The sequence below is a fragment of the Ipomoea nil genome, unplaced genomic scaffold (assembly GCF_001879475.1).
Source record: "Ipomoea nil cultivar Tokyo-kokei standard unplaced genomic scaffold, Asagao_1.1 scaffold0706, whole genome shotgun sequence".
In the NCBI taxonomy this organism is placed as follows: domain Eukaryota; kingdom Viridiplantae; phylum Streptophyta; class Magnoliopsida; order Solanales; family Convolvulaceae; genus Ipomoea; species Ipomoea nil.
In genome coordinates, this window is record NW_017617134.1 from 365,461 (window position 1) to 509,639 (window position 144,179).

General features: G+C 34.8%; 5 protein-coding genes, 2 long non-coding RNA genes and 1 pseudogene across 9 annotated transcripts; 2 read left to right on the forward strand and 6 right to left on the reverse strand.

Annotated features, from left to right (window-relative positions):
• Window positions 1-20,206: 20,206 nt before the first annotated feature.
• LOC109176376 lies at window positions 20,207-103,370 on the reverse strand. Its single transcript, XM_019325817.1, has 9 exons — window positions 103,361-103,370; window positions 92,861-92,868; window positions 81,413-81,600; window positions 81,200-81,298; window positions 80,418-81,093; window positions 74,187-74,470; window positions 73,707-73,798; window positions 53,627-53,675; window positions 20,207-20,599 (listed from the first exon to the last, which is right to left on the reverse strand). Exons 4-9 carry the CDS (start codon window positions 81,251-81,253, stop codon window positions 20,207-20,209), a joined length of 1,548 nt encoding a protein of 515 aa, XP_019181362.1. The 5' UTR covers window positions 81,254-81,298; window positions 81,413-81,600; window positions 92,861-92,868; window positions 103,361-103,370.
• Window positions 37,217-37,655, reverse strand: LOC109176528. Its single transcript, XR_002053395.1, has 2 exons — window positions 37,560-37,655; window positions 37,217-37,473 (listed from the first exon to the last, which is right to left on the reverse strand). It is a non-coding gene; the product is annotated as an uncharacterized LOC109176528 (long non-coding RNA).
• Window positions 53,038-53,471, forward strand: LOC109176529. Its single transcript, XR_002053396.1, has 2 exons — window positions 53,038-53,128; window positions 53,215-53,471. It is a non-coding gene; the product is annotated as an uncharacterized LOC109176529 (long non-coding RNA).
• LOC109176525 (polyubiquitin-B-like) lies at window positions 73,349-96,776 on the reverse strand. Its single transcript, XM_019325985.1, has 5 exons — window positions 96,634-96,776; window positions 96,321-96,502; window positions 89,045-89,633; window positions 82,617-82,623; window positions 73,349-73,436 (listed from the first exon to the last, which is right to left on the reverse strand). The coding sequence occupies exons 1-3, from the start codon at window positions 96,700-96,702 to the stop codon at window positions 89,090-89,092; spliced, it is 795 nt and encodes a 264-aa protein (XP_019181530.1). The 5' UTR covers window positions 96,703-96,776; the 3' UTR covers window positions 73,349-73,436; window positions 82,617-82,623; window positions 89,045-89,089.
• Window positions 103,371-106,768: 3,398 nt separating the features above from the next.
• Window positions 106,769-108,246, reverse strand: LOC109176377 (annotated as a pseudogene).
• Window positions 108,247-111,208: 2,962 nt separating this feature from the next.
• Window positions 111,209-113,135, reverse strand: LOC109176524. Of its 2 annotated transcripts, none has more exons than XM_019325984.1 (2): window positions 112,952-113,135; window positions 111,209-112,282 (listed from the first exon to the last, which is right to left on the reverse strand). In XM_019325984.1, the coding sequence occupies exons 1-2, from the start codon at window positions 113,006-113,008 to the stop codon at window positions 111,599-111,601; spliced, it is 741 nt and encodes a 246-aa protein (XP_019181529.1). In that variant the 5' UTR covers window positions 113,009-113,135; the 3' UTR covers window positions 111,209-111,598. The 2 variants fall into 2 exon arrangements, with proteins under 2 accessions (XP_019181529.1, XP_019181528.1); XM_019325983.1 differs by having other exon boundaries at window positions 112,877-113,135.
• Window positions 113,136-118,485: 5,350 nt separating this feature from the next.
• On the reverse strand, window positions 118,486-119,998 carry LOC109176526 (COP9 signalosome complex subunit 3-like). Of its 2 annotated transcripts, none has more exons than XR_002053392.1 (4): window positions 119,416-119,449; window positions 119,049-119,176; window positions 118,737-118,826; window positions 118,486-118,603 (listed from the first exon to the last, which is right to left on the reverse strand). XR_002053392.1 is itself a non-coding variant. In XM_019325986.1 (4 exons), exons 2-4 carry the CDS (start codon window positions 119,208-119,210, stop codon window positions 118,589-118,591), a joined length of 267 nt encoding a protein of 88 aa, XP_019181531.1. In that variant the 5' UTR covers window positions 119,211-119,483; window positions 119,866-119,998; the 3' UTR covers window positions 118,486-118,588. The 2 variants fall into 2 exon arrangements, 1 of the variants encoding a protein (XP_019181531.1); XM_019325986.1 differs by adding an exon at window positions 119,866-119,998 and having other exon boundaries at window positions 119,049-119,483.
• Window positions 119,999-141,166: 21,168 nt separating this feature from the next.
• LOC109176522 lies at window positions 141,167-143,053 on the forward strand. The gene is made up of 2 exons (XM_019325980.1): window positions 141,167-141,344; window positions 141,957-143,053. The coding sequence occupies exons 1-2, from the start codon at window positions 141,288-141,290 to the stop codon at window positions 142,863-142,865; spliced, it is 966 nt and encodes a 321-aa protein (XP_019181525.1). The 5' UTR covers window positions 141,167-141,287; the 3' UTR covers window positions 142,866-143,053.
• The last annotated feature ends 1,126 nt before the right edge of the window (window positions 143,054-144,179 follow it).

Genomic DNA, 144,179 nt, shown 5'->3' on the forward strand with positions numbered 1-144,179 from the left:
CATAACCCACACCCCAAACCCGAATGAAGAGATGGTTTTACCAAGTAAAGTTGGAAGTGTAGATGACATTCCAACTTATGGGGCAAGTAGTGAGTTGTTGAAGGAGTATGAACGTGTGAAAGTTTGGAGGAATTGGAGACTAAGTGATAACAAATCGGTTGCTACAACAATAGGGGCGGATATTCTAGAGTTGGAGGAGTTTGCTCTACAATGGATTGGAACAAGAAATCTTGCTACTGCGACTAGACTTTCGGTGATTAATGAGTGCTTTATTAAGAAAGTTGCTATTAGTCGGGGCAAGAAAGTGGCTCAAGAAGTTCCCGAAGATGCCGTTGAGACTATAGATGGATTTGCTCGTGATGAGATTGCCCGAGCATTGGTCATTTCTAGAGAAGAAGTGCACGGCACACATGGGGAAGCATCACATTTGAAGGAGATCGAAGGTGGAAGCTTGCAAGAATTGGACCCATTTCCTTCGAATATTGGGGATGACAACCTTAGTTTTGATGCTATTTCACCCCACACGGCTACGGATGTGACGAATTCGGTGAATGAAAATTTGGAAGCAAATGTTGGTGATGAAAGCCGAATGGAGGAACAAGAAAATGTGCTACAAATTGAAGTGTCACTAAGCTGTGCCGAACCAATTGCCACTGCCGAACCACTCATTCATACACTTGATGAGCCCTTGTGTCTTGAAGATACACCACATGTGGAAGCACCGGAGCCGAATAACACCACACTGCCGAGACATCCACATGAGACACACAAGGAGGTACATTCTACTCCCATTGATATTAATGCTTTGAAAGAAAATATTATTGGGGATGTACAAAAAGAAATTCAAAAATTGAGAGGAAATGTCTTTCAAGAGTTTGAGAAAGTCCAAAATCAATTTGGTAATGTTGATACCAAATTAGATGACTTTCACAAGGAAGCTTATGAAAGGGCCGAATCCTTGTTACTTGGACAAGGATCAATCCAAGGTGATATGGCCACAATGTCTACTAAGCAAAAAGAGCATAATAGGGAAGTCTTGAAGATGTTCCTTGACTTAGGGAAGAAAGGAACGGAGTGTGAATCGAGGCTACAATTGAAAGCTCTACTACATCAAGTTGGCGTGAACAATGATCTTTTAATTGGAGTCCAAAAGAGCCAAGACAAAGCTTCGGCGAGTTTCCAACATTATGTGGATGCTGCCGAAAAGGGGGAAAAAGCTAGAGGAGCTCCAAGTCATTTGGTGAACCATTTGATTGGACCGTCGTCACAATGGCCACTAGTTGAACTTATTCGACCTCCAGGAGCACCAAGAGGAGTAACACCCACACCGAGAGCTCAAGGCCGAGGAAAAAGGAGAATAATGGATTATTTGATGACCCCTCAAAGCATGGATTTTCCTAGCCAACAAGGATGCCAAAGATCAACACCTTCAAGATCAATTTATGAAGAAAACAAGTTGAATCTTATACGAGAGTTGGAGACATTCTTTGGGCACACAAGCAACGAAATGGTGGATGGAAGATCTTTTGAAGAATGCGTTGCTTGGTACCAAGCCGGAATGTTACGGGGTGACAATATTCAAGAAGCTTATGGAAATTATGTTATCGAGCAAGTCACCGCACCATACCAACTCGAAGGAAAGAAACAAGACTTCAAGGAATTAAGGGCACACGTGAATGCCTTAATTGGCAAGAGGTAAAATTTTGAAGCCTCATTTTTTTTGGTGTACATAATAGCTAGCTTGTTCGAATTATGCCTTTTGGTACATAATATAAATTGCTAGCATATGGTTTAATTCTTTATTATGTCTAGTATGTTTATTGCTTTAAAGTCTCAAGATTTTAAATTGGACTTAGTAATTGCATGTGAGGCGTATAATTGAGAAAATAAAATTGAAAGGGGGAAGAAAAATTAAAAGATAAAAATCAATACGCAACCCTGCGTTATAGTCTCAATATACGTTTAGGACCGTCCAAAATTAAAATCTCTAGGTCTTAAATGTGTTAAACCCGTCAAATGGCTAGTCGCAATAAAATTGGACAAAAAGATTATTTTTCAAAAATTTGACATAGCCAAATGACTTGGGTATAAGTTTCGGCATCATCAAAAATGGGGAAATTGTTAGGAATATATTGTATAAGTTTTGATGAGCCAAATGTATTTTGTAGACCCCAATTTTATTTTATTTGAGTCAGTTTTGGTTCACAAAGTATAGTGCACTACTGCCATGAAGCCTACATGAAGTCTACGTGAAAGCAGTTTTGAAGGAAGAATAAATGAAAGCGGGATCATAGCTTAACACATTTATGAAGCATCAAGTCACCAAAGGTTGAGATGGATGAGATGGTAGAAGACTTGTTAAAGTATGCCTAATGCGAGATGATCCATAGTTCGATTTTCATTAAGAGTAATTTTGGTGTAAAGATGAAATGCTATCGTGAAGAAGCAATATATGATGTCACAAGAAGGTAATACTATCATGAAAGAACAATTTTTATCGTGATAGTTGAGAATTATCGGATGATGACGTCACGACTATCGGGTAATGACATCACAATGTGATAAAGCTAGTGGAGAACACGTGGAGGAGACAAGACAAAAGAATTTAAGTCTTGGATTTTATCAATTGGATACCTAGCTGAGATGGAAGAAGCCTTGTCAAGCAAAGCAAATGGTTCACAGTTCGATTCCCACTTGAAGCAATTTTATGAAAACACGATATTGGTCCATGATATACAATGGAACGTGATATCTGGTCCATGATACAAGGTGGAACATGATAGCTAGCTTATGAAATGGAACATGATATATATATGGTCCATGATACAGAAACATTATTTTGAAGCTCTGTTTCTGCAGAAGAAGTCGAAAGAGAATAAGAAGCTGATATACGAAGGAAATCTTTTTAATACTCAAGCAAGAATCAGCATATAAATTATTTGATCAACTTGGCACATCAGATCAATAATTCAGCAAAGTCATGCCAGAGAAAATTCAAAATTGGAGGCTACCCATTCCAAAGAAAAGCTTTGTCAGATTAAAGGAGAGCAACGACGAGATTTCTCAAAATCTTCTGACAGACGGCGAAATGATTTTTGCAGACCAAGTTGGCAAAATTATTTGATCAACTACAATTCAAAATGGACGATCGAGATCGAAAGTTGATCAACGGGCAAATAGCTTTCATCTGCTATAAATTGCCCAAGCAGACTTGAAGACAAGCACGAATCTAACAGAGATTCAGAAAACACTTGAACAACAAAGAAAATTATCCAATCAATCATCAAGTGGTATATTGAGCTATATAAGATAGAATTCAAGTCTGAGAGAAGAAATCTTTGTATTTCATTGTAAATCTTCTACTGAGTGTAGAAAAGGGGTAGAGTAACTAGGGAGAGTTAAAAACCCAGTTGGAGTGTAGCTTTGTGAATAGCACTCGGTTGTAACGGGCAGAGTAACAAGGGGAGCTTGTGAAAACCCGGTGAGAGCGTAGCTTTGTGCGTAGTTCTCGTGGTGTAGGAGTACAGCTTGGTGCGAAGTACTCGGGAAGGCGGAGTAACAAGAGGAGCTTGCGAAAAAACCTTGGTGGAGTGTAGCTTTGTGCGAAGCACTCGGAGAAGTGTCGTTGGGCACTTATTCACTATTGTATGATTTGTATCTGGGTGATTGAAGAATAGTGAATTTCCTCCTTGAAGTGAAAGGAGAAGAGTGGACTAGGAGGATTACACCACCTCTGAACCACTATAAATCTCTCTCTCTATTTACTTACTGCTCATATATATTCCGTGCATGCCTATATTATTTGTGAACTAACCCGTTACGGTTTATTGCGTATCTTTATCTGTCTGGGTTTGATAGTTCCCTCGTTTGCATGCAAGTGAAATTTTATATACATCATCCTACATCTATATTAAGTGTTTCTAATGTGATGCATGAATGAAAACTCTCTTGAGCACGACACAATTTAAAGCATAACACTTTGCCGTTACATTTCCGCTGTGCACACTCTAAATTGTTATACTTGTTTATGCTTGTTACTTAGAGTTGAAGTTACAAAGTGTTGTTTGCAGAAGAAGTTTGAAAAAGTTAGAGAAGTCTATTCACCCCCCCTCTAGACTTCTCGCCACCCTTTCGGGACCAACACAAAGTTTATCAAATGGATGTCAAGAGTGCTTTCTTAAATGAATTTCTTGAAGAAGAAGTGTATGTTGAACAACCACCTGGTTTTGCAATTGATAATGAGCTTGAAAAAGTCTATCATCTCAAAAAGGCCCTTTATGGCTTAAAGCAAGCCCCACGAGCCTGGTATGACACTCTTTCATACTTTCTTATAAACTGTGGCTTCACGAAAGGAGTGGTTGATAAAACACTCTTTTGTATAAAAGATAATGATCATATTCTACTAGTCCAAATGACATTATTTTCTGGAGCACGAATCCAAATTTGTGTGAAAAGTTCTCCAATCTTATGAAGGGTAAATTTGAGATGAGTATGATGGGAGAACTAAACTATTTTCTGGGATTACAAGTCAAACAATGCCCAGATGGGATATTCATTAATCAAGCCAAATATACCAAGGATCTAATCCGAAATTTTGGCATTGATGGAAAAAGTTCGGTCAAAATTCCTATGAGCACATCCCTTAGAATGGATGTTGATAATGAAGGAAAAGATGTTGATCAGAAAAACTTTCGAGGCATTATTGGTTCTCTTTTATACCTAACAGCAAGCAGACCTGACATTTCGTTTTCTGTTGGTGTATGTGCTCGATTTCAAGCCAAGCCGAAAGAAAGTCACCTAAGTGCAACTAAGAAGATATTAAGATATCTTAAGGGAACACAAAGTGTCGGACTCTGGTATCCGAAAGAAGGATCATTTGATCTTATTGGAAACTCAGATGCAGACTTCGCAGGATGTCGTATTGATCGAAAGAGAACCTCAGGAACCTGCCAGTTCCTAGGAGGAAGAATTGTGTCTTGGTTTAGCAAGAAACAACACTCTATTGCTACAAGTACGGCTGAAGCCGAATACATAGCAGCCGGAAGCTGTTGTGCTCAAATTTTATGGATGAGACATCAATTGAGGGATTATGGCATAAATGCACGAGAAGTGAGCATTAAATGCGACAACACGAGTGCAATCGCCATTACACATAATCCTGTTCTACACTCTCGGACTAAGCATATTGACATCAAATATCACTTCATTCGTGATCATGTCGAGAAGAAAGACATATCTCTTGAGTATGTTAATACTGATGATCAACTTGCAGATATACTCACAAAACCCTTGAGTGAAGAAAGATTCTCCTCTCTAAGGCATGAACTCGGAATGATTGAAATGACATAAAGCCAAGAGAATCAAATCTGCAAAGATTCTTGCTCTCGATATTCAAAAGATTTGATTCATCCTCACACGTAAGGATCTTTATAAATGAGGTACACAACGTGATTAAGATTTCATATCTAACAAAATTTCTAGTGTTTGTTTTTGCTTGTGCAGATATGAGTGCAGGAAGCGAAAGAACAATCACTGAGGCACAAGGAGGGAAAAGCGAAATTCTCAATGAACCACTTGTAACCGAGCAAGAGTTCAATCAATTTCTTGAATATTCACAACACATATAGAGTCTCCTTCGTGACACAACCGAAAATGAGTCAAGAGAGTCATTTCACTCTATTGGCAACCCTATAGGGTATGTCAAGGAAGACAGTGTGTTGGAACAAAGTGGTAGTATTAACTCCTCACCCTCAAGCACTCCAACTAAGACAGCATCTCCTCTCAAGTCCACCGCAAGCAGCAAGAAAAAGAAGGCCTAAAAACTTTGTTAGGCCACGATGATAAAATGTTATCTTCTCGTACTTAGAATGAATGCAATTCTTGACTATGTTTAACTTTGTCTGTTTCTTGTCTAAAGTCACAGGAAATCTCATCACTCAAATTTAATCTGGTCAAAAAGGGGCCATAATTTATTATGAGCTATCTGACTATTAAGTTCATTGAAGTTGGAGCAATGCTTAATAAAGAGTCGCTTTAACAGTTAAAGTCTTGCCTGGAATTGATAACTCCTTGAATATATTTATGAGCATTAATTGCTACGTTGAAAAATATGTGTAACAGACACATGAACTTTATGGATCTCTTGCTATAAAAGGAGGTGAATTCTTCACATCATCTCCATCTCTCTTCCTCACCATGGCTCCAAAGAAACCTTTCAGTAGAGGTGACTCTCACAAACTCAGAGAGATTGCTAGACATATCCGGGAGGAACAAGGTGATCTCTATCCTGGTAATAGTCCACAAGCACCAGTGGAAATTCTCTCTGATTCCGACTCATCCCTTCAATATGATGAGATGGCTGGCTTTATCGTTGAAAGTGAAGAAAGGATTTCAAAGGACCCAACTCAAGTCATCCCTGAGGATCCTAGCAAGTTCCGTGATCGAAACTATATGGAGTTTCTAAAACAAGAGCCTGAGAAAGAGACATATGACAAGGAGGAAGAACCTGAGTCCTCATCTGGATCCAACTACCCACGTACCGGAAAATGGTATAAGCAGATGTGGGGAAATCTGAAAAAGGTGAAAGATGAGTCATTTGGAGTTAAGAAGAACGAGAGAAAGAAGAATTGATCCCTTGGTTTCTGTATCTTATCTATGTATTATCTTCTCTCGGCTTTATGAGTAATAAAACTTTGTTGGCTCTGCTTTTCTTTAAAAGTTATTAAACGAGACTTTACTTGTCTCAGTTGTCCTATGCTTAAAATCTCGGATCTAGGACAGCCTTCTTGGAAATGAATATATTCCCTAAGGCGTGCCTTGGTCAAGTCATTCGGACACATCTTTTGAGAGACCCTATTCTCTATTTAATGAACCTTCTCACGTAACAATGGAATCACTCCACACATTCTTCAAGCTCATGGATAAAGGGAAGGAAATGGCCCTCACATCCGAGAGCTTATATGTGCCTGAAAAAATGTCTCACCCTGATCTTGGAAACTCAGTTGAGAAAGGTTCACCCTCTGGGAAGGAACCAGACATCTCAGAGTTCTACTCTCTTGTTCAACTCACACCACTTCTGAAGCACGAAGAAAGGTATCGTGCACTGTATGCTTTTGCTAAAGCCAAAGTCTTGGCTGAACTGGATGACATGGAGAGACGAGGTCTCTCTAGAGAAACACTCGAAGCAGATCACGAGACACTCATCGCTGAAGTGTTTGCTCATGAGATCCGAAAGAAGGAGTACTTTGAGTATGCACGAAAGAAGAAGGGTAGCATTGAGTAAAAGGCAATCTTGCCCTCTAATGCACGAGAGATCGTAATCGTTTATGTCACGTTCTGTTTTGTGTAATAAGTCTCTCGGGAAGAGCATCTTTGTTGTTGTAAAAAGGATTTGTTTGACTTTATTTGTCTCACAAATCTTATGTTATGATAATTTTATCTATCTTCGGGTTTGGAATCGTGCCTAAGATGCTTCATTTTTCAGCTTTTAATCCCAACCGCTTAGATGGATCTTAATGGGATCATGTGGCCGAGAAAAATGGTCCACTATCCCACTCTGTCTGACACTGGACGTGACGTGCATTTAATGCACCCATAAGCACTCAAGTGCTTTTCTCTCTCCTCATTAAATGGAGGAATGATCGTTTTTTATCTGTACACGATCTTATCACTCCCCCACGATGATCAGTTACCTTATTGGAGAAGAGGAACCGGTAGTACCTTTGAAATTCAAATAATCCATCTCTAAATGGGTTACCCATAACTGGTTACCTGGAGTCCTATAAAACCCTACTTAAACCTTTCTCTCATTTTACCTTACCTTTTTCACAAAGTCTCTACTCTCATCCTCCATACTTCTTTATCTCTCAAATCCTTAACAATGGCGGAACATTCATAAGCTTCACCCACTGATAAAGAACCAGAAACACCATCCATCCTGGAGATCCCAAGCTTTCCAACTGAAAACTTGAGGTTCATCGAATCCAGAGTACTGTTTATCGTCGGAGGTAGCATGTGGGATGCGCATGGCTTTCTTGAATACATATTGGACAGAAGATTTGGCGAAAACATCATTCGACTCCTCACAGAAATAGGGTTGTATAATTTCATCACACATCTTTATACTATATGGCACCCCATTGACGTAACTCAATTCTATATGAATGCTTCCATATCTTCTGATTATCTGACCATCACTTCTAGAGTCAATAATCATCATGTGGTCCTTACCTCGAAAGACGTTCGATCTACATACGGGTTTCCACAGAGAGATGAAACCTACAAGTCTGATTTTATCTATTATCATCTCGATCCAGATGACTTTTATGATTCTATCAAGAACAATCAAGCCCCCTCCAAGACAGAAATCACATGGCCGTTAAAGAAGAAGTGGTTCCGGCTAGATTATGAGTTCACCGTTGATATCTTCAACAAAATTGTTGATCACAAGACCTCGGGCACTGATGATGTGACGAAGGAGAAATTAAAAATGCTGCATGCATTTCTGAATGAGCTCAAAGTTGACTGGTCCAAGATCATCTTCAACAATCTCGCCCACACCATCACCTATCACAGGAAGAGCCCAGGAGACATTGCCAAGAAGTTAGGGTATGGTTTTGTGATAAGTCATCTTCTTGTCACCAAAGGAGTCTTAATGCGCCCTGGAATTCGGCCAGGACCGAAAGCCTGTCATATGAAGCAGAAACCATCAGGGTATGACAAGCAGAAGTCATTGGAGTTAGGGATTCCTATTGAGCAGGTTAAAACCAAGAGGAAGTCGAGAACTCCTAGGGTTTCAGAGGATGATCAACCCAAGCCGAAACGACAAAAGCAAGAAAAACACTCCTCTCGGAGTAAGGCAAAGAAGGCAGAAGCAACTCCACCTGTTCCAATTCCTCCAAAATCTCCTCAAGAGAAGAAAGATCCCACTCCACCGCCAGAAACAATCGTTGTAAAGGATTCATCCGAAGAAGACAATCTGGTACTCTCTAGAATCATCAAAAAGGGTCACTTTCGGTCTCCTGTCAAGCCTAAACCTTCCCCGAAGGAACTTTCTACACCGAAAGTAGCAGACACGAGAGAAGCACCTCCATGATGCGTAGTATATTTGCAAACAAATAATTCTCGGAGTACGAGTTATCGATCCACAGGGAAGTGGTTGTATCAAGCACTAGTTACTAACTTATTCATTAGAGCTAATCCTAACAATTACTTAGATGATTGATTGGCATAAAATAAATAAAATAAAACAGAGGTTCAGGATTTTGAAAACAATTAGAGAGAAGTTGAGATTCATGGGATTCAAGTATTTAATCACCTAGTGCCAATTATCGTTTGCAATATTTAGTTTTGAATTAAGATTTGTGTGGGAATGCAAAGTGGAATCGAATTACTCCCGTAATCTCTATTCCTAGTGAATTTCCACTCACATGGCTTAAACACCCAATAAGATCAAAGATCAGCATTCAATTATTCCTAATTACTACCATCTCCTGATGAGCAATAATCTAGAATAAACTTCCCCTAATAAGTTCCCCTTTCCCAAGGACCAACCATTAGGTGCAATCGTGTGTGTCCTAATTTATGCCCCAACTCCCATTGGTGACACAAACATGACTGCGAAGCTAGTAATTTAGGCCTTTAACTACCAACAACAACAGATTAAAACAAGATTGCAACACAAATCATAAAACCAAACATAAATATATTAAGAAATTAACGAACTAGGCACATAGGTTCATAAACAAATTCACCCAAAAATCCCTAAGGAATTTAGCCGAGCATGGCTAAATTATACATAGCAAATAAGAATAAAGGATTACAAATCATCAGAAGAGTACAAGAATTAACCAAGCGATTCTCCCAAATCTCCCTGGCTTCCTCCTTGCTTCCAAAGACGACTTGAGCCTCTTGATTTCTCTCTTTCTTGTCTACCAAGAACTCTAAAAATCTCTCGGTGTGTTTTTTTAGGGTTGAGGAAGGAGGGATTTTATAGTAGGTATAAAGTTGAGACGAAATAGGAATCTGGTACAAAATTGGACTCAAATTGGACTCAAATATCTCGCGACTTCGTGCTGCGCCCGACGCGTCGAGCCAATTCTCCACGCATCGAGACCTGCTGCGCCCGATCATAAACCTTTCTGGAAATTCTCGACGCGTCGCGCGTCGAGTCCTCTGGGTCCCGAACTTGTCCAAAATTGCTCCAAACTCATCCTTGAACTTCCCTTGCTCATAGAATTGACCTACAATGGTTCAAAAACACTAACAAACACCGTAAAACATTCAAAACAAGTGCGAACCATAATTAAATGATAATAGCAAGGAAAACATGTATTAAATAAGCAAAATGAAAGAGCTTAATTACTGTGATGATTCAAAATAACCATAAAAACAAGAACAGATGTGCTAACATCACTCCACAGGGGGAAGAAGTTCTAAACGAAGCTCTTTCTAAGGGGGAAGCCCAACCGAAAGTTGTCCTTCCTGAAACTCTTTATGCTGATCAAAATCCAGAAACCGATCTCGTTTCGTCTCAAGTCCTACATCCACAAGAACCTACTTTGGCAGAGCAACTTCTCCGAGAGTTGACACAAGAACCTGCTGATGTAGAAATGGAGGCCAGATGCTTAAATCTTCCACAAGAACCTGGTTCGCCAGAAAAGACGAAAGAAACGTCTGCTATATTCGTTGATGAGATATCTCTGCCACAAGAACCTACCAATGCAGAGCAGGTTAATCTGACACAAGAACCTGTGTTGGTAGAAGAGACAGCTGCTGTACCAATCGCAACTCCCGTTATCCCGAATCTTTCTGTTCCAGCTCCCAAAGCACCAACACCAGATCAAATTCTCCGAGCATCGATTGAAAGCGATTATCAATGAGTTCTGCAGTGGAAAAAGTGGCGCACTGCTCCTCTAAGGACTTTTGTTGAAACCTTTGAGGCTATGCAAGACGAAGAAGACTTTGCTCTGAAATGGGTTGGCACAAATGACGTTTACAAAGCTCTGCGTCTTGAAGAAATCAATCGAGTATTCTCATACAAGATGACAAATCGCACTCTCGGGAGAGACAAAACTCCAATCTGCATTGAACTTAACAAGCCACCATTGGATCCAGCCGTGGAAGAAGAAATGAAGCAACTTCGATATGCCATGCTGCTATCAAAGATCAAGACCACGATAGAAAAGGAACATCAAAATGATCCAAACTGCAATGTTAGTGGCACGAAAGATGAGCTTGGACTAGAAATTGAAGAAGAAGAAAGTGATGAGAATGAAGAAGAAGATGAAGATGATAATGATGATGATGTTGACGATGTCGATGACGAGCATGATGACAACGATGATGATGATGATGACGATGATGATCAACTGGGCAATGCAAATGTTGAGGAAACCGATCCCGAAGACAGTGATCCAATTTTGATCGGTCCTGATTATGATACCTTCCCACAAAGATCTCCCTTAAGGAAACTACCTTCTGACAGTGATTACCCGGAAGAAGCTTCAAATGAACATCCCGAAGATTTGTCTCGTGCTATAGTTCCACATGTCCAACCCATGGACGAGACTCCGATCAAGCAAGAGAACGAAATTGTGCGTGAGGGCAAACTGGAAGCCTCACCAATTCTTCTCAGCTCGGCAAGTGGTGGAAAAAGGGAAGCACCACATCAAGATGAACAAATGGACACAACACCAACAAACATTGAAGAAGAGTCTACTGCAGAGTCTCCACGAACTAGCATGAACCTCATGAGAGAAACTGTCCATTCATCCAAAACCATCCATGTGCAATATCTCGCTTTACGGCAAAAGGACACGAAAGTCTTAGATGATCTATGTAAGAAGGTAGATCTTTTGATGGCTGCCCAATCTCAACCTCAACCTCCACCTCAAGAACAGCCTCAACCGTCTCAACAAGCTCAATCTGATCACAAGTTTCTTGAGCGAATAGCTAAGAGACTTCATGAACTGGACACCACTATGAACAAAGTTGCACGACAACAACACGAGCTCAAACACTCTCATTTTGGCCTTAAAGAGCGTGTCGACCTAGCATGTACCAAGATTGATACTTATCAAGACAATGCATACCAACTGGGAGAATATGCTCTTCAACTTCTCGGGTATGCCCAGGATATCTTGGTTGCAGTCAATAAGATCTCCTCTGTCCCTCCTACCACCTGTGCTTATGATGCCAAAAAGGGGGAAAAGAGAAATGACGACAAGGATAAGGATGATGATCATCCGAGAGATCCGAGAAATAACACGAAAGATCAGTCTCCAGAAGCAAGACACTCGCCTTCTCGGACACCAAGAAACTCTGGCCGAAGAAACACAAATCCATCCCATCCTCCTTCAAGGTCTCGTGGTTACCATTCCTCGAAGTCAAGATACCATGGTCGATACCAATCCAAATCAATTAAGCCTCGCCAATCTTTCGGTTCTGAAGCCAAATACATCTTCGTGGGTTTATCCAAGAGAGAACAGACGAATCTAAGACAGAGACTCATGAAGAACAACAAAGTAACTATGGATGGCATAGGAAACTTTGTGGACTTTGTTCCATACGAAGAAGGAAGTGGCAAACGTTTTGAGGGTTGCAATGTTCCTCTCTGGCTTAAAACAAGGGACAACCATACAAGGCAAGATCACATTAGCACCCAAAATGAAAGGATCAAAAGAGAAAACAGAGAGCTGTGGAAGAAACACGATGAACAAATTAAAAGAAGAGAGGATGAAGCAATGGAAAGGGAAAGGATCAGGAATCTCATTGAAGATGTTTCTAGTGTAACCAAAGACTCTCCACAGAATGTTATTCACAATGCAGCTTTCAAAGTGCACAAAGAGTCAAGAAAGAGTTATCAAGAAGGCATGAATTCATTTGAGCTAATTTCGTGGTGGAAGGTTGGAATAGTCGAAGGAAGAAACATTCGTGAAGCCTATAACAATTACACAAGCCTGAACATCAAAGGAGAACATGAAGAGCTTGTCAGGACAAATCCAATCAAGGTTTTCAGGAAAAAGATCAATGAGGGAATAGATCTTAAAAGGATTCTCAAGAAACAAAAAGAAAAGGACGACAAAGAACTCAAGGAAGCTGCTCAACAGAAGTCAAAGCTCTTAGAAATGTAAGATATCTTTCGTTCTGTTGTTTTCATCATAATTTTTTTGTAATCTTCACTATCTTATATATGAAACTCTCATTGTTACACATCTCGTGTCACTTGTCTGAGTTATTTGTCTTTGTCTTATTTGTTAAATGCTTTTATCCTAGAAAGGACTTGTACACTCTCAAGTAAGGCTGCTTTTATAATAGAAATATTCTTTATGGAATCCTTTTCAGTCTTACAAGAAGGGTATAGGTTTTGGCATCATCAAAAAGGAGGAAATTGTTTGGAACCTTGTATTAGGATTTTGATGATACCAATGTAATGTAGAAAAATAGACCCCTAGCTTTTAGCTTTTCTATTCGCTGCTTTCGTCCTAGACGAGAGTTGCCATAACTCCTCTGTAATTCGTGTTAAGCTAGACAAACACACGAAAATGAGTTATGATTAGATGTTAGGGTCTCCAAGACGAAAGAAGGCACAAGGCATGATGAACAACAACGAAAGTTAAAGCAGGAGTTGTCAACTATCACGAAAGGACAGTTTTGTTAAAGACGAATCTCACCAAGCATTGTTTCTCCTCAGCAACGAGAAGAATGTTCTACCTGTCTGATTTGACAACATCCTAGGACAATAAGGACTTTATATTATGGGACACACTTATCAAGGAGCACTAAATGAAGATGTACCATCTCCTGGAGCTAAAGGACAAAACCCTAATGCTTTCCATACCTTCAACGGCTACATGGTACAACCTCATTAATGGAGCATTTAATGCATGAAGCTCCCAGGTCCTTGTCCATTGGTTAAAAGGTTCGAAAATTTCATCTCCCTCTAACGGATGAATTTTCATCACCTATATAAACCCACCTTCATCAACTAAGAAGGTGCTGATTCATTCTCACTCGACTTACTTACTTGCAAAAGCTCTTGAACGCTCTTAACTTTCCAAAAGCTTTTGTGAACCAGTATTGAGGTGTTAAGTTACTTGAAGAAGGTCTTTGATCATTTTCTTACACCTCAAAAGAAGTCTTGCAATTTGTTCGAAGCAATCATCTCTCAGTCAAGACTTCATCGTTGGAGAAATCAAGAAATCTTTTTCTACCAACCTCAACTCTGAAGAAGAAGTTGATAGAGGCGGAGTAAACTTGAGAAGTTGAAAAACCTACGAAGGTTGTCCGGCTCAGTGATCAAGGAAGTCTTTGTGTAATTGTACTAAGAAGTGATAGTGCAATCCTTCCATAAGTTGTGGAAGAAGAGTGGAGTAGGCAACGTTGGCCGAACCACTATAAAATCTCGTATTCCTTCTATCCCTTTACTTACGCTTTTTTCTTCTGCAGTCATATCATCTTTTATCACCCTTACCGGAAGCTTTCCTAATTTCACAAACTCGTGCAAAGTATTTAAAACGAATCTATCTTTTCCGCTGCGCCAAAACACCGAAAGGTGACGTTTAGGGCATTTCACAAAAAGAGTCTATTAACCCCACCCCCCCCCCCCCCCCTCTAGACTCTCGTTACACTTTATCGGGACCAACATGAACATATAGTGATCAAATTATGAACATAGAGCTCTAAAATTGTGAACATGGAGCTTCGAAAATTATGATTTTACAATTATTGAATTATGAATGTACAGTTACGAAATTATGAATGTACAGTTATGCAATTATGAATATACAGTTATGCAATTATGAATATACAGTTATGGAATTATGAACACAGAGCTCTGACATTATGAACTTACAATATGAACATATAGTGATAAAATTATGAACATAGAGCTCTAAAATTGTGAACATAGAGCTTCGAAACTTATGAAGTTACAGTTATTGAATTATGAATGTACAGTTACAGAATTATGAATGTACAGTTATTGAAGTATGAATGTACAGTTATTGAATTATGAACATAGAGCTCTGACATTATGAAGTTACAATTATGAACATATGGTAATAAAATTATGAACATATACTCCTATAACGAATATGAAATTAAACAAAATAAATAAATAAATAAATAAATAACAGTGCCTAACGGCACTGTTACCCGTGTCCAGCATGCATGCTGGACACGGGTCCAGAGCATAACGATTGTTATTTAGACTATCATTTTTAGACCAAGTATTTATACTATCGATTTTACAAAGTTGCAAACATTTATTTTAGTGACAATTATAATGAATTTCCTATATTATCTTGCACTCATATACTTTGAGTTACATATTTAAATAAACAAATTCGACATTCAATTACCTATGTATGAATTTCTCCTATATAATCTTGCACTGATATACTTTTAAAAATTTATTTAAATATAAAGATTGGGCATTAACTCATTCGAGCAATGCGCATGTAAAACTAGTAAGTAAATAAATATTGAATTTGTTTATTTAAATCTGTAATTTAAAGTATATAAATGCGAGATAATATATGAGAGATTGATTATATTGTCACTAGAATAAATGTTTGCAACTTTTTAATAACGCTAGTCTAAACATGATAGTCTAAATAAATACTACTTTTGGTTTAAATTTCTCTAATTATTCTTAATTCTCTTTTGGGTAACATTGTCATTGTCTTTATCTTCAGTACATGTCTTTTTTTATTTTATTTTTTTATTGGTAGCATGTGCAATTGGGTTACTAGTGGTAGCATAGATGGATTCATCGTGCAATGAGATTATGGTGTAGGAAGCTTTAGATTTTCCTTGTTGTGTATATGGTGAGATCTTAATTGTACTATTATATTAACTCTTTATCTTACAAGCACCTATTGATATTTGGTAGTGGTAGTTTTTCCCCTACATGTTTCGTGCGTTGTGAAATATGTGTCGTATGTTATCATGTGAAAGTATTGAATAAAATATTAATATTTATTATATTTGTAAAAAATACTTGGTAAATAAATATATAAAACATATTTTGTATTATAACTTTAATATTTAATTACAAGATAATGTAAAAAGAAGACAATGGACAATGTAGTGAATATAATAAATTAATAAATTTGAAAGTAATGAATCTTTGAATTGTATAAAATAAAGATAATATAACTAATGAAATTATATCTCTTTTAAAATTTTTATAATGAATATTTTTTTTAAATAAAGTCATTATAGACATCTAATTCTAAATTAATTAAATGCATATGTATTATTTTTTGTTATAGCTACTAATTTATTTAATTTAATAAGAGTAATAAAGTGGCGTACATACTTTTCATCAACAATAATGAAATCGTTGATTTGTTTTTTTAATTTACATTCGTTATTGATACAAATTATTTTGAGAGTTTGTCAATGGCAATTGTTACAATTCCCGTCAATAGAAGATGATAATAAATAATTCAAAATATATAGTTACAATAGATATTGTTATAATGATATAGTAAAAATTAACTTACAAATTTCTTTAGAAGTTTTCATGCATTGATAAAATTATGATGTGTAAACTTGTTTAATTGGAGCCAGTGGGATCTCAACATTATCAATTCTTTGGAAAATGACCCTACCGTTTTAGAGTCCAGGTGTAATAATTGTATTTATGATCAACAACTTTGTAGTTAGGTCGCGCAGGTCTGACAATGATGTTAGAACAATTTTGTCCAATAAAAAAATAATAGTATAATATTTGTAAACTAATGTACAATTGTATCATTATAAAAATATATACAAAAAATATTGATACCATAACGACCTAAATCATACAAATAATGCAAAATTATAATTGAAATATTAAATTTTGTTATCATCTAAATAATCAAAAGAAGATTAATTAAACGAAAAAAAAATTAACCTAAATTTGTTTTTTTTTTTTTTAAATGCGTAAAAATCAAATGATTTTTAAAGTTCTGGATTTATAATCTTTGATGCTTAACTTTGAATGTTATGTATTTAGTCGGACTAATTATTTGACCAAAGTTTAAGTTAAATTTTATATTATATATATTTTAATACATTTTAACATATTCGTAGTATATGTTTAACAATTATACCAACTCTAATTGGGATGAGATTCGAATCTAAAACCTTTTTTATAGAAAATAATGAGTAAGTTAAAAATAATAAATAGTTAACGGAATATTACGTTACTAAAGTTTATACTAACGGAGTTTATGGTTATTTAGGAGAAAAAATAATATAATAGAGGGTAAATAAGGAGAATCATTAAAAAAATACTAAAATCAAAATAATATGAACCATTTATTTTAAGAAACAATACTGCGACATTTTTTTTATTTAGATAGAATAGAAGTATAGAAATATAGATTATTCTAAAATGTATGCAATTAATTACATACAGAAACACAAAGAACCAATAACGCCTTCACAGAGGCTTGAACTCGTAACCTTCCAAATAGAAGTCCAACTCGGGTACCTTAATTAGCATAACGTTTTTAATTTAATTACAATTAATTCCTTAATTAGTATTAGTATATTAGTATAATCACAAAAGGAAGAAAATATTATATTAATTAATCAATGATTAATTATAATTATTATTACCATCTTGGCAAGGAGAGAGAGAGTGTGTGTATATATATATATTCTACATTCCTTAAGATGTCCAACACACATAAACCCTATCAATATTTAGCAGAAGAAAAATCTCTACACTATGAAAAGCTTTCAGATTGGCGTTGTTATGCTATGCATGGCTCTTACTCTGAACCTAGGTAATCTCACCATTTGATTTTCATAGTTGTTATTATTGATTTTTCGAAGTTCATTTTTACTGCAATTTGTGGATGAATATATATATATATATATATATATATATATATATACATTTTGAAAAGGTTCAATGGCGAACGCTGGAGAAGATGGTGGTGTGCTTTCAAGGCCAGATCCGGTATGCATAGAGACTAACCCATCTCAAGATTGCAACATTCATTGCATTGAAAAAGGGTTTCCCAAGGGTGGGCTTTGGTACCGAATTCCTCCTGCTAGTTGGTCCTGCTGTTGCAATGCATGATTCTTAATTGGAATAAAGGTCAAATTAACCATCGAACGTAGCGTGAAAATGCAATTGGGCCACTTAACTAAAAAAAGGTGCAATTAGACCATTGAACATTGTAAAATCATTCAATTTGTGCCAAGTGACCTGAAACAGCAGGTTAACAACATGTAATTATTTAAAAATTAAAAAAGAAAATTTAAAAAAAGTTTCCAATCGTCATCTTCATGGATCAGGAGACGAAAGACAGCCAGCGCCACCACCCTACACCACCGCCATGGCCGATCATCCTACTGCCGTCGCCATTCCCCTCGCGGTCACCGCCACCGTCTACCGTCGCAACGCCAGCCAATAGACGATTTGCAAAACAACCAAAGCTTCGTTGTCGTGTTTCTCTGAGTTTCGTCGCCGCTTCCCCTGGTCGTAACGCCGGGTCTGTCGCCAGGAGGGGAGCCGAAAAGTCCAGCCTAGCCGCCGTTGTCCGCTCTTTCGTTTTCTCCGAGTTTCGCTTCCTGTTTCTTTTTCTTTACTGTTCCGCGGAACCTGTCAGTGAGAACCCCATGCCCACCTTCTCCGTTTCCACGATAACCATTGTCTTGATCATCAAACTTGTTTTAATTTAGCCCTTGGATTCTGACTTTTTTCTCCTGATTACATGTTGCCAGATGTTCCTCAGCTCTTCAATTCGCACAGGCTTCACCAAATAGTCACACGAGGCTTTCGATTTCTCCGAGTTTCGCTTCCTGTTTCTTTTTTTTTTTCTTTTTTTTTCTTCTTTTGTTTTAAAATAATTTTTAATTTCTTTTTTAAATTTTTAATTATTACTTGTTAGTAACCTGCCATTGCAGGTCACTTGGGACAAATTGCATGATTTTACAATGTTGAATGGTCTAATTGCACATTTTTTTAGTTGAGTGGTCTAATTGCATTTTCACGTTACGTTGGATGGCTAATTTGACCCTTATTCCTTCTTAATTAGATCAGATGACTCAATTCTGGATTGAATTGAATAGATTGATTATCGTATTTGATTTCTGCTCTTATCCTCCGTATGTGTTAATTAGACAAAATTTTTAAATTTTGAGGAGACAAAGGTACAAGATTCCTGGCAATCTAGCTATTAGTTTCCCTTCACTTGCCTTCACCAAAATATACAAATTAAACCAACAACATCAACATTGAGGGTTACTACGACCTAAGGGTGTTTCACCATCGAAAGTTCGTTATTGTTACAACGTTGAGTAGTAGTTGGTGGAAGCACCTCTAAGATGGATTTGTTCTTAATTTCGTAATACAAAACCGTCTTTGAATCCTCGAGCTTCATTCCACCATAACTAAGCGCCCCCACTGAATACCCAACTATGCTCTCTGATGGATATATTGGATCCGAAGCGAACCAACCCGGAGAGACGGACCCGAGAAGCCTCGGCCTAGTCCCTTGGGCCGTGGCCGAGTCGGCCCAAAGCATCTCAGCCTTGGGCCGAGCCCGGCCACGGGCGAGCTCGGTATACCTGAGCCCGTCACCATGGACTCGGCCACTGCCGAGCCGGTCCATGGTGGACTCGGCTAGGCCGAGCTCGGCACGTGCCCAGCTCGGCCATGTCGAGTCAGCCCGCCTTGGACTCGGTCCCAGGGGGGACGCGATCAAGGCGGGCCGATCCAACTACCCCCGGTCTTAAGGGTGCGATTGGGGGGTTTGAGCTGATATAAAAAGCCTCCTTCTTGTCCTAAACAAGGACACGACACAACACAACACAACACAACATATTCTTGAACTACTATCTTCTAGCATTATTGTCATAATCAAGTCTTGTAATAGCTTATTAGCGATAATTAATACAATATACGGTCCCTGCGACCTACGATCCCAGCGACCTTACGACATCTCTGCGTTATATTATTTATTTCGTACACATTCTTATCCGGATTCATTAATTCGGGTCTACCCCGGGTCAATTAATTCCATCACTCTCAACCAAACTTCTCACATCCAGTATTGTGTAAAACTCCCTCACCTGTATTTTCACAGTTTTTCCACACACCATCTTCACTGAAACCTTAAAAACTAGAGGACTCAATAACACAACGTAAAGCAACGATGCACTAGTTATACCCATAATCGATAGAGTCTTTTCCTCATTCTCATTCAACATCCTCTGACGATAAAACAAACAGATTGTACTCATTTGACCCAATGTTTTCGTTGTCCGCAATCACAACCCTCAAATTCTGGACCGTATCCTCAGCTTTCACTTGAATGGTAAAGGTTATATTCCTATATGGCATCTTGATAGTCAACCACAGCAGCTCCGAATTTCCAACATAGGCACTACTCACAGTGGTGTTACTGCGGATTCCATAATCAAAAAGGGTCGTCTTGTCATTGTTGAGATGATTGCCGTTGAAAAACAGCTCCTGATGAACCTTTGGAGGTATTTCCCATTCGTACACTAAACAATCTTTGAGTTCGCCAACAGTTTTAAATTTACTCATCTGGAAACTCACAGTTTTAATTATCTTCAGGCATATGTTTATCTGCAAAAAACATAGAACGAACCATCATAATCTAGCTACAACAGATAATAATTTTTCTAAATTAAAGAAAACAACAATACAATACAATACATATGGTACTAGTTTCAAACCACCTCGTCTTCCCCTTCCTGTTTTTGTTGAGCCATGGGATTAGAGCTCCGCTGACACGATGCTTCCATGTAGAAGGTTGAAGTTGAACAAACACAGACACTACCTGTTATTATATACAAACTGAGCGGCCGTTTAATTAAATATACGAAGCATAAAACTTCCTGGGAAAATGGAATGGCACGCCGCCATGCCGATTGAATTCTACGATGTCGCCCTTTTCGTTTAATTAAATTAAATTGAAGTATTACAAATCAAATAAATTTAGAGCATCTAATCAGAGGAGAAATGGGGGAGAATTCACTACTTTTGAGGTCAAAATGCCATGGTGGCAGAGGGAGAGAGAACCAAGAGAGAGAAGGGGTGGGGAGCATTTGCAAAGGTTGAGATATTACTCTGCCCAATAGAGAAATGACATACTTATTTTTTTATATATTTTTTTAAAAAATCAGTTTTGATTTTTTTTCCTCCCCTCCCACATTATTCTCTTTCCTACTCACTCTTGCATTCTCCCCCTAATATCCCCACTCTTAGCGTGGGAGCAACCTCTCAAAGTGAGTGATACTTCTTGTGCTTGAAGTAAGCAAATGTTTAACCACTGTGTTCCGAGTTATTATGATTTACATCCTCCCAGTAGATACTCTGTCGGGCGAGTTGTGGATTCAACCTTTTCGGAACAACGTAACATAAAAACAACTTTAATTTGTATAAAACAAATACTACATACCATGTAATAAAGTCATAGTACTCAAAAAATAAACGAAAAAACCTACAATGGTTGATGAAGTACATAATGCAATGGTGCAGCGCAGCAACAAAATGGAGACAAGAAGACACGTTTGGTAGACGCGTTTGGTAGACGTCTTTAGTAGACGCTTTTGGCAGTTATAACTGCTTCTTTCTTATCTCTGTATATAAGCTCATGTTGAGCTTCCGTTTTCAATGTTAATCAATTCCCTTTCTTCTCTGCTTAGACTCTAGTATACTTTGCTCAACAATATGGTTGATTCTCATACATGACCTGAGATAATTTATCATGGTATCAGAGCACCGCAGCTACGCAGCGGTGGTGATGTCAGAAAATCAGAACAACAACGACAGAGGCTCGATAGAACAAGCCGGGGCCGGAGCTTCTTTGAGTCAGATTCCGATGAACGTCGATCATGCACAGGAGTTCGGCGATCTTTGGTATCTCCATATCACGGAGAATCCTAATTTGATTCTCGTCTCTCCGCCTCTGTCCGAAGTACACTATGCGTCATGGAGTCGATCAATGAAAATTGCTCTCGAGGTGAAGAACAAATATGGATTTGTTGATGGATCCATCACTAGGCCTGAGGAAACTGATCGGAGATTCTCTGTTTGGAGGAGGTGCAACAACATTGTTTGCTCGTGGATCCTCAAGTCTCTTAGCTCCACGATTGCAGAAGGAGTCTTGTACCTTGAAACTGCATCAAATGTGTGGAACACTCTGAAGAAGAGATATTCTCATATAGATTCACACAGGATTGCTGAACTGCAAAATGAGATCTATCGATGCTCACAAGGTAATCTCTCAATCAACGAGTATTTTACTAAAAGCAATGGTTTATAGATGCAAATGAATGCTATGAGGCCAATTCCTGCTTGTGAATGTGTTCCTAAGTGTACCTGCTCCCTAGTAAGCAAAATCCAAAAGGAAAAAGAAGAGGATCAAATCATTAGGTTTTTGGAAGGCCTAAGTGAAGAGTATGGCTTTAAAAATGGAAAGGAAAATTAAAAACTCTTTCAATCAAAGGAACAATGGTACAGTTCAAGCAAATGTTCTGCAAAACAGTCAAGATTAGTATGAAGAAGAACAGTCTCTAGTGGCAGTCTCAGCCCTAAACAGTAAGAAAAAAATACAATAATGGTAGTGGATCAGGAAAGAGTGTGCCTAAGTGTACTTTCTGTGGGAGACTTGGTCACACCATTGACAAATGCTACAAGAAACATGGTTTTCCCCCTGGCTGGATCCCAGGATATAAGTCTAAAACTAGACAAACTCAGGACTCACAACAAGCTCCTAATTCCCTTGTGAATCAGGTTGGTGATGTAGGTCTGACATCTGAACAATTTCAGAAATTGCTGTCTCTATTACAGAATCAGAACCAGGGGAATCAAGCATCAACTAGTGCAGCTGTGACTGTCAGTAAAAATGGTCTTAAGCCAGATTTCAAAAACTCTACTGAAGGCAGGTTCATCTCTAATCTCCATATTAACAATGCCTTATTTTCATCAAGTGTATGGATTCTTGATTCTGGTGCCACAGATCACATTACATGTTCTTTGGATTTTTTTGAGACATGCCATGTCATTCATGAAGTTTCTGTTAAGTTGCCTAATGGGGAAATGATGAGTGTCTCACACATAGGACAAGTCAGGCTAGACATGAACATATTGTTGCAAAATGTTTTGTACATACCATCCTTCAATTTCAACATTATATCTGCAACAAAACTGATAAGGCAGTTAGGTTATGAAATCATTATGAAAGCTGACTCTTGTAAACTTCAGGGACCTCTTGGGATAGTGTATGGTTTTGCTAAAGAAAGAAATGGGTTATATCTAATAAACAACCCCCACCCCCCTGTCAAGAAGAAGAGTGGTAGTTCAGATGAAGTTTCTAGATCATGTAACAGTTTCTCTTTACAGCTGTGGCATGACAGATTAGGCCATTTTCCTGTAAATAAGATACAATTGTTGAAAGGAATAAAACTTGCCTCTTCTCTGAAATGTCATAATTTTGTTTGTGATGTTTGTCACTTTGCAAGACACAAGAAATTCACATTTCCTGTCAGTGTTAATAGAGCTAAGGCATGTTTTGATTTATTGCATATGGATGTTTGGGGCCCCTTTACTGTTGCATCCCTCAAAGGGGAACATTACTTCTTGACTATGGTAGATGATCATAGCAGGTTTACCTGGTTACATCTAATGAGGCACAAATCAGAAGTGAAGCCTATTTTCCAGAATTTTTATAATATGGTTTGCACTCAGTTCCTAGCCAAGATCAAGGTTGTTAGAACAGATAATGGTGGTGAATTTATGATGAATGATTTTTTTGGTGAGAAGGGAATTCTACATCAGAAATCTTGTGCATACACACCCCAACAGAATGGGGTGGCAGAGAGGAAACATCAACATATTTCGAACATGGCAAGGGCTCTAAAATTTCAATCTGGACTGCCTGACAAATTCTGGGGTCATTGTGTTCTACACTCTTCTTACCTGATCAACAGGCTACCTACTGATGTTCTAGATGGATCCACTCCCTACCAAGTTTTATTTGGCACAAACATAGACTATGGTAAGCTCAGACCTTTTGGTTGTTTATGCTTTGCTGCCACAATTGCACAAGGCAGAAACAAAATGGAATCAAGAGCTAAGAAATGTGTTTTTTCTGGGATTTGCTGCCAATGTAAAGGGTTATTTACTGTATGATATTGCTAACAAAGTTACCTTTATCTCTATGGATGTTAGGTTCTATGAGCAAACCTATCCCTTTAAACAAGGCAATCTACAGAATACTACATCAGAATTATTCAATCCCACTCTACCTCTTATTCCCATCTCAGTTGAAGTTGATGCTACTGCCTTGGATTCAACACGAGTCATTCCTACAGACACTTCCCCAAGTAGAGGAATTCATGATGTTAATACTAGTCCTGGTGACACATCCTATGATGCACCTCCACAAATTTCTCATGACTTGTCACCAGATATTCATATAGAACTCCCACAGCTTGGTTCTGATTCACCAGAACAGAATACTGAATAGATGGAGCCTCCACCTACTGATGACATTGATCCTCCACAGCCAAGAAGGTCAGCTAGGATAAAAACCATCCCTTCCAGATTCCAGGATTACCATTGTCAGTCTGCTATTAGAACTTCACCTCATCCATTGAGCAAGTTTATTTCATATGACAATTTGCCTTCCAGTCTGAGGATATGTGCCTCTTCTATAACTGAAGTACATGAGCCCCAAACTTATAATGAGGTAGTGAAACATGAGCAATGGAGAAATGCAATGCAGAATGAGATACAGGCACTGATCCAGAATGACACTTGGATTTTAACAGATTTGCCACCTGGAAAAACCCCAATTGGATGTAGATGGGTGCATAAGGTCAAATACAAGTCAGATGGTTCTATTGAAAGATACAAAGCTAGGTTGGTTGTCAAAGGATATACTCAGCAGCTTGGAGTTGATTACAATGAGTCTTTTTCTCCTATGGCTAGGATGACAACAATTAAAACCTTTCTTGCTGTTGTTGTTGCTAAAGGTTGGGACATTCAACACTTGACATTAATAATGCTTTCTTACATGGTGGTTTACAAGAAGAAGTATATATGGTTTTACCTCCAGGTTTTCAAAGTGATAATCCTAATCAAGTGTGCAGATTGGTGAGATCCTTGTATGGTTTGAAGCAAGCTAGTAGGCAGTGGAATGCCAAGCTAACTGGAGCTTTGCTAAGCAATGGTTTCCAACAGTCATCTGCAGATCCATCACTGTTTACAAAGTGTCTTAATGATTCCTTTATTGCATTATTGGTATATGTTGATGACATTTTAGTTGCAGGCAACAATCCAGTCCAGATTAATCAATTGAAGCAGTTTCTGGACAGATCTTTCAAGATCAAAGATCTTGGCCGATTGAATTTCTTTCTTGGCATTGAGGCTTTCAGAAATTCCAAGGGGCTTAACATTTGTCAGAGAAAATATACTCTTGAGATCTTAGAAGAGAATGGATTCCTGGAATCCAAGCCTGCAAATACTCCTTTCACTACAGGTCTAAGGCTCACTAATCTAGAAGGAGATCTACTTGATAACCCTGAAATCTATAGAAGATTGGTTGGTAAATTGCTATATTTAACCAACACCAGACCTGATATTTCCTATGTTGTGCAACAGTTAAGCCAATTTGTTGATAAGCCAAGACATACTCACTTAACAACAGCTCATAGAGTGTTGAGATACTTGAAAGGATCTCCTGGAAAAGGGCTTATTTTATTCATCAAATTCTGATATCAAAGTGCAAGGCTTTTCTGATTCTGATTGGGCAACATGTGCAGAAAGTAGAAAGTCCATAACTGGCTATTGCATTTACATTGGAAAGTCTCTAGTCTCATGGAGAACCAAGAAACAAGCCACCATTTACAGGTCATCCTCTGAGGCTGAATATAGAGCTTTAGCATCAACTAATGGTTGATATATTTCAATGGTTGATATATTTGTGAGATCCAATGGTTGATATATTTGTTGGCAGATTTGAAGATACACATTGACAGCCCTGTGGCCTTGTTTTGTGATAATAGATCTGCCATTGCTATAGGGGAAAACTTTGTGTTCCATGAGAGAACCAAACATATAGAAATCGATTGTCATGTAGTAAGACAAAAGATTCATGAAGGGGTTATCAAGCTATTGGCAATATCTTCACACAATCAGAATGCTGATGGTTTCACTAAGGCTTTGCCTAAGCCATCTTTTGATTTTTTCCACTCTAAGCTAGGCCTTCAAGATCTTCATGCTCCAGCTTAAGGGGGGGGGGGGGGGGGGGGGGGGTTGATGAAGTACATAGTGCAATGGTGCAGCGCAGCAACAGAATGGAGACAAGAAGACGCGTTTGGTAGACGTCTTTGGTAGACGCCTTTGGTAGACGTCTTTGGTAGACGCGTTTGGTAGACACGTTTGGTAGACGTCTTTAGTAGACGCTTTTGGCAGTTATAACTGCTTCTTTCTTATCTCTGTATATAAGCTCATGTTGAGCTTCCTTTTTCAATGTTAATCAAATCCCTTTCTTCTCTGCTTAGACTCTAGTATACTTTGCTCAACAATATGGTTGATTCTCATACATGACCTGAGATAATTCATCAATGGTGTTTACTAATTCAAAAATACTACTTGGATTCCAAAAACTACTATGTTTAAATTTTATTGGAAGAAAAAAATATTGAATAAATTAAAATCATGATCGTCCCTTATATTAAACAATCAAAGTATGACACATCATATGAAGTAGAAATATGAGTATAGAATGAAAATACATGTAAAACTAGTCTTAATAATTTGTTGAGATTTGTTTTGTTAGATGGCCTATTAGTTGATTATATCATTGTAACTTTATATTAATATTTTAAAAGCTCACATTACTATTCAAAAATGATAATTTTAAATAAATTAAAAAAAAATTAAAAATACGATGGAATCACGATGGAAAACAATTCCGTCATTTTATTATGTGACGGAATATTCGTTTCAAATATTGCTACCGAATCAGCGTAGAAATCATTCCCGTTGCCCAAAATGCAACAGAATTGCGACGCAAATATTTTCGTCGCAAAATTTGCGACGCCTGGTTCTCTCACCAATTTCGTCGCCTTATTTTGTGACCGAATTGTTCCGTCTTGTACAAAAATATGACAAGCCAATAGACAATGGAACAGATTTCGTCGCAAAACGGGAAAGGCGACGGAATTTTAATTTGTTCTTTCGCGACATAATTTTTTCGTAGCAATTTGTGATTTTTCTTGTAGTGAAATATATGTGGGTCCACTTCCGAGTTGAGTCGGGTCAAAGTGGTTTCGAGTTCTCCGATGTGAGACAACAAAATTTTCAATATGTTGGAGATGTTTGACAATTGTTGTTGGCTAATAGCTGATTGTGTTAGCTGATTTTACTAGTTGATAGTGTATTAGCTGGTTATAGAAATGTGATTGGTAAATTAGTTGTTTACTCTTAGTTAATTATGGGGTGTAAACACATGAGGGTAAGGAGAATATATATATATATATATATATATATATATATATATATATATATATATATATATATATATATATATATATAATTTTTTAATTTATTTATATTTATATATTTATATTTATATATTCTACATTAGTTAAGATGTCCAACACACATAAACGTTGTTGGAAAAAATAGCCGAGCTCGTTGTGCGCTGGCACCTGCGCGCACGAATGTCGTCCGGAAATTGGCTGGCCTTGCGGGCTAAGTTATGCCAAACTTCGGTATCATTTTCCAACATGCCACTTTCGGCTCAGGGAGCCGAAACTGAATAGCAACACCAAGTTTCGGCCATATGGCCGAAACATGTCCAGTACTTTCGGCCTTGTGGCCGAAATGTCCTGAACAGGCCGAAACTGGGAGAGGTCGAAAGTTGAGACCGAACCCTGTACGCCAACGGTCTGGAACCCGAAAGTTCTAACTGTTATGGAGATTGAATTCATCTGTTACGGAATTAATATCCAATTAACTCCAATTTTGAATTCTGAATTCAATTCCCAGGTAGTGGCCTGCTGTTATAGCTGTTGGAAGTCAGCTTTAATGTCAGTTTTAATTGCCATAATAAAGGCTATTAGCTCCTTCAACCCTATATAAGAGAGGGTAGAGGCAGTAGAGTTTTACACACAGAAAAATTGAACACGAAAGTTCATCCTTTTAGCCTCAAAACCTCTCTGCTTCTACTCTTTCTTTGCCTACTGTGTTCATAGCCTTGTCTTGCTCGCCGGATTCCTTGTTTGAGTGCTCAAACATTGAATCACTAGCAAGTTTTATCCTGGGAAGCCTAGGCCACAACGCTCCTAGCATCTTTGGGAGGTGGCAAATAAGGTTTTAAGGAAAGAGTGATCACTTGACTCTTGCAAAAACTCAACACCAAACACTAGTCAAATTTCCTCATCTTTTCTTCTCTTCTTTCCAGAAAATAATAATTATATTTTATTTGATTATTATTTGTTTTTCTACCAACGGTTCCTACAAACGTACCCTATCCCTCAGTATCTATCTAGCAGAAGAAAAATCTTTACACTATGAAAAGCTGTCATATTGCCCTTGGTATGTTATGCATTGCTCGCTCTTATTATTCTGAACATAGGTAACCTGACAATTTGATTTTAATTTTTTTTCATAATTTTTAATTATTTTTCTAATTCCATTTTTACTGAAATTTGTGGATGACAATTTTGAAAAAGGTTCAATGGCGGACGTTGGGGAAGATAGAGCCCTGTTTGGTAAAATAGTTAGCCTATATGTCAATTTTGACTTATTTGACCACTATTAGCTGTTTGATTTGGTTAAAAAAAAATCAATATAAGTCTTCTCAAAACAAAATCAATATAAGTGTTTGGTTAATTAGCTTTTTATAACTCTAAAATGCCAAAATTCGAAAAGCTGCTCAAAGCAACTTTTTCAATTAGCTTTTTGATAAAAGAAATTATACCAAACAACTATCAACTAAACAACTAATTTACCAAAAACATTTCTACAATCAGTTAATATTATCAATTAGCTATACCTCGTAATTAACCTATTCAGCTAACAATCATGCATGTACCAAACAGGGTCCTTGTGCTTTTAGGGCCAGGACCGGCATGCATAGAGACTTGTAGCTCATCTCAAGCTTGCAACACTAATTGCATTGGTTGATTATGCATGCATGTAGAAATCCAATTTGATTTCTGTTTCTTTTCAATGTTAATTTCGCCAGACTAGAAGATGTAATGAAGTAATATATATGTTTTAATTGGACACTAATAAAAGTATATGTAAAAGTATCTAAAATATTTGGATCAATTTTGAGGAGTCAAATTAGAGGTACAAAGAATCATGGCAATCTATTATTATCCCTTCTGTAAAGAAATGTATGAACTGTCTATTATTCTCTGTTGTTCATTAATCATTACAGAAGATGTACACCCCTATATATACAAACTATAAGGTACAGAGAAAGGAAATAGAATCAATAAGAATAATAATAATGAAACCAAGATTACAAGAGAAAATATTTGCTAGAAGAAATATGTGATTTATGTGATTTCTTATGTTTTCTGTGATTTCTTTCCTTAACACCCCCCCCCCCCCCCCCCCCCCCCCTCAAGTTGGAGCATGTAACAGAGAGATGCCCAACTTGGAAATAAGAGACTCCATGCGTGTCTTGCCCAACGCCTTTGTATGACAGCCAACTGGTGTGTCGTAGACACATGCTCCGTTTGTATCACACCTTGTAATAGCTCATCACGAACAAAGTGACAATCAACCTTGATGTGCTCTGTTCGTTCATGGAAGACTGGATTCGCTGCAATGTGAAGAGCAGTGGTACTGTCACAACGAATCTGCATAGGAGTCGTATGGTGTATCCCAAGAGAACGAAGGAGACATTTTAAACACTTCAATTCACATGTCACTGCGGCCAAAGCTCGGTATTCAGCTTCGACTGAGGAGCGTGCAACTGTGGTTTGTTTCTTTGTTTTCCAAGAGATGGGAGAGTCGCCTAGCTGAACGAACCATCCGGTCAACGATCGTCGAGTCAAAGGGCAAGCTGCCCAATCGGAATCGCACCAGCCAGTTAATTGCAGAGTATTTTTAGCAGATAGAAAAATACCTTGACCGGGACTTCCTTTTAGATAGCGCACTACTCCAAGCGCTGCTTTCCAATGATCATCACGGGGATCCTTCATGAATTGAGCCAGAGTATGGACAACATAGGCTAACTCTGGCCGGGTGATTGACAAATAAACTAGACGCCCCACTAGGCGACGGTATGGTTCGTGATCATCGAGAAGTGGGGCTTCAGATAAAGCAAGACGATGATTGGGTTCCATAGGAGTACCCAGTGGTCGAGCACCTAGTAGACCTGTCTCAGAAATGATATCAAGGGCGTATTTTCTATGACACAAGAAAATACCAGAAGAATTTCGAGCTACCTCTATACCAAGAAAATATTTTAAAGTACCAAGATCCTTCATATGAAAACAAGAGGCCAAGTAGGATTTAAACTTGGCAATCAAAACTATGTTATCTCCCGAAATAACAAGATCATCAACATACACCAGAACATGTACCACACCATGATCACTGCGCAACGAGAACAACGAATAATCAGATGTGGACTGTGTGAAACCATACCTTTTCAGAGCACCTGACAATTTTGCAAACCAGCACCGTGGGGCTTGTCTTAGCCCACAAAGAGACTTCTTGAGTTTGCACACCACGTTGGACTGTGACGGTGCGAACCCCGGTGGAAGCCTCATGTAAACTTCTTCATCTAAGTCGCCATGAAGGAACGCATTATGTACGTCCATTTGATGTAGCTCCCATGAACGTGTGCCGCTGCCGCCATGACAGACACGGAGGTCGTCGATGTTGACAAGAGGGACGCTAGCAACAACGACGACGATGTCACGCTGGTACGTCGTCGTCGTATCTCTCCATACGATCTTTCTCCCAGCGATAACACGGGTATGCTTCTAACCCAAGTGGTTTTGAAAGGAGATAATTACGATGAGTGGTCTAAATCTATGAGACCTGCTCTTCGTGCCTGAAAGAAGTTCGGATTCGTTGACGGATCTATGATGATGACGATGACGATGACGATGACGATGGCGATGGCGATGGCGATGGCGATGGCGATGGCAATAGCAATAGCAATAGCAATAGCAATAGCAATAATAATAATAATGATGATGATGATGATGATGATGATGATGATGATGATGATGATGATGATGATGATGATGATGATGGTGATGGTGATGGTGATGGTGATGGTGATGGTGATGGTGATGGTGATGGTGATGGTGATGGTGTTGGTGGTGGTGATGGTGGTGGTGGTGGTGGTGGTGGTGGTGGTGATGATGATGATGATGATGATGATGATGATGATGGTGATGATGTTATGAAGTCTCTTTTTTTTTTTCAACCATTGTAATATCAAATTCTAAGTCAATCCTACCACTTTACAACTATGTCAAAAATAAGATGAGTTGATACTTGCTCCAACTATATCTTATCTTGTTCCCTTAAGAATCAGAGGCAATATTTGTCTGCAATCACCACTAAAAATCACAATTTTTTCTCCAAATGTCATTTCTGTATTCAAAGAATTCACAAATCATAATAAATCCCTCCAAACAAATTAAAACATAATTTAATTAAATTATGATAAATTGAAAGATTTTATAAATAATGTTATAAATATAGTTAAGTGTGGACATTATGAGTTGATTATGTAACTGATGTAACGGTCGCATTTATATCTACCATCATTACCTTCCGTTACAAATGTATATTATATATATGTATTGTTGTAATATGTAATGTGAGGATGAATAAAAAGATCTGCCTTCCCTCTCCATTCTCTATTTATTCTTCTCCTTACTTGCGTTTATATTATTTTATTCCACAAATAATTGTTTATGTATAATTTTTTTTTATAATGTTAAACACAAATTATTACAAAACAATTATTTTTATAAGTGAAAAAATTTAAATATAAAATAAAAATCTTTAACCTATTTTAAAAGAATTGCAAAATGATAAATGTTACGATCCAACTTATAAAATTTGAAAAAACCAAATTATCAGGCCTTATATTTCAAGTCTATTCTGGCCCAAACCAACCCGACCCAACTAACCCAAACCAACAGCCATTATTTGTGCGTGTATATATATACTAGTTTTTTTAATGTCCAATAATTATTTTTAAATACGTATTTCAAAATATATCAATGCAATATTATATAGGAGATGTTCATGCATAGGTAAATAAATGTTGAATTTGTTTATTTAAATTTGTAATTTAAAGTATAAAAATGCAATATAATATATTAGAGATTGATTATAATTGTCACTAAAATAAATGTTTGCAACTTTGTAATAACGCTAGTCTAAATACTTAGTTTTAAAGCGATAGTCTAAATAAATGTTACTTTTGGTTTAAATTTCTCTAACTCTTCTTAATTCTCTTTTGGGTAGCATTGTCATTGTTTTCATCTTCAGTACATGTCCTCTTTTTTTTTTTCTTAATATTTTTATTAGTAGTGTATCATGTGCAATTAGGTTACTAGTGGCAGCATAGAGAGATTCATCATACAATGAGATTATGGTGTAAGAAGCTTTAGATTTGCCTTGTTGTGTATATGACTAAAATTTTAGTTGTAATATGAATTTTTTATCTTACAAACACTTATAGGACGAAATTGAGAAAAACCACTATAGTCGAAGACGATTTTGGGTATTAACTCAATTAAATTATATTCTTTAAATCATCAAAATATTCGATATCATATATTATGGTAATATTTCGATTAATCGGTAATCATTAAACCGTTCATATTACATTCGATTACATTGGAGACCGTTATATTTATTTTGGTATGTATATCCCAATATAGAAGTTCACTATTTTATAAGAAACATTTAGTTTGGTCAACAAAATAAACCCAAATCAACTACACCAGGATAAATCACATCTTTTCTTTCACATAAAAATAATGTAAAATTTTATCTTGTTTAGCTATATGTAACTCCATGGTATACGTAAGAAAATAATGAAAATATTAATATGAACAAAATCATATATCAAATATTATGGGGTAGTGGGTATTGTTGCAAAGGACTGGAATTCGAATTAATTATAATCTTATTACAGATTTTCTTTTTAAAAGTTAAATTTAATTTAATGTGTTAAATGATCAAAATAATACATATTTATAACGATATGATGTATTATATAGTAATATTTTATGTAATTTGTAATCATTACAACGTCGAAATTATATTCTCGATCGGTTCCATGTCCTGACAGGGTCCACCTTAAAAAAGATTGTTTTTTTATAAAAATCTAGCATATTTATAACCATGCATGAACAATCTTTGTAAAATGTATAATATGCTCTAAGAAAATATTACTACCATTGAAAGTCTCTAAAATACATGAGTAAATGACAGGGGGAGATAGGGGTAGAATTGAAGGGTATATATATTTCTATATGAGTGATTATATATAAGTAAGAAAAGTGAATATAAAAGGGTATGTGAAATTAGAAATAAATTAACTTATCATTGTAGGTATAATTTTATTAAATCAATTTAATATGCTAATTTGTTAAATTCCACATCCAAGTCTCAAGTCTCACTTGAATTTTTAATATGTGACTTCATCCTAAAGTATCCTTAGTATGTCAAATCCAATGGACTTGGATATAATCTCAAGAATTATATATTTTTTTTAAATAAGAATTATACATTTTGTTGCAAATGATTTGGTGTGCGATTGATTTGATATATATAATTCTTCCAGATGTAATTTGCTTTTATAAGAGTAATGGTTTATTGAGAACGTTATGAGTTTGAAGTGTTTAGAATGGTGACAATAAATTTGAAGTAATTGTGAATTTAAAATAATATTTAAAGTGGTGAGACTTGAGAGTGTTAAAAACTGTATATAAGTACAAGTGACGACAATGCGGATGTATATAATGACATTACATTAATATAATCAAAAGCTAGCCATAATTAACTTAATTACTATTTGTCATATGTATATACTCGTTATTTAGGTTGTCAGATTTGTAGAATTATTTCTAATCTAGGCAATTTGTTTGACCAGTCATTGAATGTATTAATTGATAGGGAGTAATCTAATTACTCTTGAAAAAATGTACAATGACATGTGACAATAGTGCGGATATAATGATAATACAGTAATCAAAAGCTAGCCATAATTATGTTACTATATGTCATATGTATATACTCGCTAATTAGGTTGTCAGATTTATAGAATTATTTCTAATAATCTACCAATTTGTTTGACCAGTAGTCCATTGAACCTATTAATTGATTGGGAGTAATTTAATTACTCTTGAAAAAATGTACAATGACGTGTGACGATAGTGCGGATCTAATGACATTACAGTAATCAAATGTTATCCATAATTATGTTACTATTTGTCATATGTATATACTCATTATTTACGTTATCAGATTTGTTGAATTATTTCTAATCTAAGCAATTTGTTTGACCAATTCATTGAACAAATTAATAAAATCTTGTTACAAATTTACCTTTTTAAAATTAAATTATATTCTTTAAATCGTCAAAAAGTTCGATATGATATATTATGGTAATATTTTAATTAATCGGTAATCATTAAACCGTTCATATTACATTCGATAAAACTAATAAAATTATTTCTCTTAATTAATTTATTGATACTGAATACTTTTTTTTTTAATAAAGACGTTGTAGAGACAATATAGCGAATATAAACAAATTGATAAATTTGAATGTAAAGAATTTTTATATTGGAGAAACATATATACAATATAACTAATGAAATTATTTCTGTTATTTAATTTAGTGATAATGAATAATTTTTTTTGAATAAAGGCAGACACATAATTCTAAATTAAAGAAATGCATATGTATTATGTTTTGTTGTAGTTACTAAATTATTATTTAATTTAATAAGAGTAAAATAGGCTAATAGAGTACTAATTATGCCAACTTTGATTGAGATCGGGTTCGAACCTAAGACCTTTCTTATTGAAATCAATGAGTAAGTTAACGGTGAATTAACAAAAATTAACGGAAAAGATAATGTTATAAATATAGTTAAGTGTGGACATTATGAGTTAATTATGGAGTTTTTTGATCTTTTGGTCCCACGACTATAGTGGCACAATCAGAATTGATCCACGACTTTCAAACCTTGCAATTTTAGTCCACGACTATTGTTTTTTTGGCAAAAATGGTCCTTCTTGCTACTTTTCCGTCAAAATTCCACCGGAGAAAAATTTCTTCATTTTTAGGAGGGCTAAAATGGCTAAATTTGCCTAGTACGAAAAGTGCAGAATATGCTTTTATATATACTGTATTGCAAACCTGGAGTATTGATGTTGTTATTGCAAGCGAAATGTCAAATTTAGCCATCTTCAAAAACGAAAAAATTTTCCTCCGGTGGCATTTTGACGGGAAAGTGGCTAGAAGGACCATTTTTGCCAAAAAAACAATAGTCGTGGACTAAAATTGCAAGGTTTAAAAGTCGTGGATCAATTCTGATAATGCCACTATAGTTGTGGGACCAAAAGTGCAAAAAACTCGTTAATTATGTAACTGATGTAACGGTCGCATTTATATCTACCATCATTACCTTCCGTTGCAAATGTATATTATATATGTATTGTTGTAATATTATTATATTATTACCATCTTGGTATAATTATAAATCTTGGTATAATTATAAAACGAAAAAAATATTATTATTACCATCTTTTAGAATTTATCATATTTTCTCGTGATCATCTGGACCAATAAAATTATTTATAGTTTATATTTTGTTGCTCCCCCTAAATATAATAATTTTCTTTACCTACACATATCAATATTATGGATATTTTGTAGGTATACATTTGCTAACTTGTCACTGAAACAAATCTTCTAGACAAATATTTAATCACTCTCCTAGAGTTCATGTGGATCATGGTATTTTATCATGAAAACTACATATGTTTTTATTTGTCCCTAGTATAATGACTTTATGTCAAAAGACATCAATATGAATATTTGTACCTTGATTTGCTATTCCTTATCTCATCTCATAACTTAACAGTCGCTATGACAAGCGAGAGCATAAAACCAGTAATAATTAGTATGATAATTAAGTTAATAATTATACACTTTCAAAAAAAAAAAAAAGTTAATAATTATACATATATTACAATATACAAATATAGTTTTTCAGCCCAAACTCAGGGTTATTTTAGTAAAGAATAAAGGTCAAATATGCCATCAAACTGCACCCGATAATGCAATTAGGCCGCCAACTTTTAAAAGCTACAGTACAATTGGGTCCCTGAACTAACCAATTCTATTCAATTAGTCCAATTTGAGGTTTATCAGGTGGTTAGCAGGTTACCCCAAATTTAAAATATTTTTAAAAAATTATTATTATTTAAAATAATTATTTAAGAAGATAACTTCTTCGTCTCCGGCCATGTAGACGAAGATAACTTTTCTTCGTCTCCGGCCATGTAGACGAAGATAACTTTTCTTCGTCTCCAGCCAGAGACGAAGAAGATTTCTTCGTCTCTGGCCATGGAGACGTCTCTATGGCCGGAGACGAAGAAACCTTCTACGCCTTAGGCGGAATCGATCGGTTTTTTTTTTTTTTGAAAAATTGTAAAAAATACCCTTTTATAATATGCCAATTATCAATGTCACTTCTGAATTATGAGTGGTGTGAATGTTGCCCTTCAATTATTAAAATGGTGCACATACAGCCCATCCCGTAACGGACCTGTGATTCCCCACCACATGACATTGCCCGGCATTGATCGTTGCACAAAATAGTGATTTGAAAGGCGAAGAATTCAAACGGCCTCTCAGTTCAGTTTATATATATATATATAATAAGAGGTAGTGTCTGTCGGTGTTGGTTCTACTTCAATTCGAACTTTCTCCATGGAAGCATCGTGTCAGCGGAGCTCTAATCCCATGGCTCAACAAGAACAGGAAGAGGAAGATGAATGGGTTTGAAACTAGTACCATTTGATTGTATTGTTGTTTTCTTTAGAAAAAGTCATATCTGTTGTAGCTAGATTATGATGATTCCATGTTTTTTTGGCAGATAAACAACATATACGTGAAGATAATTAAAACTGTGAGTGAGTTTACAGATGTATAAATTTGAAAGTGTCGAAGAACTCAAAAATTGTTTATTATAATCAATCAATTCAATTCAATCCAAAATTGAATCATTTATGATTGCAACAACAGGACCAACTACCTCGACCATTTACGTAACAAGCCCCACCAGGAAAGCCTGCTGAAATGCACTTAACGTCGCAATCATTAGGTGGGGTACTAGTGCTACACATCCCTATGCATACCGGTCCTGGCCCTAAAAGCACACGACCATCTTCCATAGCGTTCGCCATTGAACCTGTTCAAAATTTTCATCCACAAATTACAGTCAAAATGAAATTACAAAAATCAATAATAACTATGAAAATCAAATTGTCAGATTACCTGGGTTCAGAGTGAGAGCGAAGGATAACATAACAAGAACAATCTGAAAGCTTTTCATACTGTAAAGATTTTTCTTCTGCTAAATAAATACTGATAAGCCGGGTTTATGTGTGTTGGATATCTTAACAAATGTACAATATATATATACACGCAAATACACCCTCTCTCCTTGCCAAGATGGTAATAATAATATTTTCTTCCTTTTATAATTATACCAAGATTTATAATTATACCAAGATGGTAATTATATAATAATATTACAACAATACATATATATAATATACATTTGTAACGGAAGGTAATGATGGTAGATATAAATGCGACTGTTACATCAGTTACATAATCAACTCATAATGTTCACACTTAACTATATTTATAACATTATTTATAAAATCTTTCAATTTATCATAATTTAATTAAATTATGTTTTAATTTGTTTGGAAGGATTTATTACGATTTGTGAATCCTTTGAATACATAAATGACATTTGGAGAAAAAATTGTGATTTTTGGTGGTGATAATAATATTTTCTTCCTTTTATAATTATACCAAGAGTTATAATTATACCAAGATGGTAATAATAATATTTTCTTCCTTTTATAATTATACCAAGATTTATAATTATACCATGCATATCCTTTCTCTACACCCCTTTGAAATAATGATTTTACTTTAAGTAATGTAGAATTTGAAGATTGTTATCTTCATGGGGAGACATGAAATACATTCACTCGAGTCAATCACGTAGATTGGTCAATCCTGTATATTGGGTCTTAAAATGACTAATAATTATACTTTTTGCAGCATATATATATATATATATATATATATATATATACTATGTACTCTTTTTTTCACTAGGTTTTTCCCAATGGATTTTTCTATGTGGTTTTTAACGAGGTATGAGTATGATATATTAATGGGGAGAGTTGTATATAAATACTTAAATACACAACCCCAAAATCTTGAAGATTATGCCTTGAAGGCAAATACTTAAATAGACAAACTCCAAAATCCCGGGGCCTAGAAGGCTTATGACTGTACTCTTTTTCCCTTAAATAAGTTTTTCCCATGAGGTTTTCTTAAGTTAGGTTTTTAATGAGGCAATCAATACAATATATGAGTTTACAAATATCATGTACTCTTTTCTTCAACTAGGTTTTTCCCCGTGGTTTTCCTAGTGAAGTTTTTAACGAGGCATGGATGTATTTAAATATACTATCAGTATACCTTGTATTATTTTCTTGTTTAGCTTTATTCCCACAGGGTATTTCTAGCAAATTTTTAGCGAGGTAAGATCATGGTCAAATAATGTCCAATGGGAGTGTTATAAATGATATTAAGTGTGGACATTATTGTAATGGTTATAACATTTGTAACAACCAACATTATTATTATTATTATTATTATTATTATTATTATTATTATTATTATTATTATTATTATTATTATTATTATTATTATTGTTATTGTTATTGTTATTAATATTAGTATACTAGTTTTTTATGCGCATTGCGCGATTGGGATAATGCCCAATGCTTTTTTGTTAAATAAGTACTTTAAAGTATATTAAGGCAGGATTATATTGAAATTGTTCATGCATAGATAATTGAAGGTTGAATTTGCGTATTTAAATAGGTAATTCTTCTCCCAAAGGTTGAGTCCCCAACCCCAAGGGCCCCCCACACTCCTACCCGACAGAGCATTGTGGGAAGTTGTAAATCACGGTGACTCAATGATTCAGCAGACAGGGCCAAATGCTGATACGCACAAGGAATCTGCCCACTTTGGACATAATTCCTGCACTGCCGCCGCCGAGGTTCAAACCTTGGTCTCTTCTCCCAAATACTACCCACTAAACCATTGAGCTAAGCCCGTGCGAGTTAAATAGGTAATTCTAAATTTACAAATGCAAGATAATATAGTCAAGATTGATTATAATTGTCAATAAAATAATTGTATAGGTATAGTTGAAACCAAATACGGGACATAAGGGAGAACAAATAAAAATTAGGGCATAAAATATTAAATATATACTAATATTGTTTGAGGAGATTCCGACATTAGGATTTGTGGTTAAGTTCTATTAAGACATTAATATTAGAATTAGATTAATGGTGTAGTTATAATTCTATATTAGATTTTAATATTAAAATTAGACTAACGGTGAATTAACGGAAAAGTTAAATGGATAATCATATAATTAAGGATAAATTAGAAAATCTTAAAAGAAAAAAATTAAAACCTGAACAATATGAACCATTCATTTGATTTAATAATTTGGCGGTCATTTTTTCTACCCAATGTTAATAATTAAATAAATTCGCTGGTCAAATCCGCTAACGCTAACCGCTAACTGCTGATTATCAAACAAGGACATTGCGAGGTAGTTCTCACTTCAATTTGTTGTGTGATTTGAATACTCTCTTTGTCACAAAATCTCTCAAGTAGTTAATATGGTTGGCTTTATTAATTATATTTTTTTAATTTTTTTCATGGTATTAATAAAATACTTGGTAAATAAATATATAGCATTATTTTGTATTATAACTTTTATATTTAATTAGAAAAATAGTGCAAAAAAAAAAAGATAATAGATAATGTAGTGAATATAATCAATTGATGAATTTGAATGTAAAAATTTTTACATTTGAGAAAAATTAAGACAATATAACTAATGAAAATATTTCTTTTAATTAATTTATTGATAATTAATAATTTTTTTTCACTGAATAAAGACATTGTAAGGACAATGTAGCGAATATAATCAATTAATAAATTTGAATATAAAGAATTTTTATATTGAAGAAAAATAAAAACAATATAACTAATAAAATTATTTCTCTTATTTAATTTATTGATAATGAATAACTTTTTTTTTTTGAATAAAGGCATTGTGGACACATAATTCTAAATTAAAGAAATGCATATGTATTATTTTTTGTTGTAACTACTAAATTATTATTTATATAATTTAATAAGAGTAAAATAGAGTACTAATTATGCCAACTTTGATTGGGATGAGGTTCGAACCTAAGACTTTTTTTTTTATTGAAATCAATGAGTAAGTTAACGGTGAATTAACGGCAATTCTTAAAATTTTAACGGAATTAGTAACGGTGTGTGGGTATTTTAGGAAATTTTAGTGTGAAATTTAAATCTGATCAATCTTTTAATCAATCTGAGCCATTCATTTGATTAAAATCTGTGACCGCCATTTTTTCTACCCATTATAGGCCTAACTCTCTTGGGCTCTTATTAGTATAGTAGATTATATCATTGGGCTCTTCGATGCACAACCATTGCTTCGACACTGACAAGTTTGGAAGCCGATCGGAGCGTATTGCTGCATGGGTTGGTGCTGCTAAATAGGGAGGAAGGAGAAAACTTGTAAAAATTACAATTTTATCCCACTTTTGACAGTCAACAAACAGTCAATTTAACAAATGACTAAATTGGATAAAAATTACATAGTTAAGGACTTAATTGGGTAATAATGATAATCGATGACCAAATTCGTAATTATGACATAGTCGAATGACCATTTTGGTTATTAACTCTTGGTATAATTATAATAGGAAGAAAAATATTATTATTACCATTTGGCAAGGAGAGAGGGTGCAACATAGAGAGATTCATCATGCAATGAGATTATGGTGTAAGAAGCTTTAGATTTGCCTTACTGTGTATATGACTAAAATTTTAGTTGTAATATGAACTTTTTATCTTACAAACACTTATTGATATTTAGTAGTGGTAGTTTTTCCCTATATGTTTCATGTGTTGTGAGATGTGTGTCGTAGGTTATCATGTGAAAGTATTAAACAAAATATAAATATTTATTATATTTCGATAAAAACTTGGTAAATAAATATATATAACATGCTTTGTATTATAACTTTGATATTTAATTACGGAGTACAAGATAATGTAAAAAGAAGACAATGAACAATGTAGTGAATATAATAAATTAATAAATTTGAAGGTAAGAAATCTTTAAATTGTAGAAAATAACGATAATATAACTAATGAAATTATATTTTAATTTTTTTTAATGAATGAATTTTTTAAATAAGGCATTATAGAGATCTAATTCTAAATTAATTAAATGCATATGTATTATTTTTTGTTGTAACTACTAATTTATTTAATTTAATAAAAATAATAAAGTGTCGTACATACTTTTCCTCAACAATAATGAAATCAATGATTTTTTTAAAAAATTTCAATTCCTTGTTGAGACAAATTGTTTTGTGTGTTTATCCATGACAATTGCTACAATTGCTGTCAATAGAGGATGATAATAAATAATTCAAAATATATGGTTACAATAGATATTAATATAATGATATAGTAAAAATTAACTTACAAATTTCTTTAGAAGTTTTCATGCATTGATAAAATTTTGATGTGTAAACTTGTTCAATTGGAGCTAGTAGGATGTTAACATTGTCAATTATTTGGAAAATGATCCTACCGTTTTAGAGTCCATGTGTAATTATATTTATGATCAACAACATTGTAGTTAGGCCGCGCAGGTCTGACAATGATGTAAGAACAATTTTGTCCGATAAAAAAAATAATAGTATAATATTTGTAAAGTAATGTACAATTGTACCATTATAAAAAAAAATACGAAAAATATTAATACCATAATGACTTAAATCATTCCAATAATGCAAAAACATAATTAAAATATTAAGTTTTGTTCTAAATAATCAAAAGAAGATTAATTAAGCATAAAAAAAATAACATAACCTAAATTTGTTTTTTTTTTAAATAAAAAATTCAAGAAAAATCAAATGATTTTAAAGTAGTTCTTGATTTATAATTTTAGATGCTCAACATTGAATGCTATATATTTAGTCGGGCTAATTATTTGACCAAAGTTTATGTTAAATTTTATATTATATATATTTTTAATACATTTTAACATATTCATAATATATGTTTACCAATTATGCCAACTATAATTGGGATGGGGTTTGAACCTAAGACCTTTCTTATATAAATTAATGGGTATGTTAAGAATAAAAAAATAGTTAACGGAATATTCTGTTACTAAAGTTTATAATAACGGAATTTAGGGTTATTTAAGGCAAAAAATAATATAATAGAGGGTAAATAAGGAAAATCATTGAAAGATACTAAAATCAAAATAATATGAACCATTCATTTTAAGAAACAATTAGTACCTACATTTTTTTTGTTCCAGTTAAGGGCCTAACATTATTGGCTCTTATTAGATTTGTAGATTAAGTAATTTAACTCTAGGTATAATTATAAAAGGAAGAAAATGTTATTATTACCATCTGGGTATAATTATAACTCTTGGTATAAATATAAAAGGAAGAAAATATTATTATTACCATCTTGGTATAATTATAACTCTTGGTATAATTATAAAAGGAAAAAAATATTATTATTACCATCTTGGTATAATTATAAAAATTAGGACATAAAATATTAAATATATACTAATATTGAAGAGCTAATTGCTGATTGCCAAACAAGGACATTGCGAGATAGCTAGTTTCCCACTTCAATTTGTTGTGTCATTTGAATACTCTTTTTGTCAATAAATTCCCCAAGTAGTTAATATGATTGGCTTAAGTATATTTTTTTTGTTTTATTTTTTTAAAACAATTATTATTATTATTATTATTATTATTATTATTATTATTATTATTATTATTATTATTATTATTATTATTAAATATATTTATACCTGTTGGTCCCGATAGAATGAGATGAGAGTCTAGATGGGGGGGGGGGGGGGTGAATAGACTCTTTTCGTTAGAAGCCCTAAACGTCACCTTTCGGTGTCTTGGCGCAGCGGATAAGATAGATTTGTTTTAGATACTTTGCACGAGTTTGTGTAATTAGACAAACTTTCGGTAATGATAATAAAGGAATGATATGAATGCAAAAAGAAAAGCGTAAGTAAAGAGTTAGAGGGGACACGAGATTTTATAGTGGTTCAGCCAATGTTGCCTACTCCACTCTTCTTCCACAACTGTTGGAAGGATTGCACTATCACTCTTAGTACAAGTACACAAAGACTTCCTTGATCACTAAGCTGGACAGACTTCGTAGGTTTTTCAACTCCTCGAGTTTACTCCGCCTCTATCAACTTCTTCTCCTGAGTTGAGGTTGGTAGAAAATGATTTCTTGTATTCTCCAACGATGAGGTCTTGACTCTGAGATATGATTGCTTCAACTGATATCAAGACTTCCTTGAGGTGTAAGACAAATGATTCTTCAAGTAACTTAGCACCTCAAAACTGGTTCACAAAAGCTTTTAGTGAATTGTAGACTTTTCAAGAGCTTTTGTAAGTGAGTAAGTCGAGTGATAATGAACCAGCACCTTCTTAGCTGATGAAGGTGGGTTTTTATAGGTGATGAAAATTCATCCGTTGGAGGGAGATGAAATTTTCAAACCCTTTAACCATTGGACAAGGACCGGGGAGCTTCATGCATTAAATGCTCCATTAATGAGGTTGTACCATTTAGCCGTTGAAGGTATGGAAAGCATTAGGATTTATCTTTTAGCTCCAGGAGATGGTACATCTTCATTTAATGCCTTTGAAAAGTGTGTCCCATAAAATGAAGTCCTTATTGTCCTAGGATGTTGTCAAATCAGACAGGTGGAACATTCTTCTCGTTGTTGAAGAGAAGTAATGCTTGGTAAAGATCGTCTTTAACAAAAACTGTCCTTTCGTGCTTGTTGACAACTCCTGCTTGACTTTCGTTGTTCTTCATGTCTCGTGTCTTTTCTTTCGCCTTGGAGGCCCTAACATCTAGTCATAACTCATTTTCGTGTGTTTGTCTAGCTTAACACGAATTACAAGGGAGTTATGGCAACTCTCGTCTAGGACGAAAGCAGCGATTAAAAAGAACTAAAGGTTAGGGGTCTACTTTTCTACATTACATTGGTATCATCAAAATCCTAATACAATGTTCCTAACAATACCATTATGCCATTTTACATGTTAATCTAAACAGCTAATTTTTTCAAATATCTTTTTACTAATCGTTGATATAATTCGTTGGTCAAATCCACTAATATAATCCACTAACGCTAACCGCTAACTGCTGATTTGTCAAACAAGGACATTGCGAGATAGTTCTCACTTCAGTTTGTTGTGTGATTTGAATACGCTCTTTGTCAACAAATCTCTCAAGTAGTTAATATGGTTGACTTTATTGAATATCTTTTTTTAATTGAACCTATCAATTGATTGGGAGTAATTTAATTACTCTTGAAAAAATGTATGGTACAATGACATGTGACGATAGTGCGGATATGATGACATTATAGTATTCCAATGCTACCTATAATTATGTTACTATTTGTTATAGAGGAAATACCAATTTTGGTCCCACTAGTATTAGCAAAATGATAATTTTGGTCCACATGTTTAATTTCTAACAATTTTCATCCACAACTGTAAGTGTAAAATAATTTACACTATATTGGCTATTTTATTTATTGGCCTTACTAGAATTAAATTAAATTAATGTTGTTAGGTTTATTTCTTTTATGGACCATGTGTGTACAAAATTAGTGGCTAGCATGCATTGGTTAATGATGAAGCATTCAAAGAATAAGATATGTGGCTGGGACTTATTCGAACAAATGAAAGCAAGAAAGATGGCTACGATTGTGGATCAAAAAAAGGAGCTCATGAAGGATTATAAAAAGCTGCTGTTCGAATGAAGAAGTGGCCAAGCTGATTATTACAAATTTGAGAGAGCTATCCTGATTTACTAAGATATTGATTTTTAATGTGATTTATTATTTAATTCCTAAGAGTATTTAATCTGTACTACATGATCAGTACGTGGTACTGCTGAAACAACTTGTGAAGATTGTTCGGGTATTCGTGTGTCAGTCCTGGATAGGTGTTAGAAAGAGTGGTAGTGGTAAAGGCTGGAGGCCGTCTTCATTTACCTCTTGTAATACTCCTTTTGGTGAACATCTATAGTGGATTGGGCAGACGTAGGTTGCCCCGCAGACGTAGGAGAAGGAGCTCCGAACTGCGTAACAATTACTTTGTGTTTTTAATTACTTTATGCTTTCTGCAGTTATTATTTATACTTGCTTAAACAAGTTTAAATTAATTAAGTTAATTGGTGCATATCTTAATTAACAAGTAAAATCACATAGCTTTTATTTTACAAGTGTCACGATGCAATTTCAATTGGTATCAGAGCCTGTAGACTTAATTTATTAGTTTATCGATCTGGCGATTCCGTGCCTCTTGAATCCATATCTTCAGCGGCTTTTATTATTTATCTGTTTATTACTTATTTGTTTGATCTCACGGGGTGTTAAGTGTTACAGAATGGAGCGAACTAAAGTCCTTCCCCAGTTGACCGGCGACAACTACGCATATTGGAAGGCTCGCACCCGTACGCATCTAAAAGCTAAAGGTGAAGCCGTATGGCGGTCTGTGGTGTCAGGTTGGACACATCCCACTAAACCCAGTTCCAGCACTGATGGAACAGAAGTCACTAAGCCAGAGACTGAGTGGACTCAAACAGAGATAACCAATGCAGGAAACAATGATAAGGCTTTAGACACAATTTATTCTCTTATGCATGAAAGCCAGTTTTCAATTGTTGCAGGTATTCCTTTAGCTAAAGGTGTTTGGGAGGCTCTTGAGTCAACATACGAAGGAACTACCTCTGTAAAACAGTCGAAGCTGCAAATGGTCCAGTCAGAATTCGAAGAACTGCGCATGAACGATGATGAAACAGTCATCGACTTTCATACTCGCATACAGGAACTGGCAAATCGCGCAATGGTCCTTGGTGAACCATTCTCGCAAGAGAAACTCGTCAAAAAGATACTGAGATCTTTACCGCCCAGGTTCCGAATGAAAGTCACAGCCATCCAAGAGCATGATGGCTGGGAGAAAAAAATCTGTTACTCAGCTAATGGGAAATCTTAAAACATATGAAATGGAGATTTTAACTGATCATACGAAAAAACAAAAAAGTATTGCTTTTGCCGCTGAAGAAAATAATGTAGTAACCGATACAGATGAAACTAGTGATGATACAGTTGCGTTCTTAACTAAACAGTTTTCCAAAATTTTGAAACAGGTATCCAAAAACACACACAACAGAAATTCACAAAAGGGAGCAACGTCATTCAAGACTGCACCTAGGACAGGGGCGCCAAATGCCAAACAGTCTGTCTCACGTCCAGGACAATCCAAAGAAAGGTCCAACAACAAAGGCATCAATTGTTATGAATGCGAGGGATTTGGACATGTACAAGCTGAGTGCGCCACCTATCTTCGACGCAAAAAGTCTATGTCAGCCATTACCTGGAGCGATAACGAGCCCGACGTTGAACCAACTGGGTCAGATGTCGAGGAAATTTCGGGTAATTTTGTTGCATTTACGGCACGATTTACAGACAGTTCAGAACCTGTTGAAGACTCAGAAGGTGGTGACTATGTCTCTGCAGAAGATGTGGAACAAAATGCTTTATCTTTTGAAGCTGAATTTAATAAGTTGTATCCCAAATGGGAAGCTTTAAGAAAAATGAACTGCAAGCTAGCTAGTGAAATAGAGATTGTAACAAATGCAAATAAAGTATATCAAAATCAAGTAGTTAATAGGAATGTTTTGCTTAAAGAAGCAGCAGGTCGAGAGGAAAGACTTCAAAGCGAAGTATAAACCAGAAATGTACTTCTTAAGGAAGCAGCTGACCGAGAAGCAAAACTCCAACAAGAAGTTCAGAATTTGATACAGGAGCTCAGCACCTACAAACGACAAATCCAAATGATGGATACCACTTCAACACTCGATAAGATTCTTGATTCCGGCAGGAAAACTTCTGCAAAATTTGGTTTGGGCTTCACTGGCAGTAACTCCAAAGATAAGACTGTATTTGTCAAAGCATCTGGACCTGATCCAGATGACATCCCTGAATCCAGCACTATGAAACGCCCCTATGGTAAAGTAAGCGCAAATAAGATGCATTATAAACTATATAATCCTGTTTGTCACTATTGCAGGTTACGCGGTCATACCAGACCTGAATGCTACTATTTCTACAAGGATCAAAGAATCGAGAAGTTCAGGCACAAGAACATACAACCTTTCACAAAACAAGTTTGGGTTAAAAAGACTGATTATATATCGTTTGTTTCGTTTCACTCTAAAAGTGCAGGAAGAGAAGAGAAATGGTATTTTGACAGCGGGTGTTCCCGTCACATGACAGGAAATGTCAAATTCCTGAACAACGTAAATACCAGTAAAGGTGAAGTTACCTTTGGTGACGGTGTCAAAGGTCAGGTGACTGGCGTAGGCAATCTTACTGTCTAATTTCCTCGCGCAGGTAATTTTTTTTTTCTCTTTCATTTTATTTTTTTAACAGTTATTTTTTTCTACGTGAGTGTTAATGCAGGGATAACAGGGTGGTTCGACCATTGTTCACATCCTCAGATATTCGATTTTTTTATATACTCCCATCTTATTTTTTGTGTGTTACATATAGAAGACTAATTCAAGACAAACACATATTCTCTCTCCTACTCCTACTCAATAGCCTGCATTATCACCTAAGCCTTCTACCCATCCTATCACTACACGGCTTTTTAGAAGACATCCCCTCACAATTAAATTTTTTTTGTCTCATTTATTACCTCCACTAAGCCTAGCCGAGACAACACTCCTTCGTCTTCTTCATCATCTACCCGTCACGCCATCTGTTTCTTTTCGAAGCTCCCATTAATGGAGAACTCATTTCTCTCCTTTGTATCTCCATCTGAAAGGGCGAATCTTTTTCGCAAAATAATAGATGCCGAGTCTCCCTTATCTCCTGAAGCTACTGATAGGGTTCTTGCCACAATCAAATCGGATGTTTTTCTTCTTGAAGGGCTCACAGACAAAGAACATAGACAAATGCTTGCCCTGGCTCGCCACATCTCCGCTGCACCCTGGACAATTCCTCCTGTGACAACCGCTGTCTCAGATGCATCTCTACCAGAACCTGTGTCTCTCGGCTCTCCTCACAATGGTAATTCCTGCCTCTTCTTCTCCTTTAGACACTGTGCCCTATCAATCGTCATCTAGAAAAATTGATTTTAATGTCTCTTTGCCTGATCAATTCGTGTCTCCCATATCTTATGATAATTTTGATATTCGAAATTTACCTTTACCTGGTGAACCTTATGATCCTTTGACTCACAATTTACCCAGAGGAACTGATAATTTAGTGGCTTTATCTGATTTGGTGAATTCCTTGCCATCTACTTTTGCTATTCGTAATATTGCACAACATGTTTATGTTCTACCCGTGTCTTGTTCGGCCTTTTTCAATCCCCATTACTTTTTCTGCTTCTAAAACTCAGTCTGAACATGCGCCCATTTCTGTTTCACCTAACCAAGACTCGGTTCCCTTTATCATTGTACCTCTGTCTAAAACTTCCCGAAAGGGAAAGGAGAAACTGCCTGTTTCAGGTACTGCAGAAAAGAGGAAGGTGTCTCATTTAGATGATGTGGAAACTCAATCTGACCGTAAGTACTTTGAAGGCTTCAAACACTCAGGAAGCTGGTACACACTCTAACTCTTCTCCTTTAATTGGTATTACCTCAATACCCGAGTTTGAGAATCCTAATGTGTTACAATTTTTTTTACTGGCAATCTTCTTTCGCAGTCTTCGTTTGCCATTTATATATATATATATTTTCTTTTTTCTCTGTTTTAAATGTGCCTAAGACGAATTTTGTCTTTTATTTTATGTGAGTGGCTTTAAAATTGAACATTAATTATTCATTCCCACTTCTACATGTGTGTATCTCTGAACTTATTCACACATCAGGTACATTTGATCATTCTGGATTCATTATCTTTAATGTGTTCGTTTAATTTGCCTGGGTTACTCTTTAAAGTGCTCGTTTAATTTGCATGGATTAAAGTGTTCTTTTTGATTTGTTTAATTTGGTGCAAATTGATTAATGTGTTTATTCTCTTGTGTTACTTTATGTTTATGTGATTGTGGTTTGTTTGGTCCGGTCATGACCGTATGTGTGTTTATTCATGTGTTTCCTGCGCTATCTGTGCCTTAATTGTTTATTTGTGTGTTTTCCGTGATATTTGGCCTGAATCTGTGCCTAAATTTGGTTCATATGTGTCTGTGTCTAAATTTGACTTATTTTGAATCTTTGGCTTGCTTTACATGAATGTGCTTACTGTTTTATTTGATAATTTGTTTGACTCGAATTGAGAATTGAAAATTCCTGAATTTTTTTTCTTATGTGTTTTACTGAGTTGTTTGCAAGTTGCGTGTGCATGGCTCTAGGGCTCTCGTTTGTTTTAAAATCTTCTGCAGGTTCAAACAAAGCAAATAACTTATTATGGAGTCCAAATTACAGCTTCAAGCTAATGTGAAATTCTTGGCAAAGGAAACAATCACGATGTACATTTTGAGGGGGAGTTCTTCTTAATCTCTTATGAACAAATTTCTTGGGTATTTTCTTGGGTATTTTCGGTTATATTGGACTTCTTGGGTATGTATGGATTTTCTTACTGGACTCTATCAGTTTTTGGATTATCTCGTTGGGTTATCGTTTTATTTGGCTTATCATAATCTCTGGGGTCTCATTTTATAATTAATCACCTTATTTGGATTCTTCTTGGATTATCTACTTGATGAGATTATTTCTGAAGAATATTTTGGATGTGATTGCTTATGAGGCTTTATCTTCTTGGTGTATGATATCTGTTACTGATGATTCTGATGACGGCTCAGTTTCGAGCACCCCGTCTGCACGGTAAAACTAATCCACTATTATGATGTTCACATTCCTTTGTCATTTATTTGGCAAAAAGGGCGAGTTAGGAGTAAGGGGGAGTATTACGGTTCTTTGGAGTATTTTGGATTTTGGACACTTCTGAAAATTTGGTTTTCAAGTATTGTTACGGTTCTTTGGAGTATTTTGGACACTTCTGAAAATTTTGTTTTCAAGTATTGGATGACTACGGAATTACTTGGCAGTGGTTTTTTACAGTGGTTATATTTTTGGAAGTATTTATGCTAGTTAGTATGGAAATAATAGAATTATTTTAGTTAGGGGGAGTGTTTGGTGCTCCTAACTAGTTGTATGGATGTTTTGGGTTATGCTCTCTCACATGCACAAATTAATCTTTGATATGGTATGCTATGAATTCAATGCTTTTGTGTGTGATCCAAGACTTGAAGAATTTCTAATCAGGTACTCTATTCACAAATGGTCCAAAAAGAACTTAATTTGTTATTTTTTGGTTTTATATTTTTTGTGTCTTGTTAAGTACCTATACTAAGGGCTATAAATAAAATTAAATTGATTCTTGCCCAAAGTATTTGATACTCAAGTTTTCCCAAATAAAATGCCAAAGGGGGAGATTGTAAGTGTAAAATAATTTACCCTATATTGGCTATTTTATTTATTGGCCTTACTAGAATTAAATTAAATTAATGTTGTTAGGTTTATTTCTTTTATGGACCATGTGTGTACAAAATTAGTGGCTAGCATGCATTGGTTAATGATGAAGCATTCAAAGAATAAGATATGTGGCTGGAACTTATTCGAACAAATGAAAGCAAGAAAGATGGCTACGATTGTGGATCAAAAAAGGAGCTCATGAAGGATTATAAAAAGCTGCGGTTCGAATGAAGAAGTGGCCAAGCTGATTATTACAAATTTGAGAGAGCTATCCTGATTTACTAAGATATTGATTTTTAATGTGATTTATTATTTAATTCCTAAGAGTATTTAATCTGTACTACATGATCAGTACGTGGTACTGCTGAAACAACTTGTGAAGATTGTTCGGGTATTCGTGTGTCAGTCCTGGATAGGTGTTAGAAAGAGTGGTAGTGGTAAAGGCTGGAGGCCGTCTTCATTTACCTCTTGTAATACTCCTTTTGGTGAACATCTATAGTGGATTGGGTAGACGTGGGTTGCCCCGCAGACGTAGGAGAAGGAGCTCCGAACTGCGTAACAATTACTTTGTGTTTTTAATTACTTTATGCTTTCTGCAGTTATTATTTATACTTGCTTAAACGAGTTTAAATTAATTAACTTAATTGGTGCATATCTTAATTAACAAGTAAAATCACATAGCTTTTATTTAACAAGTGTCACGGTGCAATTTCAACAACTATTGTTTTAGTACCAATTTTCATCCATGACTATTGTTTTAGTGCCAAAATTCATCACGCCGGTCACTGGTTCGTTTAAGGCTTGCCGAAATTTAAAAATTTTAATTGTATTTTTCCTCTTTTTCAACTTAAGATCCTAACTTGAGCATTAATAATAAGATTTAAGCTAAGCCCTAAGATCGATCACAATTCACAGTTCTTCTCCTCATCCTACCTTAATTTGAGGATGTGAACTGTGAATTGGGATCGATTTTAAAACTTAAATCTCTTTATTCATGTTCAAATTGGCATCTTAATTTAAAAAGGACGAAAATACCCTTAAGAATTTCATATTTCGGCATATATTAAACATAGAGATGACCGGTGTGATGAATTTTGGCACTAAAACAATAATCGTGGATGGAAATTGGTACTAAAACCATAGTCGTGGATGAAAATTGGTAGAAATTAAACATGTGGACCAAAACTATCATTTTACTAATACTCATGGGACCAAAATTGATTTTTGCTCATTTGTTATATGTATAAACTCGTTATTTACGTTGTCAGATTTGTAGAATTATTTCTAATCTAGGCAATTTGTTTGACCAATTCATTGAACTTACTAATAAAATGTTGTTACAAATTTACATTTTTAAAATTAAATTATATTCTTTAAATCATCAAAATATTCGATATGATATATTATGGTAATATTTTAATTAATTGGTAATCATTAAACTGTTCATATTACATTCGATTACATTGGAGACCATTATATTTATTTTGGTATGTATATCCCAATATAGAAGTTTACTATTTTATAAGAAACATTTAGTTTGGTCAACAAAATAAACCCAAAACAACTACACCAGGATAAATCACATCTTTTCTTTCACATAAAAATAATGTAAAATTTTATCTTGTTTAGCTATACGTAACTCCATGGTATACGTAAGAAAATAATGAAAATATTAATATGAACAAAATCATATATCAAATATTATGGAATTCGAATTAATTATAATCTTATTACAGATTTGCTTTTTAAAAGTTAAATTAAATATTATTATTCGAATTAGTTATAATCTTATTAGTATAATTATAAAAGGAAGAAAATATTATTATTACCATCTTGGTATAATTATAACTCTTGGTATAATTATAAAAGGAAAAAAATATTATTATTACCATCTTGGTATAATTATAACTCTTGGTATAATTATAAAAGGAAGAAAATATTATTATTACCATCTTGGCAAGGAGAGAGAGTGTATTTGCGTGTATATATATTGTACATTTGTTAAGATGTCCAACACACATAAACCCGGCCTATCAGTATTTAGCAGAAGAAAAATATTTACAGTATGAAAAGCTTTCAGATTGTTCTTGTTATGTTATCCTTCGCTCTCACTCTGAACCCAAGTAATCTGACAATTTGATTTTCATAGTTATTATTGATTTTTGTAATTTCATTTTGACTGTAATTTGTGGATGAAAATTTTGAACAGGTTCAATGGCGAACGCTATGGAAGATGGTCGTGTGCTTTTAGGGCCAGGACCGGTATGCATAGGGATGTGTAGCACTAGTACCCCACCTAATGATTGCGACGTTAAGTGCATTTCAGCAGGCTTTCCTGGTGGGGCTTGTTACGTAAATGGTCGAGGTAGTTGGTCCTGTTGTTGCAATCATAAATGATTCAATTTTGGATTGAATTGAATTGATTGATTATAATAAACAATTTTTGAGTTCTTCGACACTTTCAAATTTATACATCTGTAAACTCACTCACAGTTTTAATTATCTTCACGTATATGTTGTTTATCTGCCAAAAAAACATGGAATCATCATAATCTAGCTACAACAGATATGACTTTTTCTAAAGAAAACAACAATACAATCAAATGGTACTAGTTTCAAACCCATTCATCTTCCTCTTCCTGTTCTTGTTGAGCCATGGGATTAGAGCTCCGCTGACACGATGCTTCCATGGAGAAAGTTCGAATTGAAGTAGAACCAACACCGACAGACACTACCTCTTATTATATATATATAAACTGAACTGAGAGGCCGTCTGAATTCTTCGCCTTTCAAATCACTATTTTGTGCAACGATCAATGCCGGGCAATGTCATGTGGTGGGGAACCACAGGTCCGTTACGGGATGGGCTATATGTGCACCATTTTAATAATTGAAGGGCAACATTCACACCACTCATAATTCAGAAGTGACATTGATAATTGGCATATTATAAAAGGGTATTTTTTACAATTTTTCAAAAAAAAAAAAAAAAACCGATCGATTCCGCCTGAGGCGTAGAAGGTTTCTTCGTCTCCGGCCATAGAGACGTCTCCATGGCCAGAGACGAAGAAATCTTCTTCGTCTCTGGCTGGAGACGAAGAAAAGTTATCTTCGTCTACATGGCCGGAGACGAAGAAGTTATCTTCTTAAATAATTATTTTAAATAATAATAATTTTTTAAAAATATTTTAAATTTGGGGTAACCTGCTAACCACCTGATAAACCTCAAATTGGACTAATTGAATAGAATTGGTTAGTTCAGGGACCCAATTGTACTGTAGCTTTTAAAAGTTCGGCGGCCTAATTGCATTATCGGGTGTAGTTTGATGGCATATTTGACCTTTATTCTTTACTAAAATAACCCTGAGTTTGGGCTGAAAAACTATATTTGTATATTGTAATATATGTATAATTATTAACTTAATTATCATACTAATTATTACTGGTTTTATGCTCTCGCTTGTCATAGCGACTGTTAAGTTATGAGATGAGATAAGGAATAGCAAATCAAGGTACAAATATTCATATTGATGTCTTTTGACATAAAGTCATTATACTAGGGACAAATAAAAACATATGTAGTTTTCATGATAAAATACCATGATCCACATGAACTCTAGGAGAGTGATTAAATATTTGTCTAGAAGATTTGTTCCAGTGACAAGTTAGCAAATGTATACCTACAAAATATCCATAATATTGATATGTGTAGGTAAAGAAAATTATTATATTTAGGGGGAGCAACAAAATATAAACTATAAATAATTTTATTGGTCCAGATGATCACGAGAAAATATGATAAATTCTAATGACAATCTTGAAGATTGTACCATGCATATCCTTTCTCTACACCCTTTTGAAATAATGATTTTACTTTAAGTAATGTAGAATTTGAAGATTGTTATCTTCATGGGGAGACAGGAGGTACATTCACTCGAGTCAATCACGTAGATTGGTCAATCCTGTAGATCGGGTCTTAAAATGACTAATAATTATACTTTTTGCAACATATATATATATATATATATATATATATATATATATATATATATATATATATATATATATATATATATACTATGTACTCTTTTTTTTTCACTAGGTTTTTTTCCCAATGAATTTTTCTAGTGTGGTTTTTAACGAGGTATGAGTATGATATATTAATGGGGAGAGTTGTATATAAATACTTAAATACACAACCCCAAAATCTTGAAGATTATGCCTTGAAGGCAAATACTTAAATAGACAAACTCCAAAATCCGGGGGCCTAGAAGGCTTATGACTGTACTCTTTTTTCCTTAAATAAGTTTTTCCCATGAGGTTTTCTTAAGTTAAGGTTTTTAATGAGGCAATCAATACAATATATTAGTTTACAAATATCATGTACTCTTTTCTTCAACTAGGTTTTTCCCCGTGGTTTTCCTAGTGAAGTTTTTAACGAGGCATTGATGTATTTAAATATACTATCAGTATACCTTGTATTATTTTCTTGTTTAGATTTTTTTCCACAGGATATTTCCAGCAAATTTTTAGCGAGGTAAGATCATGGTCAAATAATGTCCAAGGGGAGTGTTATAAATGATATTAAGTGCGGACATTATTGTAATGGTTATAACATTTGTAACAACCAACATTATTATTATTATTATTATTATTATTATTATTATTATTATTATTATTGTTGTTGTTGTTGTTGTTGTTGTTGTTGTTGTTGTTATTAATATTAGTATATTATATCATTGGGCTCTCCGATGCACAACCACTGCTTCGACACTGACAAGTTTGGAAGCTGATCGGAGCGTATTGCTGCCTGGTTTGGCGCTGCTAAATAGGGAAAAAGGACAAAACTTGTAAAAATTACAATTTTATCCCACTTTTGACAGTCAACAAACAGTCAATTTAACAATTGACTAAATTGGATAAAAATTACATTTTTTTTTTTTTGAAAATTGGATAAAAATTACATAGTTAAGGACTTAATTGGGTAATAATAATAATCGATGACCAAATTCGTAATTACGACATAGTCGAATGACCATTTTGGTTATTAACTCTTGGTATAATTATAAGAGGAAGAAAAAAAATATTATTACCATCTTGGCAAGGAGAGAGGGTGTATGTGCGTGTATATATACACTAGTATTCTACCCGTGCGATGCACGGATTAAATATTTGAAATAGTATAGTTATGTTATATTATTAAAAACTATTAATGTTAATAAATTTTATATATAAAAAGTCAATATGAGGTTTATTTTTTTAATACTCCGTACATCTCTGTTGACTTGCTATAATAAAAATATGACCATAAAGATTTATAATTAAAATAAAAATTGATATTTAAGGTGCGTAATAATATTTATGGGAGCACATATATCCACATTCTTGGCTATTAATATAAGTATTTAGTAATAAAAAAAAATACACAACTTAATATAAACATATATTCAACTCATATATTACAAAAATATTAAAATATATTTGATTTAAAGGTTACGAAAAGTCAAAATATTAATACTTAAATTTACAAATCGTTAAAAACTTATTTGTGAACCACATTTATACTTAAAGAAGAGTACTCTCCATTTTGACAATCGTTATGCTGTGAAACCATGTCCACCTTGCAAGGTGAATACGGTTCTATGTTCATAATTATAAAGTTATATATTCATAATTATAAAGTTATATATTCATAATTATTGAACTTTATATTCACAATTACATATTTCTATGTTCATAATTACTGAACTATATGTTAATAATTATAAAGCTATATATTCATAGTTTTTGAACTTCATATTCACAATTATTGAATCTTTATATTTAATTTATAATTACAGTACTATATGTTCATAATTATGTTCACAACAATATGTTTATAATTATAGAACTATATGTTTATAATTTTAAATTATATATTCATAATTATGAACAATTTTGGAACCGTATCCACATTGCAATGTGAACACGATTCCACAACATAATTTGCCCCATTTTGACATGCAATAACAATTTTAAGGTTGCTAATTGTAGATAAGCCACATAGAATTATCAATGTACAAAGACAGGTTTTAAAAAAATAATTTTATATTAGAAAGGCTTTGAACTTTGTTTCTGAATATACATATGCATTACTCATAATAATAATAATAATAATAATAATAATAATAATAAATAATAATAATAATAATAATAATAATAATAATAATAATAATAATAATAATAATAATAATAATGATGATGATGATAATGATATATATGTGTTGTTGTAATATGTAATGTGGGGATGAATAAAAAGATCTGCCTTCCCAATTACATATTTCTGTGTTCATAATTATTGAACTATATGTTAATAATTATAAAACTATATATTCATAATTTTTGAACTTCATATTCATAATTATTGAATCTTTATATTTATAATTACAGGACTATATTTACATAATTATGTTCACAACAATATGTTTATAATTATAGAACTATATGTTTATAATTTTAAATTATATATTCATAATTATGAACAATTTTAGAACCGTATCCACATTGTAATGTGAACACGATTCCACAACATAATTTGCCCCATTTTGACATGCAATAACAATTTTAAGGTTGCTAATTGTAGATAGAGCCACATAGAACTATCCATGTACAAAGACAGATTTTAAAAAAAAATTAGATTAGAAAGGCTTTGACCTTTATTTCTGAATATACATATGCATTATAATGATGATGATGATGATGATGATGATGATGATGATGATGATGATGATGATGATGATGATGATGATGATGATGATGATGATGATGATGATGATGATGATGATGATGATGATGATTATCTTGTTCCCTTAAGAATCAGAGGCAATATTTGTCTGCAATCACCACTAAAAATCACAATTTTTTCTCCAAATGTCATTTCTGTATTCAAAGAATTCACAAATCGTAATAAATCCCTCCAAACAAATTAAAACATAATTTAATTAAATTATGATAAATTGAAAGATTTTATAAATAATGTTATAAATATAGTTAAGTGTGGACATTATGAGTTGATTATGTAACTGATGTAACGGTCGCATTTATATCTACCATCATTACCTTCCGTTACAAATGTATATTATATATATGTATTGTTGTAATATGTAATGTGAGGATGAATAAAAAGATCTGCCTTCCCTCTCCATTCTCTATTTATTCTTCTCCTTACTTGCGTTTATATTATTTTATTCCACAAATAATTGTTTATGTATAATTTTTTTTATAATGTTAAACACAAATTATTACAAAACAATTATTTTTATAAGTGAAAAAATTTAAATATAAAATAAAAATCTTTAACCTATTTTAAAAGAATTGCAAAATGATAAATGTTACGATCCAACTTATAAAATTTGAAAAAACAAATTATCAGGCCTTATATTTCAAGTCTATTCTGGCCCAAACCAACCCGACCCAACTAACCCAAACCAACAGCCATTATTTGTGTGTGTATATATATACTAGTTTTTTTATGTGCTTTGCGCAGATGAGATAATACCCAATAATTATTTTTAAATACGTATTTCAAAATATATAAATGCAATATTATATAGGAGATGTTCATGCATAGGTAAATAAATGTTGAATTTGTTTATTTAAATTTGTAATTTAAAGTATATAAATAAAATATAATATATTAGAGATTGATTATAATTGTCACTAAAATAAATGTTTGCAACTTTGTAATAACGCTAGTCTAAATACTTAGTTTTAAAGCGATAGTCTAAATAAATGTTACTTTTGGTTTAAATTTCTCTAACTCTTCTTAATTCTTTTTTGGGTAGCATTGCCATTGTTTTCATCTTCAGTACATGTCCTCTTTTTTTTTTTTTTTAAATATTTTTATTAGTAGTGTATCATGTGCAATTAGGTTACTAGTGGCAACATAGAGAGATTCATCATACAATGAGATTATGGTGTAAGAAGCTTTAGATTTGCCTTGTTGTGCATATGACTAAAATTTTAGTTGTAATATGAATTTTTTATCTTACAAACACTTATAGATATTTAGTAGTGGTAGTCTTTTTCCTATATGTTTCATGTGTTGTGAGATGTGTGTCGTAGGTTATCATGTGAAAGTATTAAACAAAATATAAATATTTATTATATTTCGATAAAAACTTGGTAAATAAATATATATAACATGCTTTGTATTATAACTTTGATATTTAATTACGGAGTACAAGATAATGTAAAAAGAAGACAATGAACAATGTAGTGAATATAATAAATTAATAAATTTGAAGGTAAGAAATCTTTAAATTGTAGAAAATAACGATAATATAACTAATGAAATTATATTTTAATTTTTTTTAATGAATGATTTTTTTAAATAAGACATTATAGACATCTAATTCTAAATTAATTAAATGCATATGTATTATTTTTTGTTGTAGCTACTAATTTATTTAATTTAATAAGAATAATAAAGTGTCGTACATACTTTTCCTCAACAATAATGAAATCAATGATTTTTTTAAAAAAAAAATTCAATTCCTTGTTGAGACAAATTGTTTTGTGAGTTTATCCATGACAATTGCTACAATTGCTGTCAATAGAGGATGATAATAAATAATTCAAAATATATGGTTACAATAGATATTAATATAATGATATAGTAAAAATTAACTTACAAATTTCTTTAGAAGTTTTCATGCATTGATAAAATTTTGATGTGTAAACTTGTTCAATTGGAGCTAGTAGGATGTTAACATTGTCAATTATTTGGAAAATGATCCTACCGTTTTAGAGTCCATGTGTAATTATATTTATGATCAACAACTTTGTAGTTAGGCCTCGCAGATCTGACAATGATGTAAGAACAATTTTGTCCGATAAAAAAAATAATAGTATAATATTTGTAAAGTAATGTACAATTGTACCATTATAAAAAAAAATACAAAAAATATTAATACCATAATGACTTAAATTATTCCAATGATGCAAAAACATAATTAAAATATTAAGTTTTGTTCTAAATAATCAAAAGATGATTAATTAAGCATAAAAAAAATAACATAACCTAAATTTATTTTTTTTTTAATAAAAAATTCATGAAAAATCAAATGATTTTAAAGTAGTTCTTGATTTATAATTTTAGATGCTCAACATTGAATGCTATATATTTAGTCGGGCTAATTATTTGACCAAAGTTTATGTTAAATTTTATATTATATATATTTTTAATACATTTTAACATATTCATAATATATGTTTACCAATTATGCCAACTATAATTGGGATGGGGTTAGAATCTAAGACCTTTCTTATATAAATTAATGGGTATGTTAAGAATAAAAAAATAGTTAACGGAATATTCCGTTACTAAAGTTTATAATAACGGAATTTAGGGTTATTTAAGGCAAAAAATAATATAATAGAGGGTAAATAAGGAAAATCATTGAAAGATACTAAAATCAAAATAATATGAACCATTCATTTTAAGAAACAATTAGTACCGACATTTTTTTTGTTTCAGTGAAGGGCCTAACATTATTGGCTCTTATTAGATTTGTAGATTGTAGATTAAGTAATTTAACTCTAGGTATAATTATAAAAGGAAGAAAATATAAAAGGAAGAAAATATTATTATTACCATCTTGGTATAATTATAACTCTTGGTATAAATATAAAAGGAAGAAAATATTATTATTACCATCTTGGTATAATTATAACTCTTGGTATAATTATAAAAGGAAAAAAATATTATAATTATCATCTTGGTATAATTATAAAAGGAAAAAATTTTATTATTACCATCTTGGTATAATTATAAAAAGGGAAAATGGCACTTTTTTCCCCTGAGTTATATACTTATAGCATTTTTTCCCCCTGAGTTGTTTATGTAAGCATATTAGCCCCCTCAATTATTTTAAAAGTGGCGATTTTTCCCCCTGATATATTAAATTGACATTCTTACCCTTAAAGTAAACATTTTATTTATTTTTCTTCTCCAACAAATTATTGTTTATACGTAGGGATGACCACGGTTCGGTTTGAACTGAACCGGACACTATAACAATCGAATCAAAAGTTTCCGGTTATGATTCAGATCCAGAACCCAAATTTTTAGATTTCAATTTATTACAGTTATGAATAAAAAAAACTGGATTCTGAACCGTGAACCAGCGGTTCCAGATCCGGTTCGTGATTTTGAATCGTCTTTATTTTAACATTTTATTTTTATTTTTAAAATAGTCTAAATTCAACAATAAATGTATTTTATTTTTTTCAGTTCGGAACTTGAACTGGCCGTTCCGGTTCACGATTTTAATAAACTCTAAATATCAAGTTTTGATTCTAAATTATAATTGGAATATTTCAGTTTAGTTGCTATAGTGTCTGTTCAGTTTGAACCCAATCGTTGTCATAATTTGTTGGGGAAGAAAAATAAATGAAATATTTGTTTTAAGGGTAAATATGTCCATTTAACATTTCAGGGGGAAAAATAGCCACTTGAATAATTCAGGGGGAAAAAGTGCTATAAGTATATAACTCAGGGGGAAAAAGTGCTATTTTCCCTTATAAAAATTAGGGCATCAAATATTAAATATATATTAATATTGAAAAGCTAATTGCTGATTGCCAAACAAGGACATTGCGAGATAGCTAGTTTTCCACTTCAATTTGTTGTGTGATTTGAATTCTCTTTTTGTCAATAAATCCCCCAAGTAGTTAATATGATTGGCTTAATTATATTTTTTTTTTTAAAAAAATTATTATTATTATTATTATTATTATTATTATTATTATTATTATTATTATTATTATTATTATTATTATTATTATTATTATTATTATTATTATTAAATATATTTATACCCTTATGTCATTTTACATGTTAATCTAAACAGCTAATTTTTTCAAATATCTTTTTTACCAACCGTTGATATAATTCGTCTGTAAAATCCACTAATATAATCCACTAACACTAACCGCTAACTGCTGATTTGTCAAACAAGGACATTGCGAGATAGTTCTCACTTCAGTTTGTTGTGTGATTTGAATACGCTCTTTGTTAACAAATCTCTCAAGTAGTTAATATGGTTGACTTTATTGATTATATTTTTTTAATTGAACCTATCAATTGAATGGGAGTAATTTAATTACTCTTGAAAAAATGTATGGTACAATGACATGTGACGATAGTGCGGATATGATGACATTATAGTATTCCAATGCTACCCATAATTATGTTACTATTTGTTATAGAGGAAATACCAATTTTGATCCCACTAGTATTAGCAAAATGAAAATTTTGGTCCACATGTTTAATTTCTAACAATTTTCATCTACAACTATTGTTTTAGTACCAATTTTCATCCACGACTATTGTTTTAGTGTCAAAATTCATCACGTCGGTCACTCGTTCGTTTAAGACTTGCCGAAATTTAAAAATTTTAATTGTATTTTTCATCTTTTTCAACTTAAGATCCTAATTTGAGCATTAATAATAAGATTTAAGCCCTAAGATTGATCACAATTCACAGTTCTTCTCATCATCCTACCTTAATTTGAGGATGTGAACTGTGAATTGGGATCGATTTTAAAACTTAAATCTCTTTATTCATGTTCAAATTGGCATCTTAATTTAAAAAGGACGAAAATACCCTTAAGAATTTCATATTTCGGCATATATTAAACATAGAGATGACCGGTGTGATTAATTTTAGCACTAAAACAATAATCGTGGATGAAAATTGGTACTAAAACCATAGTCGTGGATGAAAATTGGTAGAAATTAAACATGTGGACCAAAACTATCATTTTACAAATACTCATGGGACTAAAATTGGTTTTTGCTCATTTGTTATAGAGAAAATTACACTTTTAGTCCTGTGACTATTGTGGTCTTGTTAATTTCAGTACTCGACTTTAAAAACTAACAATTTAATCCCGTAAGTATGCAATTTTTAGCACATTTGGTCCTGCCGGCCAAATGTTACCGGAAAAACGTAAATATTTTAAAATTGTTTATTCATGGGGCAAAACAGTAATTTCAAACCACTTTCATCTTCTTCCTTGTCCCTGCTGGCCGGAATCGGAGGAATTGATACGATTTTTTATTTTCGCCTCAAAATGTTGCCGTCATTCTCTCCTTTTTTTTGGTTTTCTATCTTCACCAAAAGTATAAGTAGTAAAAAAAAATCAATTTTTAAAATTTTAAATGGTTGTTACAATTTTTGAACCACACATGAATTTATGCTTTTGACCATTTTCAATGGCAACCAGAGACAGAGTTCTCTCACGATACAACACAAAGACACAGGGATCCGAAAGCAATACCAATTCGATCAGAGGAGCAAATCAGTTAGAGGAAATCGGAAAACGATCTTATTTGCGACAAGCTAAGAACAGATCCAAACTCAGATTTGTGGTTCAATGGCCTGAGAGTCTGGGAGAGTGTGTATATAGGATTGGACTCTTCTTTGCAAGGATTTAGTCAAATGCCATGGAAGATTACGTGTGATTTCTTGTCTCCTGTACAAGATTATCTCCGTCGTGGCCATGGAAGATTAGCTCGTACAGTGTGTATATAGGATTATCTCGCACCACTGGCGGCCCTATACAGAATCGTCGCAAATTGTTGGACCATTGCGACGTTGTTCTCTGTCCGACGACGATTGACTTCCCCAGAATGGTTATCCGATGATTTCAAATTTTTAAATGTAAAATGACTGTTTTGCCCCATGACTAAACAATTTTAAGACATTTATGTTTTTCAGGTAACATTTGGCCTGTGATTTGGTCGGAAGGACCAAATGTGTTAAAAATTACATAGTTATGAGTCTAAATTGTTAGTTTTTAAAGTCAAGTATTGAAATTAACAAGACCACAATAGTCACAGGATTAAAAGTGTAATTTTCTCTTTGTTATATGTATAAACTCGTTATTTACGTTGTCAGATTTGTAGAATTATTTCTAATCTAGGCAATTTGTTTGACCAATTCATTGAACCTATTAATAAAATCTTGTTACAAATTTACATTTTTAAAATTAAATTATATTCTTTAAATCATCAATATATTCGATATGATATATTATGGTAATATTTTAATTAATTGGTAATCATTAAACTGTTCATATTACATTCGATTACATTGGAGACCATTATATTTATTTTGGTATGTATATCCCAATATAGAAGTTTACTATTTTATAAGAAACATTTAGTTTGGTCAACAAAATAATTATTAGTTTGAACTGAACACATGCAACGAACTTAATTATTATTTCTAATTTTTCCAACTTCTAAGGCACAACTCTTCGTTTTTCTCCAATAGTCCATATTCAATTCTACCTCTATATAAAGAGATTGAATGAGATTCAAAAATACACCCTGAGATTCTTGAGAAAACATAATACTCTGCACCAAAACAATATGTGTGCGAGATACTCCGAGTTGAGTGTAGCTGTGCGCGCAACACTCGAAGTTGGGTGTAGCTGTGTGCAAAACATCCGAAGAAGTGCTTGTGTAGCACTTATTCACTATCGTAACTGTGTGTGGAAAATAGTGAATTACTCCTAGACGCTAAAGTGGACTAGGAAGATTACGCCACTTCCGAACCACTATAAATTGCCTCTCTCATTTACATACCGCACTTACATAATTCGCTTTATTTATTTATCTATGCGACTAACTCGTTTACTATTCACTGTTAATTTTAATCAGTCAAGTTTAGTGTGTTTTTACATATGCATGAAGCTCAAAATTTCTATGCTTAACTTTTGAATTATTCTAAGCAATTTTGACGTGTTGCATGTAACGTTTATCACCCGGACGATTTCACTCGATGTCTTATATGCAATTTTGAATAATCTTATTATATATTGAGTGAACCATCTATTTTAAATATTCAAGATATCCTGACATTTCCCTTACATCATCTGAGCACATTTAATGATATGCATGTGATCTAATTCATTAGTTGGGCAAAACACTTTGCACCTATTTATTCCGCTGTGCACTCTAAGTGAAATAACTTGATTAATTAGTTGTTGCTTAGAGTTGAAATTACCAAAATGTTATTTATTGTGAAAAATTAAGTAAAAGTTTCCAATTATTTACTTTCTCTGCCCAGCCCACTACTACACGGCATTCTATATATATACATATACATTCTGTATGAGTATAACTTTTATAGCTTTTATATATAAATAAAATACTACACACTAATTTGCTTAATTAACAATAATCACATTAATTACTACATATTGTATAACTACATTCCTAATATATTTGATAATAAAACTGGGTATGAAAAAGGTAATACCATTATTATTATTATTATTATTATTATTATTATTATTATTATTATTATTATTTGGATATTACACAAATGCCTTTAAGTTTTGGGGGGAAAATTTAGAAAGGTGAATTTTACTTTTATATTTATATATATATATATATATATATATATATATATATATATATATATAATATCTTTATTTTCTACAATTCAAAGATTTATTACCTTCAAATTTATTAATTTATTATATTCACTACATTATTCATTGTCTTCTTTTTACATTATCTTGTAATTAAATATCAAACTTATAATACAAAACATGTTATATATATTTATTTACCAAGTATTTTATACAAATATAATAAAGTAATATTTTGTTCAATACTTTCACATGATAATCTACGACACATCTCACAACACATGAAACTTATATGGAAAAAACTATCACTATTAAATATCAATAGGTGTTTGTAAGATAAAAAGTCCATATTACAAGTAAAATCTCAGTTATATACACAGCAAGGCAAATCTAAAGTTTCCTACATCATAATCTCATTGCATGATGAATCCCTCTATGCTGCCACCAGTAACCTAATTGCACATGACACACTACCAATAATAAAAATATATATATAAAAAAAAAAAAAGAAGAAGAGAGGGCATGTACTGAAGATGAAAACAATGACAATGCTACTCAAAAGAGAATTAAGAAGAATTAGAGAAATTTAAACCAAAAGTAGTATTTATTTAGACTATCGTTTTAATTTTAAGTATTTAGACTAGCGTTATTCTACAGTTTCAAACATTTATTTTAGTGACAATTATAATCAATCTCTCATATATTATTTTGAATTTATATATATACTTTAAATTACCGATTTAAATAAATAAATTCAACATTTATTTACCTATGCATAAACAACTCCTATATAATATTACATTAATATACTTTCAAATACTTATTTAAAAAGATATTATCTCATTCGTGCAAAGCGCATAAAAAACTAATAATAGTAATATATTTTTATTAATCAAGTCTGGACTATTATTAGTCTAATTGCAATTGCAATTAATTTCTTAATTAGTATAATTACAAAAGGAAGAAAATATTATTATTACCATCTTGGCAAGGAGAGAGAGAGTGTATGTGCATGTATATATATATTCTTCAATTGTTAAGATGTCCAACACACATAAACCCTATTAGTATTTAGCATAAGAAAAATCTTTACAGTATGAAAAGCTTTCAGATTGTTCTTGTTATGTTATCTTTCGCTCTCACTCTGAACCCAGGTAATCTGACAATTTGATTTTCATTTTTTTTTTTCATAGTTATTATTGATTTTTGTAATTTCATTTTTACTGCAATTATATTTGTGGATGAATATATATTTTGAAAAGGTTCAATGGCGAACGCTGGGAAAGATGGTCGTGTGCTTTTAGGGCCAGGACCGGTATGCATAGGGACTTGTAGCCCATCTCTAGATTGCGAAGCTAATTGCATTGCAAAAGGCTTTCCTAATGCGGCTTGTTACCTAGTTCCTCCTTCTAGTTGGTCCTGTTGTTGCAATTAGATGATTAAATTTTGGATTGAATTGATTGATTATAATAAATCCAAATTCATTTCTGCTCTTATCAATAATGTTGATTTTCGCCAGCCACCATGTATTCTCTAGACTAGAAGGTGTAATGAAGTAATATCCTCCGTATGTGTTAATTCGCTAATCCATTATCTCCTCCATTGCCGAAGCTTCTGAAATGAATCCTTGAAACAACACTACTAATCTTCGTGAGCAGAGGAGTTTTTGAACAAAGCTTAACCTCATTTAAAAAAATTCATGCAATAAAGCTTCTACTTCTAAGATCGATGAAAAACAGCGAACAACAAACACAATTGAATGAAATTACCGAAAAAGAAAGCACTGTTCCGGTGAAGACACAAGCGTCCCCACGACGAACAGCGAACAACTCCTCTATCTCCGAAAGCTATTTACTCAGCGTTGCTAATTTGTGTCTATGCCATCGCTGAGATCTCTGGTTTTGAAGATGAGAGGAGCACTGGAGCAGGTAGGGCTTTATTTGGGAAATTTGGGTCTTGTATTGTTAGAGGATTGAGCTTTTTTTGACTTTTTGCTTAGATGATATGTGGTGACTTCTCCCATGTAGGAGGTCATGAGATCCAACTTCTTTTGTATTTCATTATGTTGAAAAAGTATGTTTGAACAGATACTACAATATAATAGAGTCACTAGCATTCAAAAAAAAATTAGGCAAAATAACATTTTTTTTTCCATGAGTTTTATATTTATAAAAAAAAAAATCATGAATTATTCATGTATCTATATTTATCTCATTTGTTATGTTAAAAGTGATTATTTTTTCCCTTTTATGTTACTAATTCTATTATTTTTTTCCCTTTCATGTTGATGATCAATATTTAGTTCGAACCTAACCGGACACTGTAGCAACCGAACCGAAATAGTAGAGACGGTTCTAGTTAGTAATTACGATTCAGAATCAGAAAAAAAAAATAAAAAAAAATAATTGTTGAATTTAGACTATTTAAAAATAAGAAAAATCTAATTTACAAAAGAATAAATAAATTTTGAACTGTTAATTCACACCGAAACTGAAACCTTCCTAAAAGATTCCTGATCCGATTTATCATTTCCTTAATTTGAATAATAATAAAAGGAGAAAAATATTATTATTATCAAAATAATTATAATCATTACCATCTTGTCAGGTCAACGTAATATGCAAATGGAGAAGATGAAGATGGCTATAAGGGTTACTCATAACAAAGTAAATCAGAAAAGAGGAATTAAGATCATAATCATATAGTTACGTTCCGATTGTATTCGATTGTAAGTTTTAAATTACTAATTCTAAATGATATTTTTGTTCAAATATTTGATATTAATAAAATAACCCTGAGTTTGTGCGCGGGAAAACTATATCTGTATATTGTAACATGTGTATAATTATTAACTTTTTTTTTTGAAAGCCAAATGAATCAGATTATATTAGCCATATCAGGCAAAAAAAAGAGAGGAGGATCTTCCCTCCAAACAGAACGTGCCAAACTTGCACTTACATGCTTAGCTAGAGCGTGAGCCGCCCGATTAGCATCCCTACCTACATATTTAACCATTGAGTTTGACATGAAAGAAAACAAACGATTACAAGAAAGCAACACAAAACCAATATAGGTACGAAAAGAACTAGTTTGTCTTAGACTTGAGACCAAAACCATGCTATCCGAACATAATGTGACTGCTGTGTAACCATTGTCTTTCAACCACGATAATGCTTCACATATTGCCAGTGCTTCCGGCAGGAGAGGATCATATGAACAAGCAATTGGCCCATTTGCCGCCGCCGCAAAGGTTCCATTCACCTCATGAACAATAAACCCATACGTGGCTGCATGATGTGGACCATGAAACCCCGCATCTACATAACAGATGACTCCTGCAACTAGTTGGGGATCCGGGTTCGGGGCTGGTGCCACAAGAGAGGAGTTGTGCTGCTGCCGTTGCTCACTAGCTTTCCACGCTTCCCACCTTGCAACACTACCGCGAAGCAGTATGTGCGGTAATGGCAGAGTGCCATCCCACACCGCGGCATTCCTGGATGTCCAAACATCATATAACAAACCACAAATCTGCCCCTTAGCTTTGTGTCTGCAGTGGAGGCCGGTGAGCCAAGCCAATCTTCCATCCATTGCACAAAACTCCTGCCGTTAAAAGAGGGGATAGGCAATTGAGATAAATTCCAAACATGTGACGCAAAAGTACAAGAACATAAAGCATGCATGACATTTTCCTCATCCAAACCACATGACGGGCAAACATTAATAAGATCCACCCTGCGGTTGACCAGATTATCCAACGTAGGCAAGATGTTCAAAAGGGCTCTCCATAAAAAAATCTTCCACTTTGGAGATACCTGTAGCTTCCAAAACATTCCCCAAACCAACGAGCATGGGGCATTCATTTCAACCAGCCTTCTATATCCATCCTTGACTGAATAGCAACCCCTTAAATCCCGATCCCAAAACCACATGTCTTCGAATTCCGCATTAATAGGCAGTTGCTTTATTAGCACAACATCCCGAGGGGAAAACAGCTGGTTAATTAAACCATCATTCCACCCTTGTGTGTCATTATCAACCAAATCCGAAACCAGAAGATCCTGATTCAGGTCCTGGTGACTCAGACCCACATAGAGATCATGTGCATTAGGGAGCCAAGGATATGACCAGACATTAGTAGTCCTGCCATTTCCAATTCTTCGTCTGCACCCATTGTTTAAATTACAAATTTGAACTGAACACATGCAACGAACTTAATTATTATTTCTAATTTTTCCAACTTCTAAGGCACAACTCTTCGTTTTTCTCCAATAGTCCATATTCAATTCTACCTCTATATAAAGAGATTGAATGAGATTCAGAAATACACCCTGAGATTCTTGAGAAAACATAATACTCTGCACCAAAACAATATGTGTGCGAGATACTCCGAGTTGAGTGTAGCTGTGCGCGCAACACTCGAAGTTGGGTGTAGCTGTGTGCAAAACATCCGAAGAAGTGCTTGTGTAGCACTTATTCACTATCGTAACTGTGTGTGGAAAATAGTGAATTACTCCTAGACGCGAAAGGAGTAAAGTGGACTAGGAAGATTACGCCACTTCCGAACCACTATAAATTGCCTCTCTCATTTACATACCGCACTTACATAATTCGCTTTATTTATTTATCTATGCGACTAACCCGTTTACTATTCACTGTTAATTTTAATCAGTCAGGTTTAGTGTGTTTTTACATATGCATGAAGCTCAAAATTTCTATGCTTAACTTTTGAATTATTCTAAGCAATTATGACGTGTTGCATGTAACGTTTATCACCCGGACGATTTCACTCGATGTCTTATATGCAATTTTGAATAATCTTATTATATATTGAGTGAACCATCTATTTTAAATATTCAAGATATCCTGACATTTCCCTTACATCATCTGAGCACATTAAATGATATGCATGTGATCTAATTCATTAGTTGGGCAAAACACTTTGCACCTATTTATTCCGCTGTGCACTCTAAGTGAAATAACTTGATTATGGAATGACATGTGCATAAAGAATATATTATATAATCATATAAAAAAATGTGTTCAATTAGAGTTTAAATTTACTCCTACAAAATTTGAAATTTGCTTTCTAAATGTAATTATCTTAGTCATTATTCGTATTGTGAAAATTATAATATAGATGAAATACAATTAAGAATAAATCAATCTAATTATGTAAATTCTCTTATAAGTTTATTTGAATATGTACATAATTAGAGATTATATTAACCATATTAATTTTAATTTTAATTGTAATTTGTATTCTATAAAAATAATAAATATACTTGACCAATGGAAGCTCAAAAATATTATTATATTAAACAATTTAAAATATTTTTATTTTTTCTATTTTTTTATTTATATTTATAATAACATAATTTTTTTCCGTGCATCGCGCGGGTGAATTACTAGTTATTCCAAATAACATAAACGAAAAAGGCTACAATACCTTTTTTTTTTTTTTTGTTTTTACTTTCGTGCAGTTATACATCTTTCATCTTCATACTTGCCCACAAAGGTACAATTCCCTTACCCTTGCATTCCAGCCTGTGACAGGAAACGAGCCGAGCTCGAACTCGATAGAATCTTAAAATTGAAACACAAGTTCAGTTCACGAATTTTTTTATATAGCTGGAGTGTGCGAGCTTGCGAGTAAACCTCGAGCTAGAGTCAACCTCAACTTAATTGGCTTGAATTGTGATCAAATTTTCGAGCTCAAGCTCGAGTTAGATTGCTCAAACTTTCAAGCTCAAGTTTGAGCTCAAGTTCGACCTATTTAACTTAATAATGCTACAATTAATAATATAAAATGATGTATCCATACATATATAATTCTACACATTTAAAAATTATTTAGAGTCCAAAATAAAATATAAAACTTATGTTCAAACCATAAAAACTTAAAAAAATTTATAGTATTATTTTATACTTTCTAGTTTCTAGGGGTTGGAAATTCGTTTGATCATTTGATATTGAATGAATCACTAATTACTAATTGTAATATTATGATCATTTATGATTTGCGTTGAAAATTATATATTAACTTTAGTCTTTTCAATAATTGTTTCATATTTTATGGAAAATTAATTGTTTCATATTTTTCTGTCTTACAATACACTTGCCTTCAACTATTAAAAATCAGCATTTTTCCAACCTCATTTTTGACCACCCAAATATGGGCGCAAAAATTGACTTTTTTCATTTTTTGATGGAGGGTTACATTGGTCAAAATTTCCGACCACCTTTAATAGGTTAGAGGAAATACCAACAACAAAGTAAAGGTGGTCGGAAATTCTTTTTTGGCAATTCAAATTTTTTAAACTAAATTTAAAAAAGGGAGAATGGCACTTTTTCCCCCTGAGTTATATACTTATAGCACTTTTTCCCCCTTAATTATTCAAGTGGCTGTTTTCCCCCCTAAAATGTTAAACGGACATATTTACCCTTAAAATAAATATTTCATTTATTTTTCATCTCCAACAAATTATGATCATAATTTGGTTCAAACCAAACAAGCACTATAGCAACCAAACCAAAATATTTCAATTACAATTTAGAATCGAAACTCGATATTTAGAGTTTATCAAAATTGCGATCTGGAACGGACGGTTCATGTTCCGAACTGAAAAAAAATAAAATACATTTATTGTTGAAGTTAGACTATTTTAAAATAAAAAATAAAATTTTAAAATAAAGACGGTTCAAAATCGCGAACCGGATCCGGAACCGCTGATTCACGGTTTAGGATCCAATTTTTTTGATTCATAATTTTAATAAATTGAAATCCAAATATTGGGTTCTCGATCTGAATCATAATCGGAAACTTTTAATTCGATTACTATAGTGTCTGGTTCAGTTCGAACCGAACCGTGGTGATCCCTACGTATACGCAATAATTTGTTGGAGAAGTAAAAAAAATAAAATGTTTACTTTAAGGGTAGAAATGTCAATTTAATATATTAGGGGAAAAAACCACCACTTTTAGAATAACTGAGGGGGCTAATGTGCTTACCTAAATAATTAAGGGGGGAAAAGTGCTATAAGTATATAACTCAGGGGAAAAAGTGTCATTTTCCCTTTAAAAAAAAAACAAAAAAAAAACAAAACAAAAACAAAAACAAATTGTTGTGGTTCAATGGTAAGAAGGCCACATGATTTATCTTTTTATCATTGATTATTTCACTCATATTCTTTCTTTTTTTTTGAAAAGTGGTAGGTAATTTTTTTTTTAATTGTTGTGGTTCAATGGTATAAAGGCTACATGATTTATTCTTTTATCATTGATTATTTCACTCATATTCTTAATTATTTTTTCAATTACTAGTAGATACCGTCACACCATTCATGCTATGTAAAATAAGACCATGCAGCCCTTTAATTTTCATGTAGATACATGAAAATCATTTTCTAACTTCAACTTTTTAATACATTTATTCTTTTTAAGACTCTACAATCCAAGTTCTATTGGGTTTCATAATCTTACATAATATATTGCATATCATCCTGTATTGTACTACATATTATTTTTACCACAGAATACAAACATTCATATGGTATCGGTACTCTAGGTTTTCACATGGCATCCATTGCTGGTGGCTTTGGCGCTATTTCGTCTGAGCAAACCATCTCTAAGGCTGCTACAATGTCTCCTGCGCCAGCGATCATGATCGCCCTTTAATTTAAACAGCATATCACTTTATTTCAATCAAACCGATGTAACAGGTGGTATATAAATGCATTGCCAAAGGTCTTCCAAAGGATAGGGTTTGTTACAAAGTTTCTGCTTCTAGTTGGTTCAATTCTGGATCGAATTGATTGATTATAAATCCAATTTGATTTCTGTTTCTGTTCAATGTTAATTTCGGCAGACTAGAAGATGTAAAATGAAGTAATATATGGGTTAATTGGACACTAATAAAATTATCTAAAATATTTGGATAAATTTTGAGGAGACAAATTAAAGGTACAAGAATCATGGCAATCTAGTATTGCCCCTTCCATTGCCTTCTTGTCATTGTTGAGATGATTGCCGTTGAAAAACAGCTCCTGATGAACCAGAGGAGATATTTCCTCGTGTTTGAACACTAAAATATCTTTCAGGTCTCCAACAGTTTTAAATTTACTAATCTGTAAACTCACAGTTTTAATTATCTTCACGCATATGTTCATCTGCAAAAAACATAGAACCATCATAATTTAGCTACAACAGATATAACTTTTTCTAAAGAAAATCACAATACAATCAAATGGAACTAGTTTCAAACCATTTCATCTTTCTCTTCCTGTTCTTGTTGAGCCATGGGAGAAGAGCTCCGCAGAAACGATTCTTCCATGGAAAGAGTTTGAAGTAGAGCAAATATAGACACTACCTGTTATTATATAGAAACTGAGCGGCCGATTAATAAAATACAAAGCATTAAATTACACTTCCTGGGAAGATGGAATGGCACGCCATGCCGATTGAATTCAACGATGTTGCCCCTTTCCTTTAATTAAATTAAAATTATTACAAATCAAATAAAGGTAAAAACTTTTATAAAACAAATACTAAGTCATAGTACTAAAAAAAATAAACGAATTACTGACTCTATTATAACTAGTAGTTGCACCCGTTCGAAGCACGGCTATATATATAGTATATAAAATATACAGTATAATATAATTATATGAAAAATATACAGTTTGAAAACCTAATAAATTTGAAATAATAAACTTTGTAATTTTATGATCATTCATGTATTGATTAATGTTATCTACCACATCCAATGTTGGAGTCAAAATAACAATGTTCTTAAGATATGACAGATCACATATACCGCGTCGAAACAAAGGGAATGTGCTATCAATAATTGCAGCAGTAGGATCATCGTCATACTTGAGCAATAAGTGATCTGGAATTGTAATATCTGCTTCACTATCAGTTGAATTACCAACTACTCCATCACCTATATTAGCTATCCATTTTGCAAACTCTTCAATCTCTTTAGCTTCGACCTCTGATTGTACACCACTTAGGCGTAGATTCTTAGTTAGCCTAAATACTTTAGAAGATCTCCAAAAAGAAAGTACATAAAAGAAAGTACATTTTTAATATATTAAAACGTACTTTATTTTTGTACAGAATGTATATTATAAAAATAATATATTTGTAGTATTCAAATAATGTAATTTCTCTTAATACAAAAGTACATTTTTAATATTCTAAAAGTACATTATTTTTGTACGAAATATACATTATTTTATAACATACAAAATATGATCCACATAGCTTGTGTGGACTATAGTCCACACAATAACGATTGTCATCTCCAAGCCTCTACATCAAATTTTGCATCATAGGAAATATTCCTTATATATTCTTATATCATTTTTTACGGGAAAATGACATTTTTTCCCCCTGAGTTATATACCTATAGCATTTTTTCCCCCTAAATTATTGAAGTGGCTGTTTTTCCCCCTGAAATGTTATATGGACATATTTACCCTTAAACTAAATATTTAATTTATTTTTTTTCCAACAAATTATGACCATAATTTGGTTCAAACTAAACAAACACTATAGCAACCAAACCGAAATATTCCAATTACAATTTAGAATCGAAATTCGATATTTAGAGTTTATTAAAATCGTGAACCGGAACGGACGGTTCATGTTCCGAACTGAAAAAATAAAATACATTTATTGTTGAATTTAGACTATTTTAAAATAAAAAATAAAATTTTAAAATAAAGACGGTTCAAAATCGCGAATAAGATCCAGAACCGCCGGTTCACGGTTCAAGATTCAATTTTTTTGATACATAATTTTAATAAATTGACATTTAAATATTGTGTTCTAGATCTGAATTATAACCGTAAACTATTAATTCGATTGCTTTAGTATCCGGTTCAATTCAAACCGAACCGTGGTCATCCCTACGTATAAGCAATAATTTGTTGGAGTAATAAAATAAATAAAATGTTTACTTTAAGGGTATAAATGTCAATTTAATATATTAGGGGGAAAAGGCACCACTTTTAGAATAATTGAAGGGGCTAATGTGCTTACCTAAATAATTGAGGGGGAAAAAGTGCTATAAGTATATAACTCAGGGGTAAAAAGTGTCATTTTCCCCTTTTTTTCTATCTCCAATCAATTACACCAAATTTTATTTCTTTACTAAAACAATTTATTTTTTCATAAATTAAGACTTTGTATTATAACCTTTAATATTTTAATATAAAATATGATTATAATGTAAATATTATTTTACTCCACAACAATAAATCATAGAACATCCATTAACCCATTCAAGATTATTACCTCTGTTAGGTCGGGGTGTGGGGGGCCCTTAGGGTTGGGGTTCAGCCTTTTGGAAGAAGATTATTACCTCTTCGTTATTGTTAATCTATTAAGTTTAATTTAACAAACTATCAAAAGTTATTCTTAAAATCAAGAGTTATTTCGGCTAAGCCTCCTTAGAATCTGAAACCAAGAGTGTGAATAGCATTTAATACGACCAGAATTGTCCTGTGGCTCTAAACGGCAGCGTTTTATTTGGGCGGGAAATTGATTTGCAAGAAGTTGTTGCTTTATTATAGAGCTAGTAGTTGCACCCGTGCGATGCACGACTATATATATATATATATATATATATATATATATATATATATATATATACTATACTAATAAGAGCCCAAGAGAGTTAGGCCTATAATGGATAGAAAAGATGGCGGTCAACTTTTTTAATCAAATGAATGGCTTAGATTGATCAGAATTTAATTTTTCCTTGATATTTCCTAATTTATCCTTAATGAATATGATTATCCGTTAACTTTTCCGTTAAATATTATCTTTTCCGTTAATTTCTGTTAGTTCACCGTTAAGTTACTCATTGATTTCAATAAAAAAGGTCTTAGGTTCGAATCTCATCCTAATCAAAGTTGGCATAATTAGTACTCTATTTTACTCTTATTAAATTAAATAATAATTTAGTAGTTACAACAAAAAATAATACATATGCATTTCTTTAATTTAGAATTATGTGTCTACAATGCCTTTATTCAAAAAAAAAAAATCATTATCAATAAATTAAATAAGAGAAATAATTTCATTAGTTATATTGTCTTTATTTTTCTCCAATATAAAAATTCTTTACATTCAAAATTCAAATTCATTAATTGATTATATTCGCTACATAGTTTTTATTAAAAAAATTTATTCATTATCAATAAATTAATTAAGAGAAATAATTTAATTAGTTATATTGTCTTTATTTTTCTCCAATGTAAAAATTCTTTATATTCAAATTCATCGATTGATTATATTCACTACATTGTCTATTATCTTTTTTGTGCACTATTTTTTAATTAAATATCAAAGTTATAATACAAAATAATGTTATATATTTATTTACCAATTATTTTATTAATAACATGAAAAAAAAATTAATAAAGCCAATCATATAACTACTTGAGAGATTTGTTGACAAATAGAGTATTCAAATCACACAATAAATTGGAATGAGAAACTAACTCGCAATATCCTTTTGACAATCAGCAGTTAGCGGATTTGACCAGCGAATTATATCAACGGTTGGTAAAGAGATATTTGAAAAAATTAGCTGTTTAAATTAACATTTAAAATGACCTAATGGTATAATAATAATAATAATAATAATAATAATAATAATAATAATAATAATAATAATAATAACAATAATAACAATAATAACAATAATAACAATAACAATAACAACAACAACAATAACAACAACAACAATAATAATAATAATAATAATAATAATAATAATAATAATAATAATTGTTTTAATAATAATTTTTTTTAAAAATATAGATGTGTTTTAGGAAAATCATTTTCAAAAACGCTAAGTGAAAATATTGTAAATTGCAATGTTTGTATTTTCAGTGGTTTGGAACAAATTGTTGCTTCAAACTGTTGAATAACCAAAACACTTTCTTTAGCATTTCGATCTTTGGGTTACATCATATTTACCAATCGTTCAATATATTTGGGTTATATTATAATTAAAATTTTTAAATTTTTACTACATCCAAATTCCTTAAATTAGGAATTTCTTTATCCATAATAATTTATTTAACAATAATGGTTGAACTAAATGAACACTGAGCAAAACACCTAAATGACTGGTACCGTTGATTCATTCTATGATCTTGTATATATGTGCATTCGTTAAATATATTAGAACCCTTTGTAACAAAAATACTTGGATACTATTTAAAAAAAGTTTAGTAAAAATTATAATGAATCTCCTATATTACATTGTATTCATATACTATAAATTACATATTTAAATAAACAAATTAGACATTAAATTACTTATGTGGAACTTCTCATATATAATCTTGCATTGATATACTTTCAAATATTTATTTAATTATAAACATTGGGTAGAAAAAATGACCGTCAAATTATTAAATCAAATGAATAGTTCAGATTGTTCAGATTTTAATTTTTCCTTGAGATTTCCTAATTTATCCTCAATTATATGATTATTCGATCCGTTAACTTTTCCATTAAGTACCGTTAATTCACTGTTAGTCTAATTCTAATATAGAATTATAACTACAACATTAATCTAATTCTAGTATTAAAGTCTTAAACAATATTAGTATATAATTAATATTTTATGCTTTAATTTTTATTTGCGCTTCCATATGTCTCGTATTTGGTTTCAACGATACTTATACAATTATTTTATTGACAATTATAATCAATCTTGATTATATTATCTTGCATTTGTAAACTTAGAATTATCAATTTAAATATGCGCATTCAAAAAAAAAATTTAAATATGCAAATTCAACATTCAATTATCTATGCATGAACAATTCCAATATAATCTTGTCTTAATATACTTTAAAATATTTATTTAAGAAAAATATTGGGCATTATCCCAATCGCGCAATGCGCGTAAAAAACTAGTATATATATATATATATATATATATATATATATATATATATATATATATATATATATATATATATAGTATATAGAATATACAGTATAATATAATAAGATGGAAAAATATATAGTTTGAAAACGTAATAAATTTGAAATGATAAACTTTGTAATTTTATTAAATATTGTTGAATTTTGAGGATTAATGCTTAATTATAGCATTCCATCCATAAAGATGCACCGCATAAAACTTAAATAATTTTATTGTCAAATCATGTGTTAAAAACGATTGATTAAGCATTAATCCTCAAAATTCATATACGAATTAATCTTCAAAATTATACATTAATTTTATAATATTAAAAACATTAATTATAGTTTGAATAAACTATATAACATTAACTGAAATGTATAAATTATGAATAATATAGTACATGTTAATACTAATAATAATAAAAATAATACAATAGTAACATCACTAATAATAATAATAATAAAGTTTTCCAGCCGATTTACATTTTATACTATAATCCAATCCACATAACATAAGTAATAAGTAATTATCCTATTATAACCTAAATTTGTAAGTTAAAAAAATCAGTCCAGTCCACATAAAATAACTAATTATTCTAGGCTTTTATATATATATATATATATATATATATATATATATATATATATATATATATATATTCATCTCTACCGTCCAAATTAGAAGAACAGATTCAGTCCCATAACCGAGATGATGCTGCCTGATCCAAATGCAACCCGACCCAACATACTGGAGTATAAAAGTCATATGTTGTCATCACTTGCAGCCCTCCTCCCCCCTCTCTCTCGCTCTCTATTCCAGTATTCCAGCTCTCGGTTCGAATCTGAGAAATCGAAGCAATAATCCATGGTTTCCGACCAATTTTTGGTTGTACAAGGATTCTAAAATCCGTCTATTCAACCGTTATCCTTCTTCTACTCTTTGTTAAACAACATTTGTTTGAAGTAGGGGTGTAAACGAGTCGAGCCGAGCCCGAGCTTAGGTAGGCTCATGCTCGTGCTCGTTAATGATAGCACTGCTCGAGCTCGAGCTCGAGCTCGTTCGAGCTTGTGAATTGATGTTCGAGCTCGAGCTTGGCAATTGTCAAGCTGCTCGAGCTCGAGCTCGAGCAGCTCGATTGTTCAAACTCGAGCTCGAATTCGAGCCATAACCTGAGCTCGAGTTCAGACTCGAATTCGAGCTCGAGTTTAGGCTCGAATTTGAGCTCAATTTTGATCTCAAATTTGACCTGTTTGATTTAAAATTTAAACTACTTTGTTTTATTATTTTTATCCATACATAATTATTAAAATATTTTAATTTCCCTCCCCTAATTATTATTTTTTATATACTAAATATAATATAATTATATTATATATTATATATAATATATAATATATTATAAGGCTCGCGAACGGCTCGTCGAGCCGCGAGCCTACAATACCTAAGCTCGGCTCGTGCTCGTTTAATCCACGAGCTGCTCGAGCTCGAGCCGAGCTCGATTTTGACGGAGTTCGAGCCGAGCGTTGACCGAGCCGCTCATGAGCGACTTGCGAGCAGCTCGGCTCATTTACACCCCTAGTTCGAAGCCTCTAATCCGTTGATCCAACCTCTAAATCAAATACTTGGTAAATAGTAATGTGTTTTGGTGAAAGTATTTTGCATGTTTGGTAGTAGGGTTGAATTGGAATGATTACTAATATTGTTGTTTGGTATGTATGATCCTATAATGAGAATAAAGGTTTTAAAAATATAAGAACAACAAATCAAGACAATTTATTCTAATATAAAGACATTCAAGCACCAATATGAACAAAAAATAAAAATACAAAAGCAATAATTCAAACTTAAAAATCAAATTACCAAATTATGAAGGGGAATAGTGGAGTGAAGTCCTTATTTTACTAACAGATGAGTTTTCTAATTAAGGGTAATCAAATCCCATAATAGTGTCTTAAGAAACCTGTCAACTAAACAATAACAATAACTTTGATTCACATTCCTCCTAGCTAATCCCATGAACTAAAGACACCCTTAGTAGTTGGTGGAAGCACCAATAAGATGGATTTGTCCTTAATTTCATAATACGAAATTGTCTTTGAATCCTCGAGCCTCATTCCACCATAACTAAGATCTCCCACTAAATAACCAACTATGCTCTCAACAAAACTTCTTACATCCAGTATTGTGTGCAACACCCTCGCCTGTATTTTCACAGTTTCTCCACTCAACATCTTCACTGAAACCTGCAACACATCTCTAGGATTTAACACCACGTAAAGCCTGGATCCATTAGTAATGCCCAAAAACGCTACAGTCTTCTCCTCCTCTAACACCCTCCCACGATAAACCAGATTGAACTCATCTGACCCCATGTTTTCTGTGTCCTCAATCACAGCCTTCACATTCTGGACCGTGTCCTGAGGGTTCGTTTCAATGATAAACCTTCCCTTCCTATATGGTATCTCGATGGTCAACGACATCAGCTTCGAATTTGCAATGTAGGCACTCACAGTGCTGTTACTGCGGATTCCATGGTCGAAAAGCCTCGTCTTCTCATTCTTGAGATGATTGCCGTTGAAAAACAGCTCCTGATGAATCTCTGGTATTCCCTCGTGGGCGGACACTAAATCTTTGAGTTCTCCAACACTTTCGAATTTATTAATTTGTAAACTCACAGTTTTAATTATCTTCACGCTTATGTTTATCTGCAAAAAGTTAAACATAGAACCATCATAATCTAGCTACAACAGATATGAATTTTTTCTAAATGAAAGAAAACAACAATACAATCAAATGGTACTAATTTCAAACCACTTCATCTTCCTGTTCTTGTTGAGCCATGGGATTAGAGATCGATGCTTCCATGGAGAAAGTTCGAATTGAAGTAGAACCAACACCTACAGACACTACCTCTTATTATATATACTAAGCTTAACCTCATTTAACACAATTCATGCTATACAGCTTCTACTTCTAAGATCAATGAAAACCAGCGAACAACAAATTAAACACAATTGAAATTACCGAAAAAGAAAGCACTGTTACGGTGAAGACACAAGCGTCCCAACGACGAACAGCGAACAACAGTACAACTACTCCAACAAACTCCTCTAGCTCCGAAAACTATTTACTCATCGTTGCTAATTTGTCTCTATGCCATCGCTGAGATCTCTGGTTTTGAAGATAAGAGGAGCACTGGAGCAGGTAGGGCTCTAGCGCATCCTCAATAGTTGGGATTTTTCTCAGGTTTTTGTGGGCTCTAATATTTATCTTATGAGTAGCTATCTCACTCAATCACAAATACTTTTCTCTATATTTTTTTTTTTTGAAAATTTTCTGCGGTGCTTCATTAGAAAAATGCTGAAATAATGTCTGGTGGGTGAGTATCCCAGTACATAGTATCAGGTTGCTGATAAGCCGTAGTGGCTAAAGCATGAGCTAAATAATTGTCCGATCTAGAAATATAATTAAAAGAACATGAGTGAAAATAAACGGCAATTTGCCTGCAGCTATCAATGGCATAGCCAACGTAAGAGCGAAACGCAGTGGTTGATGATGTAAGGTAGCGTTGTAGTGTCAAACAATCCGTGTAGATCTCAATATTCTGTTCACCTCGATCCTTTAGCCATGATAAAACTTCCTTACACGCCAAAGCCTCAGCCATAAGTGGTGACGTACAGGCCGGTAGCGGCGCGGTTAGTGCCGAGATATAGGCTCCATCTCCATCTAATAAAACGGCCCCTACAGTTGCATTCCCTGTCTCGTGTAGATATCCCGCATCGACCCTGCATCTTCTCACTGGCGGCACAGAGGATCCGGCGGCGTCGGCAGCACCGCGGCCGGCGGTGGGACTCGCCTGGGCAGCGTGGCGGTTTTCTGTCGGCAGCGTAGCAGTGGCAGTGGCAGCCACGGCTGGGCGGGACTGAGTCCATGCGGTCTTGGCTGCCGCTGCGGCTCTGAGTAGGGACCCCGGGCGTGGTAAAAACGCCTCCCAAACTGCACCATTTCGAGCTTTCCAAATATTGTATAGAATTGATGCTGCATATAACATTCCATCAGAATCTAAAATATTTAGAAGTTCCCCAAACCAAACATGAAAAATATCCGTGACAATATTGGGGATTGTAAGGTTGGATTGATCCCAAATGTTTCTTGCAAAATCACACAAGACTAATGCATGCATTGTATTCTCATGTGATATCCCACACATAGCACAATATGGGTTCACCTCCACCCTCTTTAAAAGCAAGTTCGTAGTTGTAGGCAAAATATCACAAATAGCTCTCCAGAGGAACATTTTCCACTTTGGTGGAATTTTTAGTCTCCATAAAGCTAACCAATTAGTAAAGGGGCCTTGATTATTCTCATAATCTCCCACCAATCGTCTGTACCCGCTTTTCACAGAATATAATCCTCTCGGGTCCCCGTACCAATACCATGCATCATTATAATCCCGGGATACAGGTACTCTCATAATTCTCTCGACATCCGTAGGTTGAAATAAATCTGATAAAATTTCATTATCCCATGTACCAGTTTGTTGATCTATTAGCCCCACTACTCTGGCCTCTCGTAACTGTATAGGCATCTCTGTTTGTATCATAGGGTCCTGGTCATCCAGTAACCATGGATGGGTCCATATAGATGTAGTTTCCCCATTCCCAATTCTTCGTCTGACCCCACTACAAATTATGCTCTTTGATGCCATTATACTCCGCCAACAAAAACTGGGATTATTTCCTACCTGCGCATCAAAGAAAGTATCCCTGGGAAAATATCGGCTTTTGTAAACACGAGCTACTAAGGAATCAGGCTTAGTGAGCATTCGCCATGCCTGTTTCCCCAACATAGCTAGATTAAATGCACGTAGGTCCTTAAAACCCAATCCACCATACTTCTTAGGAACACATAGCTTGTCCCAAGCCTTCCAGTGAACTCGGTTGTCCGTCCCAGAACCCCACCAATATCTATTCATCGTTCTTTCTATAGCCGTGCATACTGATATAGGTAGCAAAAAAACACTCATTGAGAAGGTAGGCATAGATTGTGCCACACTTTTCAACAGTATTTCTTTCCCTGCCTGAGACAATAGCCTTTTATTCCACGACCCAATTCTTTGGCGTATTTTATCCTCAATATATGCAAAAGCTGCCTTTTTATTCCTACCCACAAACGAAGGTAGACCCAAATACTTGCCAAAGTTTGGTGCCTGCTCCACCCCCAAAACTTGGGCCACACTTTCCCTATCCACATTACTCGTATTCCTGCTATAACAAATACTCGACTTGTGGTAGTTAACCACCTGTCCCGATAGATCCTCATATACAGTCAGGCATTTCTTTATCTCATTAACCTCTTCCACATTAGCCTTAAAGAATAAAAGGCTATCGTCCGCAAAAAACAAATGAGAAATCTGAGGGGCACCTCTTGCTACCCTACATCCATGAATTAATCCCGCTCTGTTAGCCTGTTGTAGTAACAACGAGAGTCCCTCTGCACAGATAATAAACAAATATGGGGATAGCGGGTCTCCCTGTCTCAAACCACGCGTGGGTATTATTGGGTCACTCCTTGAGCCATTTATTAGAATACTATAGGAGACTGTGGTCACACATTTCATAATCAAATCAACCCATCTATCATGGAAACCCAATGCCATCATCATATTACGGAGAAATGGCCACTCCATTCGATCATACGCCTTAGCCATATCCAGCTTAAGTGCACCCCAGCCCCTCAATCCACACTGTTTTCGATTCAGAAAGTGCCCCACTTCTGCAGCTAATAGAATATTATCTGTTATCAATCTATCTGGGATAAAAGCACTCTGTGTCTCAGATATTATTCCTTCCATCAAAGGCTTCATTCTATTAGCCATCATTTTAGCTATTATTCTGTAAATGACATTGCTAAGTGCTATAGGGCGCAAATCAGTTACTAACTCTGGATTACTCTTTTTAGGGATCAACACAATATCTGTCTCATTCAAGCCAGACGGGAGGTCACTTGATTCAAGACAGTTTAGCACAAAACTCGCAACATCCCCTCCTACCACATCCCAGAAATGCTGATAAAAACCCGGATTCATTCCATCCGGTCCCGGTGCTTTATCCGGATACATTGCAAACAATGCATCCTTTACTTCCTCCAGATTAAATGGCCGTAATAGTGAGTCATTCTGCGCCTGTGATACCCTGGGTTCTATCCCCCCAAAAAAATCATCTCCAGTTCCCGGACCCCCAGAGCTGAAAATATTCTTAAAATAGTCCAGAATGATATCTCTCATGGGATCCCCCTCCAACCAATCCCCATTGTCATTCATTAATCTAAGTAAAGTATTCTTTTTCTTTCGGTGAGAGGCATACCTGTGAAAGAATTTGGTATTGGCGTCAGCTTCCTTGAGCCAGTGCTGCTTGGCTCTCTGCCTCCAGTATGCATCCTCCTGGGCCTCAGTGCGACTCAGAAGTTGCTCTATTCGCTGAAACTCGACAAGAGAGGCCGAGTCAGTGCATCCTCTCAAACGTTGTTGATCCCGTTTCAGCTGCACAATCTGTTTCCCATACTTATGGAACCGATCCCCACCCCATCGTGTTAACCGGTTTCCACAGTATTGAACACAACCCTGTAAACCCTGCCCTCTCCCTTCCTGCCACGCCTGCTCCACCACACCCCTACATCCCTCATCATATAACCATGCCATCTCAAACCTAAAACCCCTTCTTCTAACCCCATCCCTCCCTACCTCCTCCTGAACTGTGAAAAAAATGGCTGAATGATCTGACTTCCTGGTTCTCAAATTCATAACCTTTACATGGGGAATTATATTGCGCCACTCGTTCGTTACTAGGACCTTATCAAGTCTCTCCTCAATCCAGTTTGCAGTCCCTTTCCCCTTCTCCCAGGTATATGGGTATCCAATCATTGGCAACTGGGCCAATCCACAATCCTCAATCGTCTCCCCAAAACCTCGAAGAAGGCTATTCGGATGTGGATTTCCCCCTCTCTTCTCATACTGGTATAGCAAATCATTAAAATCCCCCACCACCACCCACGGGAGATTCGATTTTGCCGCCAACATTCTTAACAAATCCCATGATTCAGCACGCCTATTACGGTCCGAATAACCATAGTAACACGTCATTCTCCAGGCCGGATTACCTGTCATAGTTACCTCAATATCAACGTAGTTTCTTGAGTAACTAAGGAGTCTCGCCGTATTATTCTTCTTCCACAATAACGCTAATCCACCACTCAAACCATCATTGTCAACATAAAATAAGCCTTCGAAACCGATCGTAACACGAAGACGCTCAGCATGATCTCGCGCTACCTTAGTTTCTATTAGAAATACAAAGTCGGGTTGCTTTTTGGACACCATGTCCACCACCTCTCGAACTGTCCGTGGATTACCCAAGCCACGGCAGTTCCAACTCAGCGTACTCATTAGCGTCGCCAAACAGTGATGATCACCGGAAAAAACGTAGGAAACCGTCGGAAACCTAGCAAACCCTAGGGGAGGAGAAAACTCTAGCAAACCCTAGAGAGAAAAAATTGGTAAATATATATATATATATATATATATATATATATATATATATATATATATATATTGTTTTCTATTTTCTCATTCATACAATAATTCTGGGTAATACACTTTTCTCTATATTAATTTGAAGTTTTTTTTTCAATTTTTTTGTGAAACCATCAATTTACTATCCTCTATTTTATTTAGGGGGGTGTATTCAATCATGACTTTCATAGAGTTTTAAAGACTTTTATGAACTTTAAAAGTTTGGGGGTATTCAATTCAAACTTTTAGAGACTCTTTAAAAGTCAGGCGGTATTCAATCAAGATTTTTAAAGAGTCTTTAAAAGTCGTGTGGTAGTCGATTAAAACTTTTAGAGAGTCTTTAAAAGTCACGTGGTATTCAAAAAGTTATGAAATTTTGTAGACTTTTGTAGACTTTTCCTTCTCAAATATAAATAGTTGAAATCCAACCATCAATCCCAAGATTTCAAAATTTTATTTCTAACAAATTTGAATGTTTTCTCTCTATTTAAACTCTATTTTTCTCCCTATTTAAACTTTATAAACTTATCTAATAAATTTAATAAAATTAATTTTTTCTTCATTATCCCATATTTTCCTCATACCTAAAACTCTACCAATTTTTTTTTCTCTCTCCTAAACTTTACAATCTTTCTCTAAAAATTCGAAATAATATTATTTTTACTTCATTATTGCTTGTTTATATTGATTTTTATTTTTTCAATGAATTTTTTATCCCTAACTTTCTCTAATTCTCCCTAAATACATGAATAAAGCAAATTTTTCATAATCAAATTTTACTATATGTTTCATAATATTCATATAAATACTTATACATTTTGATTTTTATTCTTTTTATGTTTATATTCGTAATATATATTTTTCCTATTTTTAACAAGTTACTACAAATAGCGAACTACTGTTCACAACAACAATTCGGAGTCTTGTTGTTCGGAGTCTCTTATTGTAAATAATTGTTCGCAATATTTTTAAATATTTTATTTGATCAATTCTTTTATTATAAATTTTATTATTCAATATTGTTATGAATTTCTAAAGAAATAAAATTTTTTTATGTTTATTAATAATATATATAAGTAATTAGCATATAAGTCTCAACCTACATACTATGGAGATAAATAATAATGTTGAGAATGTTGATGTGTGTGAAGAACTATATAATAAGAAAATTTTATGATATATTATAAATATTTTGTAAAAAAATTATATATATAAATGATAAGAATCAAAATCATTGAAAGTTTATAAGGATGTATTCAATTTAGAATTTCAATGACTTTTGTAGACTTTTTAAAATAAAAAATTGATAAAAGTCTATGAATGTTTTTTATATAGACTTTTATAGAGTCTTATAAAGTTTTAAAAAGTTTTGAACGACTCTATGAAAGTCAATCAAAGTTTATTAAAATCTATCATTTTAAAAGTCTTTAAAACTCTACAAAAGTTATGATTGAATACACCCCCTTTAGTTATTTCTTTATTATCATTCAAAAAATTATAATTGTAATTATAATTATAAAATTGATCAAATGTTATTGATAATTATAAATTTAATAATAATATTATTGATAATTATAAAATTTTAATTTAATTAATAATTATAAAAGAATAGAAAATAAAAAATAAAAAATAGATTTAATAAAAGTGCATGTTAAATTAAATTTAAAAAAACTAAAATAAAATAAAATAAAAAACATGTACGGCGCAACGGCCAGTTGCCCAGTTCATTGAAGAAAAAGAAATAAATAAAATAAAGATTGCATTCATTTCAACAAAGAAAAACAAAATCACAGTCTAATGGTGCGAAAATAGAAAATTTGATTGTCCAGAATAAAAATACACATTCTTTGTCATCCATCAAAAACCAATCGGCCAAGATTCTCATTTATTGGGTTCGATCTTAGGATTCTTCAAACGTTTTTTGAAGATGATGAAGAGTTCACAGTTAGTCTCTTTAAAGACTGATGTTGGGAGTGCTTTCATCAACCAAAATGACTTCTAGATTTGACGAAGATGTAGCTTGCAATGGTGTTATGCCTTGGACGAAACTAACTATTAAGAAAAGTAAGGTGGAAAAAATATTATTGCAAGATGAATAAACATGTTTAATGAGAACTAACTTGTTCAACATTGTCCTGTGGAGCATTGACAGTGCATCAAGCGGAGCCGCCTTATAGAGCTTTTCCTCGAACGTCATGGGGGATAGATCGGAGGCAAAGACGAACACAGACTCTATTAATCAACAATATCAACAATAAGGAGAAATAACATAAATATCAAAGAAGAACAGAAAATAATCCATGAAAAAATGGTTAGGATTAAAAGAGTATTTATAGTGCAATTTCAATATTATTATTTGTAGAAATAATGATGCATGTTTCATGTACAATTGTATTAAGGTTAGGAAAGTATTTATAGTGTAATTTTAATCAATATTATTATTTAGAGATTCTGTACAATTGTATTAAGGTTAGGAAAGTATTTATAGACTCGATCAAGAAACTCAAGTAAATTAAACCACTGCACTATTTAAAATTGGTTCTTAAGTATTCCAATCACCTTTGGGCTATCACCAATGGGATCCAGAACTTTGAAAAAAATACTAAATTTCCATCGGTCCATCCCTTTAAAATGAACAGAAAAGGTTAATAAAATAATCAGCAGCAAATCATTCACTCGTGACAAAAGTAAACGACTGTGCTAGCGAACAGTCTTTACGTTTAAAAAAATGGCAATTTGCAAATGCAGCAACTTTGAACAAATCTTTCCCTTCAGGATTCAACCTAAGTTGCTGCATTTGCAAATTGCCAATTGCCTCAAATCTCAGTAGTTGGTGGAAGCGCCTCTAAGATGGATTCATCGTTGATCTTATAATACAACAGTCTTTGAATCCTTCAGCTTCTTTTCACCTTGTATTCTCTAGACTAGAAGATGTAAATTGTAATGATGTAATATATATGTTAATTGGACAAATTAAAATACTAATAAAATTATCTAAATTATTTAGATAAATTTTGAGGAGACAAAGGTACAATAACCCTGGCAATCTAGCTATAATTGTCCCTTCCCTTCCCTCTCACTCAAACCGGTACCACCAACATTGAACAAACCTTTCCCGGCCTTGAGGGTTACTACAAGGCCCGCCTGCGTTTCAACATCGAAAGTTCATTATCGTTACAACATTTAGTAGTTGGTGGAAGTACCTCTAAGATGGATTCATCTTTGATATTATAATGCAACACCGAATTTGAATCCTTGAGCTTCTTTCCACCATAGCTGAGAACCCCCACTGAATAACCAACTTTGCTCTCAACCAAACTTCTTACATCCAGTATTGTATACAACGCCCTCGCCTTTATTTTCACAGTTTCTCCACTCAACATCTTCACTGAAACCTGCAACACATCTCTAGGATTTAACACCACGTAAAGCGTCGATCCACTAGTAATGCCAAAAAACGCTAGAGTCTTCTCCTCCTCCAACACCCTCCCAGAACAAACCAGACTGAACTCATCTGAGCCGAGGTTTTTGGAATCCTCAATCAGAGCCTTGATATTCTGGACCGTAGCCTGAGGTTTCACTTCAACGACAAGATCTATATTCCTGCATGGTATCTTGATAGTCAATGTCAGTACCTCCGAATTTCCAACGTATGCACTCACAGTGGTGTTACTGTGTTAGACTAAAATATCACATGCATCAAAGAATATGTGATCATAGGATCGACTAACCTCCCGCCATAGTTTCTGTTACGGTTGAGCGATCCGAACTGCTGCAGAGATAATGAGTATTTTGTCTCTCGCTTTACTCAGCTCTCTCTAGATGGTGTATGAGGTATGTAATGTGAGCAGTGAGAGGACTAGTGACCTTATATAACCACTGGCCATCATTGTGGTTGATTGTCTTTAGGTCTCCTAAACCCTAACCAGACTCCTAATCATAATGGTAGTCTAGCTATTAGGTTATTAGTGTTGCACCACATATCAAATACTGAATATTATCATAACTTATCCTAATGTTATAATAATAGTAACGGATAAACGTTACATTCTCCCACTTGGTGCAAGCACTACCATTCAATAACAGAAAAACACCAACCATAATGATATGTTCTCATTAGCACGAGTAGTATCCGTTATGATCAAATGCAAACTGCCATTGAGCACTTAATTAGGAAACAAAACCCAACGAAATAAACCTTATGTTTATTCCAAGTCCCTGAAGTACATTTTCTCATCAATATGAAGCAAATGAAGGTGTACACACTTAATTGAGAAAATGTCTGAATGCCAAAGAATTTTAAACTGAATGTATATACAAATTCCATAGTGGGAAAAAGTCCCATTTTCTGAACCAGATCCTTGAATTTAACTGAAGGCATGCATTTAGTCAAGGGATCTGCTGACACCAACTCAGTATGAATGTGTTCAAAGAATACAACTTTATTTTTGACACGATTCCTAATTGCTAAGAACTTGATGTCGATGTACTTAATTCGACTCCCACTTTTGTGGTCTTAGCTAGGAAGACTGCAGCTGAGTTGTCACAGTAAACTTTCAATGGCTTAGATATGGAATCCATAATTCTAAGCCCAGAGATAAAATTCTTTAGCCAAACACCCTATGAAGTTGCCTCGAAACTGGAAACGAACTCGGCTTCCATGGTAGAAGTAGCTATTAAGGACTGTTTAACACTTCTCCATGAGATAGCCCCACTGGCCATAATAAAGACGCACCCTGATGTTGATTTCCGAGAATCAACACAGCCAGCAAAGTCCGCGTCTGAATGACCGACAACATCTAAATTGTCCGTCTGCCTAAACCCAAGCTTGTAACCTTTGGTTCATCTTAGATACCTTAGAACCCTCTTTACAGCTCTCCAAAAGTCTAACCCTTAGCTATGGGAGCAACATTAGATGAACAATTTTGCACATGAAATCTCTCTAAAACTTTGTTTATATAGGTTTCTTGAGATAAACCCAGTATACCCCGGGACCTATCTCTATGAATTTTAATGCCGATAACGTAAGAGGCATCACCCATATCCTTCATATCAAAGTTCTTAGAAAGAAATTGTTTCACGAAGCATCCCCTTATCATTGGTGGCAAGTAAGATGTCATCCACATATAAAACAAGGAAGCGAATTTCACTCCCACTCACCTTCTGGTATATACAGTTATCTGAGGGATTTTCAACAAAACCAAATGAAGAAATTACCCCATCGAACTTGATGTACCATTGACGGGAGGCTTGTTTTAAACCGCATATGGATTTCTTAAGCTTACATACTAAATGCTCACCACCCCTAGAAGAGAAACCTTCAGGTTGTTTCATATAAACCTCCTCTTCTAGATCACCATTTAGGAAAGCGGTTTTCACATCCATTTGTTGCAACTCAAGATTAAAATGTGCAACTAATGCCAGAATGATCCGAAGTGAATCTTTCTTTGATACAGGAGAAAAGGTCTCCTTGTAATCGATTCCTTATTTTTGAGTAAATCCCTTGGCAACAAGCCGGGCCTTGTATCTCTCAATGTTGCCTAATGAGTTTCTTTTAGCCTTAAAGACCCATTTACAACCAACGGCCTTGGCCCCATTAGGCAACTCAACAAGATCCCAAACTCCATTGTCCTTCATGGAATTCATTTCATCTTTCATGACTTCCAATCATAAGTCAGACTGTGTACAATTTGTGGCTCGAGAGAATGTTTCAAGATCATTTTCAGCCCCTATGTCAGATTCTTGTAGATACGAAACATAATAACTAGGATAACTTGGAGCTGTTGATCGCCTTATCAGAGTAGACCGTCTTAAGGTTGGACCTCCACCGCCTTGCACAGGCTGCAGGTCAACTACCTCTTCAGGAACTGGTGGCAGTTCTTGAATTGGTTCAGTCTGCATCGGCTCAGAATCTTGCTGTATATCCTGAGTTGGTTCAACCATTGGTTCGAAATCTAGTTCAGGCGGTTGCTGTAAGTCCTGAACTGGTTCTTCCAAAGGTTGATCCTCAACAGTTTATGGAATCTGAACGGTAGGTGGTATATCTGCAGGCAGAACTAAAGGAGCACTGCGGATAAGTACCACCAGATGACGTAGAAGGGTGAGAGTCAATATGATCGAAAGAAGGAACTAAGTCCTTAAACCGATCACTCCCACTAATCAAGTCACCTTCAAGAAATTCAGCATTCCTTGATTCCACTATCCTAGTAGTATGAGATGGACAATAGAACCTATAACCCTTAGAAGATTGTGCATATCCAATAAAGAAAACACAAATCGTCCTTGGGTCAAGTTTCTTCTCGTGTGGGTTATATATCCTCACCTCAGACGGACATCCCCAAACACGCATATGTTGCAAACTCGGTTTCCAACCTTTGAATAACTTAAACGGTGTCTCAGGGACAACCTTGGTTGGAACACGGTTTAATATATACGTTGCCGTCTTAAGTGCTTCATCCCACAACGACTTAGGAAGCTTAGAGTTGCTAAGCATACTCCGCACCATATCCAGAAGGGTCCAGTTTCTTCTTTCAGCTACACCATTTTGGTCCGGAGAACCAGGCATGGTGTATTGGGCAACAATCCCATGCTCTTGAAGAAACTTAGCAAATAGACCAGGTGCTTGCCCATTCTCATTGTATCTACCATAGTATTCACCACCCCTATCAGACCTAACTATGTGTATTTTCCTGTTACATTGGTTTTCAACTTCAGCTTTAAATGATTTAAAGGCATCCAATGCTTCATGTTTATGATGAAGTAAATACACATAGGAAAAACTTGAGAAGTCATCAATAAAGGTGGTGAAATATTTCTGACCAGGTATTGTCATATCAGGACAACATATGTCAGTATGAATAATTTCCAACAACGTTGTACTTCTATTGGCACCTTTCTTTGACTTGTTTGTCTACTTACCCTTAATGCAGTCAACGCAAGTCTCAAAGTCAGTATAGTCTAGAGTAGAAAGTACTCCATCCTTTACCAACCTTTTAATACGCTCAAGGGAAATATGACCTAATCTCCGATGCCACAACATTGAGGAATTGTCGTTAATACTACACCGTTTGGTGCCGTTTTGAACATGTAAAGAATTGTAAACTGAATCATTCTTTAATTTAAGACGGAAAAGACCATCAGACAATGTACCAGTACCAACACAAGTAGAATAACGAAATAACTTGATATTATTGGTATTAAGTTCAAAAGAATAACCGAAGGGTACAAGTCTAGATACTGAAATTAAGTTCCTAGAAAACTAGGAACATAAAATGTCTTTTCTAACGTCATTACAAAACCATTGTCCAAAACTAAATTGCAAACTTCGACAGCTTCGACTGGTGATGCAATCTTGTTTCCAGAGAAGATGCTACACTCAGTTCCCGTTGGCTGTCTCAGTTTTGTCATATCCTGCAAAGAGTTTGCAATGTGGATTGTTGAACCAGAGTCAACCCACCAGGAATTAGTATTAACTTCTGACATGTTAGATTCGAAACAAACGAAAGAAGATGAAATGTTACCTTTTTGGGACATCCATTTTTGAAACTTGATACAATCTTTCTTCATGTGTCCCTTCTTTTTGCAAAAGAAACACTTTTGTATCTTCTTAATGTCTGCTTTCGGGGTTAGTTTCTCCTTAGCAGCTATGGTAAGTCCCTTAGGCTTTCCAGATTTTCTTTTAGGCCTTGTTGTGGCCATAAAAGCACTTTCCCCAAGCTCAGTTACAAGTCGCGTTTCCTCTTGAGTACACATGGTAATCAATTGATTGATAGACCATTCATCCTTATGTGTATTATAGGCAATTTTAAACGCGCTATATTCCTGAGATAGGGTATTTAGTGCAAAGTGCACCACAAAGGCATCTGGAAGAATAATTTTCAACTTCTTCAATTGTGCCGCAATGTCCCTGAGTTCCATGATGTGTTTTCGCGTTCCCTTGACAGTGGAAAGACGCATATTGATAAACTTCATTATCAGGGTACTTGCCAAAGATTTATTCGCGTCAACAAATTGATCATCGATGGCCTTGAGTAATGACTTAATTTCCTCAACTTCATCGACGGGACCACGAATTTCTCTGGCAATTTTGGACTTAATGAGGAATACGCCCAAACGATTAGCTGTTGCCCATCGCTCGTATAACGTTTTTTGTTCCTCAGTGCTTTGCGCAGTAAGCTCAGGAGGCTTCTCATTGCGAAGAGCATAATCAAACCCCAATATTCCTAAATTCAATAAAACAGCGTCTTTCCACTCTTTGTGATTGTCATAATTAAGGATAGGAATATCAATTGTTATTGATTGAGTGATTGGAATAGTGACTGTAAAAGAAATGAAAGCTTGGTTAGAATATTTTCGAGGCACAAAATTAGAGAGAGATACTGAAGTACATAATATTACCAATGTAAAATTATGCAAAAGATAAATTCTGATGCCATAAAAATTGCCTGTGGGCTAAATTTTTACGCATAATGAATTTACCAAAACCGAATGGTGGAAACGGAATGGGTGCGATTTCAATTTTTCCACCCTTAATGACAAAACTACCAAAACTATATGCCGATACATAATCCCTGTGGGCAAATTATGATCATAGCATGGTATTTCATCCTAATTAACCCTACAAATATAACAAAATTGCCTGTGGGCTAAACTTTGCCATATCACGCAGAGTGAATTACAATATTCTTGCATTAACTTTATGTGAGTAAAACTTAATATGTAATTTTGGAAAAATTAAAGATGTTGTGGCTACTCTTTAATTAACCAAAGAACATAATCACATTAGCAAGAAAACCTAATAAACAAACAGATTAAACCAAAATATGATAGACAATCCTTAGGTATACTCCCAGGAAAGTTGGTCGAGACGAAGCTCGGTTAAAAACCAACTCCTTAGACAGAGTAGCGTCGCAAGGGGACTAGTAGCAACAAGGCTTTTAAGCCAGGGCCATAGAACTAGTATTCCTCCCAAGAAACTTCCCTAATTCATGTGTTCTCATTTTTGAAGTAAAATCGTTTGAGAGATCTAAAGAGTGTAGTTTTACCTATGGATAAGGCTTTAAATAGGGTAAACTACAAATTGTTTATGTACTTTATGTGCTTTAGGAACTTTATAAAACACGAGTGGAGTAATGACTGAAGATTGAGTAATAATATGCATAATCTAACCTGAAAGTCACTAATTCACCTAAAGGCACTAAATCATGCATAATCAGCATATAATTCAGACCTAAAAGGCTCTAAATTTTTCTTAATGAACATGCTTTTCTACATGCATAATTATAACAGTCAAATAATTATTGCAATAAGGAGATAAATAGCATGCTCAGATTATGCATATTACTCACAAAATACTCCATAATTAAATTGCAACACTTAATACAATTTAATCTGAAACATTATTAAATTAAAATTCAACTGAAAAATTAAAACTGAATAATTATTCAAAGTTGAATAATAATTTAATAATAGACTTAATAAAAAAATTTCAATTGGATAATTTAATTAGAAGAAGTCCAAATATGATGAAGATGTTAATCTGAATGAATTGATGTAGTCCAAATATCAATTCAGGTTTGATCCAAAACCATAACAGGCCCAGATTAAAAAAAAATTATAATTTTCTTTTTTTTTCTTAATGAGCCCAGGTCTAGCCCAAATTGGGCCAGACCTGGCCCATTAACATAACATCATCATCTTCTTCAATTTTCTACCGTAAGCAGCGCCAACAGAAAAAATGGATGTCGGCATGAGAAAAAATGGCGAAGCAGTAGGCCAAAATAATTATCCAATAATAATTTTTTTTAATTAATTCTTAATGCGGAAAATTATTTTCAGCAGTCCAGAAAATTTAATTGCATACTCAAGAATATTTACACATGTATCTCAATTATACAAAATCGTATACAACATATGCAAATATTATATATATGCAATTAAACGAAACGAACCAGACAGAGATTATATATGGCGACTGATACCAACTGTTAGACTAAAATATCACATGCATCAAAGAATATGTGATCATAGGATCGACTAACCTCCCGCCATAGTTTCTGTTACGGTTGAGCGATCCGGACTGCTGCAGAGATAATGAGTATTTTGTCTCTCGCTTTACTCAGCTCTCTCTAGATGGTGTATGAGGTATGTAATGTGAGCAGTGAGAGGACTAGTGACCTTATATAACCACTGGCCATCATTGTGGTTGATTGTCTTTAGGTCTCCTAAACCCTAACCAGACTCCTAATCATAATGGTAGTCTAGCTATTAGGTTATTAGTGTTGCACCACATATCAAATACTGAATATTATCATAACTTATCCTAATGTTATAATAATAGTAACGGATAAACGTTACATACTGCAGATTCCATAATCAATAAGTGTCAAATGGTAATCCTTGAGATGATTGCCGTTGACAAACAGCTCCTGAAGACGCTCTGGTATTCCCTCCTTATTGCACAGTAATGCTTTGAGTCCCAAAACAGTTTCAAATTTACTAATCTGTAAACTCAGAGTTTTAATTATCTTCACGCATATGTTTATCTGCAAAAAAATTATGCTAGCATGAAAACGAGAAGAGCACTTAGAACCATTACAAACTGCAACAGATATGACTTGGGGGAAACTTGTGATTTTCTGAAGAAAACAACAATACAAATGGTTCAGTTTCTAACCTCTTCATCTTCCTCTTCCTGCTTTGGTTGCGCCATGGTATTAGAGCTCTGCTTACAAGATGCTTCCATGGAGAAAGTACAAAGTAGAACCAACACGGACACTACCTGATATATAATTAACTGAGCGGCCGCTTAATTAAATACAAAGCATTAAACTTCCTGGGAAGATGGAATGGCACGCATGCCTTTTGAATTCTACGATGTGGCCCTTTTTCGTTTTAAGTAAAATTATTACAAATAAAATAAACAAAAAAGGGTACAATACCCTTTTTGTTTTTACTTACGTGCAGTTATACATCTTTTGTCACACATAATTTTCATCTTCATACTTGACCACAAAGGCAAAATTTTCTTACCCTTATACCCCTTCTTAGGGCTGCAAATGAGCTGAGCCATGCTCGACCTCAAATATAAGATAGCTCGAGCTCGATAGAACCTTAAAATTGAAGCTCGAGTTCAGATTGCGAATATTTTATATAGCTCAAGTGTATGAGCTTGTGCTCGAGCTCGAGTCAACCTCAACTCTGTTAGCAATGTTATTATTATATGTTACATCTTTGAATAGTATTATAATAGGTTAGATTTCTATGGCTTCCCTATTAGATAGGATTACTTCACGTTGGTTGTTTTAGCTTTTAGTATTGTAACTCCTATCATATTGTGATGAAAATGGTTTTCTAACATGCAACCAAACTAATTAGGCTTTGCATAGTATGAAAAGGAGCTCATGATTATTGATGGAAGAAAAGTGGAACTGTGTGTATGCTTCATTATTTCGATCTACCTTCATCAGAGAATACATCATATATATATGAAAGAAAGAAAGAAGACTAACGCAGAAAACGGTTATAACAGAATGAAAGAAGGAAAAGACAGAATTGCCCTTGCTATGCCTTTGTCTCTATTTTCTTCTGCACTTGTGTTGCTTGTTTGTCTATACACTTCAACACCCCCCCCCCCCCCCCCCCCGGAAGCTGGAGCATGAATATCATGAATGCCCAGCTTAGAGTGGAAGGTCTCAAAAGCAGGCTTGGACAAAGATTTAGTAAAGCCATCAGCAATTTGTTTTTGGGAAGAGATTGGCAGCAGCTTGATCAACCCCTCCTGCACTTTTTGCTTGACAATGTGGCAGTCGATTTCAATATGTTTGTGCGTTCATGGAACACATAATTCTCTCCAATAGCAATGGCTGATAGATTATCACAAAACAGAAGAGATGGTGCATCAAATTGCACATTCAAATTAGCTAGCAGATAATGCAACCATTGAATCTCACAGACAGTAGAGGCTAGAGCTCTGTACTCAGCCTCTGAAGAAGATTTTGATACTGTGGCTTGCTTCTTGGTCTTCCATGATATCAAGTTATCACCAAGGTATATGCAAAAGCCAGTAATAGACTTCTAGAGTCAATGCAGTTGGCCCAATCAGAGTCAGAGAAGCCCTTCAGCTGTATGTTGGAATTAGCTTGGTAGAACAGGCCTTTTCCTGGGGAGCCTTTGAGGTATCTGAGGACTCTATGAGCAGCAGTGAGATGAATATTGGTAGGTGTATCAACAAATTGGCTCAGCTGCTGAACAGCATGTGAAATATCTGGCCTTGTGTTTTTCAAGTATAGCAGTTTGCCAATGAGTCTTCTATAAATTTCAGGATTGTCAAGAGGAATCCCTTGTGAACTAACAAGTTTGAGACCAGTTGTAGCTGGAGTACTTGCAGGTTTAGCCTCTAAAAAACCATTTTCTTTGAGGATTTCTAATGTGTATTTCCTCTGAAATAGACTGATCCCAGCAGCTGTTCTGACTGCCTCAATTCCAAGGAAAAAATTCAGGTGACCAAGGTCTTTAATCCTGAAAGATTTGTCTAGGAATTCATTAAGCTGACTGATCTGTGACTTGCAATTTCCTGCTATCAAAATATCATCTACATATATGAGGAGTGCAGTAAAAGAACTCCCTGAGATCTTGGTGAACAATGAAGGATCTGCCATGGGTTGTTGGAAGCCAGCTCCTTGTAAGGCTGAAGTCAATTTTGAATTCCATTGTCTGCTAGCCTGTTTTAGGCCATACAAGGATCTCAACAATCTGCATACTTGTTTTGGTTTGTCAGTGGTAAAACCTGGAGGTGGTAGCATGTAGACTTCCTCATCTAGATCACCATGGAGGAAAGCATTGTTTATATCAAGTTGTTGGACATCCCACCCCCTGGTGATAGCCACAGCCAAGAAAGTCCTTATAGTAGTCATCCTAGCAACAGGAGAGAAGGTCTCAGTGCAGTCCACTCCAAGTTGCTGAGTGTAACCTTTGGCTACAAGTCTAGCCTTGTATCTCTCTATTGAGCCATCAGCTCTATGTTTGACCCTAAAAATCCACTTGCATCCAATTGGGATTTTGCCAGCTGGAAGGTTTGTTAAAGTCCAAGTATTGTTGGCAACTAATGCTTCAATTTCAGAGGTCATTGCTTTTCTCCATGCCTCATGTTGTACTGCTTCTGCATATGATTGTGGCTCTTGTGCTGCTAAGATAGATGAGGCACATACCCTTTGGTCCAGGGACATAGAATCATATGATAAGACTTTGTCCAGGGTATGTGGAGAAGTCCTCACATGAGTGCAATAGTAATCTTGCAACCTCCTGGGGAGGTTTCTAGGCCTTTCAGACCTTCTAACTTGCTGCTGACTGAAAGCTTCTTCTTGAGGACTCTCATCATTCAATTCATTATTCAATCCATGCTCACCATTGTCACTAAGATCTGCATCATGACTTGGTGTATGGTTTTCTGGCTGAGCTAAAACATTGGGACTGCAATCTGCTATCTGAGGGATATCATCAGAAATCTGTGTATTATTAGGCTTTTCACTTCCTGTGAATCTGTTCAGAGACCTCATTAGTAACATGTCTTCATTAATAGGAACCAAAGGTAGAGATGGATTAAAACTCTGGGACTGAGAAGGATCATGATCAGAGGACTGAGAAGGATCATGATGATTAGAGGAGGATTTGAGAGGATATATACTCTCATAAAATTGCACATCCCTAGAAACAAAGATAGAATTGTCAGCCAAGTCACATAATACATACCCCTTCACATTAGCAGGGAAACCCAAAAAAATACACTTCCTGGCCCTGGGCATCATTTTGTTTCTCCCTTGTGAAGCTGATGCACCAAAGCACAAGCAACCAAAAGACCTGAAATTGTTATAGTCCACAGATTGACCATATAGAAGTTCAAAGGGTGACTTTTCACCATTAATGGGTGTAGGCAATCTGTTAATTAAGTACACAGCATGCAACACACAATGGTTCCAGAATTCCAAGGGAACACCAGACTGAAATCTGAGTGCCCTAGCAACATTCAAGATGTGTTGATGCTTCCTCTCTGCCACCCCATTTTGTTGGGGTGTATTGACACAAGATTTCTGATGAACTATCCCCTTTTCATTGAAAAAGGAAGACATGATAAACTCAGTACCATTGTCAGATCTTACCACCTTGATTCTTGTTGAAAATTGAGTATCAACATAGTTATAAAAGTTCTGAAACAGGCCCTTGACCTCTGACTTAGCTTTCATCAAATGAAACCATGTGAATCTACTACAATCATCAACAATGGTTAGAAAGTAGTGTTCCCCTTTCAAGGATGAAACTGGAAAGGGTCCCCACACATCCATATGAATTAGATCAAAGCATTTTGCAGCCCTATTTTCACTGACAGGAAAAACAGATTTCTTATGTTTAGCAAAATGGCAAGTGTCACAAGCAAATGGTTGGGATTTTTGAAACTGAGCACATTTTATTCCATTCAAAGTATGAATCTTATTTATGGGATAATGCCCCAGTCTATTATGCCACATATGAAGTGTCAAACTATTACATTGACTACTAATCTCATTGTACTGCTTTCTTTTGACAGGAGGATGTTTGAGAAGGTAGAGACCATCTTTCTCCCTAGCAAAACCATCCATCATCCCATGCATTCCCTGAATATCACAAGAATCAGTGCTCATAACAAGGGTGCAACCACTTTGCTTTATTAATTTGCTAGCAGATATTATGTTGAAATTGAAAGAGGGAATATATAAGACATTTTTCAATATGAGGTTGGGATAGAGTCTGACTTCTCCCATGTGTGTGACCTGCATAGTTTCTCCATTTGGCAATTTTACAGAGATATCATTCATAGGATGACAGTTTTCAAAATACTCCAAGGAACAAGTAATATGATCAGTGGCTCCTGAGTCCAATATCCACACAGTAGGACAATTCAATATAGCATATATGTGGGAGTTACAGAAATACTTGCCTTCTTTTGAGGTATTAGGCATCTTTGTGAAATTGGATTTCATTCCAGTGTCATTGATGGTAACTGCAGCACTGGTGGAGGCTTGGTTTCCTTGATTCTGTCCTTGCAGGAGAGATACCAACCTTTTAAACTGGTCAGGAGAAAGGCCTACATCAGCAATCTGATTGACAGAGGAACTGAAGTTCTGTTGATTCTCTTGACCTTGAGTTTGTCTATTCCTGGACTTGTATCCTTGCACCCAGCCAGAAGGGAATCCATGCTTCTTATAGCATTTATCTATAGTATGACCATTCATCCCACAATATGTACACTTTGGGACAAATTTACCTCCTGCATTGTTGAACTTCTTCTTATTATTTGATGCCATGGCCACAATGTTTTCATCATCTGGTACTGGATTCTGGATAGCATTGGCATGTGCAATCTCATTATTCTTATGAGCATTCACATTGTTGAGCTTTCTCTCTAATTTCAGAGTCATGTTTAGGATTTTCTCCATAGTTGGGAGGGGATCCATGACTAGAACACCTGATTTGATGGTTTCAAACTCATCATTTAATCCCTCCAAAAATCTAATGACCTGATCCTCCTCTCTGTCTTTCCGAATTTTACTCATGAGAGAACAAGCACATCTAGGCATGCATTCACACACAGGTAAAGGTCTCACTGCATTCAATTTCTCCCAAAGAGCATTACACTTTGTGAAGTATTCATTAATAGACATGTTACCTTGTGTGCTTCTATAAATCTCATTTTGAATTTCTGCTATTTTGTGAGAGTCTGCCTGAGAATACCTCTTCCTCAACGCATTCCATATATCCTCAGCCTGTTCAAAATACAGGACACTCTCAGCTATGGTAGGGTTTAGAGATCTCAATATCCAGGCGCACACAATGTCGTTGGATCGCTTCCAGGCAGCAAACCTCCGATCAGACTCGCCTGGATTACGAATAGAGCCGTTGACGAAACCAAACTTGTTCTTCACCCCCAACGCCAACTTCATGGACCTGCTCCATGTAGCGTAGTTGAATTCTGACAAAGGAGGTGAAACAAGCACTATGTTCGGATTTTCCGTGACATGAAGATACATCGGATCGTCTACTTCATCCGTTCGATGTATCTGACTCTGGTTCGCATGGATCTGGCTTGCCGGAATTGAAGTTCCTGTTGTGTTTCCGACGGAGTCCTCGTTTCCGGCTTCACGATCTGTGCTGACCACGGCGGCGTAGCTGCGGTGTTGCTCTGATACCATGATGAAAATGGTTTTCTAACATGCAACCAAACTAATTAGGCTTTGCATAGTATGAAAAGGAGCTCATGATTATTGATGGAAGAAAAGTGGAACTGTGTGTATGCTTCATTATTTCGATCTACCTTCATCAGAGAATACATCATATATATATGAAAGAAAGAAAGAAGACTAACGCAGAAAACGGTTATAACAGAATGAAAGAAGGAAAAGACAGAATTGCCCTTGCTATGCCTTTGTCTCTATTTTCTTCTGCACTTGTGTTGCTTGTTTGTCTATACACTTCAACATATTGAAATTGAATCTGTAATCACTTATCGCATAAAACTTCTACGAGGAGAGATTTTTGTGTTTTGAAGGTTGAAGGGTGAAGTGAAGGTTGGTTATGGCTTGGATTTCCTGAAGCGTTCGTGTGTCTTGATTAGGCAATCGGACTGAAATCGTGAAGAAGGCAGGGGAGGACCGGAGACGACATGGCGAGGAGGAGAGTGGATGAGCGAGGGAGAGTTGGGGGAATTTGTCGGGTTGGGTGGGTTTAGATAGGTGGGCCGCTGGTGGGTTTGGGTCGGGTAGAGGGTTAAGTAAATGGGCTACAGTCCATTAATTTAGGTTGAACCCCAACCCCTGCCCGACAGCATCTGGGAGGATGTAAATCATGGTAACTCAACTGAACATGAACCATAGAGTTTAGACCTTTGCTTACTGGGCACAAGGAGCCCTCTTCAATATGAGAGGTTGCTCCCACACTGTCGTTGGTGACTCAATCCCTGGTCATTCGTTCCAACTTTCATTATTATTATTATTATTATTATTATTATTATTATTATTATTGATTATTGATTTTTTTTATTGCTGATATTTAATTAATTTATTAATAACTTTTCATTTAGTTTTTGTTATTAGTGAGTATTATTTATTATATTATATTAATGTTATTACTATTTTTATTATTACATTAATGAAACTTGCCTCTTTACAAACACAAATGGCAATGCTTAATAATTCTTTCATGATAATAAGTCAAACAAATTCAAAAAGGTATGTTTAGTAGAAGCATAGCACATAAATAATAAAGTAAAATTAATTCAATAATGTTTGTGTTTACAATGTTTGCAAATAGATTTATTATACTAACAAATTTACATGATTATGATATATATTTTATATTCAATCAAGTTTTACAAAATTTGGGAGATAAAATTATACCTCAATTCAATAATATAAAATATTCATCTTTCAACTGTATTGGTTTTTATTCTGGTTGTTATTTGTAATGTAATTATTCTTATTACTAATATTTCTATTATTATTAATATTTCTTATACAACGGAATTTCTTTTTTTTTTTTTGAAAACCAACAAAGAAAATATATTAATTCATAATGTTCAAACAACCAGAAATACAACGAGGAATATAATCAAACAGTTCTTCTAGCTCAAGAGTCGAATTACATAAAGCCTTTTTTGCCATTCTATGAGCTTGGACATTGTCACCACGGTGAACGAACGCAATGGTCATCGAGTCAAGCTACTGCATCAAGGTGCGGATATCATGAACAATGGCCCGAAACTGGTTAATGTATTCTCCTTTCTGCACCGCATTGGCCACGACCTGAGCATCAGTCTCTACAATCACCCTGCTTCACCCCTTTCTTTTAATCCAACTTAGCGCCTCTCGTGCCCCCATGGCCTCCGCTTCCCTTACATTGAATACCCCCTGCATCTTTTGTGTTGCTACTCCTTGCACCACCCCCTCCGCACTGTGCAATACCCAACCGAATCCCATGCACCTGTTCTCAAACCCCATCGCCACATGAATATTCAATTTGAAATGGTGCCCATGCGATGTTGCTACAACGGAATTTCTTAACACTTTGAAATGTTTGGGCATTCCAAATCACTGTCTAACTTGCAAGTTAGATCTCCAGTTATGGTTTTACGGAATATTGACTATACTCTTGGTTTGTGCAATGGTATGAGATTGGTCATTACTAAATTAGGATATCGTGTTGTGGAAGCGAAAGTGATGTCAGGAAATAGTATAGGTACACAAGTTTTGATTCCAAGGTTGTCATTGACACCGTCTGATCCTCGATTGGCATTTTAAGTTTCAAAGAGGCAATTTCCTCTAATGTTGTCTTATGCAATGACAATAAATATAAATAAATAAGAGTCAAGGACAAAGCCTTACAAAAGTTGGTTTACTTCTGAAAAAACATGTGTTTGTGAATGGCGAATTGTATGTAGCTTTGTCTAGAGTTAACAATCCAAATGGTCTTAAAGTGGTTGTCTTAGGTGAGAATGATTAGTATTCTTCTTCAACAATAAATATTGTATATCAAGAAGTTTTTAAAAATTTATAATTGGATATATATAATTAATTCATATTTTGCATTAAATAATTATATGCTTTCTTGAGATGTGCATTAGTAATTCATTATTTAATTATAATATAGTTTAATTTTCATCCCGTGCATCGCACGGGTACAATACTAGTTCATATAAAAAGATAAAATTAAAATATACGTACAAATAAGACATTATAAATCTCATAATTAATTAAGAAGGAAAAAAAAATTTAAAAATCACAAATCATCATAATATAAAAATACAATTAGAGTTAGAAATAAATCTCACAAATCATAATTATTTTAATTTTAATGAAAATAAAATTAACACATACATCTAACGGGCATGGACAATATAGCAAGCTAGAGGCATAGTGAACAAGTTTCAAATTAAACTAACCCTAGATCTTTAAGAACACGTGCTACCTTAGACCTCAATGACTTGTGTATATAATAATATATTATCTTTTTTTTTTTTGAAAGCTACTGGTTCTATTACATTGTAGTATCTGTTCATATACTTTCTCAACCTATTGAAACACAAAGAACTAATAACGCCTCCACTGAGGCTCGAACTCATAATCTTCCAAATGGAAGTCCAACCCGGGTACCATTAGACCACATAGTCCTGGTAATAATAATAATATATTATCTACTTCTATTAAATATTAATTTTGAGGTGTTCTTAATTATACCAACTTAAGTTTAAAATTATAGGGACTAAATTGCATAAAAATAAGATATACAATGACTAAATTACACAAAATCATATAATATATGGACCGTCTAGCTAAGTACTTTAACCAGTACAATGATGGTAAATATGATGGTTATATTTTGTGTGTGTTAGAGCATCTCCAATGTAGTGGCATATTTATAAATTCCAACGCCATCCCTCCATTTTCTCAAATTGCTCTCCAAGGTGAAGCAGCAAAACGGAATAACGCCAATATTTTTTGCATTGATGAACAGTGTCGCGCCATATATGGCGTGGCACTGTTCATCCACGGCAAATCTAAAATGGGGAGTAAAGTTAACATTTTGCCCTTGCTTTTTTAATAATTTCAAACATATCATTTATTTGTTTTATATATAATTTTTTATTTTGTTAAATACTTATATTTAAAATTTGTATTATTAAATATAAATTATACCATTTTAAAGATCTCATTGAGACGATCGAAACAAGACTAATATTGAATATTTTAATTAAAATTTTAAATACATCAAACACAACTAAAACATAATAATAAAAATTAAAATATATATTATTATTGTGAAATAAATTAAATTTTCAAAAATATTGTTAAATTCTATTTTTTAATAATTAATGTTATAAAAAAATTAATATATATAAAAATTATTATTTACATTACAAGTTATATTTTATATTAAACTAATTAAGTTCAAAAAAAATACATTAAATTAATTAAATTTTTTATATTAAACTAATTAAGTTCAAACAATATTACATTAAATTAATTAAATTCAAATTAATAATTGAGAAATTAAATTATTTTAGTGTAGTAATTTGGTGTTATGGTGTTTTAGTGTAAATGGATTGGAGATTAATAAAATTTGATAGGAGAAAATGCTGAGAATATTCCTTCTGATGTGACATTTGATGAAGAAATTTGATGTTTTGGTGTTAAGTGGGTTGAAGATGCTCTTAGAGGTGTTGAGGTGGATATGCTCGGTTTTAACAATGGTTTAAATTTCTAGCAATATTTTAAAAGCTATATATAATATAAATTAAATGACCATAAATGCCAAAAACTTAGTGGCCAGTCAAAAGACATAACTGTGACTCTTCCAAAAAAGAGGTCACAAGTTCAAACTCCAGTAAGGGCATTGACTCTTTAATACTTGACTCCTAGGGTTTATATGGCATAATCATACAGAAGAAAACTCCCAAAGATTAGGGTTTATATGGCATAAGCATACACAAGAGAGCACCCCATCAAGAAAAAGAACAGCAAGCATTCATTAATTACAGACCGACCAAGTTTGTGTTTCTTATTTTAAGATCGGAGCTAATTATGTATTGACAACTGAATGTTAGAGTCTTTCCGGACTCCATAGCTTGCCAATACCAGGGAATGCATGATTTTCCCCTCAAACACCAACTTCTGCACACCAACTGGCACCCTCAACTTCTCAAAGATGGCATCTTTAAGATTTTCAACCGATTCCGATAAGAACTTTGACGAATAAAGATCTTCAAGATGGACCCATCCTCGATGTTATAATATGACAGTCTGTGAATCCTCCAGCAGCTTTCCTCTATATCCAAGAACCTTCACTGGGTACCCAACTTTGCTCTGAACCACGGTTTTCACGTCCAGAATGGTGTACAACAACCTCAGTTGTGCTTCCACGGTTTCTCCGGTTAACGTTTTCACTGAAACCTTCAAGGTTTCCCTGGGATTACAGATCATGTGAAGTAACGGCATCGAACCCCCTCTGCTAATAATCTCAAGAAACACTAAGGTTTTATCCTCTTCCACCAGCTTTCCATCGTAAAACAAACTGTACTGGTCGGAAGGGATGTTTTCTTTGGCCTGGATATATGCTTTGACAGTCTTGATGGTATCTTGAGCTCTCACGTCCACCATTACGGTTCTATTAGCGGAGGGATCTTGACAGACAACCTTAATGGCACCGAGTTTTCAACGTAAGCGTTGAGGGTGGAGTTGCCATGGATCCCATAATCAACAAGCCTTTTGTCATTCTCGAGACGTATGCCGTCCAAGAAGAGGTGTTGGAGGCATTCTTGTATGCCTTCCTCTCGGTGTAACAAGGTTTTCAGTCTTCCAATGGTTGCGGAATTTTTAATCTTTGCACTCACAGTTTTAATAATCCTCAAAGATATGTTTATCTGCCATGAATTATATATTTATATATATATGTAGAAATGATAAGAGAACTTCGAAAGTAGAATCCCAAAATACAACACCAGATATGACGTAGCAAGGAATCATCAAAAGCGTTATGGAAGAAGTTTACAAATTTAATACTATCAAATGAACGAATGCTTCCAGGGTAACCCATGCAAATATAAACTTGTAACTATAGGGTCAGCCAAGTTAATCAGGTTGTTAGTTCAGAAATAACAAGATAAGTTATCTACCGCCAGCAATAATAAAAGTGATTCCCTTCTTGATTTGAGCTGACAAGCTATGAACAAACTAAACAGATTTAGGTCGTTTACTGCTTCAGGTTATTAAGATTAAGGGTGTGTTTGGTTCGCACATAAGAATCGGAATCGGAATGAGTATCAAATACTTGGTAATTATAATGAATTTTGGTAAAAATATTTAACATGTTTGGTAGTAGGGTGAAATGGGAATGGTTACTAATAGTAGTGCTTGAGAATGAATAAAGGAATGAAACCCTTATTATATTTTGGGTATGAGTTTTTTAATTAATGGGGCATTCAAAACTCATAGTAGTGTTCTAAAAACTTATCAACCAAACAACAACAATTACTTTCATACATATTCCTATGGGCAAAACCCACCAATCAAACACACCCTAACTTTATCTAGTGACTATTCAGGCTGCTGGTTTCTCTAATCATCCAAAAGAATGCTACCAAATCAAACATGATAGAAAATATGGTAGAGAATTTCAATCGAACACAACTTTCACTCACACAAATACAACTCACCTGCTTTTGTTGCGCCATGTGATTAGAGCTCTGCTGAGAAGATGCTTCCATTTCCATGGAGAAAGTTCATAGTAGAACCAACATGGACACTACCTATTATTATATATAATTAACTGAGCAGCCGCTTAATTAAATATGAAGCATTAAACTTCCTGGGATGATGGAACGACACGCCATGCCGTTTGAATTCTACGATGTTGCCCATTTCGTTTAACTAAAATTATTACAATTATTACAAATAAAATAAAAGGAAAATAGCATTTTTTTTTCCTGAATTATATATTTATAACACATTTTCCCCTTAATTATTCATGTAATTATATTAGCTCCTTCAATTATTCTAAAAGTGACGCATTTCCCCCCAGATATATTAAATTGACATTTCTACCCTTAAAGTAAAATATTTTATTTATTTTTCTTCCCAACAAATTATTGTTTATACGTAGGGATGATCACGATTCGGATCGAATTGAACCGAACACTCTAGCAATCGAATTCAAAGTTTCCGGTTATGATTCAGATCTAGAACCCAATATTTGGATTTCAGTTTATTAAAATCATGAATCGAAAAAACTAGATCATGAACCGTGAACCGCCAATTCGAATTGGAACAACTAATAGCATTAGTTAACTATATAGTTCAAATTATGTACAACATAACGTCATTAGCTGCAATCGAAACTGGTTTTTTTTAAGTCGGGCGTCAAACGACGTCGTTTTTGCAACCGTGTGCACCATGCATGTTGCACAGCATAACACTCCATGTAAATCATAGTAACTCAGCTGAACCACAGATGTTAGACATTTGCTTACTGCGCACGAGGAGCCTATCACAAAATAATAAACTCATAATTAATGTCAACTTTAGGAACATTGCAGAGAGTATAAGTATATTTCTTGAAGGCAACCCATACAACTAATATATACATAGTATTTAAGATTTGAGATTTGATATTAATATAGTTTATTCATTCTGGATATTTAGTTCATTCATTCTGGATATATAGTTTAAATTATGCACAACATAATGCTATTGACGAGAATCGAAACTGATTTTTTTTTTAATTCGGACGTCAAAACGACATCGTTTTTGCAACAGTGTGTATGCATGGTGCACACGATTACACAACATAATTTACGGATTTACATCCTCCCAAATGATCGGTTAGGCTGGGGTGTGAGGGACCCTTGGGATTGAGAATTTTACTTTTTGGGAAGAAACTTGACATTATGAGTTCATTGTTTTGTGAATTTCCAACCCCTTGTAAAAACTAGAAAGTATAAAATAACACTAGAGATTTTTTAAAGTTTTTATGGTTGGAACATAAGTGTGATATTTTATTTTGGACTCTAAATTTTATAAAGTTTATAATTATTTATGTATGGATACATTAATTTATATTATTAATTGTAGCATTGAATTAAATAGGTTGAACTTTGAGCTCAAACTCAAACTTGAAAGATCGAGCAATCTAACTCGAATTTGACCTCAAAATTTGATCTCAATTCGAGCCAGTTGAGTCGAGGTTGACTCGAGCTCGTACACTCGAGCTATATAAAAAATTCACGAGCAGAACTCTAGCTTCAATTTTAAGATTTTATCGAGCTTGAGCTCGACTCGGTTTGTTTGCAGCCCTAGGCAGGGGTGTAAGGGTAAGGGAATTTTGCCTTTATGGCAAGTATGAAGATGAAAATTATGTGTGAGAAAAGATGTATAACTGCATAAACCAAAAAGGTATTGTAGCCTTTTTCGTTTATTTTAGGAAAAATAACATTTTTTTTTCCCTTGAGTTATATACTTATAACACTTTTTCTCTCTAAATTATTCAAATGTGATAATTTTTCCCTTTGAAATGTTAAATGAACATATTAACCCTTAAAATAAATGTTCAATTTATTTTTCTTAAAAAATTATTACCACGATTTGGTTTAAATCTAACCGACAATATAGCAACCAAACTGAAATATTCCGATTATAATTTAGAATCAAAACTCGATATTTAGAGTTTATTAAAATCGTGAACTGGAACCACCGATTCATGTTCCGAACTGAAAAAATAATATACAGTTATTGTTGAATTTAGACTATTTAAAAATAAAAAATAAAATTTTAAAATAAAGTTTGAACCAACAGTTCAAACGGGATCCGGAACTATGAACCGACAGTTCAAAATCAAAACCAAATAGCGATCATATATACTTATATGTGAGAATCAGAATAAATGTAAAAAAAAAAAAAAAAACACTATTTGTAAATATTATAATTCTAATTTTATCATTATCATACATAACACATTATAAATCTCACAATTAATAAAAAAAAATCACAAATAAAAAAATAAAAATAAAAATAGAATTTGGAATGAATCTTGCAAATGACAAATTTTAATTCTAATAAAAAGATAAATTAAATACTCACATAAGATATTATAAATCTCACAATTAATTAAGAAGGAAAAAAAAAATTTAAAAATCACAAATCACAAATAAAAATACAATTAGAATTAGAAATAAATCTCACAAATCATTTTTTTTAAATACACAAATCATAATTTTAATTTTAATAAAAAGATAAAATTAAATATACATCTAACGGGCATTGGCAATAGCAAGAGGCATAGTGAACAAGTTTCAAACCCTAGATCTTTAAGGACACATGCTATCTTAGACCTCAATGACCTGTGTATATAATAATATAGTATCTACTTCTATTAAATATTAATTTTGAGGTGCCCTTAATTATACCAATTTTAAAATTATAGGAACTAAATTGCATAAAAAAAATTGCATAAAAATAAGATATAATATATATAATGACTAAATTGCACAAAATCATATAATATATGGATCTTCTAGGTACTTTGACCAGTGATGACAAATGTTATTTTGTGTGTGTTAGAGGTGGATATGTTCAGTTTTAACAATGATTTAAATTTCTAGCAATATTTTAAAAGCAGTATATAATGCAAATTAAACGACAACAAATAATACTTGAGTTGTAAAGATTAGGGCTTTTATGGCATAACCATAGAGAAGAGAGCCATATGTAACAGCACCCCATCAAGAAAAAGAACAGCAAGCTAAGCATTCATTAATTACAAACCGACCAATCTTTTGTTTCCTATTTTAAGAGCTAATAATAAACTGTTGGAAATAGCTGCAGTACAGTTGCAGAAAGCTAAGTCACATGAACTAACTTTGCTGACAACTGAATGTTTGAGTCTTTCCGGAGTCCATAGCTTGTCAATTCCTGGGAATCATCCAGGGTTTTCCCCTCAAACACCAGATTCTGCACACGAACTGGCAGCCCCAACGTCTTAAAGATGGCTTCTTTCAGATTTTTAACCGATTCCCAGAAGAACACTTGAAAGCATGTGCTTTTCACACCCCATTTGATGAATATCTAAGTAGCTGGTGGCAGGATCTCCAAGATGGACCCATCCTCGATGTTATAATATGACACAGTCTTTGAATCCTTCAGCGGCTTTTCTCCAAATGCAAGACTCATCACTGGGTACCCAACTTTGCTCTCAACCACGCTTTTCACGTCCAGAATGGTGTACAACATCCTAAGCTGTGTCTCCACAGTTTCCCCGGTTAATGTTTTCACTGAAACCTTCAAGGTATCCCTGGGGTTAGAGATCATGTGAAGAAGCCGCGTAGAATTTGAACCCCCTATGATCTCAAGAAACGCTAGAGTTTTATCCTCTTCCACCGGCTTTCCATTGTAAAACAGAGTGTACTGATCGGAAGGGATGTTTTCTTTGGCCTCGATATATGATTTGACAGTCTTGATGGTGTCTTGAGCTCTCACGTCCACCATTACGGTTCTCTTGGCAGAGGGGATCTTGACAGACAACCTTAATGGCACCGAGTTTTCATCGTAAGCGTTGAGGGTGGTGTTGCCATAGATGCCACAATCAACAAGCCTTTTGTCATTCTCGAGGCGTATGCCGTCCAAGAAGAGGTGTTGGAGGCATTCTTGTATGCCTTCCTCTTGGCTTAACAAGGTTTTCAGTCTGCCAACGGTCTCGGATTTGTTAATCTTTACACTCACAGTTTTAGTAATCCTCAAAGATATGTTTATCTGCCAGGAATTATGTAGCAAATGAGAAGAGAACTTAGAGAGCAGAATCGGCAAAAACATCAGATATGACTTAGCAAGGAATCATCAAATGCGTTATGGAAAGAGTTTACAAATCAAGCCACAAATAATACTATCAAATGATTATCCACAAGATCATCAAATGCGTCAGGTTATTGGTTTGAAAATCACAAGATTATCCACTCCCAATGAGAGTGACCCCGACTCCTTCTTGATTCAAGCTGACCAGCTTAGACAAACTAAAATGATTTAGGTTTTACTGGTTCGGGTCACAATGACAAAGTTTATCCATTGACTATTCAGGCTGCAAATTTCACTATTCACCCAAAAGAATGCTACCAAATCAAAGATGATAGAAAATATGGTACAGAAATTTAATCGAACACAACACCGACACAACTTTCACTCACACAAATACAACTCACTTCACCTTGAATTGGATAATGCAAAACCCTAAACCAAGAATGAACCACTTTCAAAGCTGTTTTCGAATTTGTAAAGATCACAAGAACAAGAAGTGATGTTCTAATCAAGGAAATGAAATCAATTCAACATTACAAATCGTAATATATATACCTCTTCGCCTTCCTGTTGTGCGGTGGGATTAGAGATCATTTCGTCTGACGCTTCCATGGAAAGAATTCGGTATACCTCTTCGCCTTCCTGTTGTGCGGTGGGATTAGAGATCATTTCGTCTGACGCTTCCATGGAAAGAATTCGGAAGAGTACCAATTTCGACACCGTAAGAACTAAAATGCAGTAACAGTCATTGCGTTGAGCGGTCGCTTGATTATTAATTTTCCTTGGAAGTTCGAAACTGGAAAGGCAACCCTCAAATGGGCACGGATTGTGACAGTTTTTATACTCAAAAGTTTGAACATTTGTTCTGGTTCAATTAATTCAGGTAGGTTCTTTATTGAGTTCCGACGAAACTTTTAATTTCTAAAATTTCTTTTAAAATATATAAATTTGAGTGAGATTGAGAAAATAAAGGGAAAAAAATAATTCTAAAATAAACCTAAAACTATAAATTAATAATTATTACAAACACTGACATGAATGACATTACAATAATTTACTAATGGAATAAGGGTCAAATAGGCCATCGAATTGCACATGATAATACAATTAGGCCATTGAACTCAAAAAACTAACAATTGAGTTCCTAAACTAACCAATTCCTAACAATTCATCTAATTTGAAGGTTTCTAACAAGTCAACAACCAAATTAATTATTTTTTAAAAGAAAATTTAAAAATTAATTATTAAAAAAAAAAAAAAAAAAAAACAGAAATGGCCGGAGACGAAGAAACTTCTTCGTCTCCGGCCTGTTTCTTCGTCTCCACGGCCGGAGACGAAGAGTTTCTTCGTCTCCAGCCATGGAGAAGAAGAAACTCTTCGTCTCCATGGCCGGAGTGGAGACGAAGAAACTGGCCGGAGACGAAGAAGTCTCCGGCAAAATGGTCTCTCTTTTTTTTTTTTTTTAATTACTTAAGTAATTAATTTTTAAATTTTATTTTTTAAAAAATAATTAATTTGGGAGGATGACCTGTTAACCTGTTGGAAACCTACAAATTGGAAGATTTGTTTGAAATTGGTTAGTTTAGGGACCCGATTGTTGATTTTTTAGGTTCAGTGGCCTAATTGCATTATCTTGTGCAGTTCGATGACCTATTTGACCTTTATTCCTTTACTAATTAAATCTATAAGAAATAATAAGAGTTTTTTCCCAAAATGGTCCCTCGACTATCGCTTATTCTCAATTTTGCATTTTGACTTTTAATTGCACCCAATGTGGTCCCTTGACTTTTAAAAACTCCTTCAAATTGGTCCTCCGTTAGAAATTCCATCTATTGACTGTTAAATGAAGGGCATTTTCGTCCATTCACCTATTATATGCCTAATATACTTTGAAAAATAGTCGAGGGACCATTTTGGGAATAGTTAAGGGATCATTTTGAGAAAAACTCATTTATTTATTTCCATTTTTTAACACTATCAAATTAGAATTTCTATACATTTTTTTTTCTTACAAATATAATTAGTTAAAATCCACAATCAAATCTCAAAATTTTAAACATTCTCTACAATTTTTTTCCTTTTGTCTAAACTTACAAATTTTTCCCCTATTCCTATCAAGTTTTACAATAAATTTCGTAACATTCATAAATACTCATATATATATATATATATATATATATATATATATATATATATATATATATAATCATATAATCATATAATCATGTTAAAACTTTAAAACACAATCAATCACTATGTATTACATTAAATATTATTTTATAGTTAAAATAAAATTATTAATTTTTTACGTACTATAGTAAACAAGTTTAAATTTCAAATTTAAGTTTATTAACATTCATATATAAAATACAAACAAACTTCAAAATGACAAGAACTTTGGAATGAAACTAATGGCCTTACAAGCTAAGTTAAGCCAACTTTCCAAACATATTTTCTAAGATTTTGTCATTGACCGAGAAGTGACGCGTACTTCTCAGTTCGAAGAAGTGCCAGAGCATAGCGATTGATTGTAAAAATAATAATTTTATTTTCAAAAGGCATAGTGACTGAGAAGTGAAGAGTACATTTTGGGTGTCTAAACTGATTAAAATAGTAATGTTATTTTCAATGGTAAAAATAATATTTAATGTGATACATAGTGATTGATTGTCTATTGAAGTTTTAGTGTGTGTGTGTGTGTGTGAACATAAAAAGTATATGAGTATTATATTTTTGAAATTTACAGAACTTATTGTAAAACTTGATAGGATTAGAGGAAAAGTTTGTGTGTTTAGACAGAAGGAACAAATTTGTATAGAAATTTTAAAATTTTGAGGTTTGATTGTGGATTATAAATATTTATATTTGTAAAAAAAATGTATAGAAACTCTAATTTGATAGTCTTACAAAAATGGAAATAAACAAAAATGAAATAAATAAATGAGTTTTTCTCAAAATGATCCCTCGACTATTCCCAAAATGGTCCCTTGACTATTTTTCAGAGTATGTTAGGCATATAATAGGTAAATGGACGAAAATGCCCTTCATTTTAACACTCAATAGACGGAATTTCTAACGGAGGACCAATTTGGGGGAGTTTTTAAAAGTCAAGGGACCACATTGGGTGCAATTAAAAGTCGAAATGCAAAATTGAGAATGAGCAATAGTCGAGGGACCATTTTGGGAAAAAACTCAAATAATAATTACAAACATAAAGTATGAATAACAAAATTGATTAAAAAAAAAAACAAAAAACAAAAAACAAAAACAAAAACAGGGAAATATAGATTAATTAATCAGTGTAAATGCTTATGCTTGGCAACCTGCATCGAGTCAATGGGTTATTCATCTCTAAATATAAGTTGTAATCCCCCCTCCTCCAATTCCATTTTTGCTTTGCTACAATGAAGTGAAAAGAAAAGTGGGGTAAACATTATTTCTGTTATCATTATAACTAATTACTACCCGTGCACCGAATACTTTGAACTCAATGTGTATTTTTAAATTAGTGTTTCATAATATATCAAAGTATCATTCAGTATCCTGCGTTATATCAATACAAGATTATTAATTTTTTTCGTAAAAATATATATTTCAAGAATGTATAACTATGACCTGTGGCAGAAATGTTGGATTAACTAGTGCAATAACAGTTTTAGAGAGAAGTACCTCAATGGATAGGACCCAAGCATAATTTCTGCAACACAAAACCTTATTAATTGGTGTGATCTATGCCTCCTCTTGTTGCCACGTACTTCTGCCATAAATGAATTCTAGATTTGATCAGGTCCTCTGGTGCGTTTTACTGCAATTTAGTGAGATTGAGAAAATAAAGAAACAAATTAAAAGAAAATTCTAGAATAAACTGTTAGGAACTATTTTGTACTTAGATTTTGATGATACCAACCTTAGAAAGTTAGACCTCTCATTTTGATATTGTCTTTGTTAATTTTGTTTTTGTTAAGCAACTTGAAAGGACAGGATACTTTCGTGCTCTCTGTAAAGCTAAAGTTTATCGACAACGAAAGAGTAAGATCAAGAAGAAGATGAAAAAGTAAGATCAAGAAGAAGATGAAGGGATGAGAATGCCAAGAGATCCTTGACCGAAACTTGGAAGGTCTATCTCTCGTGTAATTGACAAATGACAAAGAAAGGACATTTGATTTTTGATTTGTGAACACAATGAATGACAAGGAGAATCATTCGTTACCAGAACCCAAGACCACGAGTCACTGTCTGACTCTATTGGACAAAGTCTTACATGCTCTAAATAATCCAAGTCTCAAGGGAAATCATCCTAGACAAATGGTGTCCTAGGAATGATATATATTTTGATTCCCAATGAGCATTTAACGGTCCAGGTCCATAGAAGCTGACCCAAAACGAATCATCACTCGTGGGAATTAAACTCCGGTTATCCTGAAATTCTCCCCCACAAAGAGAGCTCATTTGCCACTTGAGCTACCCTGTTGGGTTTATGAATAACCCTCTTCATCACTTGAAGAAGGAGTTGGTTATCACTCTATTGCTATTGAAAAGCTTTCAAACTCTCTCAAAGCTACAAGTTATTTTGCAACCATCGTGTGTTTGTGAAAACTCTTTAAAAAGACAATCTAGCTCTTAAGTCTTCACACCACAGAGAAATCTTGCACAAGTTGATATGAAGATCAAGCTCCATCAAGTCAAGATTTCAAGTTGGAGATTCCATCAATCTTTTCCAACACTCAACTCTGAAGAAATTGATAGAGGCGGAGTAAACTCGAAAGGAGTAGAAAACCTTAGCAAGTTGATGTCCGGCTTAGTGATCAAGGAAGCAAGCTTGGTTTAGTTTGTACTAAGAAGTGATAGTACAAACTTGTTCACGAATTGCAAAAGAAGAGTAGTGGAGTAGGCTTTGTTAACAACCGAACCACTATAAAATCTCTCTCTCTTTCTCTCTACCCCTCTTATTTATTATTACTTATCAGTATTGCATTGCATTCATATCAAACCTAAGCCTAAGCAACATCTTTCAAACTAAAAGTGCAAGAAAACTAACAAGAACACATATTTTCCGCTGCATATATTCTATGGTATTAAAGTTTTAAAATCACTTAAGAGTCTATTCACCTCCCCTCCCCCCACCCCAACCCCACTCCACCCCACCCCCATCTAGACTCTTAGGGACCAACATATATAAACCATAAAAATATAAAGTAATAATTACAGCCACTAACATTAATGACATTACAATAATTTACTAAATCTATAAAATATATATATATAATTACAAACATAAAGTATAAGTAAAAAAAAAAAAAAAAAACAAAGGAATTATATAAGTGGTGTTTGGTAAATAGTTGTTACTAATTGTGTTAGTAATTTTAACTAATTGTAAAAAAGTGTTTGGTAAATTGACTGTTAGCTGATAGCTGATTACATCCCGCTCCTTCAATTCCATTTTTTGGCTACACTAAAGATAAAAGAAAAGTGGGGTAAACATTATTTCTGTGATCATTATAATACTTAAAAAAAATAAAAATTAAATGAGATGGGGGAGAAAAGATCAAATTTAAGCACTGCTGGAAATTTCGGCATTTCCATCCAACAGAAATTGGACGGAAAACAAGAGTTATTGGTCGAAAAACGGGTTTCCGTCCAACATTCCGACCAAAACGTGAACCTAGAAAAATGAACACCGGTAATACCGTCCAACATCAGATGTTGGACAGAAATTTTGTCCAACGGGTCAAAGTTGGACAGAAATTCCGGATGTTAACCCACCATTTTAGAATGGAAATTTCCGTCCAACTTTGACCCGTTGGATAGAAATACCGACTAACTGTTAGTCGGAAAATTCATACGCTTTAATATCCAAAATTCCTTCCAACGGTTGGTCGGAAATTGTAGCCAACAGTTGGTAGAAAAATCTATATTTATATAAATTATTTTTATTATTTTAATCTTGCTATAATTTTGTTTTACTTATTGTCAGTAAATTTTATATTATCAACAAAGTAGGTACACAATCTAAATTCAAAATGAAAATCTATTTAAATATCAAAATTATTTACAACAAAAAAATAGTATTGTGTTTATAAATATTTAAACAATGCACTATTGCCATACACAAAAGAAGTCATAAAAACAAAAAATACTTTAATCTTCATCAGGAGGGGCTTGTGTTTCATCATTTTGTTTTCTTCCTTTATTTGTTGAATTTCTACCATCAATGCTGCATTTGAAGATCACTCTCCATGATCACTCTTCCCATGTTTTGTAGCACACTCATAAACTGCAAGTCTGCAATATCCCAAAATCAAACAGATCTTCAAAAAAGTGACTAATAACATTTCAAACACGTACAAAGCAACATGGTTGTGTTGATTTTGCTAATTAACATAAACATTCAAAGAATATAAGGAAGGAAGCATACCTGCCCAAGGTGAATGAGTGAAACCAGTATGTACTTCTTGTATGCTTCAATAGCAATAGCATTTAAAGTGGACATAGGAGTTGTAACAACCTAAAGACAAACATAATATGAACTTAAACTTATTTCACAAATTAAGACAAGCAGTAAAAGGACAAAGTGTATAAAGAAAATACATATAGGGCCTTCTCCCAGTCCTTTACTCCTGAATTAAATTTTATCAACTAAGAGCTGTGCAATAGAAGGTTGAATCACAAAAATCATTAACAATAAAAAAAATTGTATAAAAAATAGATGGAAAGAAAATTCCTGAACCTGCTTATGTACATTCTGCATTGTTTTGTATTCTTCTTCCTCCATAGTGATCTGACTATCTAGAGCAAGCTTATTCTCAAGATCCCTCTTAGCTAGCTCAGTCTCTTCTTCATTGGACTTTTCTAGACCTGTATTCAAAAGTAGTCCACAAAATCTTGTCATCTTTGAGGAGCCGATCGTATATAAAAACAATCATTCCTAATATGCATATATTCTAACTTAAACTTTCTCTTCTGTTTTTTTTCTTCTTTTCTTTTTCTTGTGAAAATGCGGTGCTTTTCAGTTCTTAACTTCGAATTTTCAGTAACCAAAGCATTTGCACAACAGAACATGTAAACAAGATGGTTATCAATGTGCATAACCCAACCAGAGTGTGATGTTGTCTGACTGAAATTATCTTGGATGAAAGCTAAGGCTATTGACTCATAGAGTTTCCTGCATCAGTAAACAGAAAGCTGCTAATCATCTCCATGTATTATACTATTATCAGAGAGGATCTAAATATATTTGAACAAATTAAAGATAGAAAGAAACAATATTTGATTACAATTATTTACATAGCTAAAATTAACACCAAACACTCTCAAACTTACAAGCAGATAACTGGTGTTAGTATTTATGGTCTTAACAATCTGAAGCTCTCTCCCTATACTTCATTAGATTAACAGATTGCTTGGTACTAAAAAGCCTAAACATTCTTTAATACAAGCTTTTACCAGTTTTTCTGTCTTTCACATATAGAACCACAACATGACCAAGAAGTAGTGAGATACAATCATGCACTTAGGTAACTGAAATATAAGCTTAAGGCACCCACCTTATTTCTTCATTGAGCCCAAACATTCTCTTTATGAAATCATCTCTGTGCATGCAGCCGCAAAGACACAAAACAATTACTAATATACTACAGGATGTTATGACAAAGAACTATGACAATCAATCTAGAATGATAATTATTTAAAAAAAAAAAAAAAAAAAAAAAAAAGCACAGAAGATGAAAAAGGCAGGCGGCTCTTTACCTTGTTGCACCTTCTTCGCAACTTCCACAGAAACAATATACTTTAAAGTATCTTTAATTTCGCAACTTCCATAGAAACAATATATATTGGTACAATAAGATACTGATTTGCATATACAGTCAACAAAATTAATGCACTTCATATATATATATAGATTCACAAAATCACATAATAAATACACAGAAAACAATATATTCAAACTTTCATTTTGTAATAACGTTTTTTTTTTTTTTTTTTGACACCATTGTAATAACGTATATTAAAATTAAAAAAATTACATATATTTGCTTGTGTGCACATGTTAAAATAGAGAAAGAAAACTATAGCCACAACTTACATGTAAAACGTTACTTTATTACTTTAATTAAGCACAAACCCACACACGTTAAGCACAAAATTCACGCACCGTAAGCACAAAACTCACGCACTTAAGTTTCAACAACAAGTCATATTAAGCACAAACTCATGCACCTTAAACACAAAACTCACGCACGTTAAAACTGCACAACCATACGGGAAACACTTAAATGCACTGAAACTTTTATATATATATATATATATATATATATATATATATATATATATATATATATATATATATATATATATATATATATATGCTTAGATTCTGGTGCGAAGAAGGCCACATGTGAAACATGCAGGGTTTAATAATTCGGGCCACCCTAGATTAATTAAATCCATCATTGGTGCTCTTATTAAGAGTTGTTGTACCAGCTCAAGCGTGTTCTATATTCAGTGGTCTACCGCGACTAGCTACCATGGCAAGATCGAGATCCAACTCGCGCCACACCAACAGTTCCCCCGACACCCAGCTTGCCGCAACTGGGAACGACCTCAACATGGTCCCAGCCTTCAACCAACCGCCTCTGTCAGGTCGGGGGGAGACATGAGGGATCGTCTCACCAACCACCGCAGCAGTAGTGCTTCACCTCCCGCCGCCCTCGTTCTGGACCTAGCCCTCATTCGGGAGGGGGTGGCAGTTTTTCAACGAGCTTCCATGACGCTAGCCCGGGTCATGGAAGGCTTTCGAGCAGGTCTGCAAGCCGACCCGGACGTCACCCAAAGGATGCCGGTCCCGCCTCCACCTCCCTCCAGGGGGCGCAGCGGACTTCTATCACGCCGACGATGGAAGGAGGCCAACCCAACCCAGGCCTGCCATGGAGAAGCTGGGGCAATTGTGTGCCGGCCCGAGATAGGTTGGGGCCGAGGCCAACCGCCAACGGGCTACTGCTAGCCGAGTCGTGCTCCCGTAGGTTTCCGCGGCAAAAATCAATCGCTCGGAGGTCGCCGAGCCGCGGGCCTCGAGCCCCGTCGCGACAAGAGTTATGCTCACAGAGCCCAACTGACCGTCTCCAGTAGGTTAGGAGGGGACTTGAGAGATCACCTCACCAACCATCGCAGCGGTGGTATGCCGGCTTCCGCCGCCCCTCCTCCGAATATCGCCTCGCTACAGGAGGGGGCGGTTGCCCTTTAACAATCCTCTGCGACTTTGGCTCACATAGCAGAAGGTCCCCAAGGAGGTACTCAAGACGGTCCGCCCCTCCGAGAAACGAATGGTCGACCTCTAAGAGCCCATTGGCATTCCCTAATGGTAGTATAGGGGGGACGCCCCCGCTCACTACCTAACGGAAGAACCTATTATGGGTTGCTTGCCCCTTGACATGGCCGATGCCAAGCGGGTAAGGGGAACTTACCTGCTACTCGGTGATACACTCTACAAGAGGTCCTATAGCAACACCCCACTACGATGCATGTACCCGATGAAAATGTCAAAGAGGTGGTCCGTCCCTTTCATTTAAATAAAGTTAGTAAAAGTTTCGCCACGGACTTATTTTCACTACTTTTTAAGACGGGGGGTGAGAGATGGACCCGCATAACCCCTCCAACTATACCCTAGGGGGGCACGAGGTCCGACCTCGCGTACCAACCCTGACGGAAGAGCTTAACGGCCTGGTGTCGCACGACTTGGGTCTTATGTATGTGTAGATTTATACCGTCTTATGTGTGTGTTGGAGGATAAAAATTACGAACTCTAGAATAGCACAGTGCACAGGGCTTTATTGTCTTTTCCTATCTTTCATATCTCTGTTTCGTTTCTATGTGTATATATACCAACTTGTAAAGCTATGTCTTCAGTTTTGGAATACAATCTTCTTCTTCAATCTGCTCCATCTCTGCTTCTCTGATGTAGTCAATATTCCGACATGGTATCAGAGCAGCGGGAGCTCATCCACGCTGCTACTGCATTTTCCGGTGCCGGAGAAGTCGATGAAGTGAAGCGACGCCGACACCTGACTAGTTTCTGTGCAATCTTAGTTAATCCGCAGAGGATTAGTTCTACGCAGAGTAGAAACAACAAAGTCCATGCTAGATCAACAGTCCGATCAGCATCAACACTGATTCCGCAGAGGAATCCAGAAGATACGGCGATCTCCACAGCTGTTCTGCAACGGAATGGAGGAGGTCGTTCGTCTATTCCGATCAATCCGCAGAGGATTCGGGATTTGGAGCAATCAGCCGCAGCGGTTGTATATTTCCATTTCAAATACGTTCACAGAGCCATAGCCTTAGCCGATCATCCGATTGCTCGAACCTCCCCAGCCGCAGAGGAAGGAGTTCGTAGCTCACAGTGGTTGAAGCAGATGGATCAGTTCTCCGATTCTCAATCTGAAGAAGACGGAGCAGTTCTCCGAAGCAGTTCTCCGATTCTCAATCTGAAGAAGACGGAGCAGTTCTCCGATTCAACCAAAGCGGTTGCGTCTCTCGATCGAAAATTTGTTCAGAAAGCAATGGCGATTAGAGCTTCTATTCTCGCTCTGTCCCTCTCTCTCTCCAAAACTGAATCCGTTCGTTTCTTCACAACTTCCTTCTGTCAGAGAACCGCGGAGATCGATAAGATCACAGTAGAAGCTAAGGAATCTGCGACGATGGTGGAAGTAGTGGAGGACAGAGAATGGTTGGGAGACGACAAACGCGATTGCGGAGGAGAAGCGGAGGACAAGAGGCTATCGGCTACGGAGTATGTTTTCCGGAACACGAATGTTCCGTCGTGGAAAGAGCAGATGACCCTGCGATCCATGGTGACTAGCCTCGTGCTGGTTGTGATGTGTGGAAGTTTAGGTGATGCTTTGCAATTATTGGCAGCTTCCCCTTATTCTCTATCAATAGAGAAAGTCTTTGTCAAAGGAGGTGGTGATAGATTTTCAGGTTGGCCCTTAATGCTAATAAATGTGAGGCCATTCATATCACTGAAATTGAGGCAGACGTTGACTGTGATACTTTCATGCTTGGTATTGATACTACTGCATTTCAGTCCTGGTACACATCATTCCCTTTGGAAGAAAACAAGATTCATTTTTCTTTTACAACTTATGTTCGTGTGAGGAGTAGTTATGAAGTAGATGTCCTTACTCAGAGCGATGCTCTCACTCCTGATAATGGCTTAGAGCTTGAAAAGGTTGAGGTTAAAGCATTCTCTTTCTTGAAAAGGTTGAGGTTAAAACATGAAGAGTACTTTGAAGAAAGTGGTGCTCATGTGGAGTCTCCAGTTAAAACCACCCGGAAAACTGAGTTCTGCCCTATGGCTGTACACCTTGGATTTTCAACTGTTCTCAAGTGTCTAATTAACTTTGGCTGTGACTTAGATTTAAAAACAGAAACCAGTGAGACGGGTATTATGATCTGTGCTAGATACAAACTATAAGAGTGCCTCAAAATCTTGCTAAGACATGGTGCTGATTTAGGCTTAGTAAATACAGCCGGTCAATCAGCAAATTCGATTGATGTTGATGGTTTCTCTAGCAGAGCAGAATTGCAGAATCTGATGGTCTGAAAAGAATGGGTGTATAAGGAGGTCCACCATCCTTGGTGGACTCAATGAGAAGCCTAGATTTGCAGTAGCTGAGCATCATCTGCAATGGAAAGGTTCCTAAGTCAAGCAATATATCCATGTTCTCTCCTTTACTGTGTGCTGATGTTTCGGCACTAAAAGTTCTCATTGAGCAAGGGATCAATCTTGATAATCAAGATGAGAATGGTTTCTCTGCTGTTATGGGTTCTCAATGAGTAGCCTATGTTTGTAGTCCTCACTACCTTTTGTGTTTAAGTTGGGCATGTAGAATCTACACGCTCCAACTTACGGGGGGGTGTTGGAGGATAAAAATTACGAACTCTAGAATAGCACAGTGCACAGGGCTTTATTGTCTTTTCCTATCTTTCATATCTCTGTTTCGTTTCTATGTGTATATATACCAACTTGTAAAGCTATGTCTTCAGTTTTGGAATACAATCTTCTTCTTCAATCTGCTCCATCTCTGCTTCTCTGATGTAGTCAATATTCCGACAGTGTGAAATTCAAATAATTTTATTTCCTTAATTAATTATTGTGAGATTTATATCGTCTTATGTATGTGTACGTATATTTGAATTTTATCTTTTTTATTAGAATTAAAATTGTGATTTGCGAGATATATTCCTACTTTTATTTTTATTTGTGATCTGTGATATTTTTCCCTTTTTTTTTTGTATTAATTGTGAGATTATAACGTGGTATGTATAATAATGATTAATTAATACTAAATATGTTTTGCAATTTAATTATGAAAAATATTTTTTTTGAAAAAAATTACTTTTAATGGATTATCGTCAAGCTTCAACTGCGTGTCAGCGCATTTTGAAGTTGTGTCAAACAAAAAATTACTTAGCATGTTCTAGTGTTTTTCTCATTGGCTAAGTAAAAATGCTTTTAAACATTACGAAGTAATTAATTATAACCGAGTGCTAACCACTACACCATGGAACCTCTTCTGTTAAGGCATTAGGTTACGATAATATCACAGTAGTTAGAAATATCAAAACCACAACCTCAAAATACTTTTATTTAGTTTTTTGTCACATTTATAAAAAATTAATTTCTCTCAAATTTTTAGGTTGTATGTGATTTTTAAGAATGTTAGAACATTTAAAATCATTCTTTTAATCAAACACCCTCAACATGGCACAATAAGAGGCAACCCCCAAATTAATTAAGCTGATGATTTAATAATTATAATATTTTAAATTTAATTCCAGTGGAATGACATGTAACATATGAAATAATTTTTTTTTAAAATAAATTTATATGTTTATTAAACACAACTAAATATTTAATTATAATTTAAAAAGTAGTTAGGCGAGTATAAACTTTTTTTTTAAGAATAAAAGATCATAATATATTAATTTGAACTTGAGTCATAACAAAGGAACGCACTCATAAAACGAGGAATAAAATCAAGAAACACATGTCTTTCCTCTCCTGTATAGCTAAAGGCTTTTTTTGCTAGAGAATGGGCCATCACGTTTTTCCTTCGACTCACGTAGCGAAACTCCACCATCCGCATTTGGCTAAGGAGCTCACGAATTTCCTGAATAATCGAGCCAAATTGTGATAAATTCAAGCCCCCCGAGATTGCTGTCGTCACAACTTGGGCATCCGTCTCCCGTGTAACCCTATTCCACCCCATGTCTTTAATCCAGCTTAAAGCCTCCCTTGCTCCCATTGCTTCAGCCTCTTTAACCATGAACAAGCCCTTCTTAACAAACATTACCACTCCCAGTACCCTCCCTTCCGAATCCAAGGCACTCCATCCAAAACACATTCGGCGATTGCTCCTGTCCATGGCCACATCAATATTCATCCGTACAACTTCAGGTGGGGGAAGATCAGAATGCTCCGGTTGAGGCACTTGCACAGGATTTTTTACTGCCATGTCGCCCGACTCCCACGCTTCCATCCAGTTCTGTGCATACAGTAGGGCGGCATGCACTATTACTCCCCGATCCGATCGCTTCTGCTGACATACCAAACCATTGCGTGCTTCCCATATAGCCCAAGTCACCATGACAACCTGCTCAAGCATTTTAACCGGTAAAACAGTCTACATTTCTTCAATCCAGGCAGAAAGAGAATCAACATAACACATTATCCAGGCAACATTTAATTGAAGCCAGCAACAATGAGCGAATTCACAATTTGCAAATAAATGAACACTGCTCTCATTTGCCTTACCGCACAACACACAAATATGGTCACACTGAACTCTTTCGGTCTTTAAAGCATCTTTTGTCGGAAGCTGCATAGTACACATGCAAGTTCCAAAAAAAGCATTTTATTTTTTGTGGGACCTTTAATCGCCATAACCCCTTCCAAATTACCCCCTCTCCATCCCCCAAATTTCCAATAGCAAAGCCTATATGCATTGCAAACCGAGTAAGCTCCGTTTTGTTTTCCCCACCAGTAGAGTGAATCACAATCACACCCATTAGAAAGAGGGATGCTTTGAATAAGATTTACATCCCACTCACATAAGATATCGTCTAAGACTTCAAGATCCCACTCCCTAGAATTCAAGCATAAAAGAGAGTTCACCGTAGGGTTCCCTAAGTACTCGAGTGGCGAGGACTCAACATAAGGTTTTGTGTCATCCGGAAGCCAATGGTCACCCCATATTCTAATTGTCTCTCCATTTCCTACTCTCCACCGAACTCCCCGCTCCACCAAATTTTGAGTTTCCCGGATACTAGACCAAACAAAAGAGGGGTTGGACCCCCTTTTTGCCTCCAAAAAAATAACAGTTTGGAAAGTATCTTGCTTTAAAGATTTTTGTCACCAGGGCCTTAGGTTTTTTAAGAAAGTTACACCCCTGCTTTCCTAACATTGCAAGATTTATCTCCCGAACTCTACGGAAACCCATACCCCAAATTGTTTTGGTACACACAAATTTTTCCATTGACTCCACCTTATTCCCCCTCGTTCCCTTCTCTCGCACCCCCACCAAAAGGAGTTCATAATTCTTTCTATTTCTTCACTCAGCCCAATGGGAAGGAGGAATACATTCATGGCATAGTTTGGTATACTCTGGAGGACAGTTTTCAGGAGGACCTCTCTCCCTCCCCTAGATAAAAAGCGATTCCCCCAACTCATTGGCCGCGCATGCACCCTCTCTCGCACAAATCTCATAATTTCCCTCTTCTTCCTTTCCACATAACCTTGCAAACCCAGGTATTTCCCATGACCTACCTGTTCCCGAATCCCCAAAGACTCACAAACAACCTCCTTATCCTCCCGATGTATATTTCGGCCAAACACAATCGATGTTTTCCCCACGTTTACCTCCTGACCACTTGCCCTCCCATAATCTATTAAAACAGCATGAAGAACATCCGCCTCAAACATATTTTCTCTAAATAAAAAAAAAGGCAATCGTCTGCAAAAAATAGGTGAGAGACAGCCGGGGTACCCCTCGCTACCCTCAAGCCATGCAAAACCCCTTCCTCCTCCCGAGCCCTCAACATGGCACTCAAGCATTCTGCTACCAAAATGAACAGGTACGACGATAACGGGTCCCCCCTGCCTAAGTCCCCCCCCCCCCCTTTCCCGATATCACCGGCCCCCACTCCTTCCCTTAAACCAGAATAGAATATCGCACAGTATTCACACACTCCCTCATCAAGTTTACCCAATGATCCCGGAATCCCATTTTCAGAAGCACCCGACACAAGAAATCCCACTCCAACCCGATCATAGGCTTTACTCATGTTGACTTTTAGTGCCCCATAGCCCCTCCCCCCATCCCCAAGTTGGTGTTTTAAACAGTGGGCTGACTCAAAAACAATCAAAACATTGTCAACAATTGACCTCCCCGGGATAAAAGCACTCTGAGCAGGGGATATAATAGAATCTAATAACACACAAAGCCTAGTAGCCAGAACTTTTGCAATAATTCTATACACAACATTACATAAAGCAATATGGCGAAACACAGCCTAGTAGCCAAAACTTTTGCAATAATTCTATACACAACATTACATAAAGCAATAGGGCGAAACTTAGACATTTGATTGGGAGATTTGCATTTAGGAATCAAGGCAATGTGTGTATCATTTATATGCTCCGGCAACGAACCCGTAACCATAAAAAGGTGGTAAGAAGCGACTACCTCAGGGCCGATAATGGGCCAGTATGTCTGGAAAAACTCCGGGGAGAGACCATCAGGGCCAAGTGATTTGTCCGGGTGCATCGCAAAGAGGGCTTCTTTCACTTCCTTCGCAGTACAGTAACAGTTCACAGAAGCATGTCGTTCTGAGTTTCATCAACACGCCTGAACAAACATGCCAAAACCGGCCTCATATCCCCTTGAACAGAGGTAAAGATGGTGGAGAAGTAGTTCACCATAATGTCACCCATCTGTTGTGCGTCATCAGTGAGCACCCCTGACTCGTTTCGAAGCCATCGGATCCTATTCCGCCTCCTCCTCCCATTTACAGAGTTGTGGAAAAATCTAGAGTTGTTATCACCCCCTTGTACCATAACTCTTTAGCCCTCTGTTTCATTCTATCACTCTGGTCACGAAGAATATCAAAATAGCGACTTTGATGTTCCCCGAAATCCCGTATGCTCTCTGCATCTCACCGGTCTCTCAAAAACCCCATTTCCCCTTTACAAAGCCGAATGGCATCCCTCTCCTTGTGTTCTGTTTTCTCCCCCAGAGCCACACTCCCTCTCTACTACCCCTCTACATTCCGGATTCCGTCCCCAACAATTTTCGTACCTAGGCCGTCTGTTACAATTAGTTCGAGCTCCTGTATCTCCCGCCAAGAAAAGCGGTAAATGGTCACTCGTGCTTCCGTCCAGAGTCCTAGCACTCGCTCGTGGGAACATATCTCGCCACCCATCCGAGACCAAAACACGGTCGAGCTTCTCCCTCACCCATATTTCCGTCCCTCTCCCCCTCTCCCAAGTAAATTGACATCCACCAAAAGCGAAGTCTGACAAGTCGCTTTTGTTTACTGCCTCCCCAAAACCCCTTAGAAGCCATCTCGGATGAGAAACCCTACCCTCCTTCTCCCAATCCCCAATCAAATCGCTGAAATCCCTAAGGAGAGCCCAAGGGAGATTATTAATCGAAGATAGGTACCTGAGTAGATTCCAAGATTCACACCGCCGACTCCGTTCAGGGTTACCGTAATACCCCGTGAACCTCCATTGCGAAGCTCCATCGTCGCCGGTAACAATTGAGTCGATATAGTGATTTGAGTAACCCCGGACTTCGACATCGATGCCGAATTCCACAAAAGGGCTAGGCCCCCACGTCTGCCATTTGAGTCTACGACAAAACAATTGTCAAATTTTAATTTAATTCTCACATGCTCTAATTGCCTTGCATCAGTCATTGTTTCACAAAGAAAAATAATATTGGGCCGTCTTTGATAGACCAAGCATTAGAAATTGAACTGCCAATGGGTTTCCCAGCCCACGGCAGTTCCAACTTAAGAGATTCATTGGGCCGGGTAAGCCTGGTGACCAAGGCCCACCTCATAAGAAAAGGAGTCTTGTTGCTCAATAGTCATAGGGCTTGACCAAGAACCATTCGCGCCTTCATTGTCAGTATCCGTTCTTCTTCTTTTTTATTCCAAAATAACCACCCCCTCACTTTCCTCACCCCCATTTATTACCCCCTTTAAGTCCACACTCCCACTTTCCCCCCGCCACCTTCGTTAATAACCTTGCCCCACTTCCATCCTTAAATTTTGTAACGGACGTCCCATTAAATTTCCCCCATCATTATCATTTATTTCTTTAGCCGTTTCATGACCCGTCATCTGACCTTCTACCGCCGCCTCATCCAACACAAACCACTTGTTAATCGGTGCCGGAGCCGCTTGCCGCCCGCCGGCTCTCATCCAGGATCCAAACAACTTTTTGCCATGGTTGACTGGTTTATCAGCAGCGGCTGGGCAAAATTTGTCAGCATGGCCAATGACGCCACACATTGAAACAAAATGATGGGAGTCGTTCGTATCGTAGGTCAAGCCAAAACCAATCCCCACCAGGCTTCTTCATTTTCATTTTTGCTTTCAAGGATTTTGTAACATTCAGTTTTGTTCTTACCCGCATAAAAGAGAAAGAGGAATCCGTTTGAACTCAATTCACGAACCATGACTCCTTTCATTGGCCACGAGTAGAAACTTTTTTTTTTTTAAATTGCATAATTATTCCATATCATGTACTTAAAATTAAGCATTAGTGCACGCAATGAAGTATGAAGATGAAAATTTTGGGTGGTAAATTGTAAATAATGACATAAGATTGAGTTTTGACAGTCATATTGACAAAGTTATTGTCAATGTGATAGATTTTTGTTGATATCAAATCTTTTCATATAATAAATTATTAAATTAGAGTAATTTACTCATTTAATATTCTATCGAGCAAGGTGCAAATGAGTCAACCCTCTCGTAAGCGGCTCATGAATTGTTTTATCAAAGTTTGATTTGAGTTTTGTCAAATTTAGATTCGAGTCGAGCTCGATTCAACTGGTTAAGTACAACCTTATATATCTTTGTTTTTGCTCGTAGCTCATCCAGGCATCCGGTCAGGAATATATATATATATATATATATATATATATATATATATATATATATATATATATATATATATATATAATTAAGTTCCAGTACGGGGGAAGATTTCTCGTGCGGCTGTGCGGTGAGTAATGTGCGTGAGTTTTGTACTTAAGGTGCGTGAGTATTGTGTCTAAGATGCGTGAGTTTGTGCTTAATGTGAGTAGTTGTTGAAAACTTAAGGTGCGTGGGTTTTGTGCTTAAGGTGCGTGAGTCTTGTATTTAAAGTGCGTGAGTCTTGTGTTTAAGGTGCATGAGTTTGTGTTTAAAGTGCGTGAGTCTTGTGCTTATGGTGCGTGAGTCTTGTGTTTAAGGTGCGTGAGTTTGTGTTTAATGTGAGTAGTTGTTGAAAACTTAAGGTGCGTGGGTTTTGTGGTTAAGGTGCGTGATGTTTGTGCTTAAGGTGCGTGGGTTTGCGATCTTTAAGGTGTTTTGTTTGTGTGCTTAATGTGCTGTGTTGTGTACTTAAAATGTGTCAGTTTAATACTTAATGTGCGTGGAACCGCACAACCACGGGAAGCCGATCCCACACCTGATCTGTTCCCTATATATATATATATATATATATATATATATATATATATATATATATATATATATATATATATATATATATAGGCTCCGGATCCCATGAGGTCACCTAGATAGATGAGATCATGAGATCTCATCTCATCCATTAAATCATTACAAATAGAAGGGTGAGATTGAAAGAGATTTATAATGTAATTAAGGTAGTATTTTAAACATAAGGGTGAATAAGTAATTCTAATATATTTGTTATTTTTGGTTAGAAATAAAATCCAATATTTAGCATCTGAATAGCTTTAGGAATTAATGTAGATAGCATTAATTTTGGTTAAAGAGTTGTACTAAAACATCCGATGGTAGAAAGAGATGGAAGGAAACAAATTTTTCTGGACGCGTGAATGGCGACTACGGCTACAGGTGTGTGCAATTGGAATCGTTTTGTAATGGAGTATGTTCGTATGTGTGTGCATTTGCATTTTGTATTTGTAGTCTGTGCGTTTTGTAGTTATAGTGGGTGCAACTCCACGCCCCTTTTGTAAAATGGACTGATTACAACTGGTCCAGCGAAGGTATGACTAATCAGTATTGGAAAAGGGGAATGTCGGTGTGTGCGGGATATGTGTTATGCGGTTGCATAACATAGTATTGAAGCTTTAGAATTCCGAATCGTGAAGTTAATTAAATAAAATTTGATTGGGGTTGTGGGGGACTAATGTTATGTGGCCCGAAGTGAGAGATAATGATTGTAGTAGAACTGTTACAGATATTTTATGTGCTCCAAATTTGTTAATATCGTGCTGTGTGTGTGTATGTCTACAGCAGGTGAAACCGTGGGGGTGGGGGAGGGGTTATGATTGAACTGTGTGCGTAACATAAGTACGGCGTGTGTGTGAAATCGCTTAGAATGCAACGCAACTTCTATTTTGTTATGAATTGTAACCCCCCCCCCCCCCCCCCTCCCTATGTTTAGACGTCTGTGCGGAATGAGGTTATAGTGTTTTATTTATGATAAAATAGAATACATAAGAAGTTGGTGAATGGGGGAAGCTTCCATTTAGTCCCCATAATTGTTGATGTTAGGAGATGTGTGCACTGGCTGTATTAGGCTTGTGCAATTTAATGTCCAGCCAAAAAAATGAAGGTCGTGTAATTGTTAATATATGTGTAATGAACTTATACCTTCTTGAAAGTGTGATCGTGTATATCAATGTTTAATTTGAGGCATATATTATTAAACCTTTCGAAGATTAATGAGTGCATTGATTTAATGATGTTGTGTGGTGTAATATGTATTGGAATAGAAATCATATGTTATACGTATGTACACTGAAATATAAGAGACTGTAATAGTTGCACACGCTGTTACAGTAAAATGCACAAACCACGCCCATATAGTATTAAAAAAAAATAGCATTGTATAAACCAACAATATGTACACTGAAATATAAGAGACTGTAATAGTTGCACAAGCCGTTACAATAAAATGCACAAACCACGCCCATATAGTATTTAAAAAAAAAAAAAAAAAAACAGCATTGTATAAAAATTCTAGAAAATCAGCAAAGACATCACCATATAACTATTTAAAAATTCCAAATTGTAATACTTGCACAGGCTGTTAAACTGAAATGCAAACACCACAACCAGATAATTAAACCAACAAGTTTTTTTTTTGAAGGGAAAGGGAGGAGAAAATCCTAAGATCAGTAAGTGATCCTCACAACTCTGGTCTCTCCGAAGAGGCCAAGCTCATCATCATGCAAAAGTCTCTGAATCTCCCGTGGAGGTGTCTTAAGCCAGCTCGCCGTTTCCTTGATTTCTCTAGCCCGTTTTGCAAGAACATCAGCTATAGTATTCTGCTCTCTTGGAATATGGTTTAGACTGGTTTCCCAAGCACAATCTCTCATGTTCTTACACAGGTTCAAGAGATTACCTGCAGGGCCATCTTCCTCTTTCTCTCCATTAATCATTTGGATGGCTCTCGCAGAATCAGATTCGAACGCCACCTTGCTGAAACCCATTTCCCAAGCCTTCTTCGTGCCTAGGTACAAGCCCCACAGCTCTGCCTCCAATGCTCTACACATGCCAATTTGGTTTGCAAAGGCTCCTAGAAAAGCAGCATACTCATCCCTGAAGATGCCCCCCATGCAGCGTGATTTCTGCCGTCGACGCACCCGTCAGTGTTTGACTTTAATCCACCCTGTTTCCGGTGGATTCCAAGGTTGCCCGCGCCTGTTGTCTCTGCTCTATTTGTACACTGAAATATAAGACCGAAATAGTTGCACATGCTGAATCACACACACTTCAATTTTATATCGCTACCAACAGAAACAAAAAGTAAATTTTATAATAAGCACAGAATTAACCTCCCAACAAATGAGAGATACAGACATGCTCAGTACTTGCACAGGCTGTTATACTGAAATGCAAACACCATGACATATAGTATTAAAGCAAAGCAAATAAGTAAGCACATTAATCTTAAACATGCACATTATAAGGGTTTGAAAATGAGAAAATTGTATCAAGTTAAGCATAAGAAGTTCACAAATTGAAGGAGAATTAGTTTTCACAATTTGAAGTAGGATTGTCCAAGTGCCTCAACGGATCAGTCTTGGACTCATTTACCATTTCGGAAAAGGCATTCTCCCTCAGTCCCTCCTCCCCTATCTAAAAGGCACATCCTTTCACATACCACAAAAATTAGACACACTGCGTTAGCTTTGGTTGTAGAATGCAGGTTCAACCAAATGCACAAGTAAACAATGTGTATCTATACAAATGCATCCATACTCAATTTTCACAGACAAAGTGCAGAAATATCCTTTTCCTCAGCGCATTGGTGCTGGTGTTCCGTTCCTCGACAGAGGAATATACAGTACCTCCACTCTTCCGTTTCCAACCATCCAAATTCTTCCTGAATACTCCAACTAGTGAAAATCCTAACAGAATAGCGATCGAAAAACATGAGAACAGATACACAACATAAATAAATAAATAAACTCTAGGAATCTTATACTTTCATCTGGAAAGCACCTACCATTCAATTTGCAATTCCTTTGGGTGCAGAGAAAGGATTGTCAGAATTCAAGTTCTTCCTTGAATAATAGCATTGAGCGAAATTCGAACCCTATGAAGCGTTTGGAGATGAGCGGCTGAGCACCGTACTGGAGGGTAAGCAGTAGCGAGAAAAGCCAGACTTTGGAGCTTTTGTTTGCACTTGGGCTCTCTATGCCTAATATTGGAGCTTTGTGAACAATCTGCGGCATTGTCGGAGACCCGAAAGGAAGCACGAATTCTAGCGTCCCCGGTTATCAGGGCGGTCGGAGATGAAGCATAGATGCGGTGATGTCATTCAGTGTTTGGAGGGACGAACCATTTTTTGTGATTTTCAGTTGTTTTGTAACGGCATTAACTACTGACTATATGGTCTCTGTCAACCGCACGGGAAAGGAGAAGACACGCCAGAGACTCCAACAGCCTTTCGGAGAAGAACGGACGGAGGAGAATAACGAAAGCAAAGAGTCGGACGGAGTATAATAGAAGAAAGCGAAGAGTCATTTGTTGAAATAATAAATCATCCGATACAATACCATAATTAGTAGTGCATAAGCCCATAAAATTTGCTAATTAATTATTACACCTTAATTAAGACACTACCAAAAAGACAACAACACCCCCACATGCAAAGTAATCTCACGCACAAGGTATTGTATTCAGCCAAATCTAATCCATCCAAAAAAACAAATAGACGCACCAGATCAAGCCTCACCACCTTGCCTGACAAAGGTAACCTCACCAGATCCAAAATCTATATATATATATATATATATATATATATATATATATATATATATATATATATATATATATATATATATATATATATATATATATAAGAGCGCTCATATGCGGCGGGGTCTTACGGTGCGGCGGTGCGGTCAAATTCCAGAATACACCAACAGTGTTAACAATATGCACCAACAGTGTAATAAAAACACACCCCAATGAAATGTAATAAAACATCACAAAATACACCACAGACTCAAAAAAACACACCATATAACTCACCACCCCCAATGGTGTATTTCCGAACAGTGTATGGTGTTTTTACTCACACTTAATGGTGTGTGTTTGGTGATGCAGGGCTCTGTTTACTCTGTTTTGTGTGGTGTATTTCCTAACGTTGATGGTGCATATTTGGTGAACTATTGGTGTTGCCGCACCGTAAGAAATAACCGCACCGTAAGACACTGCCGCACCTGAACCCGCCTATATATATATATATATATATATATATATATATATATAGAACTTCTAGAACCCCCTTAAACCCTCACGCGGTCATGCCCTCATTTGGAACTTCTGCGATCTTCGGCCGAACGACAATTCTGTCCTCTTGAAGGTCCCTCTCTCGATTAATCGGCAGGGACGGAGCCAGAAATTATGTTGAGGGGGGGCAAAGAAGTAGGGATGGTCAGTGGCGGATTCAGGAATTTTTTTCAGTGAGGCCAAAAAATTAAAATAAAAGAGAAAGTTTGAAAAAAAAATGAAACACTTTTATATATCCATGAGCAGAGCTCCAATCCCATGGCGCAACAAAAGCAGGAAGAGGTTAGAAACTGGTACCATTTGTATTGTTGTTTTCTTCAGAAAATCACAAGTTTCCCCCAAGTCATATCTGTTGCAGTTTATGATGGTTCTAAGTGGTCTTCTCGTTTTCATGCTAACATAAATTTTTGGCAGATAAACATATGCGTGAAGATAATTAAAACTCTGAGTTTAAAGATTACTAAATTTGGAACTGTTTGGGGACCCAAAACATTACTGTGGCATAAGGAGGGAATACCAGAGTGCCTTCAGGAGCTGTGAGTGCATACGTTGGAAATTCGGAGGTACTGAAATTGACTATCAGGATACCATGCAGTAGTACAGAATTTGACATTGAAGTGAAGTGAAACCTCAGGATACGGTCCAGAATGTCAAGGCTTTGTTTGGGGACTCTGTAAACTTTGGCTCAGATGAGTACAGTCTGGTTTATGGTGGGAAGCTGCTGGATCGGAGGAGGAGAAGACTGTAGCGTTTTTGGGCATTATTATATTAATGGATTGACTCTTTACGTGGTGTTAAATCCTAGAGATGTGTTGCAGGTTTCAGTGAAGATGTTGAGTGGAGAAACTGTGAAAATACAGGCGAGGGTGTTGCACACAATACTGGATGTAAGAAGTTTGGTTAGGAGCATAGTTGGTTATGGTGGAATGAAGCTGGAGGATTCAAAGACGGTTTCGTATTATGAAATTAAGGACAATTCCATCTTAGAGGTGCTTCCACCAATAAGGAACTTTCGATGTTGAAACGCAAGCGTGGGTTGTAGACTTGTAGCAACACCGCAAATTATGTTGTGCAACCTAATGCACCTTGCAAGGTGCATACGGTTGCAAAACGGCACCGTTTTAGTTAAAAAAACGTGCGTCCCACTTAAAGAAGAAATCAGGTTCGATTCCTGGCAATAACATTTTTATATATCCAGAAATTCATAAATATATATCCAGAAATTCATAACTATATATCCACAGTGAATGAATGAAGTAAAAATCCACAATGAATGAATGAGTGAAGTAAAAATCCACAATGAATGAACTAAATATCCACAATGAATGAATTAAATATCCACAATGATTGAACTAAATATCCATAAATTCATAACTATATATCCATAAATTCATAACTATATATTCACAGTGAATGAATGAAGTAAATATCTACAATGAATGAACTAAATATCCACAATGATTGAACTAAATATCCATAAATTCATAATTATATATCCACAAATTTATAACTATATATCCACAATAATGCTATTGCTGAGAATCGAATCTGAATTTTTTTTTTTTTAAAGTGGAACGCGCGTTTTTAGTCAAAACGACGTCGTTTTGCATCATATGCACCATGTGCATGGTACATTCGGTTGCACAGCATAACTATTGGTAGCAACACCATCAAGGCCAGGAAAGATTTGTTCAATGTTAGTGGACTGGTACTAGAGTCTAGTACCATCTTAGAGGCGCTTCCACCAACTACTGAACTTTGAGAAAATAAGAGGGCATCTGGGATGATGTAAATCATGGTACCATCCACGACTTTTTTTTACTGTTTACTGCGCATAAGGAGCCTCTCTCACACACTGTCGCTGGACACACTGTCATTCTTGATCATTCTTCTCAAACTTCAATCCTATGACCAATTGAGCTGTCCATGCGGGCGGGGCTGCCTTCCCTTGTCATTTAGGTAGCCATGGATGGCTTGTGATACTGAACAGATCAGAGACAATCACTATTGTCTCTGTCTTGTCCATGAAACTTTCTTTTATATATGAATAGGAATATAGGATATGAAACAATTCTTCCTCGTGGGGATGGGAATGATGAATAAGTTTCTATCTTTTCCTCCCTTAATCACCCTGAAACTACGTACTTTATACAAGGCATGTTTCATTTACTTCAATGAAGGCTCTCATTATATTCCAGTTTAGATAGTTCAATTAGTATTTAAAATTTTGTTCAAAGAAAAATTCAAACTCATAAGCTTAGAATTAAAACATATATTACTTCATCACATTGAGGTCTAAGGTAGCACGTGTCCTTAAAGATCTAGGATTTGAAACTTGTTCACTATGCCTCTTGCTATTGCCAATGCCCTATAGATGTATATTTTAATTTTATCTTTTTATTAAAATTAAAATTAAAATTCTGATTTGTTAGATTTATTTCTAATTCTAATTGTATTTTTATTTGTGATTTGTGATTTTTAAAATTTTGTTTTCTTCTTAATTAATTGTGAGGTTTATAATGTGTCATGTCTACGTATATTTTAGTTCTATATTTTTATTATAATTAAATTTGTAATTTGTGAGATTTATTTCTAATTCTATTATATTTTTTTTTATTTGTGATTTGTGATTTTTTCCTTTTATAAATTGTGAGATTTATAATGTCTTATATGTATGATATAATGATTAATTAATACCAGATATATATGTTTTGTAATTTAATTATGATTTTTTTTTTAAAATCTACGTTTAATGAAAATTATCTAAAAGCTTCAACCGCTTGTCATCGCATTTTCAAGTTGTGTCAAATTAAAAATTACTTAGCATGTTCTAGTGTTGTTTGGCTAAGTAAAACTGGATTTATAGATTAGAAACTCTCATGGTTGCAGTAGGCGCTAGTCGGGCGCCCGGACAGCGCCTAGCGCCTAGGCGGAATCTAGGCGGCGCTAGGCTGGCGCCAAAAGAACAGTGGTAGCCTTACAGTTTGACAATTTTAATGAGTTTGTTTTCAACATTTAATCAAATAACACATCCAAATAAATGAATTAATGATAATTCATAAGTCATAACATCAAAACAATGATTTTCATAACATTAAAACAATATTAAAAATTAAAAATACTCAAACACTTCAATCATCCAAAGATTCAAAGTATCAAATTAGTCTACGAGTGTCTATATGTCATATTATATATATGTATGCGCGCGCGCACGCACACATATATATAATAAAAAAATAGACCGAGTCGATCGGGTTAACTCGATCGAAATGGACGAGTTAACTCGACTAACATAGACGCTAGGCAGCCACCTAGGCAGCCGGTAACCTAGGCGGGCGCCTAGACCGATTTTTACAACCCTGGAAACTGCAACATAGTTTTTGTTTTTGTTTTTTTTTTTTAATGCTACTGATTCTATTACAATGTAGTATCTATTCATAATAACTACTTTCTCAACCGCACAAAGAGCCAATAACGTCTCCACTGAGACTCGAACTCATAACCTCCCACATAGTTAGTGTCCTCAATTTTCTTCTTTTTTGTCAGAATATTCTCCAGTTTATCACTCAGCTCTCTTTTTCTTCTTCCCATCTCACATCTTCAAATTGTCCTCACACTCTCCAGTTTATCACTCACTCTCGCCCAGTCTTCGGAGTCGGACCTCCAGACTCGAGGAGGCAGAGAATAGAGGTGGGTCAGTACGTAGTTCCCACCTCGCCGATGCCAGACGACGCTTCGGCAATGACAACGACTTTTCCTGCGATGTTTTCCGGAAAAACAGAATGCAAGACAAATCGAAGAATCTTGAAAATGAGATAGGATAGTGAGAAGAAGATGAGGGCATTTATGTGATGATAGGTGGAAGCAGGCTCAGTATTTTGTGAATCAATTCTATGGAATTTCTCTGGTGGCCTCCTACTGGGTGGCTGGGCTTTTATGAGTGTTAATGGAGACCACGTGGCAAATACTACAATGCTTGAGGTTTAAATGACATGTGTCTTTGTGCATTGCGCCATTGCCACTCCAACATAAACTAACAATTTCCCTTGAATGGATAATGGATAATGGATATATATGAATTGTTAAGGAAAATAAATTAAAGATAAACGCATAAGCTTAATCAGTTGTATTCATTTGTAAATTATTGTAGTTAATGTTAGAATATATACATAAGTGATAACCTAACCTCATAGCGGAAGCATAAGGATCAAACAAACTCTAGTCATAGTTGATACATTTGTTGCATTGCATTGTTGTTTCAAGAACTCTAATGAGTTAAAGTTGTATTGTCTACCACTAATCTCCTGTAGTAACTAGATGGTGTAGTGGCAATGGGAGGACCATGCTTAAATAGCCTACATACCATCATTATAGGTTAAATAACAGAAACCGTTACTTCCATTTCAAACCACAACATAATAGACAAGGCCAATTAACTTGCACCACTTAATAGTGATATAATGAAAAATGTTACATTCTCCCACGTGGTGCAAGTACCTTATGTGGTATAAAATTTTAATAAATAAGCCTTATGTTTATTCCTGATTGTAATTAGTTATCAAAAATTAATTACTGCCGGCTAATTTTGGCCTAATAAACTTACACAACTTCATTTGTACAATGACATTAATGAAAAATATTACCATTTTCCATTTAGTACACGTATTGACACAACCTTTGTTAAAGATCAAAAACATGAATCATAGTGGTATGTCCTCTAAATTAAAGTGAGTAATATCATCTATGCATTTTGATTCCCAACTTAGATCATTTATGAATAAACCCTACGTTTATTCTTTGTCCAACCTTAGGGATGTTTCTCAAATAAATATGCGCATAACAATAGGAGAAACAATCCAAATTACATAGTAGTGACAACATAATTAAATGTACGTACAATATAGTCACATAATAAATTCCATGTACCATGTATAATCCTTAAAATTCTTATAAGCATGTCTTAAGTACGAATCTGAAACTATTAGCAAAATGCTAATAAATTGCATGACTAACTCATTATTTTTAATACTATCGCTAACAACTAAGTTTTCAGAGTTGACACATCTGCCATTCCCACTCTCATTAATCTTAGCCAAAGACAGTAATAGAGTAGTCCATATTCCAACGGCTTAGATAACAAATCCATGAGTCTAAGCCCACAAACAGAACTTTAAACATACACCGGCAAATTATGTTGTGCAACCGTGTGCACCATGCATGGTGCACACGGTTGCAAAATGGCGTCGTTTTGATTAAAAACGACGACGTTCGACTTTTAAAAAAATCATTTTCGATTGCCGTTAACGACGTTATGTTGTGCATAATTTGAACTATATATCCAGAATTAGTGAACTATATATCCAGAATTAATGAATTATATATCCACACCGGTTACTGGTACTCTGTTTTGGCTTATGGCAGTTCGCTGCGTCTGTGTATTCAGAATGAATGAACTATATATTCAGAATAAATGGACTATAAAATTCAGAATTAGTGAACTATATATCCAGAATTAATGAACTATATATCCAGAATTAGTGAACTATATATCCAGAATCAGTGAACTATATATCAAAAATTAATGAACTATATATCCAGAATTAGTGAACTATATATCCACACCGGTTAAAGAACCTACCTGAATTAATTGAACCTCCAGAATTAGTGAACTATATATCCACACCGGTTAAAGAACCTACCTGAATTAATTGAACCAGAACAAATGTTCAAACTTTTGAGTATAAAAACCGTCACAATCCGTGCCCATTTGAGGGTTAGCCTTTCCAGTTTCGAACTTCCAAGGAAAATTAATAATCAAGCGACCGCTCAACGCAGTGACTGTTACTGCATTTTAGTTCTTACGGTGTCGAAATTGGTACTCTTCCGAATTCTTTCCATGGAAGCGTCAGACGAAATGATCTCTAATCCCACCGCACAACAGGAAGGCGAAGAGGTATATATATTACGATTTGTAATGTTGAATCGATTTGTAATGTTGAATTGATTTCATTTCCTTGATTAGAACATCACTTCTTGTTCTTGTGATCTTTACAAATTCGAAAACAGCTTTGAAAGTGGTTCATTCTTGGTTTAGGGTTTTGCATTATCCAATTCAAGGTGAAGTGAGTTGTATTTGTGTGAGTGAAAGTTGTGTCGGTGTTGTGTTCGATTAAATTTCTGTACCATATTTTCTATCATCTTTGATTTGGTAGCATTCTTTTGGGTGAATAGTGAAATTTGCAGCCTGAATAGTCAATGGATAAACTTTGTCATTGTGACCCGAACCAGTAAAACCTAAATCATTTTAGTTTGTCTAAGCTGGTCAGCTTGAATCAAGAAGGAGTCGGGGTCACTCTCATTGGGAGTGGATAATCTTGTGATTTTCAAACCAATAACCTGACGCATTTGATGATCTTGTGGATAATCATTTGATAGTATTATTTGTGGCTTGATTTGTAAACTCTTTCCATAACGCATTTGATGATTCCTTGCTAAGTCATATCTGATGTTTTTGCCGATTCTGCTCTCTAAGTTCTCTTCTCATTTGCTACATAATTCCTGGCAGATAAACATATCTTTGAGGATTACTAAAACTGTGAGTGTAAAGATTAACAAATCCGAGACCGTTGGCAGACTGAAAACCTTGTTAAGCCAAGAGGAAGGCATACAAGAATGCCTCCAACACCTCTTCTTGGACGGCATACGCCTCGAGAATGACAAAAGGCTTGTTGATTGTGGCATCTATGGCAACACCACCCTCAACGCTTACGATGAAAACTCGGTGCCATTAAGGTTGTCTGTCAAGATCCCCTCTGCCAAGAGAACCGTAATGGTGGACGTGAGAGCTCAAGACACCATCAAGACTGTCAAATCATATATCGAGGCCAAAGAAAACATCCCTTCCGATCAGTACACTCTGTTTTACAATGGAAAGCCGGTGGAAGAGGATAAAACTCTAGCGTTTCTTGAGATCATAGGGGGTTCAAATTCTACGCGGCTTCTTCACATGATCTCTAACCCCAGGGATACCTTGAAGGTTTCAGTGAAAACATTAACGGCAGAAACTGTGGTGACAGAGCTTAGGATGTTGTACACCATTCTGGACGTGAAAAGCGTGGTTGAGAGCAAAGTTGGGTACCCAGTGATGAGTCTTGCATTTGGAGAAAAGCAGCTGAAGGATTCAAAGACTGTGTCATATTATAACATCGTGGATGGGTCCATCTTGGAGATCGTGCCACCAGCTACTCAGATATTCATCAAATGGGGTGAGAAAAGCACATGCTTTCAAGTGTTCTTATGGGAATCGGTTAAAAATCTGAAAGAAGCCATCTTTAAGACGTTGGGGCTGCCAGTTCATGTGCAGAAGCTGGTGTTTGAGGGGAAAACCCTGGATGATTCCCAGGAATTGGCAAGCTATGGACTCCGGAAAGACTCAAACATTCAGTTGTCAGCAAAGTTAGTTCATGTGACTTAGCTTTCTGCAACTGTACTGCAGCTATTTCCCAACAGTTTAATATTAGCTCTTAAGATAGGAAACAAAAGATTGGTTGGTCTGTAATTGATGAATGCTTAGCTTGCTGTTCTTTTTCTTGATGGGGTGCTGTTACATACGGCTCTCTTCTCTATGGTTATGCCATAAAAACCCTAATCTTTACCAGTCAAGTATTATTTGTTGTCGTTTAGTTTGCATTATATACTGCTTTTAAAATATTGCTAGAAATTTAAATCATCGTTAAAACCGAACATATCCACCTCAACACCTCTAACACACACAAAATAACAATCATCTTTGTCATCAATGGTCAAAGTACCTAGAAGATCCATATATTATATGATTTTGTGTAATTTAGTCATTATATTATATTTTATTTTTATGCAATTTAGTTCCTATAGTTTTAAAATTGGTATAATTAAAGGCACCTCAAAATTAATATTCAATAGAAGTAGATAATATATTATTATATATACACGGGTCATTGAGGTCTAAGATAGCATGTGTCCTTAAAGATCTAAGGTTTGAAACTTGTTCACTATGCCTCTTGGTATTGCCAATGCCCGTTAGATGTATATTTTAAATTTTATCTTTTTATTAAAATTAAAATTATGATTTGTGAGATTTATTTCTAATTCTAATTGTATTTTCATTTGTGATTTGTGATTTTTAAAATTTTTTTCCTTCTTAATTAATTGTGAGATTTATAATTTTTTTTTTTTGAAACCCAGATTTATAATATCTTATGTGTACGTATTTAATTTATCTTTTTATTAGAATTAAAATTTGTGATTTGCAAGATTTATTCCTAATTCTATTTTTATTTTTATTTTTTTTATTTGTGATTTTTTTTTCCTTTTTTTTTAATATTAATTGTGAGATTTATAATGTGTTATGTATGATAATGATTAATTAATATCAAATCTCAAATCTTAAATACTACTCTGTATATATTAGTTGTATGGGTTGCCTTCAAGAAATATACTTATACTCTCTGCAATGTTCCTAAAGTTGACATTATGAGTTCATTGTTTTGTGAGGGGCTCTTTGTGCGCATTAAGGAAGTGTCTAGCCTCTGTAGTTCAGCTGAGTTACCATGATTTACATCATCATAAATGCTCTTCTGGACCAGAGTGTGTGAGGTCTTTGGGTTGGAAATTCAATCTTTTGGGATGAAAGTTGACATTATGAGTTCATTGTTTTGTGAATTTCCAACCCCTTGTAAAAACTAGAGAGTATAAAATAACACTAGAGATTTTTTAAAGTTTTTATGGTTGGAACATAAGTGTGATATTT

Coding starts and splice junctions, on each gene's coding strand:
- LOC109176376 (XM_019325817.1), bottom strand. CDS start 81,253: ATGGAAGCATCGATCTCTAATCCCATGGCTCAACAAGAACAGGAAGAT. Junction 81,094..81,199: donor AAGAACAGGAAGATGAAGTG/GTTTGAAATTAG, acceptor AACTTTTTGCAG/ATAAACATAAGCGTGAAGAT. Junction 74,471..80,417: donor GCTTCCACCAACTACTAAGG/GTGTCTTTAGTT, acceptor GATCTTCTAAAG/TATTTAGGCTAACTAAGAAT.
- LOC109176525 (XM_019325985.1), bottom strand. CDS start 96,702: ATGGAAGCATCTTGTAAGCAGAGCTCTAATACCATGGCGCAACCAAAG. Junction 96,503..96,633: donor AGGAAGAGGAAGATGAAGAG/GTTAGAAACTGA, acceptor ATTTTTTTGCAG/ATAAACATATGCGTGAAGAT. Junction 89,634..96,320: donor CTTATTGATTATGGAATCTG/CAGTATGTAACG, acceptor TTTAGTCTAACA/CAGTAACACCACTGTGAGTG.
- LOC109176524 (XM_019325983.1), bottom strand. CDS start 113,008: ATGGAAGCGTCAGACGAAATGATCTCTAATCCCACCGCACAACAGGAA. Junction 112,283..112,876: donor CACAACAGGAAGGCGAAGAG/GTATATATATTA, acceptor AATTCCTGGCAG/ATAAACATATCTTTGAGGAT.
- LOC109176526 (XM_019325986.1), bottom strand. CDS start 119,210: ATGACAAGATTTTGTGGACTACTTTTGAATACAGGTCTAGAAAAGTCC. Junction 118,827..119,048: donor TGCAGAATGTACATAAGCAG/GTTCAGGAATTT, acceptor GTTTGTCTTTAG/GTTGTTACAACTCCTATGTC.
- LOC109176522 (XM_019325980.1), top strand. CDS start 141,288: ATGGAAGCGTCAGACGAAATGATCTCTAATCCCACCGCACAACAGGAA. Junction 141,345..141,956: donor CACAACAGGAAGGCGAAGAG/GTATATATATTA, acceptor AATTCCTGGCAG/ATAAACATATCTTTGAGGAT.